Here is a 144,179-nt window from a genome sequence, read left to right on the forward strand (position 1 = left end):
GTGGTTAATCACATTTTTTGGAAAGCTGAGTTCAATTTCACTAGCCACATCCAGGCCTGATTACTGCCAGACCTGTTGAATCACGAAATCACTTAAATAAAACCTGTTTGACAAAGTGAAGTAGGCCAAAAGATCTCAAAAAGCAAGACATCATGCCGCGATCCAAAGAAATTCAGGAACAGATGAAATACAAAGCAATTGACATCTATCCGTCTGAAAAGGGTTACAAAGCCATTTCTAAGGCTTTGGGACTCCAGCAAACCACAGTGAGAGCAATTATCCACAAATGTAGAAAATTTGGAACAGTGGTGAACCTTCCCAGGAGTGGCCAGCCTATCAAAATTACCCCAAGAGCGCGGCGACGACTCATCCATGGGGTCACAAAAGAACCCACAACAATATCTAAAGAACTGCAGGCCTCACTTGCCTCAGTTAAGGTCTGTGTTCATGACTCAACCATAAGAATGAGACTGGGCAAAAATGACATCCATGGCAGAGTTCCAAGGCGTAAACCACTGCTGACCAAAAAGAACAAAGGCTCGTCTCACTTTTGGCAAAAAACATCTTGATGATCCCCAAGACTTTTGGGAAAATATTCTGTGGACGGACGAGACAAAAGTTTAACTTTTTGGAAGGTGTGCATCCCGTTACATCTGGCGTAAAAGTAACACAGCATTTCAGAAAAAGAACATCATACCAAGAGTCAAATATGGTAGTGATAGTGTGATGGTCTGGGGCTGCTTTGCTGCTTCAGGACCTGGACGACTTGCTGTGATTGATGGAACCATGAATTCTGCTCTCTACCAACAATATCCTGAAGGAAAATGTCCGGCCATTAGTTTGTGACCTTTTTTCCCTTAATAAATACAATTATCACTTAAAAACAGCATTTTGTGTTTACTTGGGTAATCTTTGTGTAATATTAAAATTAGTTTGACCTGAAACATGTGACAAATGTGCAAAAAAACAAGAAATCAGGAAAGGGCAAATACTTTTTCACAGCACTGTATAAATAAAAGACCCAGTTGTTATTACAATGGCTTGCGAAAGTATTCAACCCCTTGACATTTTTCCTATTTTGTTGCCTTGCAACCTGGAATTAACCTAATATATGCATATTATTATGTATATTATTATTCGTATTGGATAGGAAACACTCTGAAGGTTCTAAAACTGTTTGAATGATGTCTGTGAGTATAATATAACTCATATGGCAGGCGAAAACCTGAGAAAAATCCAACCAGGAAGTGGGACATCTGAGGTTAGTAGTTTTTCAAAGCTTGGCCTACCGAATACACATTGAGATATAGATGAGGTTGCACGTCCTAGGGCTTCCACTAGATGTCAACCATCTTTAGAAACTGGTTTGAGGATTCTACTATAAAGGAGGGGCTCATGAGACCTCGTTGAGTCAGTGGTCTGGCAGAGAGCCTTGGTCTCATGATGCACGCTCCTGACAGAGTTACTTCTCATTTCAGTGCTTTTCTGAAGACAAAGAAATTCTCCGGTTGGAACATTATTGACGTTTTATGTTAAGAACATCCTAAAGATTAATTCCATAGATCGTTTGATATGTTTCTAAAGGACTGTCATGGAACGTTTTGAGTTTTTGTCTGGATGAAGTGTCTGCGCCTCATGAAGATGGATTACTGGGCTGAACACCCTAACAACAAGTGGCTATTTGGATATAAATGATGGAACTTTATGGAACAAATCAGTCATTTATTGTCGAACTGGGATTCCTGGGAGTGCCTTCTGATGAAGATCATCAAAGGTAAGTGAATATTTATGGTGTTGTTTCTAACTTTGTTGATTCCAAAATGGCGGATATTCCACTGGCTGTTTTGGGTTCTGAGGGTCGTTCTCAGATTATGCTTTTTCCGTAAAGTTTTTTTGAAATCTGACACAGCTGTTCCATTAAGGAGAAGTCTATCTTTAATTCTGTGAATAACACTTGTATCTTTTATCAATGTTTATTATGAGTATTTCTGCAAAATCACTGGATGTTTTGGAATGAAAACAGTACTGCACATAAGGCGCCAATGTAAACTAAGATTTTTGGTTATAAATATGCACATTATCGAACAAAACATACAGTACATGTATTGTGTAACATGATGTCCTATAAGTGTCATCTGATGACGATCATTCAAGGTTAGTGATCAATTGTATCTATATTTCTGCTTTTTGTGACTCCTATCTTTGGCTGGGAAAATGTCTGTGTTTTTTCGACTTGGCTATGACCTAACATAATCATATGTTGTGCTTTAGCTGTAAAGCATTTTTGAAATCGGACATGATGGGTAGATTAACAACATGGTTATCTTTCATTTGCTGTATTGGACTTGTTAATGTGTGAAAGTTACATATTTCAAAAAAAAAAAATTTGATTTTGCGTGCTGCCTTATCAGCGGAATGTTGTCGAGGGGTTCCGCAAGCGGTTAAGGTTAAACAGCTTGGAATATTCCCTAAAATTATGTCATGGCTTTAGAAGCTTCTGATAGGCTAATTGACATCATTTGAGTCAATTGGAGGTGTACCTGTGGATGTATTTCAAGGCCTACCTTCAAACTCAGTGCTTCTTTGCTTGACATCATGGCAAAATCAAAAGAAATCAACCTCAAGACCTCAGAAAAAAATTGTACACCTCCACAAGTCTGGTTCATCCTTGGGAGCAATTTCCAAATGCCCTCTCGGCTGGTTTGTTGTGGTGCCATATTATTGCCATTTTTTATTAATGGATTTAATGGTGCTCCGTTTCAAAGTTCTGGATATTTTCTTCCCAGTAGCATACTTGGTGTGTGAGCTGCTGACTGCTCATAACTTGCAGATGATCGTTGACACATCAACCAGGATTAAGGAGCAGGGCAATCGGTGACTGTTGTTGTTTTGGTAATCAGTGGCTATATTGGAAAGGCAGTGGTTTCTCCTCTCCTAGACAATCAGCAATTAGTACCGGGTGGTGTTGGCTTCACCTCTGCAAGGCAATTAGCTATTAGTGTTAATACTTCAGTCTCCCCTGTTTTCTCAGCAGCAGCTGTAACCTGTGGTCGTGTCAGTGGCGGTCTCGTAGACGAAGCAAGTACAACACTACCAAGTTGTTTTGCGGCATTATGAGATCAAGGCTCCAAATTGACTCTCTCATTTGAGTATCTTACCTAGTTATTTTCCGATCTCATTTTGCTCTTTTGTAGCTTTGGCAACTATGTGTGTGTTTTCTATACCTGTATGTTTTAGAGATGCTCCCGACAGTTTGGCTGCAACCATTCTAATTGAATGTACCCTGTGGAATTCATGGTCTCCAACACCATTTGAAACTGTCAATCTGCGATCAAGAACGCTAATTCATCTCAGCCTACACTCTAAAAATTCAGGCTCAACGGTTCTTCTAAGATCCTCATAGTTCTTCGAATAACCTTAAGATTCTTGGCACTGAAAATGGTCCTCAAAAGGTTCTTCCAAGAACCCCATAGGAGGCAGGGTTCATTGAGGAACCACCTCAGTTGGTGGGGGTTCTTGCAGGAACCTAACTTCCAAACTGAAACATTTGGCTTTGAATTTGGAAGGACAGCAGGTAAAGGCACTTAACTAAAACATGTAAAGATTTCCTCAATTTAAGGAAGGTTTGTCCCTTGTATGATTTAAATTGATATTGTTTTCTGATGACACATCTCTTTTCATATTTGTGCAAATCTTTCTAAAACAGAAAATGGACACATACAATGGATATCAATCAACAAAGAGGTAAGAATATGTACTGTAGGCAATAATAATATGTTGAAGGCTGGCTGTATTGTGTCTATCTACAGTTATACAGACGAGGAGGCATACAAAGGTATGTCATTTGGTATGTTATGCAGATCAGACTTACCATCCTCCTCCCTTACCTCTTCAATGAATATCCCATAGGTCTCTACATTATGGAAACGGTATGTCCATAAAAGTATTTTTTTCATTCACATTTAACACAAAAACCAAGGTATGAATACTGTCGTGGGCTTGTTTTGTTGATCATCTGTATAACTCTATTTTTTTTAGGATTCACAGATATCACCCTTCCTACACCTCTGAATATAACAGGAAACCTGTTCTATCACCATGCTCTGCAAACTCATTCTGGCTATAGATGCGGAGAACATCTACACATTAACATCAACACGCCAGAAGATACTTTACACTTTAAAAGGGTTCTTCAACGAACTTATAGGGGTTCCCTCATTGTTTCAATTTGAAGAACCCCCTAAAGGATACTCCAGGAACCTTGTTCTTATTATATTATATATTATATATTATATATTTCTTTCTTATATTTACGAGTCTGCTCACCTACTAATCTCCCTGCAACCCATCTCCAGCTCTCTGATCACTACCTTGTTTCTTTTTTTGTCTTCCTCTCCTCCAATCCTAGTCCCTCAACCCCTACACAAATGGTCATGCGCCTTCTTATGTGTCACGGAGGCTCTCTGCACTTCCAAAACGGTCTCCCTCTCCTCTGTTCTCATCCTCCTAGATCTGTTGCCTTTGACACCGTGAACCATCAGATCCTCCTCTCCACCCTCTCAGGGCTGGGCATCTCAGACTCTGCACACTCTTGAGATGCATCCTACCAGGCAGGCTGCTCCTACCAAGTGACTTGGAGAGGATCTGTGTCTGCACCACATACTCTCACTACTGGTGTCCCCTATAGGGCCTGGTTCCTAGTCCCTCTTCTCTTCTCTCTATTCATAGTCACCCATATCCTCATATGATCTCTCTTATCATTGCTATGCGAATAACACTTTATTTTATTTTTTTACTTAAGTTTATTTAGTACAGTGCCTTTCAAAAGTATTCACCCCCTCTGTGTTTTTTGTTGCATTACAACCTGTAAGGGGTGCGTGCTGGCGGCAGAGAAGTCAGACACAGGAGAGCAAAAACTGGGTTACAAAGGTGCAGTTTAATAATAAAAATCACCGTAAACAAAACAATCAAATACAATGGGTACAAAACCAGTCGCACACCAGAAATAACGTGCACAAGCACTTACAATAAACAATTCTGGACAAGGACATGGGGGGAACAGAGGGTTAAATACACAACATGTAATGATGGAATTGAAACCAGGTGTGTGGGAAGACAAGACAAGTGGATCAATGATGGCTAGAAGACCGGCCATGCCGACCGCCGAACGTCGCCCGAAAAAGGAAAGGAACCAACTTCGGCGGAAGTTGTGACACAACCTGTAATTTAAATGGATTTTATCTGGATTTCATGAAATGGACATACACACAATAGTCCAAATTGGTGAAGTGAAATTTAAAAAATTACTTGTTTTTTATTTTATTTATGGAAATGTGTTGCGTGCATATGTATTCACCCTCTATGCTGTGAAGCCCCTGAAGAAGATCTAGTGCATCCAATTACCTTCAGAAGTCACATGATTTAAATAATTAAGTCCACCTGTGTGCAGTCTAAGTGTCTCATGATCTCAGTATATATACACCTGTTCTTAAAGGCCCCAGAGTCTGCAACAACACTAACCAAGGGGCACCACCAAGCAAGCGGCACTGTGAAGACCAAGGAGCTCTCCAAACAGGTCAGGGACAATTGTGGAGAAGTACAGATCAGGGTTGGGTTATAAAAAAATATCAGAAACTTTGAACATCCCACAGAGCACCATCAAATCCATTGATACAAAATGGAAAGAATATGGCACTACAACAAAACTGCCAAGAGATGGCCGCCCACCAAAACTCACGGACCAGGCAAGGAGGGAAATAATCAGAGAGGCAACAAAGACACCAAGGATAACCCTGAAGGAGCTGCAAAGCTCCACAGCGGAGATTGGAGTATGTGTCCATAGGACAACTTTAAGTCATACACTCCACAGAGTGGGGCTTTATGGAAGAGTGACCAGAAAAAAGACATTGCTTATAGAAAAAAATAAGTAAACACATTTGGTGTTTGCCAAAAGGCATGTGGGAGACTCCCCAAACATATAGAAGAAGGTACTTTGGTCAGATGAGATTAAAATTGAGCTTTTTGACAATCAAGGAAAATGCTATGTCTGGCGCAAACCCAACACCTCTCATCACCCCGTGAACACCATCCCCACAGTGAATCATGGTGCTGGCAGCATCATGCTGTGGGGATGTTTTCATCGGCAGGGACTGGGAAACTGATCAGAATCGATGGAAGAATGGATGGTGCCAAATACAGGGAAATTCTTGAGGGAAACCTGTTTCAGTCTTCCTGAGATTTGAGACTGGGATGAAGGTTCACCTTCCAGCAGGACAATGACCCTAAGCATACTGCTAAAGCAACGCGAGTGGGAAACATTTACATGTATTGGAATGGCCTAGTCAAAGCCCAGGCCTCAATTAAATTGAGAATCTGTGGTATGACTTAAAGATTGCTGTACACCAGCGGAACCCATCCAATTTGAAGGAGCTGGAGCTGTTTTGCCTTGAAGAATAGACAAAATCCCAGTGGCTAAATGTGCCAAGCTTATAGAGACATACCCCAAGAGACTTGCAGCTGTAATTGCTACAAAAGGTGGCTCTACAAAGTATTGACTTTGGGTGGGTGAATAGCTATGCATGCTCAAGTTCTCCGTTTTTGCCTTTATTTCTTGTTTGTTTCACAATAAAACTATTTTGCATCTTCAAAGTGGTAGGCTTGTTGTGTAAATCAAATGACCCCCCCCTAATAAATATTATTTTTAATTCCAGGTTGAAAGGCAACAAAATAGGAAAAATTCCAAGGCGGGTGAATACTTTCGCAAACCACTGTAAATATTATCTTAACTCTGTTTCTTGACCTGCATTGGTTAAGGGCTTGAAGACCACAAGACGACGGAGCAGATCTTCCTCCTAGGTACGCCCTGCCCGCTCCAAGACCTCTCCATCACTGTTGGCAACTCTATGGTGTCCACCTCCCAGACTGCAAACATCAAAGCAGACACGCTCCAGCAGTTTCATGCTCTACAACATCTATAGAGTATGACGCTACCTCACACCGGAAGCGGCACAGATCCTATTCCAGACACTTGTCATCTCCCGTCTGGACTACAGCAACTCGCTGTTGGCTGGGCTCTCCGCTTGTGCGATCAAACCACTGCAACTTATCCAGAACGCTGCAGCACACCTGGGGTTCGACCTTCCTGAGCTCTCCCATATGGGAGAACGTCAGAGTTCAAGGGTTAGTATTTGTGTTACCTTCCTTTCAGTCTGTCTATCCATTATTGATATTTCTGATTCTTTCTGTGTGTTCTTGTTCCTATCTACACTGTTGACCCGTTAGCAATACGGATCTGAGTTATACTGCAGTTAAACCAAGAGACTGAGCTAAGAAAAATCATGTGGAGAGAAAAGAGTTGCAGGACGGGTCGATATGTTAATGGATTTCAGCTCTACACTTAAATGTGAGTAATTCATCACAGAAGCCCGACTGTAGTTATTATATTGTATAGATAAATAAATAAACTAAACCCATTGAGATTAGAATTTCTAATAAATGGATATGGCTACTCTTGTTCAAATGCAGCCAAAACTTTGTTTTATGAGAAAGAGAACTCCATTGATGCACTTAGGCACTATAGCAGCACGTTAACATATTGTTCTAAATAGGCTACATTAAGTAGTGCAGACATTTTTAACTCACAAATGTGCTGTATGTTCAGCTTTTGGTTTGCTATTTGGCATGATTCTGGCTTTTATTAACACTTTATAAGTATTGGTTCACAATTAAGCGTACTGCTAATTGAGAGTGTCTAATGACACAAGTGGCTTTGACCAAAAGAAACTACTCTCATAGCTGTGTAGTAGCACTGTTATTACAGCAATAACATTGCTATTCTTACAGATGTATACGTTGCTTTGGAAGTTCTTCTCTCATTAAGTAGAAACTGCAACACCTCTCAGTGGATGGTGATGGCTTGAAGTGGATGTCCACTATGGTCTGTGAGAACAGGATCGGCTCATGTATGGGAACTGAGATAATTAAGTTGAGTGTGTTTCAGACTCAGCAGCAGAAAGCCTGCTCCTCTCCTTAATACCATAATTTGACTGTTAGTTAGCCTCTCTCACACACTTTGATCAGCCTTGACAAACACAAACTGTCTGCAACTTAGGGATGCATTTTCTCTTTTCCTGGTCATCCGTCCTGAGCTAAATACTTTTTCCAATTTCTAAATATCCCTCTTGGTCTCTGGTCTCACCACCACAATAACCCTGTCAGAGACAAGTGTCGGTGACGCATCACTAGTGGAATGCATAGCTCCGTCAAAAAAAAAATGCTAAATGAAAACGCATAGACATTGAGTAAGTGATGTCTGATAGCAGCAGGAACAGAAACATCCTCAAAACACATGGTGCAAGTCTGTGATTATGCTGAAGAAGGCTGCTACAGTAAGGGCCTCTTGGGCATGGAGGGGAGAACAACATTAATAACAGAAGAGGGGGGAAAGCAGAGGGGAAAAAACACACTGTGACATTGTTTGACAGATGCCTCCAGCGTGAGTCTGGCAGTGTCTGTGGAGACAGCTGGGAATAGAAGGTCACTTTAAATGTCATTACTCTTCCTGATAATTAGGAGGAATGGAGCGTTCAGTTATAGCCCATTATGGCCTGTTACTTTTTTGGTCATTACTGGATTTCAAAATTTCTCCAGTTAGCTGTAGCTAATTATCATGGCTTGTGCTCTACATCTGTTGGTCCTTCCATCAAAAAAAAAGATGCATGAAACGCATTGGTAACATTCTACCTCCAACACCACCAGCGCACTTCATGCCCACATGTCAAAACACATATGCAAGATGTTCTTATCAGCAAGAAGAGCTGTAAAAAGAAAAAGACTATTTAATGAGTGGCAGTGAATCTCCACGACCCACGTTAGCATGTTCCAGTGTCATGTGGGGAGGCAGGAAATCTCTGAAGCATGTGGCTGAAATCGCTGACTGAGGTGTCGCCGGGCAGATCTCCAGGGTCATGTTTTTTTTAGAGGTTTCACACTGATGGAATGACAGTGGGGCAGTGGCGGCCATCTTGGATTGGCTAAACGCTTAATCCCTGTGATCTCACCTCCACTCGGACGAGAGAGAGAGAGACAGAGACTGATAAGGGGGTTGCCTACACTGGGAAAACCCTTTCACAGAGGGAGATTTCATAGTATATAGTGTTCCTTTTCAATTAAATGTATATTCTTTTGTTGGAAGATTTCAGTGAGCAAAGAATGCCATTCTGTAAGATTATGGACACTATGTCCTTATTAGCTATTGCTTCACATGGAGTACTTTCTCATTACTGCATTGTAATGTGTTCGATGTGGTACTATAGATATAGTACATAGCTGATATCAAACAGACTTCGTAAGATACTAAAACAAAGATGACCATGACCATTACGGAACAACTACCACCTGTCAGGAGATAATTACAGGCTAATTTCAGGTCAAAGACACTGGGGTGCTGCTATGTACTGGACAACTTTTCAGTAAACAGTGGGTAGGTGTATCACACCATAGGGGGACATGCTTTAACGATGCCTGGAGAAATAAATCAAATGACATTTTATTGGTCGCATACACATATTTAGAAAATGCTAGGGGTGTAACAAAATGCTCGGGTGAAGTGAATGCTTGTTGTGTAGCAAAATGCTAGGGGTGAAGTGAATGCTTGTTGTGTAGCAAAATGCTAGGGGTGAAGTGAATGCTTGTTGTGCAGCAAAATGCTCGGGGTGAAGGGAATGCTTGTTGTGCAGCAAAATGCTAGGGGTGAAGTGAATGCTTGTTGTGTAGCAAAATGCTCGGGGTGAAGTGAATGCTTGTTGTGTAGCAAAATGCTCGGGGTGAAGTGAATGCTTGTTGTGTAGCAAAATGCTAGGGGTGAAGTGAATGCTTGTTGTGTAGCAAAATGCTCGGGGTGAAGTGAATGCTTGTTGTGTAGCAAAATGCTAGGGGTGAAGTGAATGCTTGTTGTGTAGCAAAATGCTCGGGGTGAAGTGAATGCTTCTTGTGTAGCAAAATGCTTATGAGAGGTATTAATGGAGAACTGCCTGCTGTGGAATGCTTAGCTATATATGTCTTAGATTCAGAGTTACTCTATGCCGTGATTGTGTAGGCTATAAAGTACAGATGCAAACGGATTGGATGGATACTATTTACTGTCAATATTTTGGCTGCAATGCCTTTTAGAAGAAAAGTCATGAGCAGCATCATAACAAACATGGATTAGAGTGTTTAGGCCAGCTGAAACGACTTACGGTTATGCAACACTGTATTATTATTATCATTGTGGATTGACAGCACACTAAATTTAGCTAAAGCTCTGAACCCTTCTATTTTAAAACCTCATACAAGAGGCCCAAGTTGTTCCTCAAAGCGATAAGCCCTAATTTTGGAATGCTGTGCGGGGTGGTTGATGTTAGCAGCCACTGAGCCACCACAGCAGATGACTGGCTGAGTGAGTAACATGTCATAATAAGCCTCTGATCGTTATTCCCTTTCTTCTATTCCAGGAGCTGCAGGATTCTTGCTCTTCATTTTGTCCCGACATCCACTCCTCTCATCTTCATGCTACTATTTTTACATCCCCTCCTAACCAGCTCCTAACAACGGTGGGGAATTATGGGCTGCCGCAAACATAACAGGAGGGTAGGATGGAACACTGACAGAGAGGATCTTAGTCCCTATTTGGTAATTGACATACAGTACATTGGTGGGATTCGTTTGTATGATATTGTATGTTAGTGACAGTGTCATTACATGTTAATGGGTAAAGAGGAAACACTGTTGTTTTTCTGAATCTTTGATATTTTGACCACAAGTCCAAATGAAAATCCATTCTGGCTGTATAGCCTATAGCAAATATGATCAAGGCTCTCATATGGAGAGGCTTGATCAATGCACATCTAAGTTAACCAGTTGGATGCTTGCCTAAATCAGTAAGGCTCTCTGACAGCCCAGTATTATATATTGAAATATAGTTCCATTCATCCACAGGGTTTATAAATTCCTGTGTTTTCCTATTCTGTTCTATCATACATCACTGTCAGTTGTGTTCTCAATCAGAACCCTATGACACTATGTCATCTGGGCAGAATCCCTGGGTATACTGTACTGTATGGGGGAGGCAGTATATTGTCTTCTCAGCCTGAGAAGATTCCGTTAAGTGTATTCCTTCCTAGTGATTCCAAGATGCCCCAGATGGAACACTGTGGAATGTTTGAAAACCATGGAGTCAGAGTGGAATTTTCCATCGGGTACCCAGCAGGGTAGGGTGGTGGGTAGTGACTGTGGGCTACAGTACATCCCTGAGTAGGACAACCCCTTGCATCTGTATGGCAGGAGGTACAGCTTGTGAAAAATGCATGGTAAATAGTTGATTATGTACACAAAGCATTGGAGGGGGACAGAGGCTGGGAAAGAGGCAGAGGCCCCCCCATAAAGAAACCCACAATTATCTCCGCTGTGCCATGACTCCTGGATTCACTTGCTGTTTTTTTTCCTAATATACAAAATGTCTAAAGAGAGTGACTGAGGCTTCCTGATCTTTTTATAACACTGTCAGTCGGCAATAATTGTGAATGTTAAAAAATGTATTGGCTGTGGCAGAATAGTTTCATGTGAGATCCATCAGATTTCTCGAGGGACTTTGTTAATGCGCCACAGATTGTGCAGAGACCCTCGGCATTGCATTCTACATAAATTATGAAATATGTTTTCTCAAATTGGGATCTGGATGCAGTGAGATTCAGGTGAACCCAGTGGAGACTGGGAGGCCATTACACACAGAGAACAGGATGGAGACAAACATTTTACCTCATTTGTTTTTGTGTCAAAGGATGGGATGGGATGTGTTTGTGTGTCTGCACATTTACCTGAGTGCATTTGTGGAAATAAAAATGTCAACAATTCCTCTGAGGACTATTTGTTATGTATTGTGTCTGTATTCCGTGCCAGGGTATAGCCCCACAAGCAGATAACGTCAGGGGTAATCCATCATCTCAAATGAGAAATCTTATAGGAACAACACCATGCTATTGTATAATATTGCACAAATACAAAATACAAACCCCAGAGTAAATCTGAATGGTTAATACCATAAAGCTTGCCAGCCAGTTGAACTAAATGGCAGCTCATGCATGTTGTTTTCACAATCAGTCTTTTCAGACCACCATCGTAGCAGAGCCAAACAATCAGAGTTTAATTTCCTTGAAAGCTTCCATTTGTGTGTGATAAAGGAAATGTCACATAAAACTACACTCGTCGATTGAGTGTATACATAAAATTACACTCGTCGATTGAGTGTAAACATAAAACAGATCTTTGCCATATATTACGGCCATTAGGGCTAGTTGGTTTGTGGCAGGCAAGCCGGAAGAAGGGTGGCTGGTGAGAGGTTTAACCACAAGAGGTCCCATGGGTAAAACAGTTAGCGCACCCCCCCATTAGTCACTGGTAAATCAGCCTAATGCCTGCTGTAGTAACTTTACAGCAGCAGCAGCACCAGCAGTACCAGTACACTGCATTCAGCTCATGATGACCATGTCTACTAGTCTCAAAACTCCCCCGCAGATTTTCTTCCTCCTGCCCCAGGCTTTGTGTGGGTGGGTGTATTGAGGACTTAAGGTGTTGGACATTGGATTTGGGAAAAGTGAGTCTCCTTCCCAAATCAAATCACATTTTATTTGTCACATGCTTTAAAAACAACAAGTGTAGAGTAACAGTGAAATGCTTAGTAAGGGCCCTTCCAAACAATGCAGAGAGAAAAAAAGAAAAAAAGAATATAAAAATAATGACACAAGGAGTAAATACACAATGAGTAATGATAACTTGGCTTTATACACAGGGTACCAGTACCGAGTCGATGTGCAGGGGTACAAGGTATTGTAATTGAGGTAGATATGTACAAGTAGGATACAGTGGCTTGCGAAAGGATTCACCCTCCTTGGCATTTTACTATTTTGTTGCCTTACAACCTGCAAATAAAATTGATATTTGGGGGGTTGTTTCATTGGATTTACACAACATGCCTACCACTTTGAAGATGCAAAATCTTTTCTTTAGTGAAACAAACAAGAAATAAGACCAAAAAACTGAAAACTTGAGCGTGCATAACTATTCACCTACCTAAAGTCAATACTTTGTAGAGCCACCTTTCACAGCAATTACACCTGCAAGTCTCTTGGGGTATGTCTCTATAAGCTTGGCACATCTAGCCACTAGGATATTTGCCCATTCTTCAAGGCAACACCACTCCAGCTCCTTCAAGTTGGATGGGTTCCACTGGTGTACAGTAATCAAGTCATACCACAGATTCTCAATTGGATTGAGGTCTGGGCTTTGACTAGGCCATTCCAATACATTTAAATGTTTCCTCTTAAACCACTCAAGTGTTGACTTAGCAGTATGCTTAGGGTCATTGTCCAGTCTCAAATCTCTGGAAGACTGAAACAGGTTTCCCTCAATAATTTCCTTGTATTTAGCGCCATGCATCATTCCTTCAATTCTGACCAGTTTCCCAGTCCCTGTCGATGAAAACATCCCCACAGCATGATGCTGCCACCACCATGCTTCACTGTGGGGATGGTGTTCTCATGGTGATGAGAGGTGTTGGGTTTGTGCCAGACATTATGTTTTCATTGATGGCCAAAAAACTAAGTATTGGTCTCATCTGACCAGAGTACCTTCTTCCATATGTTTGGGGAGTCTCTCACATGCCTTTTGGCGAACACCAAACATGTTTGCTTATTTTTTTTCTGAAAACTCCTCTGTAAAGCCCAGCTCTATGGAGTGTACAGCTTAAAGTGGTCCTATGGACAGATACTCCAATCTCCGCTGTGGAGCTTTGCAGCTCCTTCAGGGTTATATTTGGTCTCTTTGTTGCCTCTCTGATTAATGCGCTCCTTGCCTGGTTCTTGAGTTTTGATGGGCAGCCCTCTCATGGCAGGTTTGTTGTAGTGCTATATTCTTTCCGTTTTTGAATAATGTATTTAATGGTGATCCGTGGGATGTTCAAAGTTTCCAATATTTTTTTATCACACAACCCTGATCTGTACTTCTCCACAACTTTTTCAATTATCTGTTTGGTTAGATCCTTGGTCTTGATAATGCCGCTTGCTTGGTGGTGCCACATGCTTAGTGGTGTTGCAGACTCTGAGGCCTTTCAGAACAGGTGTATATATACTGAGATCATGTGACAGATCATTTAACTTTATTTAACTATTTAACTAATTATGTTTCTTCTAGGTAATTGGTGGTACCAGATCTTATTTAGGGGCTTCATAGCAAAAGGGGTGAATACATATGCACATACCACTTTTCCCTTTTTATTTTTTAGATTTTTTGAAACAAGTAATTGTTTTCATTTCGCTTCACCAATTTGGACTATTTGTGTGTCCATTACATGAAATTCAAATAAAAATCTATTTAAATTACAGGTTGTCATTCAACAAAATAAGAAAAACGCCAAGGGGGTGAATACTTTTGCAAGGCACTGTAAGACTCAATCTAGTCAAAATGCAAAGAGCATTAGAGCATCACTCTCTCTGTTAAAAGTAATTATTTTATGGATGCAAATATCTTCATGGCTACTCAGTCACTGACTGAATTCAGCATCATCGTGCTTGGTACTTCAATATTTGATTGGGGGTCAATCCAGAATGTACCTGACAAAATGTGCCAGTTCTGAATGTATTTTAAAGGATACTACTGTATTTTAGCATTCTATTAGATAACCATAGACTTCCATTCATTTCGCTAACTCTAGACAGCATTGCCTTGCTAAACTACCTCAAACTTCCTTCATACTGGACACAAAGACATAAAAATGGTATCCATGAGTTCATCTGACTCTGGGTAAGTAGATAAAGGGCTTCATTGCCAAGATCCTGAAGTATCCCTTCAATACAATGAAGGTCTTGATGACAGCACTCTGGATTCTATGGACAAATTACTGTTGCAAGAGGTTTCAAAATGCTTTCTCCCATTCTATGCCAAATGAAAGCGAACCGGTCAGGTTAAAGGTTGACTTGATGGTGAAGGGCAACATTCAGCGAGGGGAAGTGTGCCCAAAGCATCAACCTGCAACAAGGTCAAATGAAAGGGTTGTTTACAACCCAGCGAGGCAGCACCACCGTGGTGGGCCTTTATGAGCAATGGCATGTCATCTCTTCCATCTGAAGCAATCTCATGATAGATTTTATGACAATGCTCTGCTCCAAAATGGAAAGAGGTAGGAAACGACTGTGGGATGTGCTGTGCCTGTGCATTACATCCTGTGTTATTGTGATTTCATATTTCAGGCCCTGGAAAGACCATTTACATCAAGTCAGTGGAATTGATATTTGACAGAGGCATATCCCAATATAGCACATATTGTGTATGGTGGGATGGATATCTTCACAGTAGAGGTAAAAGAAGCAGCCTACTCCCTCCTACAGTGTAGTAATCTTATTACTTGCCAAACCTCTTCCTTGAATTTGGCCTCAGGATATGTCATGTATTCTTGGGTTTGTTTGTCTGCGTCCGTGCGTGCGTGTGTGTGTTTTCCGCGTGGAGAGTGATGTGTCTGCAATGCTAATAGTGTCATTCCACAGCAGGCCACACAGTAGTTCACACAGAGAGCTCCTAAACTAGAAAACATCTATTGTGAATATGAATCTGCAGCTTAGACCCACTGCAAGGCTGTTTTACAGACGTGTTACTGTGATAAACATCTTCAGTCTGTTCCTATCATCCTATCAGACCCTGCATCCCCCATCCGGATATTGAATTATCAGCCATTCCAAACACACCAGGAAGACAGTAACTACAGCATTCTGTTAGGAAAATTTCCCAAGGGCACTATATAAGGTTTCTTTGTAGGATGGAAGTTATTCTGGGCCTGTTTATTGCCTGTCTACAGGCTGTCTGTAGATAACAGTATATTACCTAAATTACCGTTCCTGCAAGAGCTACTGCAACAATAGCTCTGGTTAGTTGTCACAAAAATGATTATATACTAATTATCAAAAAAATGTACACTCACGTTTTAAACCATGCATGGTCACATTTCTCTAATTGCAGATCTAAGGACCCTACAATGGCTCAAAAGCAGAAGAGCTGACATATAGTGACGCTACGGTGGCATGACCATAATATTGAACATGAAAGAATGACGTTTAATTTGACAATCTTCTCCAGTAGACTTTGTCAACCACTTTGAATAGAAGGTTGATGACATCCGCTCCTCATTCACTCAGCCTACTGAGTCCGCTGGTCCACTCACACGGAACTACCCTATGCTTTGACATCTTTCTGCACTCTCTCTCCAGATGAAATCCTGTGAATAGTGAGGTCCAGCTGCCAGGACAACCTGCTCACTCAACCCCATCCTCTCCTCCCTTCTCCAGATAATCTCTGGAGACCTTCTCCCATTCCTCACTTCCCTCATCAACTCATCCTGACCACTGACTGCATCCCCTCTGACTTCAAAATGGCCAGAGTCGCTCCCCTCCTCAAGGAACCAACACTCGACCCTCTGATGTCAAAAACTACAGACCAGTAAACCTTTCTTTTCTTTCCAAAACACTTGAGCGTGTTGTCTCTGACCAACTCTCTCGCTATCTCTCTCAGAACAATGTTCTTGACCCTAACTGTCAGACGGGTCACTCAACCAAGACTGCTCTTCTCTGTGTCACAGAGGATCTCCACAATGCCAAAGCATACTGTCTCTCGTCTGTTCTCATCGTCCTAGATCTATCCTCTGCCTTCGACACCGTCAGATCCTCCTCTCCACCCTCTCAGGGCTGGGCATCTCAGACTGCACATTCTTGGATTGCACTCGCGCGGCTACCAGGTGACGTGGAGAGGATCTGTGTCTGCACCATGTACACTCACTACTGGTGTCCCTCAGGGCTCAGTTCTAAACCTATTCTCTCTATACAGGAAGTCACTCCGCTCGGTCTCTCCTATCACTGCTACGCGGTTGACACTCAACTATTTTTTTCCTTCTCCCCTTCTGACACATCTCTGCGTGCCTGGCAGGTATCTCAGCTTCGATGTTGGCCCACCACCTCAAGCTCAACCTCAACAGGATGGAACTGCTTTTCCTCCCGGGGAAGGCTTGCCCGCTACAAGACCTCTCCATCACAGTTGACAACTCCATGGTGTCCCCCTCCCAGAATGCAAAGAACCTTTACGTGACCCTGGACAACACCCTGTGTGTGAAGCAGTGATCTTGTCATCTCCCATCTGGACTACTACAATTCGCTGTTGGCTGGGTTTCCCAAACCCCTATAACTTATCCAGAACGTTGCAGCCAACCTGGTGTTCAACCTTCCCATGTTCTTCCATGTCATCCCGCTCCTCCATACACTCCACTGGCTTCCAGTTGAAGCTCCCATCCACTACAAGACCATGGTACTTGCCTACAGAGCAGTAAGAGGAACTGCCCCTCCCTATATTCAGGTTATGCTCAAACCCTACATCCCAACCTGAGTTCTCCGATCTGCCACCTCTGGTCTCTTGGCCCTTTCACCCCGACCCAATGGTGGAATCAGTTTCCCCTAAAGCTAGGAGAGCAGAGTCCCTGCCCATCATCCAAAAATATCTGAACCCCCCCACACACACTTTGAGGGTAAATGTTGTAGATAAGAGCGTCTACTGATTGACTAAAATGTCAAATGTAAATGTTTCCTTGTGCTACAACAGCTATGTCGAACTGAGAAACTGTTGCCAGCTTCATGAGTGCTTGAGCCAACTTACAACATGAAGAAACAGAACATCATCAAGATGCAGATACACTGATCTATTCAACCAAAACACTGGCTCCTATCTGTGATGCTACGTGGCCAACATATCAATCATATTTGAATTTGACAAAATAATATCCTAAAATTGAAAGGAAATTAACAGTAGAGCAATCTTGGACAGCTGCAGGTTAACAAACTAATAAGGACTACTAAGTGAGGGGATACGCTATTATAGTACATCAAATATAAGACAAATAAATAGAGAGGATTAAATGAGGTGTGAGGAATGGGAAATGAGGAGGTACAGGGGGCAGAAAGTAATGGACGTTGTTTAAAAAACACAATCTACAGAATAATTTGTTATTCTGGTAACTTCTTACATAAGATAATACAAGAGACTTTGCTGTCTGTGGTGATGGGATGGTTAGTAACACCTACACAACAACGGTAGGTTGTTCCTATTCCATACTGGACTGTATCATAAACAAACCAGAGCATATACCTGATTTAATATTATGGTCCAGGTCAAAATCAGCCCATTTTATGTTTCTTGGTTTAATTACATTGATATGTTTTTTTCAACTAATCCACATCCTGTGATCTTTCCTCAGGTCACGTTGTGGTCAAGCAGAAGTAGCCCATAGCAACTGCCCGGACAGAACACTCCTCTGGAGACTCCCATCAGTCCTGGAGCTGTTTCTAACTTCCCTATGGCTCATTTCATCACACAATCTGAAGAGAGACAATTTAGAGAAATTGGGAGGATTAAGTTAATATATTCACTTTGGGAAATATGGTTATGGTAGGATATCCAAGCTCCAACCAGCACTGGTGTTGTCACGGCTTTCGTCTGTAGAAGGAGGAGCGGACCAAAATGCAGCGTGGTTGTTATTCATTTTACCTTAATAAAGAAACTGTACACGAATAAACTAACAAAACAACAAACGTGCGAAAACATAAAACAGTCCTATCTGGTGCAAAACACAGAGACAGAAACAATCACCCACAAACACACAGTGAAACCCAGGCTACCTAAATATGGTTCCCAATCAGAGACAATGACTGACACCTGCCTCTGATTGAGAACCATATCAGGCCAGACATAGAAATATACAAACAAGACATCCAACATAGAATGCCCACTCAGATCACACCCTGACCAACCAAAACATAGAAACATACAAAGTAAACTATGGTCAGGGTGTGACAGGTGTTCTGAATATCTCAAAGGGAATGGGACTACGTGGATATAAGGTGGGGGGGGTTTATTTACAGGAGCGAGCAGTGAGATGCGAAGTGGTTTGGGTACCTTGAAGCACTATTTCTTTCTATCAAAACTTCATTAACATTTGCTGCATAGCCATTTGTAAGGACCACCATGAAGACACAACCTTGTCCATTTTTTTTTGTTTAATGATAAACATGATCTCGATTTTGTTGCCATGGGTCCCCAGAAAGGAATTACACATTAAATCTGAGTAAAATGTTTCTGCTGCTGCCAGAGAGCAGGAACCTACAGAAAGGTTAAGTCTCAAATATGTTTTAATTAGGAGCACTAATGAGGGAGCAGAATGATATGGGTAAACTTTAAGTACGGATATACAGTGCAGCCCAAATTCTACCCACCAGTGACAACACCAGAAGGCCTATTGGTTTCGGCTCTATTTTCCTAATGGTGCTGTGTATTTGCAACTTCCATTAATTAATATTGCCAATACAATCTATTCCAAATACTTGACCTCTTTCTTTCTAACTTGTCTATCCTACCAGAGCTGTTGCTCTCATTTTCTCTGTCTCCTAACTGCCTAGACGTTTCACCAGAATGTTCCATAAGGAGAGGACAGAGTTACTAAAAATTACTCGTCTGCATCCATTTCTGTCAGCCAAGCATGTCATACATAATAAATTACACTTAGCATGTATGGATTGGCTTTCCGGATAGGAGAGTCTCTCACGGCCCAGTGAAAGTCTATGCAGACTGCAGCAGACAGTCAGTGTTGCTATCAGGAATGAGTAATTCCCTGGTGGTAATAGTATTCCTCCATTCCTCCATCCCAGCCCATTCTCCTCCAGTCACATCCAGTCATATACATCACATCACCATGGATCCATCTGCTCCGTCTGCTGCCTGCATGGCTGGAGGGGCCTGCCTGCCTGGCAGTGTGAATGAACCAAATAGAGGAAAAAAGTGAGATTCAATGTTGATGGCGGTGAGAATAACATTGTGTAGAGTTGAATAGATGGTCAACTGTGGTGGGTTTAGTGGCGGATATGTCGTGAATCCTAAATGAAAGGTGTGCAGTGTGCAGTATGGGAGAGTGGCCAGTGTTCAACGAGGCATGGGTGTCATGCTACGTTGACGAAGTTGGGTCCCTGGGCGCCCTGTGTCACGACCTGTTTACACCTCTACAAAAATCTATGCCTTTCCTCTCAGTTGAACAGGTGACAGCTGAGATAAACAGTAGTGAAGAAACTGAGGCAAGCTATGCTTCAGGGATTAATTTCGTATTGTAATTGTACCCATCTCTCTGCACATAGCTACTGTACAGTACATGATGATGTTTATGCTGTAAGATATAGAGTTGAAAGAAAGAGTCTGTTTATGCTTGTTTTGTTTGAGCTACCGGTCAAAAGTTTGGACACACCTACTCATTCAAGGGTTTTTCTTTATTTTTACTATGTTCTACATTGTAGAATAATAGTGAAGACATCAAAACTATGAAATAACACATATGGATTCATCTAGTAAGCAAAAAAGTGTTAAACAACTCAAAATATAAAATATATTTGAGATTTTTCAAATAGCCACCCTTTGCCTTGATAACAGCTTTGCACACTCTTGGCATTCTCTCAACCAGCTTCATGAGGTAGTCACCTGGAATGCATTTCAATTAACAGGTGTGCCTTCTTAAAAGTTAATTTGTGGAATTTCTTTCCTTCCTAATGTGTTTGAGCCAATCAGTTGTGTTGTGACAAGATAGGGTGAGGGGGTATATGGAAGATAGCCCTATTTGGTAAAAGACCAAGTCCATATTATGGCAAGAACAACTCAAATAAGCAAAGAAAAATTACAGTCCATCATTACTTTACGACATGAAGGTCAGTCAATGCTGAAAATGTCAAGAACTGAAAGTTTGTTCAAGTGCAGTCGCAAAAACTGTCAAGCGCTATGATGAAACTGTCTCTCATGAGGACCGCCACGGGAAAGGAAGACCCAGAGTTACCTCTGCTACGGAGGATAAGTTCACAAGAGTTACCAGCCTCAGAAATAGCAGCTCAAATAAATGCTTCAAAGAGTTGAGGAGTGTCTGTTACTTGAACATCAACCTTTCAAATGAGACTGTGTGAATCAGGCCTTCATGGCCGAATTGCTGCAAAGAAACCACTACTCAAGGACACCAATAATAAGAAGAGACTTGCTGGGGCCAAGAAACAAGAGCAATGAACATTAGACCAGTGGAAATGTGTCCTTTGGTCTGGAATCCAAATTTGACATTTTTATTTCCAACCGCCGTGTCTTTGTGAGATGCGGTGTAGGTGAATGGATGATCTCCGTATGTATATTTCCTACCATAAAGCATGGAGGAGGAGGTGTGATGGTGTGGGGGTGCTTTGCTGGTGACACTGACTGTGATTTATTTAGAATTAAAGGCACACTTAACCAGCATGGCTACCACAGCATCCCATCTGGTTTGTGCTAAGTGGGACTATCATTTGTTTTTCAACAGGACAATGACCCAACACATTTCCAGGCTGTGTAAGGGCTATTTTACAAAGAAGGAGAGTGATGAAGGGCTGCATCAGATGACCTGGCCTCCGCAATCACCCGACCTCAACCAAATTGAGATGGTTTGGGATGAGTCGAACCACAGAGTGAAGGAAAAGTAGCCACCAAGTACTCAGGATATGTGGAAACGCCAGGATTGTTGGAAAAGCATTGCAGGTAAATATGGTTGAGAGAATGCCAAGAGTGTGCAAAGCTGTCATCAAGGCAAATAGTGGCTATTTGAAGAATCTGAAGAATAGAATTTGAAGAAGAAAATATATTTAGATTTGTTTTAACACTTTTGGTTACTACATGACTCCATATGTGTATTTTCATAGTTTTGAATTCTTTACTAGTATTCTACAATGTAGAAAATAGTCAAAATAAAGAAACATCCTTGAGTGGGTAGGTGTTCTAATGTATGTTTCAACAAAGCAATAGAAATGTGCATGGCTCTCTTCATTTAAATCCAACTCTCATTTCCTGGTTCTGCTGCTATCCAGCATCCCTGGATGTTTCTGTTTATAACCTGGTTAGAAAGAAGTCTATTTTTTGGATTAACACATGATTCATAGCGTTAGATGGTTGCCTGATAATGAGGTCAGTGAAAGAAAGGGAGTGGAAGAAAGGGATCTGGTGTGTATAATGACACAACAACACTGTGATAAAAGACACTCAACAGTTGGGTACTCTTTCATTATCTCGCTTTTCCAACAAGGCAGAATTATTTCGGGAATTAGAATCACAGAAACTGTGTCACTGAGTCATTTTTCAGGGAAAGGTTTGGTTGGTAGTCATTTCATAAAGTGCCTTTTTCTATTTGAACTTGTACAGGAGAGCTGAGGTTTGATAATGACCCATAAAGATTAGCCACCAGTGAGGGCTGGCCATCTGGACAGTGTTGGCATCACTTATGACATCATAGAGGTTAATAGTTAATCGTCCAGGAGATACACCTCTGATTCAAGCACATTGATTCAAACCTGAGTAGGGTTTCAACTGGGAATTCTGGAATTTGGGCAAAGTTACCAGAATTTTGCAACCCTAAATATCATGATATTTGTTGTGTGGCAAAACTACAGTTAGAGGTGTAGAGGAAGATACCTGCAGGGCATTAGTGTCTGGTACCCATGATTGGGGTTAACCTTGATGACATAGCTAGGGGCCCTAAGTTCTTCCTGATCCTGACTGTGTAATCTGATCAAAGGAACTCATGCCCCTACAATAGCCCACCAGGTTCTGTGTATCTGACCACGTCCCCATAGCAGTCTGATTGTGTCCCCGTCAGTGACCACAGACTCGCCACACACCTGGCAGGGTGTAACGGCAGTGGATTTAACTGCAGTGTTTATTGAGTGGCCCAGAGGTACCCAGAGCATTCAGTGAGTAACACATGAAGGTCAGAATTGATGACCCAGCTCAATCTGGAGAAAAGAGGGAGGGATCTGGGAGCCACTGCAGGGCATGTTGATCTTGTCAATATGATCTCACAAATTATTTGAAACATTTTCACATTGTGTTTTGTTCAAGATATGGCCTAAGAGTGTGTATTCAGAAATAGAGGTCTGAACACTGACAACCTCAATTCTACTTCACTAATAAGACTTCACAGTCTCTAAAAATGAAACACTCCTTTGAGTCCAGTTTAAGAGTGAAACAGAATAAAAAAAAGGTAACTCAATGTCTTTTAAAACCAGCCTATAACAACCTCTGCGGCGGTGAAGAAAGCCAAGGCCCCAAAAAATCAATCCAATTGCGCCACAGAGCACACTCAGTAATGAGAACGGGGTTGAGGAACTGGCAACAATGGGACCCTTAATAAACTCAATCCCTGGCCTGCATCTAAAGCGGCAATCTTTTGGATCCTATTGTTGTGTGTATAATGTACAGTATTGATTAGCTGTGCATTTACATCAAGGTGAACTCTAGGGACATTGCTATGTGGACACCAGTTTAGTTTGTCTGGCTGACTAACAATCACATCCTTCCTGGAGATATTTTCCAGGCTGATTTAAAGGATGCTGACTTCACTGCCTACTAAAGTTCAATTAAAAAGCAGGGCCCTTCTGATTGAATGGCAGGCAAAACTATTACTGAAATGACAAAAGAGATAGACAGTGGAAGAGAGAATAAGAGAGGAGAAGAGGAGGTGCTATAGGCACAGAGAATAGACTGGGTTAGAACAAAGCACTGATCCAGCACACCGTGTCCTACACAAATAGGCTGATGCTCCCTGGCAAATTTAGAAAGGCATGCAGGCAGGCATTGTTACTCAGTCCTCAGTGTGCAGAATCACTCTCAGTCAGACCGCTTTGACTTTGCAGTATTTTGCACATTGAGTCAGTGCAGCATGACGGGCAGCTCTCTCTCTCTCTCTCTTTCATCTCTTCATCAGTTAAGCCTGATAGAGTTCCCTAGATTGACACACGGTGGCTATTCACAATCAACATCACAGAGAAAAAGAGAGGAAGTTGAACCTTTACTGAGGAACATTGAGAATCATCTGTACTGTATGTCGTTCAGAAGAAACACTATGTCCGTTGCAGCAAGAACTCATGCGCTGTATATTACCTTGAAAGTGGTCCCCCCCAAAAAAAAATGTTTTTTTTGTTTTTGAATTTTTACCCCTTTTTCTCCCCAATTTGTGGTATCCAATTGTTAGTAGCTACTATCTTGTCTCATCGCTACAACTCCCGTACAGGATCGGGAGAGACGAAGGTTGAAAGTCAAGCGTCCTCCGATACACAACCCTACCAAGCCGCACTGCTTCTTAACACAGCACGCATCCAACCCAGAAGCCACCCGCACCAATGTGTCAGAGGAAACACTGTGCACCTGGCAGCCATGGTTAGCGTGCACTGCGCCCGGCCCGCCACAGGAGTCGCTGGTGCGCGATGAGACAAGGATATCCCTACCGGCCAAACCCTCCCTAACCCAGACAATGCTAGGCCAATTGTGCGTCGCCCCACGGACCTCCGTCGCGCCACCCGGGACCACTGCGCCACCCGGGATGCCCTGTAAAGTGGTCAATTTTTGGTGTAAAAAATAATTTATTCAAGTTTCAAAAAGCATATAATTTATACTGGACTGGAGGCATGATAAGATAACATTCCATAAAGGCAGATGGAGAGGAAAGAGGAAAGCAATGAAACACTGTCCTCTAGTTGTTTGTCTCTATAACACAGTGCCAATAACACACTGTACATTACCAGTAGGCTACAGTACATTTTCACACAGGTTTGTACGGTGGTTTATTCATTCCTTATAGACTGTAAAAATCTAATCCATTTTTGTGTGGATGGAGGGACAAAGCACAACTTGGTGCAACAGGGATGACTAATCAGCAACTTGTCAGGGACGTTCACGTCCCAAGGTCACTGAGGTTTACAGTAACTCTCTGTCACCCAACTGGCTCGACTGAAATATGTTGTGTGCTATAGCACATATAAAATGGTGCCCACACATTGACTCGTTTTGCAGTAAAACTTCCTGTACATAATCTGCTCTGGTTCCTATGCGTAGTTACCCACAAAATGCTCAGTAGTGCGTATTCACAAGACTTGAAGAAGCTCAGAGAATGGCAACCTATTGAATCATATCATGTCATATTGGGGTGATATCTCACTATCAATCAAATGTTATTCATCACCTGCTTCGTAGATAACAGGTGTGGAGTAACAGTGAAATGCTTACTTACGGGCCCTTCCCAACAATGCAGAGAGAAAGAAAATAGAGAAGTAATAGAAAAGTAATAACACGTGATAATACAAGTAATAATAAATACACAATGAGTAACGATAACTTGGCTATAAACACAGGGTACTATTACCGTGTAACTAGGTTTAAAGTGACAGATAATAAACAATCGCAATTACAGTACCTGTGGGTAAATGTCTGGAATGCATCAAACTCGCCCATACAAAATACATCAGAGTGTGTTGGGTCATGTAGATAACACCTGGAGATGAGGCCTCACCATAGGTCAGACTCTCCTCTGAAATGGAAAATGGCAAGAGATTACCATGGATAGTGAGTGTGCAGAATAGATCTAATCTTTAAACCATGCCTCCCTGGTTGTGTACAAAACTGCCCTTGGATATTGCCTGAGAACACAGTCGTGAGTAAAGAAGCATCTTAAAAGGATGGTTGTGTATGGAGACTCTCTTTGCTCAAGAACCCTATACAAATACTTGGAGGTTGCCCAAGAAAATGACATCAAAATACTTAAAGGCCCAGTTCAGCGACACTGTCCCCCAAATGTATTTTACTCTTATTGGAATGTATAAACCACCTTCTACCAAAAGTGTGTTTTTTGATCAGTTTAATAACATGCTTAGGGAATGTGATTTGGGAAAGAGGTCATCTTAATGGGAGATTTTAACATTAATTATGAAGACAAGTCTTGTAGAAAAACCATCAAATGGATCACTAATACCTTTGACCTTACACAACCAGGGTGACTTGTTGCTCTAAAACACAGATTGATCTGGTGTTCAGTAATAAACCAGAGAGAGTGACTAAATCATTCATTATGGTTACTGGGCTGTCTGATCATAATCTGACACTTAAAGCCAGAAATCTTTCCAAGAACAGGTTTAACCTCTCTACTGTTAGAAAGCCTGTTCTGCTCAGAATACATAAGAATTAAAGTAGAATTAAGGTAATTAGCTCACTAAAGAACTCTAAAGCCAAATATGTGTTTGGGCTGGAATCTACCTTTCTTAAAAACTACAAAGAGTCATTCATTGGCCCCATTACTAAGGTCACCAACACATCTATTAGTCAGGGGGCCTTTCCAACATTCTGGAAGTCGGCCATAATAACGGCCATCTTTAAATCAGGTGACCCTGCTGACGTGAGTAACTACAGGACCATCAGTATACTACCTGGGGTTTCGAGGGTTGCTGAAAAGTGTGTAGCAGAGCAACTGATTGCCCACCTTAACAACAGCCCCTTTACATTACACTCCATGCAGTTTGGTTTCGGAGCAAAACACTCCACAGAAACGGCCAACTGCTTTCTTCTGGAAAATGTGAAGTCCAAGATTGACAAAGTGGGCATTGTTGGGGCTGTATTCCTAGACCTAATAAAAGCTTTTTGTCACAGGTTCCATTTATTGTATCGTTGTTCCCTGGAGGGCACCCTTGCCTTGTGTTCTAGTTTCCAGGTTACCCTAATTATTACTTATTGGTTTCACCTGGTTTTGATGACCATCGCAGTTCACCTGGTTGCCTTGCTATTTAGGTTCCTCTGTTGCTTGTATCTGTGCTTAGGTATTATGTTTTGTTTTAGTGCACTCTTGCGCTGTTGCCTTGTTTTTGTCAAAACTTTAAGTAAAGAGCTGAATTTACCTTTACCTCTGCTTGCTGTGTTTCTCGGCGACTAAGTTCACATTTGTTCAAGCATCATTGTCAGCACTTTTAATACTGTTAAACATGCCATTCTCATCACAAAACTGTCCAAGTTCAACTTTTCCCCTGATGCTTTGAGATGGAAGAAATCATACCTTGAAGGCAGAACCCAGTGTGTCAAAAGAGCAATGAGCTGTTGCCCACTCTCAGCTATGATGTGGGCGTTCCCCAAAGGTCAGTACTGGACCCCCTCCTGTTCAGCCTGTACATTAATGATCTGCCTTCTGTCTGTACTGGGTCTGAAGTTCAAATGTATGCAGATGATGCAGTGATATATGTGCATGCAAAGAGCAAACAACAGGCTGCACAAGAACTCACTACTGTAATGGCCCAGGTTACAAAGTGTCTCAGTGACTCAGGTTTACATCTCAATGTGAAGAAAACAGTCTACATGTTCTTCACAAAGAGGGCAGCTGATACTACTGAGCCAGATGTCTACAGTACGTGTCAGGGGAAAAGCTCCAGGTGGTATCTGATTTGAAGTACCTTGGAATCATACTTCCAACCTCTCTTTTAAAATGTATGTGAAAATGGTAACTCAAATAGCCAAATTCAACCTAGCTAATTTCCGATTCATACGCAATTGTTTGACTACAGAGGTAGGAAAACTGTCATTCAAATCTATGATAATCTCCCATATAACATACTGCTTGACTAGTTGGGCCCAAGCTTGCTGTACAACATTAAAACCCATGCAGTGTGTCTACAAACAGGCTCTCAAAGTGCTTGATAGAAAGCCCAATAGCCATCATCACTGTTACATCCTCAGAAAGCATGAGCTCCTGAGTTGGGAAAATATTGTGCAATACACTGACCCATGCCTTGTATTCAAGATCCTAAATGGCCTGGCTCCCCCACCAAGTACTTTTGTTAAACAGAAAACCCAAACCCATGGCAGCAGATCCACAATGTCTGCCATGAGAGGTGACTGTATAGTTCCCTTAAGAAAAAGCACCTTTAGTCAATCTGCTTTCTCTGTGAGAGATTACCATGGCTGGAACAAACTGCCATCAGAAACACATAACTGCACCACCTATCACACTTTCATAAAAAACATAAAGACATGGCTGAAGGCCAATCAGACTTGTGAGCATAATCCCTAGCTGTGTATTGCTGCTTGTAATGTTTCTGTAGCTTGTGAGGTGTGTATTGCTCTGTCTGCCTGCTACGTGTTGCTTGTTCTAAGTTGCTCTGCATGTGCTCACTGCTCATTGTTTGTCTGTATTGTTATTGTAATTGTTCTTAATAACCTGCCCAGGGACTGTGGTTAAAAATTAGCTGGCTGGCTAAAAACTGTCACTTTTACTGAAACGTTGAATGATGTGTACTGTCCCTGTAAAAATAAAAAATAAACTCAAAAATGTGATTTTCCTGTGTTTTATAAAGGTAAAAAAACAATTATATGCATTTCTACACTATGAAATTGGAATTATACTATGAAATTGTGAAAATTACGATATTGCCCTTTTAATGTAAGAGCTGTTTGAAAACACCGCCTGAAATTTCAGCCTGTTTTGGTGGGATGAAAATTTGTTGGGATTAAAAGTAATTAGCTAATAGACCAATAAGAAAGAGAGTTCAAAACCTCTCAGCCAATAACAGCTAGTTTTCCCCTTCCCACTCAGATCACTCCAAGACAGTCCTAGCAAACATTTTGCTTGTTCAATTTTTGCCTAAAATGACATACCCAAATCTAACTGCCTGTAGCTCAGGCCCTGAAGCAAGGATATGCATATTCTTGGTACCATTTGAAAGGAAACACTTTGAAGTTTGTGGAAATGTAAAAGGAATGTAGGAGAATATAACTAATTAGATCTGGTAAAAGATAATACGAAGAAAAAACCAACCATTCTTTCGTATTTTTTGTGTGTACCATCATCGTTGAAATGTAAGAGAAAGGCCATAATGTATTATTCCAGCCCAGATGAAAATTTGATTTTGGCCACTAGATGGCAGCAGAGTATGTGCAAAGTGTTACACTGATCCAATGAACCATTGCATTTCTGTTCAAAATGTTCTATCAAGACTGCCCAAATGTGCCTGATTTGTTTATTAATAACTTGTTCAAAATTGTGCACTCTCCTCAAACAATAGTATGGTTTTCTTTCACTGTAATAGCTACTGTAAATTGGACAGTGTAGTTAGATTAACAATAATTTAAGCTTTTTGCCAATATCAGATGTGTCTATGTCTTGGGAAATGTTCTTGCTACTTAGAACCTCATGCTAATCGCATTAGCCTACGTTAGCTCAACCGTCCCGTGGATGGGACACCAATCCCGAAGAAGATGTATAACTCTCTGCACTTACACTTGTACATGAGCCCTGTATGTCAGTGTCAGTGGATACATACGGTACAGAAAGGTCCCCTTCTATTTGTCTGTGATGGGGTGTATACCGCAAGACTAAAGGCCAGTTGAAGAAAAAAGCAGTCCAATTAATAATGTGAGGGTACAGCCATCCCCCATGCAGTCTGAAACAAATCCATACAGAGTGCTGTGTAGGGTGTTTCTCTGATCAATTTGTGCTAATGTGTTAGTCAATATGCCCGGAGGCCAAGCGTACCAGTGCAATAAAAGTAAAACCAAGCCTGAGAACTGGAATTGTACTGTACCAGTCACATCACTGTGTCAGTAGAAATCAGGCCTTGCTAAAATGTGCATACTATAAGGGACATTCTGTATCTCAAGGAATGTTAATGAGAGCAAAAAACAACAACTTCACTTGGACTACTGAGTGGCACAGTAGTCTAAGGCATTGCATCTCAGTGCTAGAGGTGTCCCTACAGACCATGGTTCAATCCCTGGCTGTATTGTAAACGGCTGTGATTGGGAGTCCCATAGGGCGGTGCACAATTGGCCCAGTGTCGTCTGGGTTAGGGGAGGGTTTGGCTGGGGTAGGCCGACTTGCCTAATAAAATAAGATGTACTGTACACTAAATGTGGGTTGTAGTGCATTCCATTAATGTATCAGAATCACCCACCCTTTGAAAGGGGAGCTGTACATTTTATCTTCTGTTAAGAACAAAGCTGTGTCCTACAGTATATAAGCCAAATGCCCACTTGCCATTTCTTGCCATGAGAGGTCAATGGAAAGATACCTTTGCTGATCTGCTTTTCTCCAGCATATTGCGTGCCAAGGATTTGTCATTGCAGCCGTGACACAAATGTTTTAAAGGTAATCCTCAAAGCTTTGTAATTCTTGACTGAGCATGGCATTCTTCTTAATGAATGTCAGGGGTGTTAAATGTTCCATCATGAATAAGGCCGCTGCTAAACATTTCAACAGGCACTTTCCCTATCAAAGAATACCCAGTGTTTCTTCAGTTGTAGGATACACCTCCATACATACAGAGACTACACAGGCAACATGCAATACAGGTCAAAATAATTAATATTAACAAAGGAAATAGAGACTAACAGTACAGATAGATAGCACAAAAAAACTGTATCATAGAGGCATAGAATACGTTAGAGGAAAAACAAAAAGAAATGGAGTAACTTATTCAAGAAAGACCAGTGTAATGTATTATTTAAAAAATAAGCAAACTGGATGGAACACTGGGAAAAATGCACCAAATTATTTTTAAATATTAAACATACAGCGGCAAGAAAAAGTATGTAAACCCTTTGGAAACATCTGGATTTCTACATAAATGGATCATCAAATTTGATCTGCTCTTCATCTAAGTCACAACAATAGACAAACATAGTGTGCTTAAACTAATAACACACAAATTATTGTATTTTTCTTGATTATATTGAATACATCATTTAAACATTCAATGTGTAGGTTGGAAAAAGTATGTGAACCCCTAGGCTAATGACTTATCCAAAAGCTAATTGGAGTCAGGAGTCAGCTAACCTGGAGTCCAATCAATGAGATGGAATTGGCGATGTTGGTTAGAGCTGTCTTGCCCTATAAAAAACACTGACAAAGTTTGGGTTTGCTCTTCACAAGAAGCATTGCCTGATGTGAACCATGCCTCGAACAAAATAGATCTCAGAAGTACTAAGATCAAGAATTGTTGACTTGCATAACGCTGGAAAGGGTTACAAAAGTATCTCTAAAAGCCTTGATGTTCATCAGTCCACGGTAAGACAAATTGTCTATGAATGGAGAAAGTTCAGCACTGTTGCTACTCTCCCTAGGAGTGGCCATCCTGCAAAGATGACGACTGCAAGAGCACAGCTCAGAATGCTCAATGAGATTAAGAACAATCCTAGAGTGTCAGCTAAAGACTTACAGAAATCTCTGGAACATGCTAACGTCTCTGTTGATGAGTCTACGATATGTAAAACACTAAACAAGAATAGTTTTCAAGGGAGGACACCCCAGAAGAAACCACTGCTGTCCAAAGAAAACATTGCTGCATGTCTGAAGTTTGCAAAAGTGCACCTGGATGTTCCACACCGGTACTGGCAAAATATTCTGTGGACAGATGAAACTACAGTTGAGTTGTTTGGAAGGAACACACAACATTATGTGTGGAGAAGAAAAGGCACAGCACACCAACATCAAAACCTCATCCCAACTGTAAAGTATGGTGGAGGGAGCATCATGGTTTGGGGCTGCTTTGCTGCCTCAGGGCCTGGACCACTTGCTATCATCGACGGAAAAATGAATTCCCAAGTTTATCAAGACATTTTGTAGGAGAATGTAAAGCTATATCTGTCTGCCAAATGAAGCTCAACAGAAGTTGGGTGATGCAACAGGGCAACGGCCCAAAACACAGAAGTAAATCTACACCAGAATGGCACCTTCTGGTGTGAGTCCTGACCTCAACCCGATTGAGATGCTGTGGCATGACCTCAAGAGAACATTTCACACCAGACATCCCAAGAACATTGCTGAACTGAAACAGTTTTGTAAGAAGGAATGGTCCAAAATTCCTACTGACCATTGTGCAGGTCTGATCCGCAACTACAGAAACTTTGTTTTAGGTTATTGCTGCCAAAGGAGGGTCAACCAGTTTATCAATCCAAGGGGTCGCATAGTTTTCTCTCCCTGCACTGTGAATGTTTACACGGTGTGTTCAGAGACATGAAAAGGTAGAATTGTTTGTGTGTTATTAGTTTAAGCAGACTGTGTTTGTCTATTGTTGTGACCTAGATGAAGATCAGATAAAATTGTGTTAGCAATTTATGCAGAAATCCATACTATTCCTTGCCACTGTAGAAATGCTACCAAATATATTTATTGAACCTTGATACAGATGACGGAGTCTCCCATGATTCATCAAACCTACAGCAAAACTAAAGTGAAGAATAAATGACAGAGGAACTTCTTGATGCAATTAAAGGTTTTAAGTCTGGAAAAACTCAAGGGCTGGATGGCATACCAGTCGAGGTATACCAAACCTTGTTTGATGTACTCAGAGGACAGTTATAATAATGTTTTAACCACTCCTATATAAATTGTAGATTATCAGATACTCAACAAGAAGGTCTGATTTCATTATTACTGAAACAGGACCCAAGTGGTAAATATAAAGATCCAATCCATTTAAAATATTCGAGGCCTCTTACACTTCAATGTTGTGATCATTGACGTCACCAGACCCAGGCTTTTGGGGGTTCAGCCCCGAGTCTTTGCCCTGCTGGGATGGTGTAAAACAAGCTAGGCTACACTGCATTACACACTGCAATGGATACTCCAAACATGAGCCCTGTCCTGTCCTGCCTTTTTAGTGCTGCCGAAAAACAGCATTTCTGTGTACAGTGGCACTTTAGGAGGCGGAGTCAAAGTGGTTTCCCAAAGTAATTTTTGATTCATCCAAAACAATTATATTTTGGCGCGCATGTTCATTCTCTGAGGGAGAGAGCGCAAACGTAAGAAGAAGAAAACTTTGTTAGCTTGCTATAGCTATAGAACATTTTTAGCCCATGAGGTTATTCAGAGTTATTGGCCTCACAGTAATCCAGACTCCAGTAACATACATTTCAACATGTTGACTCAAAAGCTGCAATGACAGATACCGTTAAGCTAACTAACATGAGGGACAACACAGTCTCGCTAGCAGTGCTGCTTCATTAGCAGCCTTGCAAAATGAGCAGGATTTTGGCAGTACAGTTATTGATTAGCTACCACCAGACAAAGTATCACTAACTAACAAATTACTGTCTAATCAAGTACTGTCCAAATTATGCTAAAAGTTACTAATAAAGATAGCTAGCTTACTTAAGGCTAACATGACGTTAGCTACTTTTGGTAACGTCAGCTCAATAAGCTAGCTATCTATTGAAAAAACTAAGCTGGATAGCTGAGTTTAAAAAAGATTGTGTGTATGGATGTATAGAATTGAAGATGCAGCTCAGCAAACATAGAGATGGTTGTTGCATTTGCAGGAGTAAGTGAATATATTATGTGTCTGTGTTTACAATACAGGGATTTAGTATCTACAGTTGAAGTCAGAAGTTTGCATACACCTTAGGCAAATACATTTAAACTCAGTTTTTCACAATTCCTGACATTTAATTTTTTTTAACAAGGCAAGTCTTAAGAACAAATTCTTATTTTCAATGATGGCCTAGGAACATTCGGTTATCTGTCTGTTCAGGGGCAGAACGACAGATGTGTACCTTGTCAGCTCGGGGGTTTGAACTTGCTCGAACCACTAGGCTACCCTACAGACCCTGTTTTAGGTCACTTAGGAACACCACTTTCATGACATTTCCATTGGGTCAGAAGTTCACATACACTCAATTAGTATTTGGTAGCATTGCATTTAAATTGTTTAACTTGGGTCAAACGTTTTGGGTAGCCTTCCACAAGCTTCCCACAATAAGTTGGGAGAATTTTGGCCCATTCTTCCTGCTCGCATACGCTTTTTCAGATCTGCCCACAAATGCTCTATAGGATTCAGGTCGGAGATTTGTGATGGCTACTCCAATACCTTGACTTTGTCCGGACTGTGAAACATCACCCGAAGCTCTGAACTGGGAACTGTCGCCGTAAGCTCTGGACTGGGAACTGTAGCCGGAAGCTCTGGACTGGGAACTGTCGCCGGAAGCTCTGGACTGGGAACTGTCGCTGGAAGCTCTGGCCTGTGGAGGCGCACTGGAGTCCTGATGTGTGAGACCGGTACAGGTGGCACCAGGCTGATGACACGCACCTCAGGGCGAGTGCGGGGAGGAGGCACAGGACGTACTGGACTGTTGAGGCACACTGGAGGTCTGGAGCATAGAGCTGGCACAACCCGTCCTGGCTGAATGTTTATTTTTGCCCTGCAATTGCGGGGCGCTGGCACAGGACGCACTGGGCTGTGCAGACGCACCGGAGACACAGTGAGCAGAGCCGGCGCAGGATATCCTGGTCCGAGGAGGTGTACTGGAGACCAGGAGTGCTGAGCCGGCACCATCATAACACAGTGACTGACCAGTCACACGCTCCCCACGGTAAGCACGAGGAGTTGGCTCAGGTCTGAACCCTGACTCTGCCACTCTCCTCGTGTGCCTCCTCCCTCAAAAAAAAAAGTTTTTGGAGCTGCCTCTCGGGTTTCCGTGCTAGCTGTGTACCCTCGTATCGTCGCCGTTCCTCTTTCGCTGTTTCCACCTGTTTCCATGGCAGGGTCTTGTCCTCTGCCATAACCCCCTCCCAGGTCCAGGATGTCCTCCACTCTCTTTTCTCCCGGGCCCAGGATCCCTGCTCCTCTTGAACACGCTGCTTGGTCCTTTTTAGGTGGGTAGTTCTGTAACGATCATTGTATGAAGGAGTGGGCCACAACGCAGTGTGGTAAGTGTTCATGATAAATGTAATACTCAAAACACTTGAACAAAATAACAAAGAAGGAAAAATTAAACAGTCCTGTCAGGTGCAGACACTGAACAGAAAACAACTACCCACAAAACCCAAACGAAAAAGGACAACTTATATATGATCCCCAATCAGAGACAAAGATAGACAGCTGCCTCTGATTGGGAACCACACCATCAAAGAAATAGAAACATAGATTTGCCCACCCAAGTCACACCCTGTGTCACGCCCTGGTCAAAATTTATTATGTTTATCTTCATTTATTGGGTGAGGCCAGGGTGTGACATGGGTGACATGCTGTGTTTTTGTCTTGGGGTTTTGTGGGGTGTCTAGGGTAGTCTATGGCTGCCTGAGGCGGTTCTCAATCAGAGTCAGGTGATTATCGTTGTCTCTGATTGGGAACCATATTTAGGCAGCCATATTCTTTGAGTGTTTCGTGGGTGATTGTTCATGTCTCTGTGTTTAGTTTCACTAAATAGGCTGTATAGTTTTTTTCACGTTTCCGTCTGTTGGTTTTTTGTACATTTCAGTATTTTCATGTCTAGTCATTTTTCAACAATAAACATGAGTAACCATCACGCTGCATTTTTGTCCGCTCCTCCTTCAACAGAAGAACGTCGTTACACCCTGACCTAACCAAATAGAGAATAAACAAGGCTTTCTAAGGTCAGGGCGTGACACCTACTGCCAATACATTTATGCTGTTCAACCATAGTCCAAAACAATGGCAGCCTAAAATCCCAATCCAGCTGTATTGCACGTAACTAGATTTTTTTAATGCAAAACATTAATTAATTTGTGGTTTAGGCTGCCACCATATGGAATATTTTGGAACTGCACAGTGCGCGCAACATGACTAGCTCACATTAGTTATAGTAATGTGACTAACATCAACATGAGGCTTTTTTATTGCCAATCAAATATTGGACATGGTTTATGAAAACATTGCAACAAAATGATAAATACTATTTCCCCCCAAAAAATATTTAATGGGAAATGATGATATAGTTATGCACTTGTAATTAGTACTTGCTAATAGATTTAAAAAATATATTATTGACACAAAATTCTATGGGTTTACTGACCACAATCCATTGAATTAATATTAAGAAGTGTTAATTATTTTGCATCAGGAGAACACAGAGCATGGAAGAAAGCTATGGTTAAGTTATGTTTTTATGTTTCTGAAAAACTGCTAGGGTGAGGGGCGCGTTATCCCCCCCTCGGAGTCACCCTAGGTCTTCAGGGCTGAGCCCTGGATGTTCTGAATGTCTAGTGACGTCCCATGGTGTTTATACTTGCATACTATTGTTTGTACAGATGAACGTGGTACCTTCAGGCATTTGGAAATTGCTCCCAAGGATGAACCAGACTTGTGGAAGTGTACAATTTGTTTTCCGAGGTCTTGGCTGATGTCTTTTGATTTTCCCATTATGTCAAGCAGAGGCACTGAGTTTGAAGGTAGGCCTTGAAATACATCCACAGCTACACCTCCAATTGACTCAAATGATGTCAGTTAGCTTAACAGAAGCTTCTAAAGCCAGGACATAATTTTCTGGAATTTTCCATGCTGTTTAAAGACACAGTCAACTTAGTGTATGTAAACTATTGACCAACTGGAATTGTGATACATTGAATTATAAGTTAAATAATCTGTCTGTAAACAATTGTTGGAAAAATGACTTGTGTCATGCACAAAGTAGATGTCCTAACCGACTTGCCAAAACTATAGTTTCGTAACAAGACATTTGTGCAGTGGTTGAAAAATGAGTTTTTCTCCTACCTAAGTGTATGTACATTTCCGACTTCAACTGTATATGGGGGATTGGAAATGATGCAGACAATTACACTGATGTAAGCCATAACCTATCTGCAATATTAAAACTGATCTACCCCCTAATAATGAAAACAATTATGATAATAAAAAAAGTGAACATTCAATACAAGAACTAAGAGCCCATCCTTAATCAAAAGAATGGTATTTTATGTGGATACAGTGTGTTTTTCCAACCTGGTCTCAAAGTATTTGGTATTATCCTGTATGTAAATCTGCAAAACTCCATTTAGTATGATATCTTACAAATTAGAATTCACATTATATGTTACAAATTTACAAAAAGTACAATGTGTCAATAATTCGCATAACTATTATATGCTATGAATTCTAGTTAGATGGCTAACATTAGCTAGCTGGTTAACGTTAGCTAGGCTAAGGGTTAGGCTTAGGGGTTATGGTTAAGTTTAGGAGTTAGGTTAACGGGTTAAGTTTAGAGTTAGGGCAGGTGTAGGGTTAGATAAGAGGGTTAGGGTTAGAGTTAGCTAAAAGGGTTAAGGTTAGTTAAAGAGTTGCTAAGTTTGCTAAAATGCTAAAGTTGTTTGTGATGAGATTTGAACTCACAACTTTTGGGTTGTTAGACCTTCGCATTATACACCCACCCATCTACCCTGACCAATCATGTAACCATACCAAACATAACTTATCATACTAATTTGAGTATAACGGATTTACATTTACTATGTTACGTCTAGTCTAGACCATGCTGGTTATTCATATTACAATATTTGCCATTAGCCAGAATATCATACAGTAGGAAACAAAAGCTTTAGAATTTAAATTTCCAGAATCTTTCAAACCCTGATTTACTGAGTAAAGCACCTTTTAAACGAAACATGACAATATTGCTATTGTTCTCAGACAGTTAATTGTTCTGTTCTCCAATTATAAAATAAAAAAGCAACACAAGAAATATTCTTGTGTTCAGTTCACCCAAAACAACTGCAGATTTCCATGTATTTTGAGTCCGTGTGAAAAGTCAGCGGTCAAGAGCAGGGTCTGTTCCACCCAGATAAGGTAATACTAAACATGGGGGAACCATGAGTTAGAAAAACAGTGGTTAATGTTGTAAACAGATGCTCAGCCTATTGCGCAGCAGGGAGAGCCTGTCAGCCTGTGCTTCTAATCTCCCCCTCATCAGGGACAACAGGCATGCTCTGTGAGCTGTGGGTGGTCAAGCAAGGCTGCAGGTACATGACAATGACAAAATACAAGCTGGGGAGAGTCGATAGAACCGTAAGTGACTCTCCTCTACTCTCCTGGAACGAGGGAGGACCAGACAGTCAGTCCCTAATACACTGAGGCACACACAGGGAAGCGATGACAGGTGTATGTTTTTACATGTACTGTAAGTTTACATTTCAAATGTTTAATGGTCACATGCACCAAATACAACAGGTGTAGACTTTACCATGAAACGCTTACTTACGAGACCATTCCCAACAATGCAGAGTTAAAAAGTAATTAAGATATTTGCAAAAAAATATATACAGTACCTTCAGAAAGGACACACCCCTGGACTTATTCCACATTTCCTTATTTTACAGCCTGAATTTACACCTGCACCTTGACTCTGTACTGGTACTCCTTGTACTGTGCCTTCAGAAAGTATTCATAGCCCTTGACTTATTAGCCATTATGTTGCATAACTACCTAAATAATAAATGCATAAAGGGTTAGTGTGTATGCTGCAGGGGTATTCAAATGGCAATTTATCCAACATACCCAGGGCCATTGTTCAACCCAAAGTCATTACCACAAATAGAAATTGTATCTACCTCATCATATCTACACTACCAAAACAGAGCAAATATCAGAAAATGACCTGCAGTTTGCATAACAATGCAGTTGTAAAGCAGACATTTGTATCCACAATACAAATGATGTGCTAACAACCCAGAGTTTCAGTCAGTTACCCGAAATGGGAGGCTTTTGCATTCAGCCCATTGAAAACAGTTGAAGATGGATCTGTTTTTAGGAGCCATGAATGGCAGCCTTTCTTTCTGTGATTAAATCCTAATCAATACAACAACAAACTCTAGAGAGAAACCTTGGGAATTAGGCCTACGTTGTTGTTACATGACGTTCTTGCCTTCTTTATATACAGTAGTTCTGTAGGGTACTTATTAGCAAATTCTCTAAAAGAAACTGTCTCGCAAACCGATTTCCAGAGGTGTTGTTTGTGAAAAGGTCAACGTGCCCTACCGTCTTTGTCTTATGGGCATTTTTGGTTTTCTAAAATAAATAACTGTAGGTAGCAGGGCTAGCATTATGGACGGGCCCTAGGGGGCCTGCCCTACCTTACCTCCTTGCCAGTCCCCCAAAAAATATTGAAATATTGATAATTTTGTTGACCGAGACGCGCGCCGACATAAAGAAGCATCAATCTCAGATAAAGCCTCCGAGCGAGCCAAACAGTCTGGACAAAAGGTATGGCATGTCATACTGGCGAGATGGCATCAGAAATATGGTCACTCGCTAGTTTCAGCAGAGAGGAAGTGGCAATGCGCAAGGGCTCACTCTCACCTAAATCTGTCCTGAATAAGCCCAATATGTTTCTATGGGCATAATATGCAGACCTAAGCATGTCGCCTGCATTCCCGCCTTTGGGACAATGACTCGCATTGTTAGGGTGGAGACATGAGCATCTTGTCATTATATACAAATCTCTAATTTCAGCCACTTGCACATTAAAGGAACATTGGCGGGTGCACAGTTTGGATGCTTGCTTCCTGCTAAAGTAAATTGATGTTTTGACAAAATTATATAATTACTCCTGTCTAAATTAAATCATTCAAAATATTTTACCAGAGAGCTTGGCTTAGCCACAGAGGATCATTAGGTTATTTAAAAAATAATGTAAATACAGTAGCTGTGGATTGTTTCTAATCACAAGTGCGTAGGCCTATGCATATTTGAGAAGGCAACAATTTGGGCAGCGCACGTGGCAATTGGCCGAGCTGATTATTGAGTTGCGGCTGTCTGTGAAAACCATTTTAAATGTGTGAAGATAATGTGTCTCGAGTATAATTTAAAATACTGAGACATGAAGAAGGGAGGGGAATGTGGAGAATATGGGCGTCTCTCTTCATAATGCATGCACTCAGCTCTCCAGAATGAGCTCTGCTGTCTCCCACCAATTCTTGCACATTCATTGTATCATTGTGTGAATTGTTTGCCCTTTGATTGTTTAATTTATCAGTTCCCTTTTACACATGTAACCAGTAGGCCTAGTAAATGTACTGTTAATCTCCGTAATTTGGTTACATTAACTTTCCTTAAATACATGATTGAAAGAACCTGCATTTTCATCAGCATATTTTCGATTGTTTTTATTTGTCGGCTTTAGGCCTATGTATTTTACTTAGTTGACAATGTAGACAATGTAGACCTACTGCTGCATTGACCTTTTGGCCATCTCTGAGTATCATGCATAGCCACAGGAAGTAGTTTGGGGGTAGGGGTGCTGCAGAAGAAAAAGACTTCACCTGCGCTGAAGACATCTAATTCAAGGGGCTTTATTGGCATAGGAAACATATGTTTACATTGCCAAAGCAAGTGAAATAGATAAACAAAAGTTAAATAAATAAATAAACAAAAATTAAACGTTAACAAAAGCTCCAAAAGAATAAAGACATTTCAAATGTCATATTATGTCTGTATACAGTGTTGTAATGATGTGCAAATAGTTCAAGTACAAAAGGGAAAATAACTAAACATAAATATGGGTTATGTATTAGGCCCAGTGCACTACATTTGTGAGAAAATGTAAACTAATTGTGCTGTATTTAAGTGTAACTTGAGTCTGAAAATTATCTGTACAAAACAGTTAACTCTGATAATACATTGTAGTAACCAAAAAAGTGATAAACAAATCCAAAATGTATTTTATATTTAAGATTCTTCAAAGTAGCCACCCTTTGCCTTGATGACAGCATTGCATACTCTTGGCATTCTCTCAACCAGCTTCACCTGGAATGGTTTTCCAACAGTCTTGAAGGAGTTCCCACATACAGTGCCTTGCGAAAGTATTCGGCCCCTTGAACTTTGCAAACTTTTGCCACATTTCAGGCTTCAAACATAAAGATATAAAACTGTATTTTTTTGTGAAGAATCAACAACAAGAGGGACACAATCATGAAGTGGAACGACATTTATTGGATATTTCAAACTTTTTTAACAAATCAAAAACTGAAAAATTGGGCGTGCAAAATTAATCAGCCCCCTTAAGTTAATACTTTGTAGCGCCACCTTTTGCTGCGATTACAGCTGTAACACGCTTGGGGTATGTCTCTATCAGTTTTGCACATCGAGAGACTAAAATGTTTTCCCATTCCTCCTTGCAAAACAGCTCGAGCTCAGTGAGGTTGGATGGAGAGCATTTGTGAACAGCAGTTTTCAGTTCTTTCCACAGATTCTCGATTGGATTCAGGTCTGGACTTTGACTTGGCCATTCTAACACCTGGATATGTTTATTTTTGAACCATTCCATTGTAGATTTTGCTTTATGTTTTGGATCATTGTCTTGTTGGAAGACAAATCTCCGTCCCAGTCTCAGGTCTTTTGCAGACTCCATCAGGTTTTCTTCCAGAATGGTCCTGTATTTGGCTCCATCCATCTTCCCATCAATTTTAACCATCTTCCCTGTCCCTGCTGAAGAAAAGCAGGCCCAAACCATGATGCTGCCACCACCATGTTTGACAGTGGGGATGGTGTGTTGCTTTTACGCCAAACATAATGTTTTGCATTGTTGCCAAAAAGTTCAATTTTGGCTTCATCTGACCAGAGCACCTTCTTCCACATGTTTGGTGTGTCTCCCAGGTGGCTTGTGGCAAACTTTAAACTACACTTTTTATGGATATCTTTAAGAAATGGCTTTCTTCTTGCCACTCTTCCATAAAGGCCAGATTTGTGCAATATACGACTGATTGTTGTCCTATGGACAGTCTCCCACCTCAGCTGTAGATCTCTGCAGTTCATCCAGAGTGATCATGGGCCTCTTGGCTGCATCTCTGATCAGTCTTCTCCTTGTATGAGCTGAAAGTTTAGAGGGACGGCCAGGTCTTGGTAGATTTGCAGTGGTCTGATACTCCTTCCATTTCAATATTATCACTTGCACAGTGCTCCTTGGGATGTTTAAAGCTTGGGAAATATTTTTGTATCCAAATCCGGCTTTAAACTTCTTCACAACAGTATCTCGGACCTGCCTGGTGTGTTCCTTGTTCTTCATGATGCTCTCTGCGCTTTTAACGGACTTCTGAGACTATCACAGTGCAGGTGCATTTATACGGAGACTTGATTACACACAGTTGGATTGTATTTATCATCATTAGTCATTTAGGTCAACATTGGATCATTCAGAGATCCTCACTGAACTTCTGAAGAGAGTTTGCTGCACTGAAAGTAAAGGGGCTGAATAATTTTGCACGCCCAATTTTTCAGTTTTTGATTGTTAAAAAAGTTTGAAATATCCAATAAATGTCGTTCCACTTCAAGATTGTGTCCCACTTGTTGTTGATTCTTCATAAAAAAAATACAGTTTTATATCTTTATGTTTGAAGCCTGAAATGTGGCATTGGGTCGCAAAGTTCAAGGGGGCCGAATACTTTCGCAAGGCACTGTATGCTGAGCACTTGTTAGCTGCTTTTCCTTCACTCTGTGGTTCAACTCATCCCAAACCATCTCAATTGGGTTGAGGTCCGGTGATCGTGGAGGCCAGGTCATCTGATGCAGCACTCTATCACTCTCCTTTTTGATCAAATAGCCCTTACACAGCATGGTGGTGTCCTGTTGATAAACAACTGATAGTCCCACTAAACGCAAACTAGATGGGATGGCGTATCGCAGCAGAATGCTGTGGTAGCCATGCTGGTTAAGTGTGCCTTGATTTCTAACTAAATCTCTGACAGTGTCACCAGCAAAGCACCCCCACACCATCTCCTCCATGCTTCACAGTGGGAACCAAACATGTGTAGATCATCCGTTCACCTACTCTGCGTCTCACAAAGACACGGCGGTTGGAACCAAAATCTCAAATTTGGACTCATCAGACCAAAGGACAGATTTCCACCGGTCTAATGCCTATTGCTCGTTTCTTATTGGTGTACTTTAGTAGTGGTTTCTTTGCAGCAATTAGAACATAGTCTCATCTGAATAGTTGATGTTGAGATGTGTCTGTTACTTGAACTCTGTGAAGCATTTATTTGGTCTGGTAACTCTAATGAACTTGTCCTCTGCAGCAGAGGTAACTCTGGGTCTTCCTGTCCTGTGGCGGAGAGAGCTAGTTTCATCAAAGCACTTGATGGTTTTGCAACTGCACTTGAAGAAACTTTCAAAGTTCTTGAAATGTTCCGTATTGACTGACCTTCGTGTCTTAAAGTAATGATGGACTGTTGTTTCTCTTTGCGTATTTGAGCTGTTCTTGCCATAATTTGGACTTGGTCTTTTACCAAATAGGGCTATCTTCTGTATACCACCCCTAACTTGTTACAACACAACAGATGGTCTCAAATGCATTAGGAAGGAAATACATTACACAAATTAACTTAACAATGCACACCAGTTAATTGAAATGCATTCCAGGTGACTAACTCATTAAGCTGGTTGAGAAAATTCCAAGAGTGTGCAAAGCTGTCATCAAGGCAAAGGGTGGCTACTTTGAAGAATTTGTTAACTACATGATTCCATATGTGTTATTTGTTGTTATCACTATTATTCTACAATGTAAACATTTTTACAAATAAAGAAAAACCCTGGAATGAGTAGGTGTGTCCAAACTTTTGACTGGTACTGTACATTTTCCAGTTTTTTTAATACTTATTTCTTTGTGAAACTGAAATTGCCTGTTTATTCCGTTGCTATTTTAGTCGATAATCTTATCCAGAGAAACCTACAGTTGTACATTTTCATGCTTTTTTTGTACTGGTCCCCCATGGGAATCGAACCCTCAACCAACCAAGTTCAATCAGGTATGCTAGCTCTGGAATAGTTAAAACGATCACCCCTCATCACTGTGAAACGCTCCCTAAAACACTTCTGCGAGCAGGCCTTTCTAATCGACCTGGCCCGGGTATCCTGGAAGGTTATTGACCTCCTCCCGTCAGTTGAGGATGCCTGGTCATTCTTTAAAAATAACTTCCTCACCATCTTAGACAAGCACGCTCCGTTCAAAAAATGCAGAACTAAGAACAGATATAGCCCCTGGTTCACTCCAGACCTGGCTGCACTCGACCAGCACAAAAACATCCTGTGGCGGACTGCAATAGCATCGAATAGTCCCCGCGATATGCAACTGTTCAGGGAAGTCAGTAACCAATACACTCAGTCAGTCAGGAAAGCAAAGGCTAGCTTTTTCAAGCAGAAATTTGCATCCTGTAGCTCTAACTCCAAAAAGTTCTGGGACACTGTAAAGTCCATGGAGAACAAGAGCACCTCCTCCCAGCTGCCCACTGCACTGAGGCTAGGTAACAGTCACCACCGATAAATCCGTGATAATCGAAAACTTCAACAAGCATTCCTCAACGGCTGGCCATGCCTTCCTCCTGGCTACTCATACCTTGGCCAACAGCCCCCCCCCCCCCACAGCCACTCGCCCAAGCCTCCCCTGCTTGTCCCTTACCCAAATAGCAGATGTTCTGAAAGAGCTGCAAACCTGGACCCATACAAATCAGCTGGGTTTGACAATCTGGACCCTCTATTTCTGAAACTGTCCGCCGCCGTTGTCGCAACCCCTATTACCAGCATGTTCAACCTCTCCTTCGTATCATCTGAGATCCCCAAGGATTGGAAAGCTGCCACGGTCATTGCCCTCTTCAAAGGGGGAGACGCCCTGGACCCAAACTGTTACAGACCTATATCCATCCTGCCCTTCCTATCTAAGGTCTTCGAAAGCCAAGTTAACAAACAGATCACTGACCATCTCGAATCCCACCGTACCTTCTCCGCTGTGAAATCCGGTTTCCGAGCCGGTCACGAGTGCACCTCAGCCACGCTCAAGGTACTAAATGATATCATAACCGCCATCGATAAAAGACAGTACTGTGCAGCAGTCTTCATCGACCTGGCCATGGCTTGACCATATTCTTATCGGCAGACTCAGTAGCCTCGGTTTTTCTAATGACTGCCTTGCCTGGTTCACCAACTACTTTGCAGACAGAGTTCAGTGTGTCAAATCGGAGGGCATGTTGTCCGGTCCTCTGGCAGTCTCTATGGGGGTGCCACAGGGTACAATTCTCGGGCCGACTCTTTTCTCTCTATATATCAATGATGTTGCTCTTGCTGCGGGTGATTCCCTGATCCACCTCTATGCAGACAACACCATTCTGTATACTTCTGTTCCTTCCTTGGACACTGTGCTATCTAACCTCCAAACAAGCTTCAATGCCATACAACACTCCTTCCGTGGCCTCCAACTGCTCTTAAACGCTAGTAAAACCAAATGCATGCTTTTCAACTGTTCGCTGCCTGCACCCGCACGCCCGACTAGCATCACCACCCTGGATGGTTCCGATCTAGAATATGTGGACATCTATAAGTACCTAGGTGTCTGGCTAGACTGCAAACTCTCCTTCCAGACTCATATCAAACATCTCCAATCCAAAATCAAATCTAGAGTCGGCTTTCTATTTCGCAACAAAGCCTCCTTCACTCACGCCGCAAAACTTACCCTAGTAAAACTGACTATCCTACTGATCCTCGACTTCTGCGATGTCATCTACAAAATAGCTTCCAACACTCTACTCAGCAAACTGGATGCAGTTTATCACAGTGCCATCCGTTTTGTTACTAAAGCACCTTATACCACCCACCACTGCGACCTGTATGCTCTCGTCGGCTGGCCCTCGCTACATGTTCGTTGCCAGACCCACTGGCTCCAGGTCATCTACAAGTCTATGCTAGGTAAAGCTCCTCCTTATCTCAGTTCACTGGTCACGATGGCAACACCCACGCGTAGCACGCGCTCCAGCAGGTGTATCTCACTGATCATCCCTAAAACCAAAACCTCATTTGGCCGCCTTTCCTTCCAGTTCTCTGCTGCCTGCGACTGGAACGAATTGCAAACATCTCTGAAGTTGGAGACTTTTATCTCCCTCACCAACTTTAAACATCTGCTATCTGAGCAGCTAACCGATCGCTGCAGCTGTACATATACCGATGGACTATAGCCCACCCAATTTACCAATTTACCCATACTGCTTTTATTTTATTTACTTTTTTGCTCTTTTTTTATCTCTACCTGCACATGTTCATCTGATCATTTATCACTCCAGTGTTAATCTGCTAAATTGTAATTATTCACTCCTATGGCCTATTTATTGCCTACCTCCTCATGTCTTTTGCACACAATGTATATAGATTTTTTTTTCTACTATGTTATTGACTTGTTTATTGTTTACTCCATGTGTAACTCTGTTGTTGTCTGTTCACACTGCTATGCTTTATCTTGGCCAGGTCGCAGTTGCAAATGAGAACTTGTTCTCCACTAGCCTACCTGCTTAAATAAAGGTGAAATAAAAAAAATTTTAAAATACCTAAATGAAATGCCGACCGTATTACCTCTCAAGAGAATTCTCTACGGTTATAGTCACATCTGTGTATATTCCCCTCAAGCCAATACCACGACGGCCCTCAAGGAACTACACCAGACTTTATGCAAACTGGAAACCACATATCCTGGGGATGCATTTATTGTAGCTGGGGATTTTAACAAAGCAAATGAGGAAAACTCTACCGGAGTTCTATCAACACATTGACTGTAGTACTCACTTAGAAAAACACTGGATCACTGCTACTCACCTTTTCGAAATGCCTACAATATCCTCCCCCGCACTCCCTTCAGCAAATCAGATTACGACTCCATTCTGCTCCTCCCTTCCTATAGGCAGAAACTCAAACAGGAAGTACCCGTAATAAGGTCTATTCAACGCTGGTCTGACCAATCGGAATCCATGCTTCAACATTGTTTTGATCACGCGGGCTGGGATATGTTCCGGGTAGCCTCTTAGAATAAAATTGACGCTTACACGGACACAATGACTGACTTCATCAGGAAGTGTATAGGGGATGTTGATACCAAGTTGACTATTTAAAATTACCCAACCCAGAAACCATGGACAGTTGGCAGCATTTGTGCAAAACCACCACATTTAACCATGACAAGGTGACTGGGAATATGGTCGAATACAAACAGTGTAGCTATTCCCTCTAAGGCGATCAAACAGGCAAAGTTGAGTCGCAATTCAACGGCTCAGACACAAGACGTATCTGGCAGGGTCTACAGACAATCATGGATTACAAAGGGAAAGCCAACCACGTCACGGACACCGAGGTCTTGCTCCCAGACAAGCTAAACACACTTTCCTCGCCCACTTTGAGGATAACACAATGCCACCGACGCAGCATGCTCCCAAGTACTGTGGGCTCTCGTTCTCTGTGGCTGACGTGAATTAGACATTTAAGCGTGTTAACCCTCGCAAGGCTGCCGGCCCAGACGGCATCCCATGCCCAGATCAACTGGCTAGAGTGTTTACGGACATATTCAGTATCTCCCTATCCCAGTCTGCTGTCCCCACTTGCTTCAAGATGTCCACCATTGTTCCTGTACCCAAGAAAGCAAAGATAATAACTGAACTAAATAACTATCTCCCCATAGCACTCACTTCTGTCATCATAAAGTGCTTTGAGAGGCTAGTTAAGGATCATATAACCTCTACCTTACCTGACACCCTAGACTCACTTCAATTTGACTACCGCTCCAATAGAATACCTACAGTACGTCAGAATGCTGTTCATTGCCTATAGCTCAGGTTTCAACACCATAGGACCCTCCAAGCTCATCATTAAGCTTGGGGACCTGGGTCTGAACCCCACCCTGTGCAACTGGATCCTGGACTTCCTGACGGGCCGCCCCCAGGTGGTGAAGGCAGGAAACAACACCTCCACTTCACTGATCCTTAACCCTGGGGCCCCATAAGTGTGCATGCTCAGTCCCCTCCTGTACTCCCTGTTCACCCATGACTTTGTGGCCACGCACGCCTCCAACTCAATCATCAAGTTTGCAGACAACACAACAGTTGTGGGCCTGATTACCAACAATGACAAGATAGCCTACACGGAGGAGGTAACGGCCCTGGCGGAGTGGTGCCAGGAAAATAACCTCTCACTCAACGTCAACAAAATGAAGGAGATGACCGTGGACTTCAGGAAACAGCAGAGGGAGCACACCCCTATCCACATTGACAGACTGTAGTGGAGAAGGTGGGAAGCTTTAACTTCCTTGGCGTACATATTACTGACAATCTGAATTGGTCCACCCACACATAGAGTGTGGTGAAGGCGGTGCAACAGCGCCTCTTCAACCACAGGAGGCTGAAGAAATTTGCCTTGGCCCCTAAGACCCTCAGAAACATTTACAGATGCACAATTGAAAGCATTGTGTCGGGCTGTATCACCGCCTGGTACGGCAACTGCACTCCCCGCAACCCAGGGCACTCCAGAGGGTGATACGTTCTGCCCATCGCATCACCGGGGGCACACTGCCTGCCCTCCAGGACACCTACAGCATCCGATATCACAGGAAGGCCAAAAAGATCATCAAGGACATCAACCAACCGAGCCATGGCCTGTTCACCCCGCAAAGTCAGTACATGTACATCCAAGCTGGGACCGAGCTGAAAACAGCTTCTATCTCAAGGCCATCAGACTTAAATAGCCATCACCAGCCGGCTACTCAACCCTGCATCTTAGAGGCTGCTGCCCTATATACATAGACATAGAATCACTGGACACTTTAATAATGAAACAGTAGTCACTTTAATAATGTTCACATTCTGCTTTACTGATCTCAAATGTATATACTGTATTCCATTCTACTGTATTTAGTCAATGCCACTCCGACATTGCTTGTCCTAATATTTATATATTTCTTAATTCCATTCTTTTACTTTTAGATTTGCGTAGTGATGTGAATTGTTAGATACTACTGCACAGTTGGAGCTAGGAACACAAGCATTTCGCCACACCTGCAATAACATCTGCTAAATATGTGTATGTGACCAATAAATTTGATTTGATTTAGAGCTCTGCTACCTGACGCGAGCCTGACGGCCCCGACATTATACTGTACATCGGGTTAGGGCCACGTAGGGCCTGTTTTTTCATCAATAACTAGGGTACAGGCAGGGCTCGGGTATCACTAAATTGATCAGAGCCGCTATGAGGCAATGGTTTTGCTAGTCCTGTGTGGCTCACTTGGTAGAGCATGGCACTTGCAATGCCAGGGTTGTGGCTTTGATTCCCACAGGGGACCAGTATGAAAATGTATGAACACGCTCTGGATAAGAGGGTCTCATAAATTACTCAAATGTAAAAATGTAAACGCGTGCAGGGAGTGAGTGACAGACAGAGAGCAGCAACTAAAGGAGCCCAAGCTCGGCCCTTACATTTGGCAGAAGCAAATCGGGCCTGGGGTAGGCTAGGGCCTGAACGGCATGGCTCGGGCTCGGACTTAAAATGAATGCCCGTGCAGGGCTATAATGTGTGGAATTTGCGGTTTGCTTTCAAAATTAAAGTCCCTCGCTGAAAAGGATGCAATGGTTACCAATAGTGGAATCATGACATATTTGGACTAGATAATGCTAAAGGTTGGAATGTTGTTGCCTAATTTTAAATTAAACACAATAATTAATTAGTTTGACAACAGAGAGAAACAAACTGTTGAAATCCCATTGTGGATGTATTAGACTGCATAATTGCATTGGGGCATACTTATATGCACTGAACAGCCTTACCTATGGATTGTGAACCCATCGTGTCAACAAATATATCATAACATTCCAACCTTGTTTAGTAGTATCTAGTCCAAATATGGCATGAATCTACTATTTATATCACTTTCAATGAGGGACTTAGATTTTGCAGACGAAACACAAATCCACTATTGTGGCTAGTGTCACATACGTAGAGAGAAATGGGTAACAACGATGTATATGAACTCTGGATTGCTGATGTTATTTATTGGCCATTGAGAGGCTTTGAAGGCACTGGTTGGCCATATTGGCACTCCCTAGTAGGAGCAGTCCTCCATAGGAATGAATAGAATTCTACAGTATTTCAATTCAATTTTTTTTTTTTTGTAGTGGGACAGTAACATTAGTAATCTCAAAAAAGTACACTTAAAGGAAACATTCAAAAACGTTATTTTTTTTGTACTGAACATGCCCAGGCTAACCCACTGAGCTATACGATTCCTGCTCTACCCTTTGCTTGTCGGTCTGGAAAGCCTCCGCAAATGAAAACGTACCTTAACACAGATGCTGCATTCATCACATGTCGGAACCTCCAAACCTCCGAAATAAGTTATTCTTATTTCTATTATTCTATTTCGCTTTCTATTGGTTGATTCTGATACTTTCCAATTGGAAAACTCTGAACGGCCTACCGCCTATCATCTTTCTACAATGTCCTAAAAATTCAGAGTTTCCCTGATCCGACATGTCATGAATGCAGAGATACATGGGACCATTATTAAAAACCTGTACACACCCCCTCCCTAACCTTGAGGCATGCTGAAGTGACTAAGCAGCTAATAGTGGCAGCCCTAGTTGTCCCTGTTTATCCTGAACAGGATCAGCAGTGTTGTTTTGCTGAATGAGGGATTAAGCCCACCACTTATCTTCCCCTGGGAATTAAGGAAATCTATGCGATGTACCTCTGCCAGACTATAAGGCAAAACAGAGGTCAGGTTATCAACTGTTGCTGACCTAACTGCTTTTGGAACTCAGCAAAGTCAGGCCACCTGGGAACTTTTTTCCCCTGCTTGGCTTATTGTTGCTTATCTCCCCTCAGCAAATTGCATAACCCAATTGTTCAAAAGTGAATAGTGATGGCAAAAGCTCAAAATGATGTCATGACAATTAGCCACACTTTATTACATCATTGTTCCCCACCCTCCCACCAAACTTCCTTATCAAACTACAGTAGAATCAAAACCATGTGGCTGTAATCATGCCGAATGATCATAATATACAGTTTGGAAGTGTTATCCATTTCTCCTCATTCATCCCAAAAACATTTTGACATGTCAGTTGTCCAGCACAGTTTTGAATATGACTGGTGCAGGCCTCCATTTACTCAGCTTCTTCACTTCCAGTATGTCTGCCTCCCTGTCATCCATCCTCTTCCTCGCTACATATGGAATACTGCAGAAAGACATCACACACACCAGCCACAAATAAATGGCAAAACATACTATACATCTGGAATGCCTCTTCATCTAAACCTTGCATCAATCATGTACATTTGCATAAATAATATCACTTGTTAAATACAATTCTTAATCCCCAGGTCTCCAGAAGTGCACAAGTTTAAACGTTATCTTAATTGGTTATATGTCTCACCATGTCTTTTTTGGAGGTGGCTGAAGAGGAACGAATGTATCTGCACTGAAGGTCAGTGACCTACAGAGGACAATTCCACAGTGAGTATGAAACCACCATCACACATCACTGAGCATGCTGATACCCATCTTTTCACAAATGTGAAACTGTGGTTATGTCTCAATTATCTCTCTTTCCTTCCAAATTGTGCATTTGTCCACTCCCCTTCACTGATTTGAAAGGAAATATATCTACTGCCTTTAGATTTCACTTCAGGTGAAAGGAGAGATTATTGGGATGCTCCCTGAAACTGGGCAATATAAAGCAATATAAAGACCAATAGCACCATCTTTCAGCCATCTGTAGTAATTCATGTATGAAAACAAGACAGAGCTACAGTATATCTACAGCACCGTAGCCTACTGTATCCTATTTCAATCAAATATACTATCAACACAACTGAAGGAAAACAAAAACCTTACCCAAAATGTGTTGTTGGTAATGTTGATCCAAACTTATGAAAGTCAGGACTGTACTCAGGTGTTAGATAGGGTCTAGAACCAGGTGCAGAATGGCAGGTAAACCTGGCTGGAATGGAGGAACAAGCGGCTACATTATGATACATATATTCTCTTGTCTACAGACTACGTAAACATAATCGTGCGACTGACCAAATAATGCAAGATTTTAGTTCTGGGTTAACTGAGATTATAATACTATCTAACACTGAGCATAACCTTGTTTAACCCAGAAATAAAATTGTGTGTAATTGTATGTTTACTTAGTCTGTCCAGGAGAAATTACACAGCTGTCACGCCCTGGCCACAGAGAGGCTTTTATTCTCTATTTTGGTTAGGCCAGGGTGTGACTAGGGTGGGCATTCTATGTTCAGTTTCTATGTTTTTTATTTCTTTGTTGTTTTGGCCGGGTGTGGTTCTCAGAGGCAGCTGTCTATCGTTGTCTCTGATTGAGAACCATACTTTAGGTAGCTTTTTCCCACATGGGTTTTGTGGGTAGTTGATTTCTGTTTAGTGTTTTTCACCTTTCAGGACTGTTTTGGTTATTCCCTCTTGTTATTTTAGTGTTCAGTGTCAATAAACAAACATGAACACGTACCACGCTGCGCTTTGGTCCTCACCTTCTTCAAACAGCTGTTACAAGAGCATAGCCAATCTAGAATGTATTCTTCTATTAGCCTAAGTCATGCATTCCAATGTACCATCAGAAAGCCTAACCATAAACGCAGATAATCCTAAACTACTTATCAACTTTAACACAATAGCCTTCATCGGATAATTTAGTTGAAATAATACTTTGAACATTCTGCAAAACGTATGCGTTTTCACTGCTACTGAATATTTGCAGTACATACCTTGTTTTTTCCTCCCGATGGTGACCTCCAGAGTTCTCTCTGAAGAACACCGTATGGTCCTATAATGGTGACCTCCCTCCAGCAAACAGCGTTTGCCAACATGAAAGGTTCTGGGCTGACCAAAGTTGGGATAAAACGTCCACTCAGTCTGGGACACCATGTTGGCCTCTACAGAAATAAATAAAGAGAGTAATAGGCATAAATAGAGGTTTGATAAATAGTATGCAAAACATCAGCGTTAGTGATCTAATAAAGAATGACGTCACACAGTTCTATTTATGATGTAGTACTGTACATTCAATAGGGGTTACTGACGAGGTACTGTTTGTCAGATTATTGTCACTTTATACACAGTGTACAAAACATTAAAAGCCCCTTTTTGCCCTCAGAACAGCCTCGATTTGTCGGGGCATGGACTCTACAAGGTATTTGTATTTTGTATTTATTAAGGATCCCCATTAGCTGCTGCCTCTTCCTGGGGTCCAGCAACATTAAAATATTACATTTCTTAACACAACACATTAAGTGTGTTCCCTCAGGCCACTACTCTACTATTACATATCTACAATACAAAATCCATGTGTACATCCGTGTAGAGTGCGTGTCTTATCATGTACGTCTGTGCCTGTGTGTGTCTCTTCACAGTCCCTGCTGTTCCAGAAGGTGTATTTTTATATTTTTTAAATCTGATTCTACTGCTTGCATCAGTTACCTGATGTGGAAGTGTTCCATGTAGCCATGGCTCTGTGTTGTACTATGCACCTCCCATAGTCTGTTCTGGACTTGGGGGTTGTGAAAATACTTTTTGGGGCATTTTATTTGTATTTTTATTTAACTAGGCAAGTCAGTAAAGAACAAATTCTTATTTACAATGACGACCTACCTCAGCCAAACCCGGGTCAATTGTGAGCCGCCCTATGGGACAATCACGGCTGGATACAGCCTGGAATCGAACCAGGGTCTGTAATGATGCCCCTAGCACTGAGATATCGTGCCTTAGACCACTGCGGCACTCAGGAGCACCTCATGTCTTGTGGGGTATGCATGGGTGTCCGAGCTGTGTGGTAGTAGTTTAAACAGACAACTCGGTGCATTCAGCATGTCAATGTTTCTTACTAAAACAAGTAGGCATGAAGACTATGGCTCCTCCATTTTGAACCATGAGAGATTTACTGCATATTATTATTTTCTGTGTACATTTAAGGCCCAGCTGTGCTGCCCTGTTCTGAGCCAATTGTACATTTCCAAGGTCCCTTTGTGGCACCTGACCACACAACTGTAGTCCAGGCGTGACAAAACTAGAGCCTGTAGGACCTGCCTTTTTGATAGTGTTGTTAAAAATGCAGAGCAGCGCTTTATTATGGACAGACTTCTCCCCATCTTAGCTACTGTTGTACCAACATGTGTTGACCATGACCGTTTACAATCCAGGGTTACTCCAAGCAGTTTAGTCATCTCAACTTGCTCAATTTCCACATTATTCATTACAGTATTTAGTTGAGGTTTAGGGTTTAGTGAATGATTTGTCCCAAATACAATGCTTTTAGTTTTTTTAATATTTTGGACTAACTGATTCTTTTCCACTCACTCTGAAACTGCCCTTTGTTAAGTCCTGCAGTGATTTCACTCGCTGTAGTAGCTGACGTGAATAGTGTTGACTCATCCGCATACATGACACACTGGCTTTACTCAAGGCCAGTGGCATGTCATTAGTAAAGATTGAAAATAGTAAGGGGCCTAGACAGCTGTCCTGGGGAATTCCTGATTCTACCTGGATTGTATTGGAGAGGCTTCCATTAAAGAACACCCTCTGTGTTCTGTTAGATAGGTAACTCTTTATCCACAATATAGAAGGGGGTGTAAAGCCATAACACAAGTTTTCTATTAGCAGAATATGATCGATAATGCCAAAAGCCGCTCTTAAGTCTAACAAAACAGCTCCCACAATTGTTTTATCATCAATTTCTCTCAGCCAGTCATTTGTGTAAGTGCCGTGCTTGTTGAATGTCCTTCCCTATAAGTGTGTTGAAAGTCTGTAAAATAGCATTGTATCTGGACAAAAACATTTTTTTCCAAAAGTTTACTAAGTGTTGGTAACAGGCTGATTGGTCGGCTATTTGAACCAGTAAAGGGGGCTTTACTATTCTTAGGTAGCGGAATAACTTTTGCTTTCCTCCAAGAATGAGGTTACACACTTTCTAGTAGGCCGAGATTAAAGATATGGCAAATGGGAGTGGCAATATCGTCCACTATTATCCTCAGTAACTTTCCATCCAAGTTGTCAGACCCTGAAGGCTTGTCGTTGTTGATAGACAAAAGTTCTCACCTCTTCCACACTCACTTTACAGAATTCCACCGGGAGCATTCACATGGATGCCCACAGTTGTGTCAAGTTGGCTGGATGTCCTTTGGCTGGTGGACCATTCTTGATACCCACGGGAAACTGATGAGCGTGAAATACCCAACAGCGAAATACCAGTGCCCCTGGCAACTACTACCATACCACGTTCAAAGGCACTTACATGTTTTGTCTTGCCCAATCACCCTCTGAATGGCACACATACACAATCCATGTCTCAATTGTCTCAAGGCTTTAAATCCTTCTTTAACCTGTCTCCTCCCCTTCATTTACACTGATTGAAGTGGATTTAACAAGCAACATCAATAAGTGATCTTAGCTTTCACCTCAATTCACCTGGTCAGTCTATGTTATGGAAAGAGAAAGAGTTCTTAATGTTTTGTACATTGTGAAATCATGTATCATGCATCTTATATATTGGTCAATTAAATGGGAGGGGGGGGGGTATTGTCAAACAAACAATCAATCAATCATTTGTAGACATGATCTAAGCCCAGTGACTCACGTGGGAAGGACCTGAGCAGTCTGGTCTCTTCAGGGAACTTGATCAATTTGATGTGAGGGAGTGGAGCATCACTGTAGCGAGGTGCAGGCAGCCGCCGCAGACTAGAGCTCCAGTCAAGGTCACACCTGGAGAAGTACAGTACCCAGTCACCAATCCGTGTGCTGGACAGCTACTTGGTGTGCAGGCTTTTATTCCAGCCCAGCACTTACACACCTGACAGAGCTAATGTTAATCATCAACTAACAATCAATAGCTTGATTAGCTGTCTTAAGTTAAGGGTAAGGTGCCATAAAGATGAGGCATCATGAAATTGGTTAAATATATATATATATATTGTAGATAAGGAGAGAGGTAGGCTGAGCTACCTTCTAGAAGCACTGCAGGATTACTGGTTGCTGCAGCTTCCTCTGCTCTGACATTGTGACATAGCTAATGATGAGACAGACAGCCCTGTCAGAATGCCATTGTGTCAAGCCAGTTCCAGAGACATGGGAGAGGTGTGAGTAAACACTTTCTCAGTTAGTCTTTTGTGTTCATCTTACATTAACTCTGCCAATGATGTATCTCGGTATGTCAATGAATGAAGTGAAATTACAAAGGAATGCTATTGCCTACAGTCTGGTGCTCTTAGATCCTCTCAACGCGCTGGACTTGGATTTAGCTTGCAAAGGTCACTGTGCCTGTTCTGTATCTTAGCTACCCTACAAACAAACCGTGTTGAAAAAGAGAAAGCACACATAATAATGTGATTGGTAGGTTACAAAACTTTAACCTCTAGACTATACATTCAGTTGTTTGTAAAGTAACCCTTTATCCCTGTACATTGAATCCCTTTTAAAACAACTTTGTTTATGTTCATACAGTGTATACAAAAGTCTAGAGACGATCACTTACTCTGTTAGGATGGGCTCTATGTGCTGAATGTGCGGTCTGTAATTTATCTCTCCTCCATGTGAATAGTGTCTGCCGTGGGGTCCGAGCTTGTCCAACGCGCCAAAGGAACACATGCTGAATGGAAACCACCTTTTGCACGAGTTTATTACTTTATATATCAAGGAAGTGTATCCTGATAGCTATTTTACTTTGACCGTGTTTTGCAGCGGGCATTCATGTTATCTAGATAAAGTTTAATGCGTCTCGCCCAAAAAGGTTGTTGGAAACAATAGGCCTGTATGACACGTTTGTAGCCTATAGAACGACCCAAGCTGTTGCTAGGAGAGAATGACACACTTCTCTGAGAGGGGTGGGTCGTTCCACCAATTAGGTGCCTTTTGAGGAGTGTAACTTCGTGAGAGAAGAAAACGTGTTATTTCTCCCAATTGTAACATTTTGTCATAAAGAGCAAATGTTCAACTTAATAAAAACATGTTTCCCCATCTCAGAGGTCAAATAAAATATCTACTATTACATTTACATTTGAGTCATTTAGCAGATGCTCTTATCCAGAACGACTTACAGGAGCAACTAGGGTTAAGTGCCTTGCTCAAGGGCTCATCGACAGATAACAGGGTCGAACGTGAAGGTGCCCACATACATAGGGTTGGTTTGCTTCTAGCAGAACACCGCTAGGCCACTGTAGCAACAACATTGTCAGAAACACTTCCTCAAAATAGTCAGAATTATCCTAAAATAAATCAATAAATCTGTCATTCATTTCAACGTTTTTGCCAAGGAAGACTTAGTCACAATTTTAAATCTAACTACGATGTTTGGTGCAGTATTTCTCAAGTGAAAACATTTGCATGAAAACTAATCTCTCATTGAATGACAACAAACACTTCGTGTTCCCACTCCTACTACTAGTGTTTTTGACCAGTCACCGACAAAGAGGCGTAGACTTCGGCTACGAACTTTGACTTGCTTTTAAGAAGAAAATGTGTGCTCAAACAGCCGAAAACAAAGGTGCCGAATACCAAAACCAACAAAAACATCATAGAACTTCTTCGTAATATATGTGAAGTTTTACAAGCATTCGGTAAGCTTTACAGTGTTGACGATTTCATCTTAAATAAATAGAAAAATAGAGTCTGTCTATCTACAGTATGGGTAACGAGTGTTGATGTGTGAAGTGTAGAACCAGCTCACCCACATTACACTATGATTTGACTATTCAATGTTTCTTTTAAAGGAATAGTTTCACTATATTAAAACAATTCAGTTCTCGTAACAGGGATTACCTTAAAATAAGGGAATAAATTGTTGTTTTGTACCTTAATATGAATCACTAATCACATTAAATGAATAATAATCTTGAGAAATTAGGGCTTTACAATGATGGTGAAAGCTTGGAGAAATGTTGGCGTTAAGTGGGTTAAAATATTGCTTGAAGTCACAGAGGATACACGAGGAACACACATAATTTTGGCACTTTGGCAAGTCTCTATTTGTTTTAAAAATCAGATTGGTTGACTTTTGGTTGCATAATTTACAACCCCCCATCTTATTAAACCAGAGATAGCTGTGGGGGGAGGGGGGTGGAAGCAAATAGTACAAATGGCTCAGCTTCAAAATGTTAGTGTTCAATTTACAGTAGTAAAACCCAAGCCTTGCCTGTACCCTAGTTATTGATGAAAAACAGCGCTGACCCGGCCCTAAACCAATGTATAAGGTCAGACCTGTCTGGTTAGGGTCCGGTACCAGAGCTCTAACTCCAGAGATGATGGGAGGGTTACTTGTGCAAAGCATGGAAGGTTCAGGCCTATACCACATTGACAAAGTGTCAGATGCATGACCTGTTATAACAACACATTTTAGTATGAATTTGCTTATAGATAATTTGTGAAGGATCTATATAGGCATTTTAAAGGTTTTATGAAGGCAAATTTCAAAATTTGGTTGTGCATCAGCAGTTTTCTACTTATTATGTCAGTCACTGACAGTCACTCAATTAGCCCATGTCAGCTAAAAACACATGTTGCAAAGGTAGTCTAGCCAGCCATCCAATAGTACTGTTGACCAAGTGCTGTATACAAATGTAGACCTTTTCTTGTAGGCTACTATTTTAAAACAGCATATTTAGCTTTTTTGTCATCATTATGGTCAGAAACGAGATATGGTTGTTAGCTGACATGGGCTACAAATGTTAGGTGACATGGGTTAATTGAGTGACTGTCAGTGACTGAAATAACAAGTGGAAAACCGATGGTGCACTAACAAATTTAGAAATTGCACTTTGTGTATTCTAATTTACTAACCCTAACAGTAAATTGAGTCCCCGACTAAGTTCCTAAGTTTAAAAAAAAAATTAAACCGCCAGAGGCGCCTCTGATTATGGTGTCATTATCTGTCACAACAATTGATCAGTGTCATGTTTTTTTGTATGTTCAGACAAGTAGGCTATACTATGTAACCATAGTCACTAGATGGCGCCAACAGACGATTTACTAAGCATTTGCCTGGCTACTAGTCAAGACATAAACTTGACTGTCTCATAATGGTGCCCTGGTGTGCCCTAGTCTAGATACATATGTCAAAGGCTTTGGCAGAGTAAATTGCAACTCGTATTGCTATCCCAATACATTTCTTGGAGCCACACTCAAAATGTAAATAATCTGTGGCATCTTTTAATTTAGCTGTACTTAGATTTTTAAGGCCTATCTATGTAGCCTAAATGTTGGATGTGTTTTATTATTTGAGATTGCTTGAAAACAATAGATTATAGTAATTTATATTTGCTAAAACTTCAAAATCCTAAAAAGCATATGCTTTTGAATGGGAAATGGGAAGATAAATTAGATACAAATGATACATTTGTAAATTAGACACTACTGCCTGAACACTGGCCCTTTAAATCCACCTGTTGGGGCGCAAGACTGCGCCTTCTGAATCGTGGAGCTATAGGTTAACTGTGGTTTGAAGACACCGTTTATTACGAGTGCCAGGAGTGTTGCGGAGCTCCTATTTTAATACTGCCACATTGTAGCCAACCAGATTATCTTTAGTAATTTGCCTGTCCAAAGAATTCTTCCTATCCGGGATGTTTTTGAGCATAATTTGGATCTCTTGATATCCATTTCAAGACATCGCTTGGATTTATATTATTTATATTCTTGTTGTGTAATCTTTGCATTGAAATGTCTGTCGTTTTCATCAAGTCTAGGCCACTGGTCTAATTTCCAATTAAGAAATTGCGCCGCAAAACGTTTCGACTTCAAAGTGAGACCTTGGATGCGCGTTTCGTTGGAGACGTTCTGCAACAATTTGTTGCAAACATTAAAAGCAAAGTGATGGATGGAGTCGTTATCCCCTCGGTTTGCCATAGCACTTTAATCATTTCATTTTTTTAATGTGATTCATCTGAGTCCTCTTTTCGTGTTATTCAATTATGTTCACTTTCGCTGCCTTTTGCTATATGCTGTCACTGGTCCTCTGTGCTTCCCTGATCTTCTTTGCGATATGGCATGTAAGTGGGTGATTTATTACTTGTTTTTGTTGTTGTTGTTATACGTTTTTTAAGATGTGAAAATACATTTGAATATGATTATGAATGATTTTGGCTATGGACTATATTCCATAATTGTGCGTAATAGCCCAGTGTATTTATACCTGCTCACAACCCCTTGGCCTTTTGCGCAAGATAATTCATACATTATTCGATGTATGCAAAGGTGCTGTTTCAATGCCCAACCTTTAACTTGAATTATAATTTTATTAAGATCCCCATTTGCTGATGCCACGCGCTCTAATGGGTAGGAAAATGCAATACATCCCCAGATTTACACGTGCGAACCTGTATCTCAGACGTTTAGCATAAAACACCACTCATTTCCACTTAATTGACTAAATGGTCATATCAGTTTTATTTTGTTTTTGCAGATTTTTTAGCTATGGTTTCATCAAAGGGTTTTACAATTCACTTGACTCAGTCATCATGCACCTCTGTAATCGATTAGGAAATCTGTTAGAGACGCTGGACACACTGAGACGAATTCTCCCCCGCACAGTTTTATCTCTGTGTTATTGTCTTTGTTCAAACCAGCCGGGAGACCCTGCAACACAGAAATGCCAATAAGAACGTATTACAATATTTGGATAATATAATTATTTACTCTGAAAGCCCTTGCGCCCTCCTGCGGAACTTTATATAAAGACAGATTTCGGTCCACACAGTTCTTGGCCCCCATCGACCGGCGTACCTTTGCATAGCAATAGACCTGAGACTGAAGGAGAGCTTCAGGTTTACTTCTGAGCCCAGGCAATTACTGGATGCATGGCATGTGTCAGGCCCATATGGTGTTCAAAGCAGTGGACAGATCTTATCTAGTCTACCTGCTACTTAAGTACATACAGCTTATGCCAAGAGCAGAATTATCAACATGGATATTTTCATTCTGTTTATATTACTGTAATATACTGTAAAGTGGTCATTACACACACACACACACACACACACACACACACACACACACACACACACACACACACACACACACACACACACACACACACACACACACACACACACACACACATACTCACACACTCTGTTATCCAAAACAACTAACAGCTCATGCATACAGTACATTCAATATATCTGGCCCAACTGTGGTCTTGTAAAGCACCATGTTCCAACCAACTGAGACTTATGAGAAACACAATGATTCTGATGGCAGGGTGGCAATTTCAATTCACAAACACAGGCATAAGCTACAGACAAATCAGAATAGTATGTTATGCAGGCTACGTGGCGTGATGTCACATGCATAGTCAAATAAATGGGTTTTAATTACCAGCCCTTTTTCACATTACAGCATGCCTGTCATCCAGACATCACATGGGTACTTGTAATACTTGATCCCATACACTCTGACAGTGAAATGTACCCATACATCCTACAGTAAATATCCATCCCACTGGGCAAAAACTAGTTCAATCAACAGCAAAGAATCCAAGTCATTTCAACCAAAAATATAAATCTGATGACATTGAATCAACATAGAAAAGCTCATTGGATTTGCAAAAAGTAATCAGTAATCACTGTATTTTCTTCACCCAGCTTTTAACCTAAATCCAATGACTTGGCGACATTTGATATTGATTTCACATTGAATTCACAGTTAGTTGACAACTCAACCAAATGTAAATCAAAACTATGTTGAACTGATGTCTGTGCCCAGTGGGACTTTTCATTATCTTTCATCTAATTGTCATGCCAAATATTGCATCCCTCTACCTGACAGGTTTATTACAGTTCTGCCTATTTGTCAGTGGACCTGTCAGGTGTAGCATGACCTACGTATCCTCCTCTTTACTCTCCTGACACGTTTAGAATATCAGGACATGTCTCGTCATTAATCACTGTCTGTTAGCAGGCGGTCTCATCTCTCACAGGGCATGTACTCTACTGCACTGAGGCTGACTGATGAGAACCTTATCAGACACTGCGTTGACTGATGGATATGATTTGTTGAGCTTCCATGTCCAAGAAATCATCATTTCAGTCTCAGTGATGATGCTTCTCTACATGTCCAGACCGCCGTCGTCAAGTTCATTGACTAAGCTGAAACCCTCGACTCTATCTAGCTTAACACATGTTCAAGGTTGATCAATAACAAGATAATCTCATTCAATACCCTTAAAAGTCGTTCAGTCTGTGGAAGGAAAATCACACCTCACTGGTTAGCTATCTAGCTTCTGTCCAGATTGAATGATCAGTAATCAATCATGTAATCCCGGTTACACCATCACTCCTGGGACTGCTTGTAACAGATTAGGGGGAATTTTAATTAACATACCCAATGAACTGTGTTCTCTTGCACTCCGCTCAGCTCCACACTCGCCGACAGAAAATGGTTGAGTGATTTCCCTCCACGTAGCAAAGCCCCTAATGTATTATGAGTGTCATTATCACCATGTGAACTGCTCCTCTGGATCCAGTGACTTATGGGAAAACCCTTGTGCCCATACGATGTGTAGAGAAAGTCCATTGGCTAAGAGGGCATATGTTAAGTTAACATCATTCACTTTCATTGTGGCCATAAAATTCCCCCTATTGCTGTTTTAGTTTTTCTGACGGTTTTAGTGGATGCCGGTTAGATTACCATAATCGTAGGAGGAAACTTTGAAGGAGTCATTTGTATACTTGGTTTCTGTCCTGTTGCTTTAATGTGTGCCTCTTGCTGGTTCCTTAGGCAAGGATAGGACGTTCACAGGTCTAATGATCCTTCACAGGTCTAATGATCCTCAGAACATGCTATTATTTGGAAAGGACATCTTGCTTCAAATTTCGATCTATGTGCAGTACAAGAACATTTCTCTTCATCTTTGAGGCTGTGAGTAACCTAAGTGGCTCTATAAGAGTCAGCTTGGGTTTAGTTCTGTAGGGCTGCGCCCAATTTGGATATTTTTTTCACGAACTAGTCTTGACTAATCAGGTGAGCTCTGAAAAATTTCTGATGTGATTGGTCAAAAGACCAATTGTTGGAAAAAAATATCAGATTTGGGGCTGCCTGTGTAAACACAGCCTTTGTGGTTGGTTTTGCACGTAGTCCCACACATTCATTAATTCCTCATAGGTTGTTCATCCATCAATGTGACATCAATTACATTAAGTTACATTGTTTCTCACTGTATGTTATATTGCCTTGTATAAATGAAATTGTATTTTCCTGGCAAGAGAAGATAGGAATTTTATTATTCTGAGCCAGGGGGGAAAAACAAACATGTTACTTGCCATGCTGGTCTTTGGAGATATACTGTAGGCCTATACAGATGTGAGCATGTTTTTAAGGCCAGTCAACCATGAAGAAGCAGAAACGTCCAGTCCCAGATATGGAACCAATGCCATTAAAAAAAAGTATTGATAGAAAGCTTCAGGAAATGTAATAAAATAAATAAAACACACAGTATAAAGTCCATTCCCTTCATGTAGCTCTGCTGCCTGCAGCCACATCAAAAAGAGCAGCAATCCCCAAATGGGCAGTCTCCACTCACCGAGGAACCATTTCTGAAGCTTCCAAGCGGTTGCACTGGGCGCATCAGACATTTTATTGGTATTCAGTTTAGTGAGTTGATTTGGGGCGTCATCCTGCAATGACTGTGACTGTGAGCAGACCAGACCTGTCAGTCCATGATTGCCTTTCCAGTCATAGAGAAGTCCTGCACCCAATGATGACAAAATTAACCCATTTCAGGTGTTTTAAAATACTCCTGAATAATTAACCATAGCCTGGTCAATTATTAACATTGAACTTGTCGTCTTTTTCATCAGAAGTTATGTTCTCCGCATCGCGGTTGTACTGTTATTTTTTATGTAATTATTTCTATATGAATGCCTAAAGTAGAATGGCAGTGACGTATGGTAGGGAATGTGTTCAAAGAGAGTCAGGGTCTTTCACAAACAAAGATAACAGTCGAGTTGCCAGTCGACCATAGAGTCTGTGGACCAAGGGCGGCCAGCCATCCCCATGTATGAATGTACACAACCGTTCAAAAATTTGGGGTCACTTAGATATTTCCATGTTTTTGAAAGAAAAGCACATTTTTTTGTCCATTTAAAATATAACATCAAATTGATCAGAAATATGGTGTAGACATTGTTAATGTTGTAATTGACTATTGTAGCTGGAAACGGCAGATTCTTAATGGAATATCTACATAGGCGTACAGAGGCCCATTATCAGCAACCATCACTCCTGTGTTCCAATGGCACGTTGTGTTAGCTAATCCAAGTTTATCATTTTAAAAGGCTAATTGAGCATTAGAAAACCCTTTTGCAATTATGTTAGCAAAGCTGAAAACTGTTGTGCTAATTAAAGAAGCAATAAAAATGGCCTTCTTTAGACTAGTTGACTATCTGGAGCATCAGCATTTGTGGGGTCGATTTCAGGCTCAAAATGGCTAGAAACAAAGAACCTTCTTCGGAAACTCATCAGTCTATCATTGTTCTGAGAAAGGAAGGCTATTCCATGTGAGAAATTGCCAAAACTGAAGATCTCGTACAACGCTGTGTACTACTCCCTTCACAGAACAGTTTAAACTGTCTCTAACCAGAATAGAAAGAGTGGGAGGCCCCGGTGCACAACTCAGCAAGAGGATAAGCACATTAGAATGTCTCATTTGAGAAACAGACGCATGACAAGTCCTCAACTGGCAGCTTCACTAAATAGTACCCGCAAAACACCAGTCTCAACGTCGCTAGTGAAGAGGTGACTCCGGGATGCTGGCCTTCTAGTTTGACGTTGAGACTGGTGTTTTGCGGGTACTATTTAATACAGCTGCCAGTTGAGGACTTGTAAGGCGTCTGTTTCTCAAACTAGACACTCTAATGTACTTGTCCTCTTGCTCAGTTGTGCACCGGGGCCTCCCACTCGTCTTTCTATTCTGGTTAAAGACAGTTTGCGCTGTTCTGTGAAGGGAGTAGTAATTTCTCGCCTAAAAAACAAGGACATTTCTAAGTGACCCCAAACTTTTGAACGGTAGTATATGTTTTCACCTGGTGAGCAGGAGGTGTCACTGTGTCAGTTTAGGTAACATTGAATTCAAAGACTTCTATTGAAACCACCCAAAGATGGCATGATGTCAACTGTGTGCATACAAGATGTCATCTGATATGGTGAGGATGATAAGCATGAATATATAGCGTGTATTTGCTGAACATTCCATCTCCTCATCACACCCCACTGCCCCAGGTGTTTACAAACAGTCCATCCATGTTGTTTGCCATTGGCCCGTGATGAATTAAGGGAGCATCAACACAGAGAGCCCGCCAGCCAGCCGCCAGAATCACACCACAGGGAAATATGGCTGGCTGGCTGTGGCGTGTGCGTGTGTGTGCGTGTGTGTGTGTGTGTGTGTGTGTGTGTGTGTGTGTGTGTGTGTGTGTGTGTAACACAGAAAAAATTAATAAAATACACACACGCACACACATGACCCTAAGGACTTACATACATGCAAACACATCCACTCTCTGCCTCTGCTGTGCCGCTGTATGGCCACAGGGAATAGACATGCAATGTCAGCTGTCTCTATAAAAGACAATACCCCCCTATGCAATTACTAGCACTGCTTCTAGTCCTATTCCTAATGCAGCTCTGTCTGTCTGATTGATCCTGTTTGTCATGCAGTGTTGTAATCGCTGTGCTAGCTCCCAGACAGCCTATAGAACCACTGACACAGCTACAGCCACTGACACAGCCACTGTGAGTGATTAACACTGATGCAGCAGAGAACTAAAACACATTGTTCTTTTTCCTCACTTTGTCACTCTCTCTCTCTCACTCTTTCTCAGATAACCGCCTTTGATGAACTGCAGGCAGACTTTAAGGTCCCCATCGATCAGGGCAATCCACTCCATGCGGTATGTGTGTTTCTCTGCTGTGCTAGTACATTTACATGTTACTCATGTACTACTGTCAAACATGCTCTCTGACTCCAGGAGTGAGTTTATTTTGGCGAACGTGGCTGTAATATGTGAGCGTGTGGAAAGTGTGGTGACTGTAGGATGTGCTCGTGGTGAATTAGTGTATGATGTGTCATGAGTGTGGTATCTGGAATATGCATGGGTAACCAGCGTGTTTAGAGCATGTGAGTGCGTCTGCTGATTGTTTTGGGCAAAGATGTGGTGAGTGTGTTAGTGTATGCGTGCGTGTGTGTCTGCGTGCCTGATGCTTGCGTGCGTGTCTTTGTGTGTGTGTATCTGTGTGTGTGGGGGGGGGGGGGGGGGACTTGGAGGAGGTGTGTAAACAGCACCAGGGGCCACAGCCAGGTGTAGTGCCACCCTGAAGATCTCCCTCAGTCATCTGCAGCTCTGCATTAATACAACAGGAACCAGATGGCTGCATGCTGTTCAATTCCTCCTCCTCTGGACTCGGACTGAGTGGCTGACAGGCACCTCACATCACAGGTTTAAAGGCCACAACATCCTGGCTGTGTCTGAAATATCGTGCAATACTTTTGACCTGGGCCCACGGACCATGTAGTGCCATTTCAGGTGCACACTCTGTATAAATTATATCCCCTTCATCAGAAAAGAGGTGGGACACTGAGGTTGATAAAGGACAGGTTCCGCTCCATGAATCCCCTCTGGGGTTTCTGGGTTATTATTCCCTCTGGCTCCTTAATAGAGGAGAATGACTTGAGCAGTTTAGGTATGATGTCCCTGGGACAACACAGTTTAGAGGTGACTTTGACTGTACTGCTGCAGCACTTGAATGTTGACAGCTGTGTGTCCTTTGGGATAACTAGAGAGAAAAGGTGGATGGAGAGACAGCGTATTCGAGGAACAGGATTGCTGAGCAGTTTCAAATGCAAATGTATGAGTTACTTTTTTCAAAGTCATTGTAGCTTTGAAAATGATCTCAAAGTACAGCGACACTTATTTTTTGTAGCATTTGCTTTGCATGTAATTATGAACAGCACCAGGATACTCAACTTGATGCTAATACTTGTGATCTCAGAGAGAGAGAGAGAGAGAAAGAAAGAGCCTGAGTGTTCAGTCTTTGCCACTTAAAGAAATTGTGTCGTTTATCACTGTGTAGATTTTTTTTCAAAGCCATTTTAGCTGTCACACTAGCTGTTCGGTCAAAACAGATTCCCAAATGAAAATTTGTCAGGCTATGCAGAAGTTGCCTCCCACTGAGGCACACGTTGCTAGGCAACCCCTTGGACCTGCCCAGACAGGCTCTGGCTCAAGCCAGTTTAAAAGACTTGCTAGCAAACATTTGTGCTATGGAACGAAATAAGTACTGCACTCTGACCACAAAACGTATTTGCTAGATTAGTTCATCGTGTTTTTATTCAAGCAATGAAAGTGAACTTCAAAACGTGGTGTAGTTTTATTGGGATTTGCAGCTGTTGTTGGTAAGAAGTGAAACTGCTCGCTTCTGATATGACTTACTCAACCTTTAAATACTTTGACATAAAAATGTATTTTGTCAAATCCTTTGCACAACTTCGTAGTCTCTCACTCCCCATGGCCTCCATGCTCTTTCCTTCCACTGTGACATGGATACCACCTTACCTTTTTCTCTCCCTCCATCTCTCTTCTTCCACACCATTTCTCCCTCCCTCTCCTACCTCCCTCGACCACCTCATGAGTCCTGATTGGAGATTGATGGCCCTGGGCACCACCCTGCTCCCCTGCCACCTCTGCCACCAGCAGTGTCATTCCCATAGGGAGCACAGGGGCATGTGCCCCCTCAGATTTGTTTTTAAAGATAATTGTTTCTCTTTAAAACTACTTGCCATCTAGTAATTTTATGAAGTTGGCTTTAGCTAGCCCAGATACTGTAGATTCCCAATCTCCCAACCTCATAACTAGCCACCAAGAAGCCATTTTAGGCTATGAATCAAGTTAGAGTAGCTATCATAGCTAGCATGCCTGCTGCCAAGGTTGGTAGAATTTTGAAAAGCAAGCAATAACTAAATGCACTGAATAAGACTCCCATTCCTCTTAATCTTTTACCCAGATTTTAGTAGAGATGCAGAGAAAAATATATAGTTTATTTAATAAAGAACCACCAGTCAGGAGGATACAGACAGCTCAAGAGGTATGCTTAGATACATTCTTTTTTACATAGAATTAAGCCTAATGATTATGGCTCTAGATTGCAGGAACAAGCTGTTTCAGGTGTTTGAAATATGCACAATTTTCCACCACCAGCCATTCTTACATACTTTGTGCCCCCTCAGATTTTTGGGGTGCATGCTACATCATCCTCACACCCAGGCAGCAGGCTAATTAGTGGCTGACTGTCATCTGCCCTTCCCCCAGGGGGCTTTCTGGGAGTCAGGGCTTACACTAGACCTAGAGCAACCATAGTAGGGATCCACACACACACACACACACACACACACACACACACACACACACACACACACACACACACACACACACACACACACACACACACACACACACACACACACACACACACACACACACACACACACACACACACACACACACACATATAGAATCAAACCTCACACACAAACATACACACACAGCTGTGAGTCTCTGGTTCTGGGGCTTCAGGCACATATATAAAGACAGGGCCTATTATCACAGGGAGGGGTGCCAACACAGAGAACAGTGGGCTGAAAAAAAGTAGGTTTATTCCTAGAGAGTTTGTGTTTGAGAAGGAGGTGGACGTGTGTGTGTCTGTGTGTGTGTGTGCGAGCCCTTGTGTGTAGTGTATAAGTCCTCTGGGTCTATGGGGACGTACATTCAGGCCCAGATGTATTTCAGCACTGCCAATGTTGTTTACTTTGAGGAGGCCAGTGCCTATCTGCCTATCTCTTCTGAGACTCTCAGATAACACACCAGTGCAGAGCCTGATGAGAATACATTATGCTTTAATACTTTATTCCCCACAGCGCTCAGGGCCCTTCTTGTGATGGGGCCCTGCTTTGTGATGCGGATGGCATCTGTTGCTTCTCCGACTCTGAACTAACGTTCTATCAGCCAGGGATTAGCCTGAAGCAAATAATATAATCTAAGTCTTGCATTAAAAATCAGACTGATAAAACAGTGAATAAATTAATGCAAGGAAGGGGAAGCAGTTATCATAGTTGCATTATCATGCAGAGAGAGGAGTACTTGTGTTCTGATTTTATTTCCCAAGACTGATCATGGAATTGCGTACTACTCATGTGTAACCTATAGGTTACGTTTTCAATTAGATCTCTAGTAAATTAGTACTATAAGTTATATGTCAGTGTGACTCCAAAGGGTGAAGGGTGGATTGGAATAATACTGGGTCCTGTCTATAAAACTTTGTTGTTGTTGTTAGAAGAAAAGCTTTACAGTAGGTCCATGTAATCGTCCAGATATCAAACCTGGGATGACGGCTCACTGGGTAAACTCTAGGTATTAGCTCTGGGAGCCGACACATGTCCTGAGACCTCAGGCAAGGTAAGTCATAATATAAAGCCAGCTTGGAGAACCACCTGCACTATACTGACAGTACATCAGCCTCCACTACTGGATCGTCACATTTCTCCTCTCCTTATGAATATTATTGACGGTCAAACGGGAGAGCCAAGGACACGGGTAGTTCCTAATGTTGTAAGATTCTGGTTAGTGTTTACAGAGCAACTGGTTCTGAGAGATTAGGATCCAGACTTGCAATTGTAACAGTAAGCAGCTGTAACAAAAATGGATGACTGCAGTGAGGCCGTTATTATGAGTACATGTTCCAAATCGAATCACATGTTATTTGTCACATGCATCGAATTCAACAGGCGTAAACTTTACCACGAAATGCTTACTTACAGTCCCTTTCCCAACAAAACAGTTAAAAATTAAGAAAAATGTGCAATAAAAAGAAGGAAATAGTAACACATTAAAATAACAATAACAAGACTATATACAAGGAGTACCGGAACCGAATCAATGTGCAGGGGTATGAGATAGTTGAGGTAATTATGTACATGTAGGTAGGGTTAACTGTGACTAGGCAATCGGGATAGATAATAAACAGAGTATTCAACAGCGTACGTGAGAAGTGAGAAAGTGTGTCTGTGTGTGTCTGCGTGTGCGTGTGTGTGTGTGTGTGGGGGGGGGTGGATTTGGCGTCTTTGCATGTATGTGTGTGATTTGTGTGCGTGTGAGCGTAGGTAGTCTATGTGTGTGTTGGAATGTCAGTGTACAGTGCCTTCAGAAAGTATTCACACCCCTTGACTTTTCCCACATTTTGTTGTGTTAAAGCCATCATTTAAAATGTATTATATTGAGATATTATATTGACATTGAATGTTCCTACTTACAGTTTTGACTTAAATCGGCTTGGAAATCTATAGCAAGACATGAAAATGTCTGTTTAGCAATGATCAGCAACCAACTTGACAGAGCTTGCAGAATTGTTTGTCTATTCATGTTTTGTATTGTGTCATGTTTTGTGTGGACCTCCAGGAAGAGTAGCTGCAGCTTTGGTTGTAGCTAATGGGGATCCTAATAAAATTTGAAATGCTCATCTCCAGAAAGTGAACCAGTAATTAGCCCATATTCATTCACTCCTCCTCCAACAGAGCACTGTGTGTACTGTGTACTCTAGACAGTGAATGTACACACTCCAGAGAAGGATGTCTCACCTGTCAAACACTCCTCTTCTTCTCTCAACAGCTCCTTGACCTCTCTAGCTCTCCTCTCTATTCTCACCCTGAGCCTCAGTTTACGTTTGTGCGTCTTATTTACAGTACCCCAGCACACTTGCTTGTCAAGCAAATTCTCGCTGAGTAGCATTTCAAAGCGAGCCCTGTCTAATTGCTTGCTAATGAGAAGTGTTGATACCTCGGCAGTTATCTGGCGTCTCCATGGCTACCACTGGAATATATTAGCATGGCCTCGTTCATACTCCTCGAGATGGGAGAGGAGGGGAAAACGTGTGTTGAGGCAAATTCAGGTTCGCCCAAATGAGGTGAGGCAGTCCCAAAATAGGGCTAATTTACGGTAACTTCTCATAGATGTTGTGGTTTCATATGCTGAACTACTGCAGTGGGTCGTGAGAGGACATGGGGAGGAGGAAGCAATGCAAAATGTGCTTGGAGAACATCAAAGTATTCTGCAGATTTGACTTCGCGTATGCATATGAGACTACCCGCAGCTCAATTTGACGTCTCCTCAACCCCATCCTCTTTCCTACCTCTACTCTTAATATAATAGCACATTTCTCTCCGTGGAAGGGGACTTCCTTAAAGTCAAACTTTAAAGTGCATTTAAAACATCTCAATACACTTGGCACTTTTAAAATAGAAAAACAGTACAGTAAAAGGAGGCAATGGAAGACATTTTCCACCGTTTTAACCCAGAACAATTCCAAGAGGACTGACGTGTAGATTATGTGGCGTATCAGATTTTGAGATGAGAGATAAAAAACGGCTGATGCTCAAATGGAGATTAGCCACCAGACTGCACATTTTCCCCACAGAGCCTGTAGAACCGTTGCAATGGTCTTAGTTCCAACGCTAGACTGGCTTTCTACAGTAGTGTTACCTCAGATTACATTATTTAGAGGCTTACAGGCGACTCCATGATGAATTATACATCCCATCAGAGGAAGTTCTTCTGTAGTGTTTTTTTCTCTCCAAAATACTAATCAAATATGTATGTTTAGTCTTGATTAATGTAGCTTTTGGGAAATAACATTCAACCCCCCCCTTTCACCAGCACTCTGCAGAGGAAGATAAGCCTGTTTGGGTGTCATTCATATATAATTTCTCCTCAAGATAACACATCATCCCATGTATGACAATTTTGCACATCAACCAAGTCAATTTGGTCTGATAGAGACACATGTAGAGACTGGGACTCTCAGGGCGAGGTATCCATCCACAACAGGCATAGGAACAAGCACTGCCCAAAATAGGGAACGTTTCTATGTAATCGCCATATGCCATGCTGCTCACATGCGCCATTCAAGAAATGGTGTCGCCTGGCATTGGTTTTTCTAAATATGGCCCTTGATGTCCTCGCCAGTTTCTGGTTGCACTGTAGTTCTGCAGAGAGAGGAGCGCTGGGCCAAGAAGTGGGGGGTAGACAAGTGCTTTAGGCAGTGCTGGGTTGACTCCACAAAGCCCCAGCACCACACACAGACAGACACAGGCAGAGGTAGATGCAGAGTCTGCTTATAGCTCAGCAGTAGTGGGAAGGTAGGAACCAGCATCATCCATGTCTCACTGTGGGCCTACACAATGCAAATCCAGCTTCACAGGCCAGCGGCATAATGCTACCCAAAACACTCCTGTATACCTAACACACTCCTGAAACATTCCTGATTCTCCCCAGCTTGTAACAAGTATGCTACAGGCATTAGTGACTAGACAGTTGGACTTACTACATTATCTAGTCACTAAGGTCTGTAAAATACCCCTATTTTTGGACTGCTGAACCTCATCAGAACAACTGTTGTGTTTCCATATGTATATTTAATGCAGGTGATGTAACTGTTTCCTGTTTGGCTCCAACAGAGAGAGCGACTCCGGAACATTGAGAGGATTTGCTGCCTGCTGAGAAAGGTAAATAGCCACTGAACACTGTCCTATTTAAAACATTTCCTTTATTACTTCATGTGCATATGTCATTTAGCCTACATTTTAACACCAGCAAAAGATAACGGTCTTCTATATCTAGACTGGTGGCCGCTAGTTTGTGAGAGGTAAAATAGTAGAATACACAAGGTGTAATTTCTAAATTTGGTTGTGTATCAGCAGTTTTTCTCTTATCATGTCAGTCACTGACAGTCACTCAATTAGCCCATGTCAGTTACCATTAGTCTAGCTAGCTATTTAAACCTGTAGTTATCATGGCTGAATTACCGACCAGGCCCCCCCCCCCCATTGATTTTGTTAGTCACTCTAACTCAGATATCATATAAAACACACGTCTCTCCGCCACATGGCAAAATGTGTAGAATTGAAGGAAATTAGCTGTAAAACTGCAACAGTTTCTCTCTGCCACATGAAAAAATGTGTAGAATTGAAGGAAATTAGCTGTAAAACTGCACCAGTTTCTCTCCGACCCATGGCAAAATGTGTAGAATTGAAGGAAATTAGCTGTAAAACTGCCCCAGTTTCTCTCCGCCACATGGCAAAATGTGTAGAATTGAAGGAAATTAGCTGTAAAACTGCACCAGTTTCTCTCCGCCCCATGGCAAAATGTGTAGAATTGAAGGAAATTAGCTGTAAAACTGCAACAGTTTCTCTCCGCCACATGGCAAAATGTGTAGAATTGAAGGAAATTAGCTGTAAAACTGCACCAGTTTCTCTCCGCCACATGGCAAAATGTGTAGAATTGAAGGAAATTAGCTGTAAAACTGCACCAGTTTCTCTCCGCCCCATGGCAAAATGTGTAGAATTGAAGGAAATTAGCTGTAAAACTGCAACAGTTTCTCTCCGCCACATGGCAAAATGTGTAGAATTGAAGGAAATTAGCTGTAAAACTGCAACAGTTTCTCTCTGCCACATGGCAAAATGTGTAGAATTGAAGGAAATTAGCTGTAAAACTGCACCAGTTTCTCTCCGCCCCATTGTAAAATGTGTAGAATTGAAGGAAATTAGCTGTAAAACTGCACCAGTTTCTCTCCGCCACATGGCAAAATTAGTAGAATGAATTACATTTGTTATACATTGCAACATTTTTTCTCTGCCCATGCCAAAATGTGTAGAATTGCCGCAAATAAGCTTAAAAACTGCAATATTTGATCTATGCCCCATAACAAAAGAGGGGGGCCACTAAAAATGTTTTGCTAGCAAGGTATACTTAATATTAGTATTTTATTAGGATCCGCTGCCAGGGCTGCAGCTACTCTTAGTGGGGTGCAAACAGGAAACAAAACACAACAAATAGAATACATAATATACATATACAATGCATAATACAATGCATAATACAAGACATAATACAAGACATAATACAATACATAATACAATGCAAAATACAATACATAATATATGAAAAAGTCTGTGTCTCTTCACAGTCCCCGTCATGCCGTAAGGTGTTCTTTTATCCTAAAATATATATATATGGTTTTATTGCTAGCTTGAGTTAGCTGGGGTGGCACGGAGTTCCACGTAGTCATGGCTCTATTTACTACTGTGAATTTCCCAGCCTCTGTTCTGGACCTGGGGACTGCGAAGAGACCTCTGGTTGCATGTCTTGTGTTGTACCGATGAGTGTCTGAACTGTGTGCCAACTGCTTGAACAGACAGTTCGGTACCTTCAACACCTTGCACAAAGACCAATAGTGATGCAGTCAATCTCACCTCAACCTTGAGCCAGGAGAGATTGACATGAATGCCATTGACATTTGCCCTCCATGTATATCTAGTTGCAATATGTGCTGCCCTGTTTTGGACCAACTGCAACTATGCCTATGTCCTTATTTGCACATGACCACACAACTGGGCAGTAGTCCAGGTGCGACAAAACTAAGGCCTCTAGGACCTGTCTAGTTGATTGAGATGTCAAGAAAGCAGCACAGCGCCTTATCTTGGACTGACCTCTTCCCCATGTTAGCAACCATTAAGTCTATATGTTTTGACCATCACAGCTTGCTATCTAGGGTTACACCTCGCAGTTCAGTCTCCTGAACTTGCTTAAACGCCACATTATTCAATAATAGATCAGAGGTTAAGGGTTGAGCGAGTGATATGTCCCAGAAACGATGCTTTTAGTTTTTGCAATATTTAGCACCAGCCTATTGCTAGTTACCCATTCTAAAAGTGACTGTAGCTCTATGTTAAGGGTGCCAGTTGTTCATTTTACTGTCATAGCCGACGTGTATACTGTTGACTCGTCAGACACACAGGCTTTATTCAAGGTCAGTGGAAGGTCATTGGTAAAAACAGAAAACAATAATGGCCGACTGCCCTGATTTTGGAATGAGATGTTCGACAAGCAGGTGTCCACATACTTTTGGATGAGGTCATTTCGTCAAACTTGTGAGGCTCTCCATGCTCATTAGTTTCTCATTCAACATCATTTGCTGCTGCTTCACTCAGTCTCAATCCCGCTTGAAAAGCCTACCTTCCTAGCTGTTTTACATTCCCTAAAACCAATAATGTTGCTGTTACATCAAAAACACCATCTCATTTCACAAGCTTTTAGGATGGTTAGCTGAATAGTCCCAAACAAATCTCACACCACCAAAACTCAAAACAGTGCAGCACTAGGTTGAATGTGCCCTGACTGAAACAAAACACAGGAGGGCTCTGTAGTTTAACACCAACTGCTCTAGTTGGCCCCACAAAACACTTAAAGAAGATCGAAATGCACATTCCCATGAAACTGATTGAGATCAAATGATTGGCAGGCAGACGCAGTTTGGACATTTTCACTGGTAAAACGTGCAGATTTATCATTCAGAATTTACATTGATGATGCCATGGCCTATTTTCAAATGGTGTTTGAGGGTATTAAAAATATATTTTTATTTTGAGACAATATGTGTGGGCATGGGCAGATGTTGCAATTGGAAGATGCATTTTATGCATATTCTATCATGATATTCAATAGTGTACATCTGTCAGTACATTCTTTTTAAAATTATGACGTAATTTACATTTTGATTGCTCTCCGGCACTTAAAAAATGAGCAAGAGCCAATCATCAGTCATTTGTGTCAGTGCTGAGCGTGTTGCGTGTTCTTCCCTATAAGTATGTTGAAAGTCCATTGCCAATTTATTTTCTGTAAAATAACATTATATTTGGTCAAACACTGTTTTTTCAGAAAGTTTGCTAAGCGCAGGTAACAGGCTGATTGGTCGCCTGTTTATACCATTAAAGGGTGCTTTGCTATTCTTGGGCAGCGGAATGACCTTTGTCTCCCTCCTGGCCTGAGGGCACACACCATCTTCTAGGATTATATTGAAGCTGTGGCAAACAGGAGTCACAATGTATTCTGCTTCCAACCTCAGCAATTTACCACCCAGACTGTCGGTACCAATCATCTTTCTCACCATTTTTGCGGAACTCAAAACTACAGCGTTTGTCTTTCATTATTTGGTTCCATATGCATGAATATGAAGGCTCAGCATTTGTTGTTTGCATGTAATGCTTAAGTTTGCTAATCTTATCAACAAAAAAGTGATTAAAGTGGTTGGCAATATCAAAGGGATTTGTTAAGAACAAGCCATCTGCCTCAATGAAAGAGGGAGCTGAGTTTGCTTTTTTGCCTAGAATTTCTTTTAAGGTACTCCAGAGCTTTTTACTATCATTCATTAAATAATTTATTTGTTCCATAGTATAGTTTCTTCTTCTTTTTGTTTAGTTTAGTTACATGATTTTGTTGGCCAATCTGCTGTGTTGTCAGACTTATTTGCGATTCCCTTTGCCTCATCCTTCTCAGCCATACAGTTTTCAATTCATCACCTATCCATGGGGATTTGGCAGTTCTAACAGTCAGTTTCTTGATGGGCGCATGCTTATCAGTAACCAGAAGAAGCAATTTCAGAAATGCTGCAAGTGCTGCTGTTCCTCATTACATACAGTGCCTTGCGAAAGTATTCGGCCCCCTTGAACTTTGCGACCTTTTGCCACATTTCAGGCTTCAAACATACAGATATAAAACTGTATTCTTTTTGTGAAGAATCAACAACAAGTGGGACACAATCATGAAGTGGAACAACATTTATTGGATATTTCAAACTTTTTTAACAAATCAAAAACTGAAAAATTGGGCGTGCAAAATTATTCAGCCCCTTTACTTTCAGTGCAGCAAACTCTCTCCAGAAGTTCCAATGTTGACCTAAATGACTAATGATGATAAATACAATCCACCTGTGTGTAATCAAGTCTCGGTATAAATGCACCTGCAATATGATAGTCTCAGAGGTCCATTAAAAGCGCAGAGTGCATCATGAAGAACAAGGAACACACCAGGCAGGTCACCAGGCAGGACTGTTGTGAAGAAGTTTAAAGCCGGATTTGGATACAAAAAGATTTCCCAAGCTTTAAACATCCCAAGGAGCACTGTGCAAGCGATAATATTGAAATGGAAGGAGTATCAGACCACTGCAAATCTACCAAGACCTGGCCGTCCCTCTAAACTTTCAGCTCATACAAGGAGAAGACTGATCAGAGATGCAGCCAAGAGGCCCATGATCACTCTGGATGAACTGCAGAGATCTACAGCTGAGATGGGAGACTCTGTCCATAGGACAACAATCAGTCGTATATTGCACAAATCTGGCCTTTATGGAAGAGTGGCAAGAAGAAAACCATTTCTTAAAGATATCCATAAAAAGTGTCATTTAAAGTTTGCCACAAGCCACCTGGGAGACACACCAAACATGTGGAAGAAGGTGCTCTGGTCAGATGAAACCAAAATAGAACCTTTTGGCAACAATGCAAAACGTTATGTTTGGCGTAAAAGCAACACAGCTCATCACCCTGAACACACCATCCCCACTGTCAAACATGGTGGTGGCAGCATCATGGTTTGGGCCTGCTTTTCTTCAGCAGGGACAGGGAAGATGGTTAAAATTGATGGGAAGATGGATGGAGCCAAATACAGGACCATTCTGGAAGAAAACCTGATGGAGTCTGCAAAATACCTGAGACTGGGACAGAGATTTGTCTTCCAACAAGACAATGATCCAAACCATAAAGCAAAATCTACAATGGAATTGTTCAAAAATAAACATATCCAGGTGTTAGAATGGCCAAGGCAAAGTCCAGACCTGAATCCAATCGAGAATCTGTGGAAAGAACTGAAAACTGCTGTTCACAAATGCTCTCCATCCAACCTCACTGAGCTGGAGCTGTTTTGCAAGGAGGAATGGGAAAAAATTCAGTCTCTCGATGTGCAAAACTGATAGAGACATACCCCAAGTGACTTACAGCTGTAATCGCAGCAAAAGGTGGCGCTACAAAGTATTAACTTAAGGGGTCTGAATAATTTTGCACGCCCAATTTTTCAGTTTTTGATTTGTTAAAAAAGTTTGAAATATCCAATAAACGTCGTTCCACTTCATGATTGTGTCCCACTTGTTGTTGATTCTTCACAAAAAAATACAATTTTATATCTTTATGTTTGAAGCCTGAAATGTGGCAAAAGGTCGCAAAGTTCAAGGGGGCCGAATACTTTCGCAAGGCACTGTACATCAGACCAACAAATATTTTTCACATATTTGACACCGGAATCATTGCAAAACCTCTTGTATGTTGTATATTCGCTTATACACAATGTAGTTTTTTCTAGATATGGCTATTATATTGTGATCACTACATCCGATGTAGTGCGGGGGGGGCTCTGACTGCAGATGTGTTAACGCAGACCCACGAGCCACTGCGACCCCTCATGATATTTATATGTTTTATTTATATATATTTTATCCCAGCCCCCTTCCCCGCAGGAAGCCTTTTGCCTTTTGGGAGGCCGTCATTGTAAATCAGAATTTGTTCTTAACTGACTTGCCTAGTTAAGTTAAGGAAAAAAAAAATTGTGGCCCCCACCCCCATCAAAGTTGCCCATCCCTGATCAAGACTTTGCACAGGGGTGAGTACAGTACTTCAGTCACTGTATCTCCAAACATTAAAGGGATAGTGCGAGATTCATCGATTTACCAAGGATCAGATGAACTCATGGATACCATTTTCATGTCTCTGCATCCAGTATGAAGGAAGTTTGAGGTAGTTTTGAATGCTAGCTGTTCCAGTTGACTTCCAGTCATTGCACTTCCAGTCATGCTAACGCTAGTTAGCATTGGCTCGCGAAACTACCTCGAACTTCCTTCATACTGGGGCTGCTGGAATGGAGGCCGTTTTTGTTCTTTATCTCTGTTGTCAACACTGCCTCAGGCTCATCTGTCACTCCTGGGGACTGTTGCAGTACTGACCCAGTGAGAGTGTTGAGCTGCACCATCAACACCACATCAGAAGTTAATTTCCTACCCTGCCTGGAGTCATAAAGCTTATTCATTAGATTTCATCATTCCTAGAGGATCTTCAGCACTACATGGACTATGTGTATGTTACTGTAGACATGTTTATTGTTTGTTCCTTGTCTGTTACAAGTGCATTCTCTCAGCATTTGCGGATATGAGTCACCCCACACAATATTACATAGAAAATGATCTTGGATAGATTGTGGGGTTTGTCTTATGGCAGCAGGTGCTGTACTTTGCAAGCCAGTCACAGAGGAGCACTAGCTGGTGGTTTTATTTCTCCCGCCCCGTTCGGTTTGTGACTGTAAAACAGCGGTGTTGTCACAGCAACAGAACCAACCATAGAGTGCTGCTCATCTATCTTTCTTTATTTTTTTTGTCTCATTCTCCCACCCCATTCCCCACACACCTCTGTGAGTACAGAAGCAGAAGCGCAGAGGTGGTTAGGCCAGCGTGTTCATTTGCAAGGAGGCTGCAACCCCTGATTCCTGCTCCTAAAATACATAGGAGTTCCATTTTCTCCCTCCCCTATCATTTGAAGGGAGATGAAATGTCGGTACAGTAGATGAGCGGAAGATAGAGAGGGGGAAAGATAGGAAGAGATGGAGAGGGGGAAAGATAGGAAGAGATGGAGAGGGGGAAAGATAGGAAGAGATGGAGAGCGATAGAGAGGGGGAAAGATAGGAAGAGATGGAGAGCGATAGAGAGGGGGAAAGATAGGAAGAGATGGAGAGCGATAGAGAGGGGGAAAGATAGGAAGAGATGGAGAGCGATAGAGAGGGGGAAAGATAGGAAGAGATGGAGAGCGATAGAGAGGGGGAAAGATAGGAAGAGATGCGATAGAGATGAGGGAAAGATAGGAAGAGATGGAGAGCGATAGAGAGGGGGAAAGATAGGAAGAGATGGAGAGCGATAGAGAGGGGGAAAGATAGGAAGAGATGGAGAGCGATAGAGAGGGGGAAAGATAGGAAGAGATGGGGAGCGATAGAGAGCGGGAAAGATAGGAAGAGATGGGAGCGATAGAGAGGGGGAAAGATAGGAAGAGATGGAGATAGAGAGGGGGGAGAAGAGATGGAGAGCGATAGAGAGGGGGAAAGATAGGAAGAGATGGAGAGCGATAGAGAGGGAGAAAGATAGGAAGAGATGGGGAGCGATAGAGAGGGGGAAAGATAGGAAGAGATGGAGAGCGATAGGAAGAGATGGAGAGCGATAGGAAGAGATGGGGAGCGATAGGAAGAGATGGGGAGCGATAGGAAGAGATGGAGAGCGATAGAGAGGGGGAAAGATAGGAAGAGATGGGGAGCGATAGAGAGGGGGAAAGATAGGAAGAGATGGGGAGCGATAGAGAGGGGGAAAGATAGGAAGAGATGGGGAGCGATAGAGAGGGGGAAAGATAGGAAGAGATGGAGAGCGATAGAGAGGGGGAAAGATAGGAAGAGATGGGAGCGATAGAGAGGGGGAAAGATAGGAAGAGATGGGGAGCGATAGAGATGAGGGAAAGATAGGAAGAGATGGAGAGCGATAGAGATGAGGGAGGGCTGCTGCTGTACTCCGGTGATTCCAAGCCAATCAGAGCATTTCTGTCTGCTGTTGAGTCATGGAGGATTCCACTCCCCCCCATGGTGCCTGGCTGGACCCACGCCATGCCACCATGTCTGGATTTACAGACAACCTCCAGTCATTCAGGCTGCACTACCACAAACTGAACAGACAGCCTCCAGTCCCGACTCTCCAGGCTGTACTACCACGCATAGTTTTTAGCTCAGCAAACTAGACTTCTCACAACACTTGAGCATGTTGTTTGGCAATGGATGGGGAGTGTCATCCTGACCTACTGTATTACACTCAGGCACAGATCAGCTCATAGAGAGTTAACAGAACACCTTGTATGCTGTTTCCCAATGTGTGGGGTTATGAAGCCATAAGGAGTGTACACCTTCTGACCTTCTGTCCTACTGTATTACCACCAGGCACAGTTTAGCTCATCAAGCTATACACTGAGTGTACAAAGCACCTGCTCTTTCCATGACATAGACTGACGTGGTGAATCCAGGTGCAAGCTATGGTTCCTTATTGATATCAGCTGTTAAAGTGAATCACTGTAGATGAGGGGGAGGAAACAGGTTAAAGAACGATGTTTAAGCCTTGAGACAATTGAGACATGGCTTGAGACGTGTGCCATTCAGAGGGTGAATAGGCAAGACAAAATATTTGTGCCTTTGAACAGGGTAGTAGGTGGCAGGAACACCGGTTTGTGTCAAGAACTGCAACGCAGTGTTTTTCACGCACAACAGTTTCCTGTGGTATCAAAAATGGTCCACCACTCAAAGGACATCCAGCCAACTTGACACAACTGTGGGAAGCATTGGAGTTAACATGGGCCAGCATCCCTGTGGAATGCTTTTCGACACCTTGTAGAGTCCATGCCCCAATGAATTGAGGCTGTTCTGAGGGCAAAAGTGGGTGCAACTCAATATTAGGAAGGTGTTCTTAATGTTTTGAACACTGTGTCATTTGCACTTCTCCTGTTAAGCTGTTTCCCAATCAAAGTCAAAGCATACATCCTCTTTCAGTGTGCACTATTAATGGAGCACAGTTTTTTTTAACCTTTTATTTACTAGGCAAGTCAGTTAAGAACAAATTCTTGTTTTCAGGAACGGTGAGTTAACTGCCTTGTTAAGGGGCAGAACAACACATTTTTACATTGTCAGCTCAGGGGATTCGATCTTGCAACCTTCCGGTTACTAGTCCAACACTCTAACCACTAGGCTACCCTACAGTTGTGCTCTATGTCGCACACAGAAATGATGATGAAATATGAATGTAAATTATGACACAGCCAAGGAAGAGCGGATGACCATGGATTATTAACATTAGAGAGTCTTAGTAGATGCGTGTGTCTTCACAGGATATTTTAAAATACATTTTTACCTGATATTCTTAGATCTCTCATACTTGACTGTACTATCCTCTTGTCTTTCTAACAGCTCATCCCAGTTCCCAGCCCCACATTATTACACTACAGAAGGGGATATAAAAATAAGTAAGAATAAACAAAACTCTTCCTGAAACCACTCATGTAGCTTTGCATCATCCTGACAGAAAAACAACCAATCCGTGTGAGCTCAACAGTGATAAGGAATAGGACTGAGTGTTTCCTCGACACCCTCCCTCGCCCAGGTGCGTGAAATTGCCAACTTCTCTCTCCAGAATATTTTGAGTTTATGCAAAAGACCTGGAGCTCTGATCCCAGGCAGTGGGAGAGAGGGGAATAACACCCAACTGGTGATTGACAGCCTCCGCTAAGCAATTGGAATTAATATTAATCATGTCAGTGCAGTGTGTTTGGCATTGGAAATGGAACTGGGATGTGAGTAGTGGGGAACACAGTGTTATTTGACTGTTGTTGGTGTTGTATGCTTGCAATGAAGGGATTGTACATTATAACAGTAGAACTCCATTCATCTAATAATTCATTTAAACTCATTTTGTAAGTTTAATCTCGGATCGATTCATTCATGTTTGCATTTATTATTTCTCCAAGTCATCCATTGATTTGGGTAACTCATGCAGGAGTTGCCCCTGTAGCCTCCAGTATTTTGATTAGAGCGCTGCTTCAGAACTACTCTACTCCTCTGCTTTGATACTCTGGCTGTCGAATAATAAAAATGTCCCCAGCAGGAAGACTTGGATACCAGCCTTGACCTCCCCAGCGCTTAACACATCCATCTGCATCTACTTTTCATCCCTTGTTCATTCCTCCTTTCCTCCCTAATCGAGTAGGGTTAAATGTCCCGGTTGCAGAAAACCTCCTGGATGAAGAAGCCTTGTTTTTTTTCTCTTCTCCAATGTGAGTGTCAAGGTGAATCTCCCTCACATCCAATCAGTGCTCAGCGAGCGGTTGAGCACAGAACAGTCCCCGATGGTTTCCGTAGCGCCTCGTGTTTATTCTTCAAACGAGGAGCTACTTTTGATGTTTCAGTACAGAGTTTCATTCCTCTCCGTCACACTGTCTCACGCCACATTCATCTCTCCAAAAACCCATTTGCATAGGATTGTCAGTTTGCAGAGAAGCGGGGTTGGGTGGTAGGGTGGGTTGGGCTTGACAGATAAGATGTGTGCTTCACGTGGAGAAAGTAGATGTTACCAGGGTACAGGCACAAGCGACTGGTGATGTAGTCAAATGATGTAGCTACAGTGTCAAATGTGGGCCGTAGATGACTTGGTGGTTTGAGGAAGTTCTTGTAGGACTGTTGATGTGGACCAGGAAGTACGGTAATGCTAGGTACACTGCACTGAAGACCTGGGGCTACACTATACTTTGGTTATGGGTTTGTTTGTCGTTATGTTGATGTGTGGGTTAGTTCAAGTGTATGATGTCCGAACTGTTGCTGCTTTGATGTTATGGTTGGATAGTGAGATACACTCTCACTCTCACGGTAATGCATATGCATTAAGATATTTTCCCGATTGAGTTACTATTTAATAAAAAAATAAATACTTTCTTGTCACTGCTCTGATAGAGAAAACACATATTTTGTAGAGGACCTGAAGCTGTATATATATATAGTACATTAGGCTACTTCATTTACAATGTACTGATAGAGACAGGCACATAGACATCGTGAGACAGAGCGAGATAGTCTTTCTGGAAATGCCCCAAATCATTGGTTCAGACTGTTGAGCCCGTTAACTTACTTTGGTGGATATTGTGAACTCTGCATAAAATCAATGTTCATGTCTCTCTCAACATCAGTACAGTATAATGAAGGAATTCCCTTCAAGACAGGAACGAGATTTGTTTGTTTGAAATCCTGCAGTGATTCATTAAAGTTTCCCATTTGATTTGTCACATGCACAAGTACAGTGAAATGCTTAACTTGCAAGCCCTACCCAACAATGCAGTATTCAATATCAAAATAGTATAACAAAAAACACAATACACCGGAAAATAATAATGAAAGAATAAAAATAACAGGAGAGTGTAAGCAGGGTCAGTGCAGGTACAAAATGTACAGTGTGCAGGAATATTGGAGTAGTTGAGGTAGGTAGATAGTAGATATGTACATATAGGAAGGGATTAGGAGAAAGAGACTGGTAGCAGGATAAATAATAATAATAATAATATTAATAGTAAACAAACAGGACTGAAAAGGACTGGTAAGCAGGAATATGTAAATCTTTATGGTAATATAAATGATAATATATACATGCAAACAAGTAATATTGACCAGTAGCAGGATAAATAAATGGATACTAATGGTAAATGCAATCAATAATAAATGAACAGCAGCCTAATGATAGTAATAAATCTAGTCAATAATCATTTTAGTAGCAGTGTAGGTGTGAGGGAGTCTGTGCCTGTGGGTCTAAGTATGTGGCTTCAGTAATGACTGCGTGAGTGAGGGTGTGTGTGCGTGTGAGTGAGTGTGAGTAAGAGTGACAGTGACAGTGAAGGTGTGTATGTCTCAGTGTGTAGAGACCTATGGATGGGCATCGAGTCATTGTGGCTAGATAGTCTGTGAGAGAGGGAGAGCAGTAGTTGTTAGCCATTTAACAGTCTTATGACCAGGGGATAGAAGCTGTTTAGGAGTCCGTTGGTCTGAGCCTTGATGCACCGGAACCGCCTGCCGGATGGTACTCATCCCCTTTGATGCGCTGGGCCATCTGTACCAGCCTCTGTAGGGCCTTCCGGTCGAGGGCAGTGCAGTTGCTATACCAGAGGGTGATACAATCACTCAGGATGCTCTCAAAGGTGCAGATGTAAAAGTCATCCCCTGCTCCCTGTTTCCTGTAGTCCATGATCAACTCCTTAGTCTTGCTGACATTGAGGAATATGTTGCAATTCAGTCCAGTTGTAATGGTGCTGTGCAGGCACTGATGTACTATAGAGAGATGAGTGAATCAAGTTGAGTTTGTTTGCACAATACAAAGTACCTGTATTGCCTTACTACCGTACTACAAGGCCACAGAGAGGACCTTTACTTTCCTCAGGCACTGTGTCACAGCAGCAGTGAGCTGCTTGTGTTGTCTCAGACAAACCTGATCTACACCCTCTGTGCTGTAATGCACTCTGAAGAAACAACCAGTACTGCCTGGAGCCTTTTGCCTTTAATGTGCTGTGGCCAGGGAAAAGTGGAAGAGAGGAGAGGATCCACAGGGGAAACACTCTCTCTCTCTCTATGTCTCTCTCTCTCTATGTCTATCTCTCTCTATGTCTATCTCTCTCTGTCTATCTCTCTCTATGTCTCTCTCTCTATCTCTCTCTATGTCTCTCTCTCTATGTCTCTCTCTCTCTATGTCTCTCTCTCTATGTCTCTCTCTCTATGTCTCTCTCTCTATGTCTATCTCTCTCTATGTCTCTCTCTCTATGTCTCTGTCTCTCTCTCTCTATGTCTATCTCTCTCTATGTCTATCTCTCTATGTCTCTCTCTCTATGTCTCTCTCTCTATGTCTATCTCTCTCTATGTCTCTCTCTCTCTATGTCTATCTCTCTCTATGTCTATCTCTCTCTATGTCTATCTCTCTCTATGTCTCTCTATGTCTATCTCTCTCTATGTCGATCTCTCTCTATGTCTCTCTCTCTATGTCTATCTCTCTCTATGTCTATCTCTCTCTATGTCTCTCTCTCTCTATGTCTATCTCTCTCTATGTCTCTCTATGTCTATCTCTCTCTATGTCTATCTCTCTCTATCTATCTCTCTCTCTCTCTCTCTATGTCTATCTCTCTCTATGTCTATCTCTCTCTATGTCTCTCTCTGTCTATGTCTATCTCTCTCTCTATGTCTATCTCTCTCTATGTCTATCTCTCTCTATGTCTCTCTCTGTCTATGTCTATCTCTCTCTCTATGTCTATCTCTCTCTCTATCTCTATGTCTCTCTCTCTCTATGTCTATCTCTCTCTATGTCTATCTCTCTCTGTCTCTCTTTCTCTATGTCTCTCTCTCTATGTCTCTCTCTGTCTCTCTCTCTATGTCTATCTCTCTATGTCTTTCTCTCTCTATGTCTATCTCTCTATGTCTATCTCTCTCTATGTCTATCTATGGCTCTCTCTCTATGTCTCTCTCTATGTCTATCTCTCTATGTCTATCTCTCTCTATGTATATCTCTCTATGTCTCTCTCTCTCCATGTCTCTCTCTATGTCTATCTCTATCAATGTCTATCTCTCTATGTCTATCTCTCTATGTCTCTCTCTCTATGTCTCTCTCTCTATATCTATCTCTCTATGTCTTTCTCTCTCTATGTCTTTCTCTCTCTGTCTCTCTATGTCTATCTCTCTCTATGTCTATCTCTCTCTATGTCTATCTCTATGTCTATCTTTATCTATCTCTCTATATATATCTCTCTCTATGTCTATCTCTCTCTATGTCTCTCTCTCTATGTCTATCTCTCTCTGTCTCTCTCTCTATGTCTATCTCTCTCTATGTCTCTCTCTCTCTCTATGTCTCTCTCTCTCTATGTCTATCTCTCTCTATGTCTATCAATTCAATTCAATTCAAGGGGCTTTATTGGCATGGGAAACATGTGTTAACATTGCCAAAGCAAGTAAGGTAAACAATAAAAATTAACAGTAGACATCACACATACAGAAGTTTCAAAACAATAAAGACATTACAAATGTCATATATATATATATATATATATATATATATATATATATATATATATATATATATATATATATACAGTGTTTTTACAATGTACAAATGGTAAAGGACACAAGATAAAATAAATAAGCATAGATATGGGTTGTATTTACAATGGTGTTTGTTCTTCACTGGTTGCCCTTTTCTCGTGGCAACAGGTCACAAATCTTGCTGCTCTGATGGCACACTGTGGAATTTCACCCAGTAGATATGGGAGTTTTTCAAAATTGGATTTGTTTTCGAATTCTTTGTGGATCTGTGTAATCTGAGGGAAATATGTCTCTCTAATATGGTCATACATTGGGCAGGAGGTTAGGAAGTGCAGCTCAGTTTCCACCTCATTTTGTGGGCAGTGAGCACATAGCCTGTCTTCTCTTGAGAGCCATGTCTGCCTACGGCGGCCTTTCTCAATAGCAAGGCTATGCTCGCTGAGTCTGTACATAGTCAAAGCTTTCCTTAATTTTGGGTCAGTCACAGTGGTCAGGTATTCTGCCGCTGTGTACTCTCTGTGTAGGGCCAAATAGCATTCTAGTTTGCTCTGTTTTTTTGTTAATTCTTTCCAATGTTTCTAGTAATTATCTTTTTGTTTTCTCATGATTTGGTTGGGTCAAATTGTGCTGCTGTCATGGGGCTCTGTAGGGTGTGTTTGTGAACAGAGCCCCAGGACCAGCTTGCTTAGGCGACTCTTCTCCAGGTTCATCTCTCTGTAGGTGATGGCTTTGTTGTGGAAGGTTTGGGAATCGCTTCCTTTTAGGTGGTTATAGAATTTAACAGCTCTTTTCTGGATTTTGATAATTAGTGGGTATCGGCCTAATTCTGCTCTGCATACATTATTTGGTGTTCTACGTTGTACACGGAGGATATTTTTGCAGAATTCTGCGTGCAGAGTCTCAGTTTGGTGTTTGTCCCATTTTGTAAAGTCTTGGTTGGTGAGCGGACCCCAGACCTCACAACCATAAAGGGCAATGGGCTCTATGACTGATTCAAGTATTTTTAGCCAAATCCTAATTGGTATGTTGAAATTTATGTTCCTTTTGATGGCATAGAATGCCCTTCTTGCCTTGTCTCTCAGATCGTTCACAGCTTTGTGGAAGTTACCTGTGGCGCTGATGTTTAGGCCAAGGTATGTATAGTTTTTTGTGTGCTCTAGGGCAACAGTGTCGAGATGGAATTTGTATTTGTGGTCCTGGTGACTGGACCTTTTTTGGAACACCATTATTTTGGTCTTACTGAGATTTACTGTCAGGGCCCAGGTCTGACAGAATCTGTGCATAAGATCTTGGTGCTGCTGTAGGCCCTCCTTGGTTGGTGACAGAAGCACCAGATCATCAGCAAACAGCAGACATTTGACTTCAGATTCTAGTAGGGTGAGGCCGGGTGCTGCAGATTTTTCTAGTGCCCGCATCAGTTCGTTGATATATTTGTTGAAGAGGGTGGGGCTTAAGCTGCATCCCTGTCTAACCCCACAACCCTGTGTGAAGAAATTTGTGTGTTTTTTGCCAATTTTAACCGCACACTTGTTGTTTGTGTACATGGATTTTATGATGTCGTATGTTTTACCCCCAACACCACTTTCCATCAGTTTGTATAGCAGACCCTCATGCCAAATTGAGTCTATCTCTCTCTATGTCTATCTCTCACTATGTCTATCTCTCTCTATGTCTATCTCTCTCTAAGTCTATCTCTCTCTATGTCTATCTCTCTCTATGTCTATCTCTCTCTATGTCTGCAGTGGCTTGCGAAAGTATTCACTCCTTGGCATTTTTCCTATTTTGTTGCCTTACACCCTGGAATTAAAATTGATTTTGGGGGGCTTTGTATCATTTGATTAACACAACATGCGGAGACCCCGGGCTGGGGACCGTCGTTGGAGGTCCCGGACTGTGGCCCGTCGTTGGAGGTTCCGGTCTGTGGCCCGTCGTTGGAGGTTCCGGTCTGTGGCCCGTCATTGGAGGTTCCGGTCTGTGGCCCGTCGTTGGAGGTTCCGGACTGTGGCCCGTCGTTGGAGGTTCCGGACTGTGGCCTGTCGTTGGAGGTTCCGGTCTGTGAACTGTCGCCGGACGCTCTGGACTGGGTACTGTCGCCGGACTCTCTGGACTGCCGAGGTGCACTGTAGGCCTGGTGCGTGGTGCCGGCACTGGTGGTACCGGGCTGGGGGGACGCACCTCAGGGCGATTGCGAGGAGCAGGAACAGGGCGCACTGGACTGCCGAGGTGCACTGTAGGCCTGGTGTGTGGTGCCTACACTGGTGGTACCGGGCTGGGGACACGCACCTCAGGGTGAGTGCGGGGAGGAGGAACAGAGAGTACAAAATATTTCTTGGGGCTGCCTCTCGGGCTTCCGTGCTAGCCGTGTACCCTCATATCGTCGCCGTTCCTCCCATGCTATCTCCACCTGCCTCCATGGTAGGCAATCCTCTCCTGCCAGTATTTCCTCCCACATCCAGGATCCTTTACTGTCCAGTATTTCATCCCATGTCCATGCTGTCCATCAAACGCTGCTCCTCCTTTTCACGCTGCTTGGTCCTTTTATGGTGGGTTATTCTGTCACGGACGTCATAAAGAGGAGACCAAGGCGCAGCGTGGAAAGCGTACATAACTCTTTTAATGAAAGAACGAACACTGAACAAAACTATACAAAACAACAAAACGAACCGTGAAGCTATATGGCAACTAAACATAAAATAACAACCCACTAAATACCCAAGGAATATGGCTACCTATATATGATCCCCAATCAGAGACAACGATAAACAGCTGCCTCTGATTGAGAACTAATCTCGGCAACCATACACACATAAACACAAAGACCAGAAAACACCCCTAGACATACAAAAAACCCTAGACAATACAAAAACTAAACAAACCACCCTTGTCACACCCTGACCTAACCAAAATAATAAAGAAAACAAAGATAACTAAGGTCAAGGCGTGACAGCTGTGGAGCTTTGCAGTTCCTTCAGGGTTATCTTTGGTCTTTTTGTTGCCTCTTTGATTAGTGCCCTCCTTGCCTTGTTTGGGAGTTTTGGTGGGCGGCCCTCTCTTGGCAGGTTTGTTTTGGTGCCATATTCTTTCCATTTTTTAATAATGGATATAATGGTTCTCCGTGGGATGTTCAAAGTCTCTGATATTTTTTATAACCCAACCCTGATCTGTACCTCTCCACAACTTTGTCCCTGACCTGTTTGGAGAGCTCCTTGGTCTTCATAGTGCCGCTTGCTTGGCGGTACCCCTTGCTTAGTGGTGTTGCAGACTCTGAGGCCTTTCAGAACAGGTGTATATATACTGAGATCATGTGACAGATCATGTAACACTTCTGAAGGTAATTGGCTGCACCAGATCTTATTTAGGGGCTTCATAGCAAAGGGGTGATAACATATGCACATACCACTTTTCAGGTTTTTATTTTTTTGAATTTTTTGAAACAAGTTATTTTTTTCATTTCACTTCACCAATTTGGACATTTTGTGTATGTCCATTACATGAAATCCAAATAAAAATCTATTTTAATTACAGGATGTAATGCAAAAAAATTTGGAAAAACGCCAAGGGGGCTGAATACTTTTCCAAGGCACTGTATCTCTCTCTCTCTGTCAATCAATGAGAAACAGCTTGGTAGTCCAACATTAGTGGCTTTTAAGCTGTACATGTAATTGCTAAACTGGCTTTACCCAAATATGAGACAGAAAACATAAATCAACTCTTATGCCTTGGTGTTTAAAGTCCCCTTCTAGCTCTCTTTCATTGAAAAATACAATTTCAAATCTCTACGATTTAAAAAATCGAATAGTACTGCATGCAGGATGTAATCAGCTGATGTGTCTTGCCGAGGCCTGATGCGGCTGAGTTACTGTTGGGTGCGTGGCGGGGGCTGGGGGCTGGGGGCTGGGGGCTGGACGGAGCCATTAGTGTGTCACGCGTCGAGATGCGCAGCCAGTGGAGGTGTGAGATCGCCTCCAGAACTACTGCATGTTATCATTAGTTGAAACACACTGAAACACACTGTTCTACATCTAGCCTGTGTCTTGATCAATACGATCCTCTAGTATACAGTAGTCTACCCATTATCTCCTCACTTTGCCCCTCCTTTCTCTGTCATTGTATCTTGTTCTACCTCTCTTAGTAGGCTGTAAGGGTGAGTAAGGCATGTCTGAGCTCTGTGTTCATGATGCCATGACTCTTCCAAACGGGGTGTGTGGAGCAGAGCAGCTCCCTGCAGATTTCTGCTATGTCACTGGACACTAGATCAAAGGAGGCTAGCAGCAGCACTCTGCAGCAGCACTCTGCAGCAGCACTCTGCAGCAGCACTCTGCAGCAGCACACTGCCTAGATACCTGCACTTCATTAACAAGGGTGTTTATGTGTCCCTGGAGACTGAGGATCAAAGGTCTAGTAGCAAAATACTGCAGAGATACCAGTCGCCTACTTTATTGTCAAGTGTCATCTGAAGTCACTCTAGCTCCTCTTTATATGGAGACTTGTGGATTGTTTTATTCCTGTAACCATGGGGTAGTGGCCATGGCTTTCACTGGAATGGAGTGGAGTGGAATACAAACCATTTGTTCCTTTCATGTGTAAAAAAACGAGAATGGTCTGCAGATTTTTTGTGTTCAGAACATGAACCATGTTTCACCTGATTAGTAATAGGTTTTCCTGCTCAAACTCTATCTTCAAGCATGTCAAATATCAGGGGTGCTGAGTGGGAAATTGTCGGTAGAAATGTTTTGGAGCTACTGTATGACTATCAAAGCAGTAGCAACTCTGTATGCTTGTAATAAAATTATACCGTTCGGTGAAGTCCGTTGGAAATCAATGTATGCGGAGTGCGTAAAGAAATAGAGCCTGTGTACACGTGTCACCTAATATTCTACAGAGGCCTTCCAGTCCAGCCTTTCGGGACAACTTTTCATCTATCCACAAAGTCTGACAAACTTTGGACTCACATGCTATTGGGTCTCAGAGGAACAAGTCTATTTTAAAGAGAAAATATGTATAATTATTTGCTACATTTAATTATTGTTGCTGTTGTCACGAGAGAGAGTAATTGGAGAGTAGGAGCTCTTTTGATCAGCAGAGGAAATTTGCTGCTGCCAAAATGAGAGCGATATCCAGATTAGTCACAAACACAAATGATTGAGGCGGAGAACAATATTGCATACATGATTGCGTATATGTTACAGGCATTTCATATGATGGATGCCTGGAGAGGCCACTGGGTTTGCTCGACCAGATAAACTTCAGTTAGTTTCAACCCCTTTTCTGCTTCAAGTTAATTCAAGTAATTGAATGTATTCCTTTTTATAATGGACAAACTGCTACTGTATAATTATGAACGTACTGTACCATAGCTATTGATGGCAGCAACACTTGGCACTGTCATGGGACTTGTAGAAAGACAGATTTTCTGGGTTGGTGCTATGGTTTCAGACAGTTAGTAAACCTTGTTAACATTTTATAACATTTGATCCTCTGGTTCCATTGTATTGTGAGTGTACTGAAGGCTACATGCACTCCCCTCCATGTATTTGGACAGTGAAGCAATTATTTAACATTTGGCTCTACCTCAGCAATTTGGATTTGGAATAAAATGTGTCTTATGAGCCGACAGTACAGAATGTCACCTTTTATTTGAGGGTATTTTCACATACATATCTGTTTTACCATTTATAAATGAAGGCACTTTATGTATCTAGTCCCCCCATTTGAAGAAGTCAATAGATATTTGGACAAATGCACTTATAGTTTATTAAAGTTGTCAAAAAGGGTTGTATTTGGTTCCCATATTCATAGCATGCAATGATTACATCAAGCTTGTGACTCTACAAACTCATTGGATGCATTTACAGTTTTTTTTTGTGATGTTTCTGAACCCATCTAAATGAATCCTGATTATACCATGATTAAGACAAATCATGAATGAATCATGAATAATGATGAGTGAGAAAGTGAGAAACCTCTCACCATTACCAATAACAGGGGAGGTTAGCATTTTTGGGAGGGTATGATCTTGGTGCCTCTGTAAATTTCCCACTCATCTCATCGATGAGTCCATGTACCGTGGAGAGGTCGACTGGCTGGTGGCCTAGTGCAGTCACGATAACCTGAAACTCAACACAGAAAAAATCATGGATAAGGAGGTTGGACTTCCGGAAAAACCCTGCGCCATCTCTCCCCCTTGAGATTAATGGCTCTCCTGTTGGCACGGCTGAATCATTCAAATTCCTGGGGACCATCATTTCCCACAGTATCAAGTGGGAGGACAACATCACATTGGTCACCAAGAAGGCACACCAGAATATACTACTTTGTAGATTCACAAGTTTGATTTTGTCATTGAGTGCTAGGAATATGGGAACAAATACTAAACGTTTGACTACTTTAATAGACTGTAACTGAATTTTTCCAAATACTTCTGACTTTCTAAAATGGGCCGACTAGATACATAAAGTGCCTTCATTTCTAAACGGTAGAACATGTATGTATGAAAACAACCTGCTGTACTGTTGCCTCATATGAAACATTTGATCTCCAATCCAAAATGCTGGAGTATAAATTTTAGCTTCACTGCCCAAATCCATATGGAGGGGAGTGCATGTCATAAGGAGCCTTCGTAGTGTTGAGGGCTGTATAATCACTGTTAAGTGGTGTTAATTGGCCGTTGCAACCCGACATTGAGCAGGAGAGGAGGAGTGAAGGACTGTCGATCAGAGAGAGAGAGGGGAAGAATGGAGGGAGTGGAGTAGAGGAGAGTGGGCTATAGCTCTGTATATCACCAGAGTGGAGTAGAGGAGTGGGCTATAGCTCCGTAGATCACCAGAGTGCAGTAGAGGAGAGTGGGCTATAGCTCTGTATATCACCAGAGTACAGTAGAGGAGAGTGGGCTATAGCTCTGTATATCACCAGAGTGGAGTAGAGGAGAGTGGGCTATAGCTCTGTAGATCACCAGAGTGGAGTAGAGGAGAGTGGGCTATATGTCTGTAGATCACCAGAGTGGAGTAGAGGAGAGTGGGCTATAGCTCTGTATATCACCAGAGTGGAGTAGAGGAGAATGGGCTATAGCTCTGTAGAGCACCAGAGTGGAGTAGAGGAGAGTGGACTATAGATCTGTAGATCACCAGAGTGGAGTAGAGGAGTGAGCTATAGCCCTGTAGAGCACCAGAGTGGAGTAGAGGAGAGTGGGCTATAGCTCTGTAGATCACCAGAGTGGAGTAGAGGAGAGTGGGCTATAGCTCTGTAGATCACCAGAGTGGAGTAGAGGAGAGTGGGCTATAGCTCTGTAGATCACCAGAGTGGAGTAGAGGAGAGTGGGCTATAGCTCTGTAGATCACCAGAGTGGAATAGAGGAGAGTGGGCTATAGCTCTGTAGATCACCAGAGTGGAGTAGAGGAGAATGGGCTATAGCTCTGTAGAGCACCAGAGTGGAGTAGAGGAGAGTGGGCTATAGATCTGTAGATCACCAGAGTGGAGTAGAGGAGTGAGCTATAGCCCTGTAGAGCACCAGAGTGGAGTAGAGGAGAGTGGGCTATAGCTCTGTAGATCACCAGAGTGGAGTGGAGTAGAGGAGAGTGGGTTATAGCTCTGTAGAGCACCAGAGTGGAGTAGAGGAGAGTGGGCTATAGCTCTGTAGATCACCAGAGTGGAGTGGAGTAGAGGAGAGTGGGTTATAGCTCTGTAGATCACCAGAGTGGAGTAGAGGAGTGAGCTATAGCTCTGTAGATCACCAGAGTGGAGTAGAGGAGAGTGGGCTATAGCTCTGTAGATCACCAGAGTGGAGTAGATGAGAGTGGGCTATAGCTCTGTAGATCACCAGAGTGGAGTGGAGTAGAGGAGAGTGGGTTATAGCTCTGTAGAGCACCAGAGTGGAGTAGAGGAGAGTGGGCTATAGCTCTGTAGATCACCAGAGTGGAGTGGAGTAGAGGAGAGTGGGTTATAGCTCTGTAGATCACCAGAGTGGAGTAGAGGAGTGAGCTATAGCTCTGTAGATCACCAGAGTGGAGTAGAGGAGAGTGGGCTATAGCTCTGTAGATCACCAGAGTGGAGTAGAGGAGAGTGGGCTATAGCTCTGTAGATCACCAGAGTGGAGTAGAGGAGAGTGGGCTATAGCTCTGTAGATCACCAGAGTGGAGTAGAGGAGAATGGGCTATAGCTCTGTAGAGCACCAGAGTGGAGTAGAGGAGAGTGGGCTATAGATCTGTAGATCACCAGAGTGGAGTAGAGGAGTGAGCTATAGCCCTGTAGAGCACCAGAGTGGAGTAGAGGAGAGTGGGCTATAGCTCTGTAGATCACCAGAGTGGAGTAGAGGAGAGTGGGCTATAGCTCTGTAGATCACCAGAGTGGAGTGGAGTAGAGGAGAGTGGGTTATAGCTCTGTAGAGCACCAGAGTGGAGTAGAGGAGAGTGGGCTATAGCTCTGTAGATCACCAGAGTGGAGTGGAGTAGAGGAGAGTGGGCTATAGCTCTGTAGATCACCAGAGTGGACTGGAGTAGAGGAGAGTGGGTTATAGCTATGTACAGCACCAGAGTGGAGTAGATGAGAGTGGGCTATAGCTCTGTAGATCACCAGAGTGGACTGGAGTAGAGGAGAGTGGGTTATAGCTATGTACAGCACCAGAGTGGAGTAGAGGAGAGTGGGCTATAGCTCTGTAGATCACCAGAGTGGAGTGGAGTAGAGGAGAGTGGGTTATAGCTCTGTAGATCACCAGAGTGGAGTAGAGGAGTGGGCTATAGCTCTGTATATCACCAGAGTGGAGTAGAGGAGAGTGGGCTATAGCTCTGTAGATCACCAGTGTGGAGTAGAGGAGAGTGGGCTATAGTTATGTAGATCACCAGAGTGGAGTAGAGGAGAGTGGGATATAGCTCTGTATATCACCAGAGTGGAGTAGAGGAGAGTGGGCTATAGCTCTGTATATCACCAGAGTGGAGTAGAGGAGAGTGGGCTATAGCTCTGTAGATCACCAGTGTAGAGTAGAGTAGTGGCAGTCGCTCTGCAGCAGCAGCCCTCTGTCATTAGCTCTGTGTGCTGTAGAGAGCCTGCCTCCAAGTGTTGCTCTGCTCTCCCTCCCAGGGAGCTGCCTCAAATCACACTTGAAAAGCACTTTGGCACTCCAGCCTCTTGAACTGTGGCTGGGTTGGGCCCTCACAGGAGTCCGCTCTAATTGGCCGACAGGTTGAGCCCTGCCTCGCCACTGGCTAGTGTGTGTGTATGTGTGCCCTGGGGTGGTCAGATGTGGAAGACAGAGACGGAGGAACCCTTCAGGGCTCAGGGCTCAGAGCCCAGAGACAGATTACTGATCCTAGCCTCGCCCGGCCCAGATGAGCCCCAAGCTTCAAATGATGAGCCCCTTCAAATGGGGCGGCAGGTTAGTGGTTAGTGGTTAGAGCGTTGGACTAGCAACCGGAAGGTTGCAAGTTCAACCCCCCGAGCTGACAAGGTACAAATCTGTTGTTCTGCCCCTGAAAAGGCAGTTAACCCACTGTTCCTAGGCCGTCATTGAAAATAAGAATTTGTTCTTAACTGACTTGCCTAGTTAAATAAAGGTTTAAATTTAAAAAATCAACACAGAGCATCAGGGCTGTTACTCTCCCCTCATTGTTAGACTTACAGTAGCTCCGTGTTGCTCCGTCTGCCTCGCAACCAAACCCTTTGTCTTCCATCATGTCACTGTTTTAGTCACGGTTGGTGTGATGACTGCTACTGATGTATGTGCTCACAGTGTATTTTAGGTTGTAGGTTGAATTTAGTTATGCAGAAGCCCTGTACATTAGCATGGGAGTGGTTCATAATGTTTGTCTGCATTCAGCAGGAGTTTAGCAAGCGACAGCGAGGGTAGGATTGGGACTTGATGGATGAGGGCTGAGAATAAGTGGGGGTAATAAAAAGTTTAGCGTGACTATTTGTATTTTAATGAGCATGGCGAAGTGTCGTGTTTATATATAGATCTGTTTGAGCAGTAGTTTCTCCATCACCTGCTGTTAAGGAGCTTCTCCACTGTGCTCCAATGTGTTTTTATGTTATTAGGGAGTATGCAGCACTGTGAATAATGTATAATAGAGCCAATGCACATCATGTACAAGTCCAGGTGTTTCAGACAAGGCTCCAGTTGTACCTTTAGCTTGTTAAATATACATGAACGTGTGGAGGGCTTCACATCAAATCAAATCAAATCACATTTTATTTGTCACATGCGCAGAATACAACAGGTGTAGACCAACAATGCAGTTTAAAAAATTAAAACAAATAAAAGAATACCTATAAAACTAAATAAGAATAAGAAATAAAAGAGTGGTCTATATAATTAAAGAGCAGCAGTAAAATAGCATTAGGGAATAGCATTAAGCCTACATACAGTAGCTCTCGGCCGGTGCTTCTCTCCTTCTGCTTCTCTGAAAGCTTTTATTATTTTTAAATCGTTACATATTTTAGAGTTTTCAACAGTGCACATCTGTGGCGCTAAGGAGCACAAATCCTGGTATTGTTGGTATTGCCTAGGAAAGAAACCTTCTGTATGAGTCAAACATAATAACCTTAAACCCCTTTCCGTGTGTTTACACAAACACAGAGCTGGAAACAGGGCTTACACCGTGAGCATCCAGGACTCAAGACATTGTATTTATCTGCACTGTGGTGGCAATCGCATTGAATTTCAGGTTGACTACACACATGAATACAACTACTAATCCTGTTTTATTACCGTATTGATATCCTCAGTCTTCCACCACTATGTGCCAAAATAATCAATGGGATACGCTTATGACTAACACACTCGTACCATAATCATATCCACAAAGTTCTATAAAAACTATTCAGAGCAGACACAATTGAAACTAAGGCTTTCATTTTTGACTTGACGCATTAACGTTTATTGGGTAGGCTCCTCGCGTCCTCCAAATGTTTTATTTCACACAGCGTTCATTTCACCAGATGAAAGATGGCGCTGACTTTTTGGGGGGAGAGACACTGTATGTGGCTCAGCTAGTGCTAATGACTACTCGGTAATCGCGGTACTCACTCTTTGTCAGACTCGAACCATGTTTGGAGCTCCGCTCTGATGACTAATAGCTGCTGAAGCTGGATTCATTACAGTGACCGATGGCAGTTTGCCACCATGTGTTTGACACCACCCACTCAATATGGAAAGCTTATGTACAGTAATGCTATCAAACACATGACATGGCGCAAGATCAGTGAGTAACGTTTATGATAATTGCCCATGTACAGTGCCTTGCGAAAGTATTCAGCCCCCTTGAACTTTGCGACCTTTTGCCATAAACATAAAAAACATAAACATAAAGATCTAAAAAGATCTATTTGTTAAAAAAGTTTGAAATATCCATTAAATGTCGTTCCACTTCATGATTGTGTCCCACTTGTTGTTGATTCTTCACAAAAAAATACAGTTTTATATCTTTATGTTTGAAGCCTGAAATGTGGCAAAAGGTCGCAAAGTTCAAAGGGGCCGAATACTTTCGCAAGGCACTGTATATTTGCTCCCTGGTGGCGCAGCGGTCTAAGGCACTGCATCTCAGGGATGGAGGCATCACTACATACCCTGGTTTGATTCCAGACTGTATCACAACCGGACGTGATTGGGAGTTCCACAGGGCAGCGCACCACTGGCTAAGGGGTTGGCCGGGTTAGCCCATCATTTTAAATAAGAATTTATTCCTAGTTAAATAAAGGTTTAAAAAAAACTAAAGCATTTACAGGCTAGCCAGTTGCTCAATGACATTGTGAAGCCCTGTGGGTAATTGTTTGGAGCTGTCTATGATTGCCATATTTGACTGAGTTACAGTTCATATAAGGAAATCATATGACTGTGAATACAGATATGCCTATGTTGGTCACAGATACCTATAAAAGTAGGGGTGTGGAAAACCAGTCAGTATCTGATGTGAACACCATTTGCCTCAAGCAGCGCAACACATTTCTTTCGCAAAGAGTTGATCAGGCTGTTTATTGTGGCCTGTGGAATGTTGTCCCACTCATCTTCAATGATTGTGCGAAGTAGTTGGATATTGGCGGGAACTGGAACCCACTGTCGTACACGTCGATCCAGAGCATTCCAAACTTGCTCAATGGGTGACATGTCTGGTGAGTATGCAGGTCATGGACGAACTGGGGACATTTTCAGCTTCCAGGAATTGTGTACAGATCCTTGAATCATGGTGCTTTGCATTATCATGCTGAAACATGAGGTGATGGCGGCAGATGAATGGCATGACAATGGGCCTCAGGATCTCATCACAGTATCTCTGTGCATTCAAATTGCCATTGATAAAATGGAATTGTGTTCGTATTCCATAGCTTATGCCTGCCCATACCATAACACCACTGCCACCATGGGGCACTCTGTTCACAACATTGACATCAGCAAACCACTCGCCCACACAAAGCCATACACACTGTCTGCCATCTGCCCGGTACAGTTGAAGCCAGGATTCATCTGTGAAGTGCACACTTCTCCAGAGTGCCAGTGGCCAACAAAAGGGAGCATTTGCCCACTGAAATCGGCTATGATGCCAAACTACAGTCAGGTCAAGACCCTAGTGAGGAAGACGAGAATGCAGATGAGCTTCCCTGGGATGGTTTCTGACAGTTGGTGCAGAAATTGTTTGGTTGTGCAAACCCACAGTTTCATCAGCTGTCCGGGTGGCTGGTCTCAGACAATTCCACAGGTGAAGAAGCCAGATGTGGAGGTCCTGGGCTGGCGTGGTTACACGTGGTCTAAAACGACGTTGGAGGTGGCTTATGGTAGAAAGATTAACATTCAATTATCTGGCAACAGCTCTGGTGGACATTCCTGCAGTCAGCATGCCAATTGCACGCTCCCTCAAAACTTGAGAGATCTTTGGCATTGTGTTGTGTGACAAAACTGCACATTTCAGTATGGGCTTTTTTTTGTACCCAGCACCAGGTGCACCTGTGTAATGATCATGTTTAATCAGCTTCTTGATATGCCACACCTGTCAGGTGGATGGATTATCTTGGCAAAGAAGAAATGGTTACCAACAGAGATGTAAATAAATGTATGCACAACACTTGCGAGAAATAAGCTTTTTGTGTGTATGGAACATTTCTGGGATCTTTAATTTCAGCTCATGAAACATGGGACCAACATTTTACATATTGCATTCATATTTTTGTTCACTGTATATTTAGAGCTCTATTTTAACTAACCTAACACAATGGTAAATCTAAATGCAGGCGGTAGCACTATAGGTTCAGGGTTGTGTCAGAAATATTTGTAATATTTTCACTATTACAATTATCCGCACACTTGCTGGTGTTGGCGCGAAAGGGCTGGGTTTTGATGAATTAACAAGTTGTGGGTGTGTCGAGGCTTGGTCCATGGCAAAATATATGGTTGCTTTAGGTTATGTATTTACTGTCTTTTATGCATTGCCTTTGATTCAATTCCAATTTCAATGTTAGTCCGTAATAGTTTATCAAATGGCTTACAGAAACAAAATAACAAAATATAGACCTATCCCATCTTTGCTAAATTTGCAGTTCACATTGTTTTAAGTAATTGCATGACTTCAATAGAATTCACACTGATACAGGGGCAAGGCCTACTGTAAATTGCATTATGGTTGAGCATGGACATGCCAAACATTGTCAATAAGCAAGATTACATTCATTATTGATAAGGCCTAAAAAGAGAATGAATAATTCTAATCAAATTTTAAACAAAACTAAACAACAACTTGTTTTAAATAGGCACACTTACAGGCATATTATTTTCTCCCCATGGGCATATAATATTAAAAGAACTCAGACTATGAAGGATTTAATGGACATCCAAAACGGTACCTGCATGGCTAAAATAATGTGGGCCTGCCTACAATTCATAGATAAAAAGGGAATGTTAGCTCACTGTTTCACTCCTCTCAAACTTGATATTTTAATAAAGTTTTGGGGATTAAGATTTATTTCCAAGAAGCCTCTGGAGCCAAACTCTTTATTGACAGTCTTTTTGATTACTTCCAGATTGCATTGGGTCAACAAAAAAGCCGCCATTGAGATGAGGGGAGGCTATGCTTGGTTGTATGTTTCTAAATACGAAGTATGCAGGCTTCAAGTCACATTAGGCTACTCTTTTTGTAAATGTTTTGTTTTATTTGTTTGTCTTTTTATTTCTATTTTCATTTAAATTTATTAACAACAAATCAATACAAAAAGTACATGGGGACATTAGGCTACTCTTGTTCCATAGGCTGTGTTTCCGCTGTCAAAATTCATGCCATAACCAACTGCATTACCGCAAAAACCAGCTTTTAGCACTTCGGGTAATGTTTTTAAGACAGGTCAAACAGCCGAACCTGGCGTTAGGGCTGGAAAATGCAAGTGCGCCAGTTTTTGCATGACAAACTGTGTTAGACACAAGCACGGCCTTCACGTCATGTCAAATGGTGATGAATAATCTGTGAATGAGAAGATTTGATGTGAAATGACCTCTCTCAAGAGCATTTCACTTTCCCTCTCCTTCCCTCCCTCCTTCTCTCCCTGCCAGTTGGTGCTTCCAGAATATTCTATCCATGGGCTGTTCTGTATCATGTTCCTGTGTGCCCAGGAGTGGCTGACAGTAGGCCTCAACATCCCTCTGTTCTTCTACAACACATGGAGGTAACTATCGAAGCTAGACTAGTCTTTTCTTGTCTTTCTTTCATTTTGTATGATGCCATTAATTCAGTATGGTTCCCAGAAGATAAGCACTTATTTATGCATGTATTATATTATGTATGTATTATATTATGTATGTATTATATTATGTATGTATTATATGATGTATGTATTATATTATGTATGTATTATATTATGCATGTATTATATTATGCATGTATTATATTATATGATGTATGTATTTAACGACTTGAGCATTTGTCATTTGACAGACAGGCTGTGAGTGACATTCGTTATGATGCACTGAAATCTCACCTTGAAAATTGGTCACCTGTCAAGGCTTCCTCCCATGAATATGTTGTTTTCTCCCTTCTTTGGGCTTGTTGTTGTTTTGTTATTTGATGTGAATCACTTGCAGAACTCTGTGATTGTTTTGCTCAGCCAGTTAAAGTTACGCAGCAGCTCTCACTGTTTCATTAATTGCAGACTCTGCCAGATGCCCAGTGGCTACAGATGCTGTTTTCTCTACACATCTGAGGGGAGACAGGGAGAGGGGGGGGGAGAAAGAGAGGCACAGAGACAAAGATAGAGGGATGAAGAAATAAAGAGAGTGATACAGAGATATGGGGGAGGGTGACCCACAGCAGCTACAGATCTGTCCATTTCTGTTTTCCTTCCCAGTGAGCACAGCTGATGCCTGATATCTTCAGCTCGTCCCCCTCCTCTCCTCACCATCAGCCCCCACTGGCTCTGCCTCTCTGCCAGCCTCTCCTCCCCATCTCCACATGCAGCAGGGGCTCAGTGACACACAGGATAGTAGAGAGGTTTAGATGTAGGTTTAGCAGCAGCAACACAGTGGAATGGAGCACCACTACCTGTGTAGCGGAGATAATGTACATACTGTACATGCCGATGTAAAGCAGTGGCTACATTTCTGAGAAAGACATCTCAGTTTAAGGCCAATTCCAAAGCTTCATCAAAAGAGGAGGCTCATGGTTCTCACCCACTTCCATAGACTTACACAGTAATTATGAACACTTCCGGAGGACGTACTCCAACCTATCAGAGCTCTTGCAGCATGAACTGACATGTTGTCCACCCAATCAGAGAATGTATCTTGTACCGAAAGCATAACCTACAGCTAGCACTGCAGTGCATAAAATGTGGTGAGTAGCTGACTCAAGAGAGAGAAAAAAAATTGTTAAACAGTTTTGTACAAATTAATTTATTCCTAAATGAAGGGAGAGAAGTACAGAGAGAAATACAGAGAGATTTTGTCATTTTTTTTCACTTTCACTTACAGTACTTAGTTATCAAATGCAGCTAGCTAGTTTAGCCTACTGAAACAGCTATGACTATCCAACACAACACTGGAACTCTTCCAAGTCAAGGCAAGCGTTTGGTTTGACTAATTTATTGCCACCGGGGCCCGCCGGTGTAACTGCTTACAGTACACTGTAACGTTACTGCATGATTGTAGTGGGTTTACTAACGCGTTAGTTCTCTTAGCTATGCTGACTATTACGTTACTTTAGCTAATATGGTGACAACGATGTAGGCTGAGTGTAGCGATTTGGCTTGGAAAGGTTTTGTCACCTGGTCACATACAGCTGATGTGTTGTGCATTGAAGTCCACAAGTGAAGGGAAGAAGTGAAAGAAGGAGAGCGCATAACGTAGATGCAAGAAGGAATACTTGGCTGTGAAGGAATTCAACGGGGTGTATTCAATCTTTCCGATTCTGTTGAAAAACGTTTCACAAACAGAAGCAAACTGAACAAAACGGGGATAAACACACTTGAATTTATCCAATAGAAACTCTCGTTTGCAACTGTTGGACTAATGATTACACCCACTATCAGCTAGATGCAGGCAACAATGTGCAAGGCGGTATTGATTTCACTGTCCATCCATGTGTCACTGTCTGTCACATCAAATGTGTCTCTCGACTTGTGTGCTCCTACGTTGTAAGCTTTCATTCATAGGCATGATGGGTATAGGCAAAATTTGAGTATCATGTAGTAGCCTATACCTATGACTGTTACATTGAACTGGGTCATTAGAATATGAATGACAGTCATCCAATATGATGTAATAGAAATAAGGCCATGCTCATAAAAAAAATGTTTTGTCATCCCTAATCTGAAACGGCACTGCCCGCCACTGTTCTAAATGGTACCAAGCTTGTAACCATAGCATAACCCTTTTTTGATGCTATTGAAGGCTCAATTAAAAAAACCACTCATAAGGTTCTAAATGGAACCTGTATGTTGCTATAATGTACCCTTTCTTAAGGTTCTTTAAAGAACCATACCATTTATTTTCTATATAGCACCAAAAACAGTTCCGCTATGTTTACAACCCTATTTGGGGCTATATAGAACAATTATTCATGGTTCTTTATATAACCTTTATGGAGAAGGGTTCAATGAATAACCTTTCAATATCTTAAAGGTTCTTTGTAGATTATTTTGAAGAACCACACAGGTTTTTTTTATTCTGGTCAGCCATATTATATTGTTAACATTAAATTCTTATTATTGTGTTCATTGACAAGTTGAATAAAGTGAGCTATCTCTGGAACAGCTGGGGGTCCCTGAGGGGAGATCCACAGACTGATTTAGTCAACTGTTCTCAATTGACACAAGGCCATTCATGAGTCTTTCACAAGACACCGTCACTGGCCATAGTCATATATCATTATCACTTGTACACTTCGGTGCACAACACAACAGCTGTCTGTGACCAGGTGAAAAAAAGAAAACTTCATACCATAACCGCTACACACAACCTACATCATTGTCACCATATTAGCTAACATCATAGTCAACATAGCTACAATCCAACCCATGTGTACAATCACACAGTAGTGTACAGCAAGCAGTTTAGCAGTTACACCGGAGGCCCCCGGTGGCAATACATTTCTAAAACCGAAAGCTTACCTTGAATTGGAGGTGTTGGATAGCCTTAGCCAGCTAGCTAACATACGTATCTTTTTGAGTCAGGATGTTGACCAGGCAAAATTCGCTAGCGTAAGTGAAAGTAAAAAAAAAAAAACAGCTACTCACCATATTTTATTCACGGCAGTAATAGCTAGCTGTAGTTTATGATTTCAGTACTAGATTAATTCTCTAATCCTTTGATTGGATGGACAGCATGTCAGTTCATGCTGTAAGGAAGATGTCCCCCGGAAGTCGTTGTAATTACTGTGTAAAGTCTAAGGAAGGGGGGTGAGAACCATGGTTTTGTACAGGTTTTGTATTGAAGTCAGTGTACCCGGATGAGGACAGAAGCTAGTTGTCCTCCGGGGTACACCATGGTGCTACCCTACAGAGTGATGTTGAGACTACTGTTGATCTTTAGTGCAAAACAGTGTTTTAATCAGTTATTTGGTGATGCAAATATATTTAGTATAGTTCTATCTAAGAAGGATAACTTTCTAATGTTTCACAATTTTTATTTTTTTAATTCACTGAGTAGGATGGTCCTCGCCTTTCTCCTCTGAGGAGCCTCAAATGTAATATAGTATAATAAGTAACAGGATAACACAACACATTAGTGGAATGACACATTCACTCACTTTTGCGCAAAAAGAGCTGTATGCAAACCACACCTCAAAATATTGTAATGAGCTGCCTCCCCTACATTTTAAAAGAGCAAATAAACATTTTGTGAACTGTAAAGAACCATTGAAGAGCTCAAAGGTTTCTTTGGGTTATTATGGATCCCCATAGAACTATCACCCTTCCAAAAGAACCTAGAGGAATCTTCTTTTTGTGTGTGTGTGTACAGTAGATGGGATCCCGCTCTCTCTGTGTTTTGAGCTGAACACATCCTTTAGCACACATACTGTACAGACAGCTGCTCCTTATCCCCCACCATGGCCCCCTCACTGTCACAGAGAGGGATGTCTTTCTCTACAAACCTCCATGTGGGTCCCTCTCTCTGTGCCTGTAGCTCACTCTACCGCAGGTGCTGTGGAGCCCCACAATCAGGTAGAGTCAGTCAGTGTGTTGTAGAAATATAGGCCACCCCACAGCAATGAGTTATGGTGTGCTGTGAAATAGGGCACTACTGTCTCAGGTGGTGCTTGTCCTAACAGTAGAGGTACTATATGATGCAAATGTGTTAGTGGAGTGACTTACCAGGTGGTAGTAGTAAGAGTAGTAGTAGTGGGTTGAGATTCAGGTTCAGCTGGGTTTTTCAGGTGTTACAAGGTGCATGAGTAGAAATGGAATGGGCAGAATGGTTCTGATTTTATATTATTTATTTTTGACTAACCTTTATTTTATCAGGTACATTAAACTGTCTGGCAAGACATTCTCTCACACATTCTCATTTACAGCAATCTTGTTCTACATGAATTTCAAAAGCCCTGTCACAATTTATTTAATAGTCTGTCGAGTACAAACGACTTATAAATCATTACTGAATAGTTTGTTAGTCATTAGCAAACTATTGGTAAACCATTATAAACCATGTGTTCATGTATCTATTAACATAATTAAATACATGTACATCGCCTTGCAAAAGTATTCACCCCCTTGGTGTTTTTCCTATTTTTTTGCATTACAACCTGTAATTGAAATAGATTTTTATTTGAATTTCATGTACTGGACATACACAAAATAGTCCAAATTGGTGAAGTGAAATGTAAAAAATGACTAAAAAAAGGAAAAGTGGTGGGTGCATATGTGTTCACCCCTTTGCTATGAAGCCCCTAAATAAGATCTGGTGCAACCAATTACCTAGAAGAAACATAACTAGTTAAATAAAGTCCACCTGTGTGCAATCTAAGTGTCACATGATCTGTCACATGATCTCAGCATATATACATCTGTTCTGAAAGGCCCCAGAGTCTGCAACACCACCAAGCAAGTGGCACCATGAAGACCAAGGCGCTCTCCAAACAGGTCAGGGACAAAGTTGTGGAGAAGTACGGATCAGAAACTTTGAACATCTCACCGAGAACCATTAAATCCATTATTAAAAAATTGAAAGAATGTGGCACCACAACAAACCTGCCAAGGGAGGGCCGCCCACCAAAACTCACGAACCAGGCAAGGAGGGTATTAATCAGAGAGGCAACAAAGAGACCAAAGACAACCCTGAAGGAACTGCAAAGCTCCACAGCGGAGATTGGAGTATCTGTCCATAGGACCACTTTAAGCCGCACACTACACAGAACTGGGCTTTACAGAAGAGTGGCCAGAAAATAAATAAGCGAACATGTTTGGTGTTTGCCCAAAGGCATGTGGGAGACTCCACAAACATATGGAAGAAGGTACTCTGGTCAGATGAGACAAAAACTGAGCTTTTTGGCCATCAAGGAAAACACTATGTCTGGCACAAACCCAATACCTCTCATCACCCCGTGAACAACATCCCCACAGTGAAGCATGGTGATGCCAGCATCATGCTGCGGGGATGTTTTTCATCAGCAGGGACTGGGAAACTGGTCAGAATTGAAGGAATGATGGATGGCGCTAAATACAGGGAAATTCTTGAGGGAAACCTGTTTCAGTCTTCCAGGGATTTGAGACTGGGACGGAGGATCACCTTCCAGCAGGACAATGACCCTAAGAATACTGCTAAAGCAACACTCGAGTGGTTTAAGGGTAAACATTTACATGTCTTGGATCGGCCTAGTCAAAGCCCAGACCTCAATCCATTTGAGAATCTGTGGTATGACTTAAAGATTGCTGTCCACCAGCAGAACCCATCCAACTTGAAGGAGCTGGAGCAGTTTTGCCTTGAAGAATGGGCCAAAATCCTAGTGGCTACTGTGCCAAGCTTATAGAGCCATACCCCAAGATACTTGCAGCTGCAAAAGGTGGCTCTACAAAGTATTGACTTTGGGGGGGGTGAATAGTTACGCAGTAGTTATGTGAATAGTTACGCTCAAGTTTTCAGTTTTTTTGTCTTATTTGTTGTTTGTTTCACAATAGAAAATATTTAGGATCTTTCTTACATACAACATACAACGCATGTTGTATAAATCAAATGATACAACCCCCCCAAAAAATCCCTTTTTTCCCCCAGTTTGTAAGGTAACAAAATAGGAAAAATTCAAAGTGGGGTGAATACTTTCGCAAGCCACTGTACCTACGTATATGCATATCCATGCATTACAATTCCTACAACCTTTAATCATGTACAACGTAATCATACGAATCATGAACAGTCAGATGTTTCATGTGTCCCCCTACTCATCCTCCATCTCTCCATTCTTCCTTTCATCTTCCCCTCCCCTCCGTCTCTACGGGTCAACTACCCCTCGTGTGTCGTGTCCCTATTCGGTAGGTACTTCCACAGCCCCACAGACACGAAGGAGCTCCTCTACGACCCAGCCTCGGTCATGAACGGGGACACACTCAAGTTCTGCCAAAAAGAGGCCTGGTGCAAGATGTCCTTCTTTGTCCTGTCTTTCTTCTACTATCTCTACTGGTGAGTGACAAAGGCACTGTTGTTTGGTAATTGTTCACCTCAGTGACTATCAACTATACACAGTACATCTAGCCTAAGTAGAGTATAGTTGTTACTCCTCTTGTACATTTTACAGGCTTTTACAAGCATGTTATGTGCATATTGTTTTGTATTGCTAGGTATTATTACTGCACTGTTGGAGCTAGAAGCACAAGTATTTTGCTGCACCTGCGATAACATCTGCAAATCTGTGTACGCAACCAATAAGCATTTATTTGATTTGATTTGACCAGGGATGGGGTCAATTCCATTTTGGTTTAGCCAATTCAGGTAGTGATTGGGTAATTTTCAATTCCCGAACTAAAACGCTTTAATAAAACGTTTTCATAAACCCATTAATTTCATTGACGAAGTTGAAATGGAATGGACCCCACAGTCCCTGGAGTACTCGTGACCTCTCACCAGAAGCACAGGTTTTTTTCAATTGACCAATCAGAAGTGTTGAATGTGACTCTCCTCCTCTCGCCTGTAGCGTGTACTGGACTGGACCTTCCCCTAGTAGTGAGTCTCTTCAGTGGGTTTGTCACCTCGTGATACTGACCCCCTCACTGCCCTACGGTGCCCTGCCCCCTGCATACATCACCATACCACCCTGTGAATCTTTCCCTCTCTCTCTTTCTCTCTCTCTCCCCTCCTTTCTCCCTCTCATTCTCTGTTTCTCCTCACTCAGCGATACTGTAACACTAATGGACACAGCCTTTTCTGGAGAATGGGCCTCCTCAGGGAGATAACCTTTAACCCCTAACCTCTGACCTCCATTACTTCAGTCCCCCCTGACCTACTGGTGTTTGTTACAGTGGAGGTGGTCACTCTGGTGTAGTCCAATATGGAGTCCAATATAACAACTGACCTCCATTGTTTAACCTTGATGAGTTGTGCATTTTCTCCTGATGTTTAACCCCTGTTATGGATGTTATGTAACGTAACTGTAAATGAATGCTTTCCTCTTTGTCTAATAAGTACCACTCCAAACTTGTTCTCACCCACTTCTCCACTTGTCTTTGGCATGATCTCCAACCCTTCCTTGCACGGACACACTTACACACACACTTACACACACACACACACACACACACACACACACACACACACACACACACACACACACACACACACACACACACACACACACACACACACACACACACACACACACACACACACACACACACACACACACACACTTACTGTATATACGCGCACACACACTATTGAAGCTATTGAGCATCAGCTGAATAATGCTCTCCCACTCACAGATTGATGGGAAATCAAAGATTGACTCTGGAGGCCTAATCCTCCCAATTACAATGGCCAGGTTTGCTTCGGTTCATTAGCCCAAAAGCCGTTTAAATATAATGGAATAAGAAATTACTACGTGGCTCTGATAAGGAAGCAGAGCTCCATATAAATGTTTATGACAAGCCCTCAGTGAGGAATATGCTATATTTGCCTGTGGAAGCCAAGCTACTGGGTGAATTGAAACAACCTCAATGACAGAGAGATGACAAGCTGACAGCAAGGACATATGTAGCATCTCTGTCTACCATGAATAGCAGTCTAAAGACGAAATGTGATGTCATTCACATCGTATGCCGTAATGTGATGTAATGATATAATGTTATGTTAAAGCAGTGTCAAACTAAATGTAGATTCCAAGTACAGGGCTTGAAGTTTTTTTTTTACAGTACTAGTAAGTGGGAGATCCAGTAGCTGGAGAGTGTCTGTTCCACACATCTCCTCAGCTGTTGTTCAGCTTAATGTCTTACTGTTTGGTGCAGTGTTGAAGACCATACTTGGTCTTCATCAAGTGACCAGGTGATTAAACCAGTCTTTTTTCACCTAACAGCTGAGTAATAATGGAGATGTTTGTACGGTAGAATAATCCCAGTGATCATGTGATGAGCTACGATTTGTAGATACAGGCTACTAATTAATCTAGCTACAGCTCTGAGGGGTGATGGAGCCTGGGCATGATGGAGGTCATGATCTGTCTAAGTTGCCTCTGGGTCCTCTGCGTATGACACCTCCAGGCCACCATACGTATTGTGCGTCCATTATATTAGGAAACATGGATATTGATAACCCAGACAGACAGGTGAACTCAGGCTTCACCACAGCAGCAGGGATCAGTGTCTCACTGGCAAGAGGACACCATAATGAATGCAAATATCTCAATTTGGGAGAAGCTAAGTGATCAATAATTAGTTAAAGCAGTAAATAAGCTATTATGGTACAGTTAGCTAGGAAGCTGAATTATTTTAGAAGATGTTTATTTACCTAAGGCTAAGAACAAATGTTAAGTATTGGCATCTGGGAGATCTAGGCTTGTCTGAGCAGCTTACAAAATGTTATTAGGCTAACATGACTAATAGTTTGTAAAGAACAAAACTCTCGGACTGTCCTTACTTTATTAAACCATCAAATCGTATATTTCATGAGCAGTGTTGTCCCCGCTAAGACATAGACATACCTCTTAGTTCGAGCCCAGTTCTCCAAATTAATATTAAATATTTAAATTTGGTTTATCGACAAGCTTAATCAAGCATAACTGCAGCGGCCTCACATCAATTTCTTGCTTATTTATTTGCTCGTGTTTTGAATAGGCAAAATGTTTATCCTTTGTAGTTGAGAAGGCTATATGCAGAACATTAAAGGGCTCTTTTAATTGCAACTTCAAATAAAGAAACACAAACAAATATCAGTGAATCCGGCAGGCACCCAGGCATAGGTCATAAAAAAAGACTGAACACGCTACTATACCACACATGGATTAATCAGTTGTTTCTGAAACACTTTTAACATACACTTGAATGCTCCTTTCTTGAATGCTTATTAATTCCAGTGGATCAGTTTTAAATGGGATACTGTTGATAGTTACTGTTTTTTGTTTTACGGTTTGGTCCAATCATGTACTGTTGTCTCAGTCATTGATTTGTTATCTTGTGTTTTTCCTCCTCTCTTGTCTTCCAGTATGGTCTACTCCTTGGTAACCTCATAACAGCAGAACTCTCAGTATTTGAGCCATCCTCCGGATATCAGAGACTGTTTTCTGGAATTCAAACTAGCTAGCACAAAAACCAACTTTGCAGCAAAAAATAGCACTTTGGGTCACAACTTTTCTGTTTCGTCAGAAGGACAGTCGGTGGGTCTGGTCTGGGGGGAAGGGAAGGGAAGAATTTCAGCTCCAGTCCCCATTGTCTCCTCAATGTATGTAAAGGGACATTACTGTTTACAGTTCTCTATAGGTCAAAAGTCCTTTATGAGTCACAGTGACCACCATATCTACTTTTGTCCGTCACTGCCCGGCTAATGTCTGTACTTACAGCCTGTCCTGTCCTGGAGAAGTACAGTAGCATCACCACTACCGTAGTAGGTTACACAGTAGTGTTTGCACAGTTTGTCTCAGGCACAGCACATAGAAACACAGCACAGCACATTCGTGTTTGTCATCGAGACAAACAGGTCTTCTTCTTCACCCATCTGCCCTTAGAGTCTCACCGATAGTAGCTTCTTCTTCACTGGTGGGAAGGGGAGATGACACATCCTGTACAGAGACATGGTGAACCTTCTGTTCAGGGACAAGGAAATCGGGTCTGCGAATGTTGCATTTTTACCTGCTGCAATACAATACATGGCCTGTGTGTTTATATACATTACATACCTGTATGTGAATGGCTTTTGTGATGTGTGCATTTTGTGTATTCTTAACAAAATCATTTCTATTGGAAATATGATCTACGAAGAATCATATACAAATGGAATATTGTGTGATTCTCTGTGGTTGTAGTGTTGTTATTTGGTAAAGAAATTAAAGCTTGTTTTTTTAGAACTAGAAAAACAGTAATTCTTTGCACAGTAGTGTAGGCCTATATCATTTTCTTGCCAAATATTTGCGATGTTTGGTTGTGTTTCAATACTCTATAGTCTACCCAAATGAGCAAAGGTATCACTGTTTCCATAATGGACCGAATGTGGTACTTATTCATTCACTTAAAATTATTCATAGTCATTTAAAAATGATTTGTTTCCCTTCACACTTTGTCCAAAATACTTTTCAGCAAATATAAGTGAATGGCATATCAGCCTCCACTGTAAGATGACTAATATATCAACTGAACGACACTGTTAATGTTCTAACTACCCCCTCTGTCATTACCATTAGCTAGCAGATGCTGCCAATAATGAAATGATGTCTGAAAACAGCTATGGACTTCAGAGCTGTTGGCAATGCTGTTTCATTTTATTGTCTTTCAGAGAATTCATTGAGAATTCAATGCTGTTGGTTTGCCGCATAGTTCGTAATCATGCATCTTTGCGCAGAAGTTTTGCATTAACCTTTACTCAAGGACAAGACAGGAATGCCCATATTGTTGTTTTCTTATTTATGAGCATTTTGTATGTTTGCTGTGTATGTGTCAACCTAAGATGAATTTAAATAATTGTTTATGAAATAAAGTATGACTATTTTAAAATGTGACATCAGAGGCTTTCTCTTTTTGACATTTAATGTTTAAAAACAAAAACAAAAAATCCTGTCATGGTGTAGGTTTTTGAAATGGATAAAGGACTATAACCTATATCTGCACACATTCATTTGTTGTTTCCTAATCTCAGCACCTAGAACTAAATATATCACCAGAGACTAGTTGTTTCCTGATAACAATATTTGATGCAGTGACACTGTCAGAGTCCTACAGTCCCACATCTCTTGTCATCTCCTGCTGTATCCTGTCCACCTGTCTGGCATCTGTATCAGTTCTTTAATGTGGTTACGAAAAGGTAGGATTCTTTGTTCTTCTGATTTGTGTGAAGAGCAAAGGAAGCTGTGATTCCTGCTGTTGTCATTTGCAGTCCTTACCTGTGTGATTATACAACTGTGTGCGTGTGCATGTGCGTGTGTTTTCATGCATGCTTTCTGAACTGTGCCCATGTCGCCAATGCGACGTGAGGGCGGCAACAGATCGGTGACAGCCTGTCCTCCCACAATACACCTGGGCACTCTCCAGATCACTACCACATGCCTCATAATTAAACTGCACTCAGACTGCCGTTACCATCGACGTTCCTCTCCTCTCCCTCCCCCTGCATTCCCCCCTCGCTTCCTCTCTGCTCCCCTTGGCAGCATCTGACGCTCCTCACTTATAGCCGTGAAATGGCATTCAGCTCATGTTGAACGCCTCTGGTACTCAATCTCAAACTCACTTAACTGATTCTGTGCTCCCACTCCAAAGACGCCCCTTACCCAACTACAGATGGCTGTGTTGTACAGTAGACGTGCTGTACTGCATGTGCTAAGAGGCTCCGTACAGGGCATCTCTTTTTGATCGTTTCATTTTAGAGAGTAATCAGGTGACTGAGATGTTAATATGTTATGCCTTGCTACGCTGTAACGTCTCACCTCCTCCCTAAAAGTGAGTGACAGATTCCAGATCCCAGCTTTCTACCTACAGAGCCAGTCTGACCTGAAAATAACCCCTACGTCTAAAGCCACCTGCCTGTTCCTGCCTGTTCCTTTCACTCCCTCTAAACCCTGAACCTGATCTGAACACATATGACACCCGGTGCTGTATCTTCCGTCATAACTCACCCCCGGTCCAGATCAGAGTCTGTCTCGTACTGTCCACTCCACTGGCTTTGGTTTACATGGGATACCAGACACAGTAGATGGGAGTCTGAAACACTGTTATAAGTTATAACACTATGTATTTTTCAGAAGGAGTTTAAATAGATAAATAATTGAAATGCTAAAATAACTCTTGGCCTCAGCTGTAGATCAAAACGCAAATCTGAATGTGACATTAAAAGGGCATATAGAGTGCATTCGGAAAGTATTCAGACCCTTGACTTTTTTTTTTTTTAACCTTCACCCCAGTCTGAGGTCCTGAGAGCTCAGGAGCAGGTTTTCACCTTTACTCAGTACTTTGTTGAAGAACCTTTGGCAGCGATTACAGCCTCAAGTCTTCTTGGGTATGACACTACAAGCTTGGCACACATGTATTTGGGGAGTTTCTCCAATTCTTTTCTGTAGATTCTCTCAAGCTCTGTCAGGTTGGATGGGGAGCATTGCTGCACAGCAATTTTCAGGTCTCTCCAGAGATGTTGGATTGAGTTCAAGTCCAGGCTCTGGCTGGGCCACTCAAGGACATTCCGAGACTTGTCCAGAAGCCACTCCTGCGTTGTCTTCGTTGTGTGCTTTGGGTCGTTGTCCTGTTGGAAGGTAAACCTTCACCCCAGTCTGAGGTCCTGAGCGTGCTGAAGAAGGTTTTCATCAAGGATCTCTCTGTACTTTGCTCAGTTCATCTTTGCCTCGATCCTGACTAGTCTCCCAGTCCCTGCCGCTGAAAAACATCCCCACAGCATGATGATGACACCACCATGCTTCACCCTAGGGATGGTGTCAGGTTTCCTCCAGACTTGACACTTGGCATTCAGGTCAAAGAGTTCAATCTTGGTTTCATCAGACCAGAGAATCTTGTTTTTCATGGTCTGAGAGTCTTTAGGTGCCTTTTGGCAAACTCCAAGCAGGATGTCATGTGCCTTTCACCGAGGAGTGGCTTCTGTCTGGCCACTCTACCATAAAGGCCTGATTGGTGGAGTGCTGCAGAGATGGTTGTCCTTCTGGAAGATTCTCCCATCTCCACAGAGGAACTCTGGAGCTCTGTCAGAGTGACCATCTGGTTCTTGGTCACCTCCCTGACCAAGGCCCATCTCCCCCGATTGCTCAGTTTGGCCGGGCAGCCAGCTCTAGGAAGAGTCTTGGTGGTTCCAAACTTTTAAGAATGATTGAGGCCAAGATTGATCAAAGATAAAGTGTTCTTGGGGACCTTCAATGCTGCAGACATTTTTTGGAACCCTTCCCCAGATCTGTGCCTCAACACAATCCTGTCTAGGAGCTCTACGGACAATTCCTTCGACCTCATGGCTTGGTTTTTGCTCTGACATGCATTGTCAACTGTGGGACCTTATATGGACAGGTGTGTGCCTTTCCAAATCATGTCCAATCAATTGAATTTACCACAGGTGGACTACAATCAAGTTGTAGAAACATCTCAAGGATGATCAATGGAAACAGGATGCACCTGAACTCAATTTTTTAGTCTCATAGCAAAGGGTCTGAATACTTATGTAAATAAGGTATTTCTGTTTTTTTCTGTTTTATACATTTTCAAACATGTCTAAACCTGATTTGCCTTGTCATTGTGGGGTATTGTGTGTAGATTGATGAGGAAAACAATTATTTAATCAATGTTAGAATAAGGCTGTAAAGTAAGAAAATGTGGAAAAAGTCAAGGGGTCTGAATGCTTTCCGAATGCACAGTACATCAGCAGTAACCAGACATACAGTATACAGCATTTGCTATTTGGATAAACTTAACATTTTCAAGAAAGTTTCAGAAATTGTCTTGTCAGAGGTTATACAGTAAAGTGATTGTTAGTTTTAGGGAGGGCTGTAAAAATCACATATAAAACCTGTCAGATTACAGAATCATCCCATAATAACAAGTAATTGTTTCGTTGCCTCTTTAAATGATCCTCATCACACCAAAGATTATATTCATATCCAGCTAAGACTCCTGATGCTTCAAATCAACCTCTGAATGTTCTGAGAGTTAGCATTCTTGTAACATCTTATTGCCTTCAGGTAAAATAGCCTACAGAGTTGGGATGCAGAGACAAAAAAGCTGGATTAATTAAGAAATAATGAGAGACTTATCATTAATCACTTTACAACACTATCTGGCTCAGTGTTCAGGATTAGCTAAATGGCCAAAATGTTTTTCGCTCCTTGACTGAGATCTCTCTTTAGACAGTAGTTTCTGCCAGCATTAACGATGAAGTCAACTAGGTCAAGTTAAAGTACAGTCTCTCTTTTCAGTAATTAGCAGAGTGAGTGTCTGCCCGTGACACCCTGCAGGCCTGTCTCTAAGGGGTTTCCTGAAGCACACAGTGATGTATGGCTCATTAGTCAGTGGTGAAGTAAGCAGACTGTTAAAAATACAACTTGAAGGTACCTGACTGCTCCAGGCTTTCACTGTTAGTGCCTTTATTGTGTGTAGGTTGAGCATTTCATGAACCCAAAAAGGAGACACCTCTAGAATAATTATTGTTCTAATGCGCTAGGCTAGACCTATATCAGAGTCATGGTCAGACAGTTCGCTAAAGCCCATCCAGACAGATCTGGAACCAGGATAAGAGGGCAGTGAGTTTGGTTTCCTTCCACTGTGGATTGACTGGTGTGAATCAGATCCAGTCCACAGCCCACCATGCCCAGTAAACGCACAGTACAGAGAGCAGAGATCCTATTCAATGAATATGTAATTCTATGTCGCTGAGAGACAAACACGATGGCATCAGATTACATTTTATTTTATTTATTATTATTTTACCTTTATTTAACTAGGCAAGTAGGTTAAGAACAAATTCTTATTTTCAATGACGGCCTAGGAACAGTGGGTTAACTGCCTGTTCAGGGGCAGAATGACAGATTTGTACCTTGTCAGCTCAGGGATTTGAACTTGCAACCTTCCGGTTACTAGTGCAACGCTCTAACCACTAGGCTACCCTGCCTAGCAGCCTATGACTCCGTCTGCACCAAATATCTCCCCATTTACTTCCCACCACCTACATAGAACAAACTGCTGTCTAGAATATCCAACTGCCTTTCCCATTGTGCTCAGTGTGCTCAGTCATTGGCTGCTACGCTAACCTAACTAGAATAGGTGACCCACTCCCTTTTGTCGGCCCGCGAATCAAAATCGTAGTCTCAATTTATTGTTGAGAGTTAGACTAGTAGAATATAGTTTTTCTCTTGTTATGTCAGTCACTCAATTAGCCCATATCAGCTAACATATCATTTTTGGGGTAAGTTAGTCTAGCGGCCAGCTTTCTAAACTTATAGTAATCATGGTTGAATTACCGACCGGGGGGCACCCACTCAGATATTTATGTTAAAAACAGAACATTTTTCTCTCCACCCCATGGCAAAATGTGTAAAATTGCATGAAATGAGTTATATAATTGCGAAATCTTCTCTCTGCCCCATGGCAGATGTGTAGAATGTCAGAAAACTTGCTTTAAAACTGCAACATGTTCTCTACGCCCATATGGCTCTCCGCAGTCGAGAGAGGGCCCGTTCAAATATGTTGCTCGCAAAAAGCACACCACTGATATCACACATCACACTCTTTCTGTGTCTCACACACACACACACACACACACACACACACACACACACACACACACACACACACACACACACACACACACACACACACACACACACACACACACACACACACACATATATATTCACAGCTTCTCTCAGCAGGAGCACAGTGGGTCAAAAGCCACTCCTTTCCAAGAAGATGCCAATTCTCATTGTTCCTGACCTTTCCTGATAACCTGTTCTGCTGAGGATCCTAATAAAATATGAATTATTCTAAGGAAAACAGCAGCTCTAAAACAAGACACTGGCTCATAACTGTGGACCTCTGTCGGGTTGTTCTCAGCTTGTATTCAGATTGACTACAGCATGATACCACTTGTTCATTGTCTGCGGCATGGCTCACCATGTCTGTGTTCATTTGCTTTTCTATGTCCTTATCTCCCACCTGTTCTAATGCATGCTCTCTCTCTCTGTGTGTGTGTGTGTGTGTGTGGGGGGGTATGGATGTGAGTACGCAGTCACTGCGGCTCCTTATGATGATTTCAAAGTTGCCCTTCCCTGATCTAGACAGAAGGTCAGAAGACAGGCGAGCTATGCCATAAACACACACACACACAGACAGACACAAACACACACACACGCAGAGGTGGGCTGTTTTTAGGAAAGACTAGATTCGTGACTGTCTGATGATTGCTGTATAGAACTATCTATAATCATTGGATATATTGGATATACTAATTTTAACAGAACTACTTTTAAATGTTCTGCTCTTCACCAGAGCAGATATCCTCTATTGATCCTTATCATAGCAAGCGTTGGGCTGTGGATGATCAACACTATGTGATATTGCTGCTGAGGTTTGATATAGATCTGAGAGTGGATATGCTGAAAAACAAGTTGTGGGAAAGGCACTTTCTTGCTCCTTACGCCTTTTGACTTCAATGGAAATTAGTGATGGTAACTGAGATGTTTGTATGGCTAGCAGAAGTCTAGATTTGCATCCATCAGAGTAGAGGCATATCTTGGTGTCACGTAGGCTGATTCAGTGTGTGCGTCTGCGCGTGCCAGTGTGCTCGTGCGTGCGTGGGTGTGTGTCCACGTGTGTGTGTGTGTGTGTGTGTGTGTGTGTGCGCGTTTTTGTGTGTGTGTGTGTGTGTGTGTGTGTGTGCCAGTGTGCGCGTGCGTGCGTGGGGGCGCGTGGGTGTGTATGTGTGTGTGTGTGTGTGTGTCCTGCGGCTTGCTGAGACACAGATGCTGGGCTCTCAGTCAGAGTGCTAATTAGCACCGATCTGTTTCTCCTCGGCACTGAAATGACCTTCATCACTGTTCCCTCAATCAGTGCTACTGTATACACTGGAGTTTACACAAACACACACACACACACCATAATGCTGTGCATAGAAAGCACACCGCTAACATCACACTCACACACACACACACACACACACACACACACACACACACACACACACACACACACACACACACACACACACACACACAGCTTCTCTCAGCAGGAGCACAGTGGGTCAAAAGCCACTCCTTTCCAAGAAGATGCCAATTCTCATTGTTCCTGACCTTTCCTGATAACCTGTTCTGGATCCTAATAAAATACTAAAACTTCTAAGAAAAGCAGCACCTCTGAAATAAGACACTGGCTCATAACTGTGGACCTCTGTCGGGTTGTTCTCGGCTTGTATTCATATTAACTACAGCATGATACCATTTGTTCACCGTCTGTGGAATGGCTCACCATGTCTGTGCTCGCTTGCTTTTCTATATCCTTATCTCCCACCTGTTCTAACGCATGCTCTCTCTCTCTCCCCCTCTCTCTCTCTTTCTATCTCTCGCTCTCTATCTCACACACACAATGTACTACTCAGCCCTACAAGTCCATGGACACAGAAATGTATGTTAGTGGTCTTTCGGTGTTATGTCATAACATGCATTCCCCTTCAGTATCTCTACGTGGCCTATATGTGGGGTTCCCACAGTGATGATGAATGTGATGGCTGTCGTGTATCAGGCTGTATTTCTGTGGAACGGGGTTAGCCTGTGTCTGGTAGCCCATGGCTGTCCCTCTACATCAGGTATGTCAGCATGCCAACAGCCTGGACCCTACCACTGCCACTGAAGTCTGGCCAACACAGGGCTCCAGCACAGCCATGGAGCTACATACACATAGAGTAGAGAGGCACACACCCACATACTGCACACATACTCGGCCCCCCTGATGTTAACCAGACAATAACCTCACACACACACACACACACACACACACACACACACACACACACACACATTTATCTGTTAAACACACACAAACACCGTATACACATACTCAGTCTCTCATGTACACACACACACATAAACTCACCATACAGAGAAACTAACACACACTTTCTGCACGCAACACACTCAAACACACCACACACTGTGTACTGGGGGAGCCAATGCGAGGGGGCTGTGTTTACTCGTAAACAAATCTATTAACAAAGAAGCCGCGGGCTGCTTCAGACGGAGGACCTCCTAAAATAGCCGAGCTCCTGTGTGACTACTGGGATGACTCCAGCTTCTGCCTGCCTTCTGCATGCTACAGCTAGCTAGCTACATCCGGCCCACCGTCTGCAAGTGGAGTGTGTTCAAATACTCACGGGAGTCCTGCTGTGGTCCTGAGAGAGGAGAGGAGAGGAGAGGAGAGGAGAGGAGAGGAGAGGAGAGGAGAGGAGAGGAGAGGAGAGGAGAGGAGAGGAGAGGAGAGGAGAGGAGAGGAGAGTGGTATTCTCTCACAGGCTGTTGGTTTAACATTCTGGCAGCAGTTTGACTTATTTTTACATGTCTACAGATAGGAGCTGTTTAAATGTTGTTGCTATTTATATACAGTAGTTCTGTACTGTATGTCCCCCGTTCTTGCTTTGTGCTCTTTGGAAATGGAGGAACAAATAGGCAGTGACAGGGTATCTAATGTAACATAAGGTTATAGGCAGGAACGGGGTATCTAATGTAACATAAGGTTATAGGCAGAAACAGGGTATCTAATGTAACATAAGGTTATAGGCAGTGACAGGGTATCTAACGTAACATAAGGTTATAGGCAGGAACAGGGTATCTAATGTAACATAAGGTTATAGGCAGGAACAGGGTATCTAATGTAACATAAGGTTATAGGCAGTGACAGGGTATCTAACGTAACATAAGGTTATAGGCAGTGACAGGGTATCTAATGTAACATAAGGTTATAGGCAGGAACAGGGTATCTAACGTAACATAAGGTTATAGGCAGGAACAGGGTATCTAATGTAACATAAGGTTATAGGCAGTGACAGGGTATCTAACGTAACATAAGGTTATAGGCAGTGACAGGGTATCTAACGTAACATAAGGTTGTAGGCAGGAACAGGGTATCTAACGTAACATAAGGTTATAGGCAGGAACAGGGTATCTAATGTAACATAAGGTTATAGGCAGTGACAGGGTATCTAATGTAACATAAGGTTATAGGCAGTGACAGGGTATCTAACGTAACATAAGGTTATAGGCAGTGACAGGGTATCAACTGTAAAGATAAGGGTAGAGGCAGGGACAGGGTATATAATGTAAACATAAGGGTAGAGGCAGGGACAGGGTATATAATGTAAACATAAGGGTAGAGGCAGGGACAGGGTATATAATGTAAACATAAGGGTAGAGGCAGGGACAGGGTATATAATGTAAACATAAGGGTAGAGGAAGGGACAGGGTATATAATGTAAAGATAATGGTAGAGGCAGGGACATGGTATATAATGTAAACATAAGGTTATAGGCAGGGACAGGGTATCTAACGTAACATAAGGTTATAGGCAGTGACAGGGTATCAACTGTAAAGATAAGGGTAGAGGCAGGGACAGGGTATATAATGTAAACATAAGGGTAGAGGCAGGGACAGGGTATATAATGTAAACATAAGGGTATATGCAGTGACAGGGTATCTAATGTAAACATAAGGGTATATGCAGTGACAGGGTATATAATGTAAACATAAGGGTAGAGGCAGGGACAGGGTATCTAATGTAAACATAAGGGTATATGCATTGACAGGGTATCTAATGTAAACATAAGGGTATATGCAGTGACAGGGTATATAATGTAAACATAAGGGTATATGCAGTGACAGGGTATCTAATGTAAACATAAGGGTAGAGGCAGGGACAGGGACAGGTCGTTCAATTTTTATATTTTGAAATGTTTTATTTCACCTTTATTTAACCAGGTAGGCAAGTTGAGAACAAGTTCTCATTTACAATTGTGACCTGGCCAAGATAAAGCAAAGCAGTTCGACACGTACAAAAACACAGAGTTACACATGGAGTAAAACAAACATACAGTCAATAATACAGCAGAAAAATAAGTCTATATACGATGTGAGCAAATGAGGTGAGATAAGAGAGGTAAAGGTTAAAAAAAAGGCCATGGTGACGAAGTAAATACAATATAGCAAGTAAAACACTGGATTTGCAGTGGAAGAATGTACGAAGTAGAAATAGAAATAATGGGGTGCAAAGGAGCAAAATAAATAAATAAATGAATACAGTAGGGGAAGAGGTAGTTGTTTGGGCTAAATTATAGATGGGCTATGTACAGGTGGAGTAATCTGTGAGCTGCCCTGACAGCTGGTGCTTAAAGCTAGTGAGGGAGATGTGTTTCCAGTTTCCAGATTTTTGTAGTTCGTTCCAGTCATTGCCAGCAGAGAACTGGAAGGAGAGGAGGCCAAAGGAAGAATTGGTTTTGGGGGTGACCAGAGAGAACCTACAGGTGGGTGCTGCTATGGTGACCAGCGAGCTGAGATAAGGGGGGACTTTACCTAGCAGGGTCTTGTAGATGACCTGGAGCCAGTGGGTTTGGCGACGAGTATGAAGCGAAGGCCAGCCAACGAGAGTGTACAGGTCGCAGTGGTGGGTAGTATGTGGGGCTTTGGTGACAAAACGGATGGCACTGTGAAAGACTGCATCTAATTTATTGAGTAGGGTATTGGAGGCTATTTTGCAAATGACATCGCCGAAGTCGAGGATCGGTAGGATGGTCAGTTTTACGAGGGTATGTTTGGCAGCATGAGTGAAGGATGCTTTGTTGCAAAATAGGAAGCCAATTCTAGATTTAACTTTGGATTGGAGATGTTTGATGTGAGTCTGGAAGGAGATTTTACAGTCTAACCAGACACCTAGGTATTTTTAGTTGTCGACATATTCTAAGTCAGAACTGTCCAGAGTAGTGATGCTGGACGGGCGGGCAGGTGCAGGCAGCGATCGGTTGAAGAGCGAGCATTTGGTTTTACTTGCATTTAAGAGCAGTTGAAGGCCACGGAAGGAGAGTTGTATGGCTTTGAAGCTTGTCTGGAGGGTTGTTAACAGTGTCCAAAGAAGGGCCAGAAGTATACCGAAAGGTGTCGTCTGCGTAGAGGTGGATCAGAGACTCAACAGCAGCAAGAGCGACATCACTGATGTATACAGAGAAGAGAATCGGCCCAAGAATTGAACCCTGTGGCACCCCCATAGAGACTGGCAGAGGCCCGGACAACAGGCCCTCTGATTTGACACACTGAACTCTATCAGAGAAGTAGTTGGTGAACCAGGCGAGGCAATCATTTGAGAAACCAAGGCTATCGAGTCTATCGATGAGGATGTGTTGATTGACAGAGTCAAAAGCCTTGGCCAGGTCAATGAATACGGCTGCACAGTATTGTTTCTTAAGATATCATTTAGGACCTTGAGCGTGGCTGAAGTGCACCCATGACCAGCTCTGAAACCAGATTGCATAGCGGAGAAGGTGTGGTGGGATTTGAAATGGTCGGTAATCTGTTTGTTGACTTGGCTTTCGAAGACCTTAGAAAGGCAGGGTAGGATAGATATAGGCCTGTAGCAGTTTGGGTCAAGAGTGTCCCCCCCTTTGAAGAGGGGGATGACCGCAGCTGCTTTCCAATCTTTGGGAATCTCAGACGACACGAAGGAGAGGTTGAACAGGCTAGTAATAGGGTTGCAACAATTTCTGCAGATAATTTTAGAAAGAAAAGGTCCAGATTGTCTAGCCCGGCTGATTTGTAGAGTTCCAGATTTTGCAGCTCCTTCAGAACATCAGCTGACTGGATTTGGAAGAAGAAGAAATGGGGAAGGCTTGGGCAAGTTGCTGTGGGGGGTACAGTGCTGTTGACCGGGGTAGGGGTAGCCAGATGGAAAGCATGGCCAGCCGTAGAAAAATGCTTATTGAAATTCTCAATTATTGTGGATATATCGGTGGTGACAGAGTTTCCTAAACTAACAATGCAATCATAAGGACAGTCATGCAGGTATAATAGGGCATTCTGGACTAGGTTTGAACCCAGAAACATGATTTGGCTTATGACAGTGTTAATATTGCTCTCAAACACATAAAATGACACCCCATTCCCCTCTCTCATTATCCCCCCATTGGCTGTTTCGTACCATGTTAACCTCTGCAGGACATGTCTGTTTACTGAGGGATAAAGCCACTAAAACAAAGAAAGATGGAGCGGATGGAGCCTGTAAAACCCTACAGCAGCTGTAGGCAACAGGCAACCCACGGGCCAAAACAGGGAATCTGAAAAAAAAGATTGTATTCCCACAAATAAGAAAAAAAACATACAGTGCATTCGGAAAGTATTCAGACCCCTTGACTTTTTCCACAGTTTGTTACATTACAGCCTTATTCTAAAATGTATAAAATATGTTTTTCTACACACAATACCCCACAATGACAAAGTGGAAACAGGTTTTTAGACCTTTTGCAATTGTATAAAAAATTTCAAACAGAAATGCATCATTTACATAAGTATTCAGACCATTTGCTATGAGACTCCATGCATACTGTTTACATTTTTTCTTGTATTTAACTAGGCAAGTCAGTTAAGAACAAATTCTTATTTTCAAAGGCGGCCAAGGAACAGTGGGTTAACTGCATGTTCAGGGGCAGAATGACAGATTTGTACCTTGTCAGCTCGGGGATTGTAAACTTGCAACCTTTCGGGTTATAGTCCAACGCTCTAACCACTAGGCTACCCTGCCGCCCCACATTGATCATCCTTGAGATGTTTCTACAACTTGACTGGAGTACATCTGTGGTAAATTCAATTGATTGGACATGATTTGGAAAGGCACACAGCTGTCTATATAAGGTCACACAGTTGACAGTGCATGTCAGAACAGAAACCAAGACATGAGGTCGAAGGAATTGTCCGTAGAGCTCCGAGACAGGATTGTGTCGAGCACAGATCTGGGGAAGGGTACCAAAAGAATTCTGCAGCATTGAAGGTCCCCAAGAACACGGTGGCCTCCATCATTCTTACATGGAAGAAGTTTGGAACCACCAAGAGCCTTCCTAGAACTGGCCGCCCGGCCAAACTGAGCAATCAGGGGAGAAGGGCCTTGGTCATTGAGGTGACCAAGAATCTGATGGTCACTCTGACAGAGCTCAAGAGTTCCTCTGTGGAGATGGGAGAATCTTCCAGAAGGACAACCATCTCTGCAGCATTTCCCAAATCAGACCGTTATGGTAGAGTGGCCAGACGGAAGCCACATCTCAGTAAAAGGCACATGACATCCTGCTTGGAGTTTGCCTAAAGGCACCTAAAGACTCTCAGACCATAATTAACAAGATTCTCTGGTCTGATGAAACCAAGATTGATCTATTTGGTCTGAATACCAAGTGTCACGTCTGGAGGAAACCTGACACCATCCCTAGGGTGAATCATGGTGATGGCAGCAACATGCTGTGGGGATGTTTTTAAGCAGCAGAGACTGGGAGACTAGTCAGGAACGAGGGAATGATGAACGGAGCAAAGTACTGAGAGACCCATGATGAAAACATGCTCCAGAGCGCTCAGGACCTTTGACTGGGGTGAAGGTTCACCTTCCAACAGGACAACAACCCTAAATATACAGCCAAGACAATGCAGGAGTGACAAGTCTTTAAATGTTCTGGAGTGGCCCAGCTAGAGCCCGGACTTAAACCCAATCGAACATCTCTGGAAACACCTGAAAATAGCTGTGCAGTGACGCTCCCCATCCAACCTGACAGAGCTTGAGAAGATCTGCAGAGAAGAATGGGGAAACTCCCCAAATACAGTTGTGCCAAGCTTGTAGCATCATACTCAAGAAGCCTCGAGGCTGTAATCGCTGCCATAGGTGCTTCAACAAAGTGCTGAGTAAATGGTCTGAATAATTGTATTTTTTATTTTGCATAGATGTATAAAAATCTGTTTTTGTTTTGTTATTATGGGATATTGTGTGTAATTGATGAGGGAAGAACCTATTTAATCAATTTTCGAATAACAAAATGTGGAAAACGTCCAGGGGTCTGAAAACTTTCCGAATGCACAGTATGTTATCGTGTGATGTAATCAAGGAATGTAATCTTTTTGGACTTAATTGTGTTCAATTTGCAGTACACAAATTATTATAATTATGTTCTGTTATTATAAATGTGTTTGTGTGTCTGTGCGCCTGTATGTGTGTGCGTGAATGCCTGTGTGTGTGTGTAATGAGTCAATGGCAGTCAGAGACTGGCTCCTGCCTCTTTCCTTTCCGTGTTTCTATGTCTGAAGGGATTAAAGCCTTTGCCAGACCACAACATTTCCACAAGCACTCCTTATTCTCCAGCCTATTTGCTGCACAACATCCAGCAGGAAGGAAGGGCTTAGCTTTCAATTAGGTCAAATGGTCTTCATGCAAACAATGGAAGACTTATGCACCAAGATGTTCACTTCACAGTCACTTTTTTAAATTCAGAATTTTTTTTCATGTTACTCCATTGACTAGAGACACATTTTCCTAAATTCCTCAAATAGCCTCAATATGTGAAGGTCTTAATGCAGTGTGTGTGTGTGTGTGTGTGTGTGTGTGTGTGTGTGGTCCTAGACTTCACACTTGACAGAGTGAGTGTAAAATGCTGCCTCTGGGGAGGCTAAAATAGCCTGGGTGAGAAGAGAACACAGGCTCTGCAGCCAGCTCAGCACTGATGCTTACTGCTTATGCATGGAGTTGTTTATTCTCCTTTATTCTTTATTCTCCCCCTCCTCCCATCCTCCCTCTGTCCTCCCTCGCTTCATCCTCTCTCCTTTCATCCTCCCTCCCTCCAACGTTCCCTCTTTCCTCCATCCTCCCTTTATATTCCATCCTCCCTCCATCCTTCTCAGTCTGTTCCATCTTCCTCAGCAGATGTGTCCACGGTGGAGGAAAAAGGAGTTCCCTAACCCCCACATCAGGAACTATAAATGGCTTCTTAGACCAAATGTGACCTACAGGCTCGATTCGGTTTTCTGTGGCAAAATTTGACATTTTGTTTTTTACATTTGATAAAAGTAGAGACTCAGAGCTAGAAAATAGTATATCATACACTACAGTTGAGGGACAATGGGAAAGTAATTCTGCTTTGAAAGTTGATAAACTTGAAACCTCACTTTTGAGAAAATGAACCTGGAATGTTTTGGTACACCTACCAGAGAGCTCTTCTTTGTCCACACCCATTCAGCATCGTTCACACCCTCTTAAGCCTTAGCCCCATCCATCGCTTTAAGGATTCACATGTGAGGCCCTGTACTAAACAGCCAAAGATTTCAAGACTAAAAGCTGGTTGTCGCAGTGACAACATTTTATTGTCGTCCAACATCAAACTTGTCATTGTCGTTATGAAAAAGTATAAATACAAAAAACTACAGGCTGCATTACAGCCTTGTGGTCCAAAATAGCATAACAAGTGTATTTTATCACCAATAAACCCACCCGTTTAAAAATAAATGTAGTATATGTCAATCTAGCAAAACATGCAACTAAAATCAACTTTCTAAACAATGTTTTTTTTTGTTTCTAGCTTGTTAGCTAGCTAGCGAATGTTATGTTAGCTTGCTAGCCAGATCAAATAATGACCATATCATATAGCTGACAACGTCGTCACTTGTTATTTGTCTTCATTATTACAAGAAAATAGACTCACAACAAGATCATTATTTACAAGTTAATGGTGAGTCAATTACAGAAAATAGCTTACGGTTGTGAGTGTGACAAAATAAAAGGGCATTCTACCATAGAATTTTAAAACTCAGACACTGTCTTGTTGGCCTAACATTATATCCTAATTATACTTTGGTGCAGGTCATGTTGTTCATATTACCGTCTCTGGTAAACACATACTATATCAAATAAAATCAAAGTTTATTTGTCACATGCACAGGATGCAGAAGGTGTAGCAAAATGGTTACTTGCATAGTGGAGTCTTTTTTTTTACATGTTGCTAGATAATTAATGAACCTTAATCCCAACTCATAACGTTACTACCCTGCATGAATCTGTAGGTAGCTAACCAACCACGATCAATGTTAACTAGCTAGCTAACAATAGGCTACAACTAGCAATTACTACACCTAATGTTAGCTAGCGAGACAGATAGCTAACGTTAGCTAGCTAGCTAACAGTACACTTTAACTTGAAATGAAAACGACTTTGTGACAAAATTAGAAACGTATAATATCTGAAAATGTAGCTAGCTAGACTATCTTACCCGTATACATGGACGGACACTTCCCCCTCTCTGTCACAGATGCCATGGTTGCCCTTAGTTTGAAAATGTAATCTGGAGACAGGTGTTTTATACAACAGCCTTCTGTGTGTTCTCTTTTCAACTCTGCATATTTGCAATCAAACGCCAGAGATTTGTTCATCTCCTTAGCTATCATACTCTAAATCACGGGGCATTACACTGATTTCAAAACTCGGTCCTCCAGAAAGTGGAGAGCAACACTTTTTCAGTTCTACTAAGTGATATCTTTCAAAACAGCAGCGTTATAAAGGATTATCTACACATACTGAACAGCTCATGTTATAGACAGAAGCATGCAGACCAATCCAAACTCATCTCTTGGCATGTCTAACCCATCCATTATCTCAGCCAATCGTGGTTAGCGGGAAGGTTCCTGTCTTTTTCCACGTCTAAACCAACTAGGCTCATAATTTAACAATTTTATTCATATATACAGATGGCATACAAATTTGTTATTGAGGCACATGAAAGTGCAAATGTTCCAGAAAGCATTTCTGCCAAAAAAAGCATTTTGATTTAAAAAAAGTTTACGTTTAAATGCCTCTCCTGTGATGTAGTGACACATGACAAACGCCAAGTTTCCTGAAACGAGTCACAAATGTTATGACAGGGTGGAGAGGCATTACTGTAGTGATTCTAGTTCTTGAAAAGTATCTCAATTGATCACCATGGAGCCCTTTTCTTTGCTTGGTCCCCTAAAGGGAGAGGCGGTTTGAGCGTGGAGTTTTTACAGGCGATAGCTGCTGACCTTGCATGGCCTATTGTTCTGAACCCCAGCACTCTGAGAGCCAAAGCCTGTATTTTCACCGTGCTTTCTCATTCATGTATGCACCAAACAGCATTGCTGATGTGATGTTTGACTCTCCTGTTGAGCGTATAATGAGAGTGCTCTGTAGTCCTGTTATTACCTGTGACACCCACTGTAGTGGAAATAAAAAGCTGTCAGGGCTCAGTAGAAAGAGAATCCAGATGTCAACGCTCACAGAACCTTCTGATTCCCACCACAGGTCGTGTCTCATTAGATATCATCCAAAAGTTTTAGCATATCTGTCTGTATGGAATGTGTTCATTCTCATAGTCGGATTTTACTCACTGTCAAGGCTCAGGAGAAGACACAGATGCAGACAGTTTTGAAGTAACAAAAGATCATGACAAAAACAGGGGGAAGGCAACGACAGGTCAAGGGCAGGCAGAGGTCAGTAGACCAAAGCAGTAATCCAGGGTGATGTGACAAGGTACAGAACGACAGGCAGGTTCAGGATCAGGGCAGACAGAATGGTAAAAAAACGGGAAAGCTAGAAAACAGGAATTAGAGACAAAGGAGCATGGGAAAAATGCTGGTATGCTTGATGAAACAAAACGAACTGGCAACAGACAAACAGAGAACACGGGAATAAATACACTGGGGATAATGAGGAAGATGGGCGACACCTGGAGGGGGGTGGAGACAAGAACAAAGACAGGTGAAACAGATCAGGGTGTGACAGTATCCCCTCTAGGGGTGCCACCTGGTGTCCTATCTGGGTGCATACCTGGTTTACCGGGGTGCTGGCTTTGGAACTCAGCGAGTTCGGGGGAAAAGTTTGCGGTACTCCACCCGGAGGGGCAGGTCTCAAATGGACAGCCATAACCTCAGCCCGAGGCGTTACCGGGGTTTGGTGATGGTCTGCTTGTCGTCAATACCTGCAGGTAGTCTTGAGAAGTGCCATCCGGGCTCTCTTCCAGGTACGGTGACAGAGGCGGACAAACATCTGGGCCGAGGGTATGCCGACCTCTTCCTCTTGCTCCAGGAAGAGTGGGGGCTAATAACCCAGGGAATACTCGAAAGGTGAGAGCCCAGTGGCAGAGCAGGGGAGGGTTTTGCGGGCGTATTCTTGATTTGCTCAATCTGACTGGCTGTTGGACTGAGGGTGGAACCCAGAGGACAGGCTGGCAGACGACCCAATGAGCGTGCAGAACGCCTTCCAGAACTGGGACAAGAACTGAGGACGCAGGTCGGGAGACCATGCCCACCGGGAGTCCATGGATCCGGAAGATGTGCTGCACCATGAGCTGGGCCATCTCTTTGGCAGAGGGTAGCTTGGGGAGGTGAATGATCTGGGCGGCTTTGGAAAACCGGTCCACTACTATCAGGATGGCAGTGTTGCCATCAGACAGAAGAAGACCCGTGACCAAGTCCAGGGATATGTGAAACCAGGAACGTTGAGGGGCAGGCAGTGGTTGAAGGAGACCAGCGGAGCATGCCAAGGAGTCTTGTTTTGCAAAAGCATTGTGACACAAAGGCCACTGTCCGATGGGAGCCTGGGTAGCAGGCAAGCCTGGAGGAGTGGGCCCACTTCAGGACTGAGGAGCAGACAACGTCAAGAACAAACATCCGGTTATCTGGGCCCCCTCTGAGTTTGGCTGGGAATGCTGCGCTTCACGGACTTGCTTCCCTATTCTCCAGCTGAGTTCCGTCGCCAGCTACAAGGTGGGAAGGATAGTCTCGGGGTCCGAGGGTGTAGCCGTGGGGATATAGCAGTGTGACAGCACATCCGGCTTGATATTCTTGGACCCTGGTCGGCAGGAGAGGGAGAAGTTGAACTGGGTGAAAAGCAGGGCCCACCTAGCTTGCCTGGAATTGAGAGGCTTGGCGGTGTGGAGATATTCCAGGTTATTGTGATCCATCCACACAGTGAACGGATGTTCCGCCCCCTCTAACCAGTGTCTCCACTTCTCCAACGCAATCTTCACAATGAGAAGTGCACAATTTCCCACATTATAATTTCTCTCCGTGGCGTTGAGGCATTGGGAGAAGAAGGTGCAGGGACATAACTTGAGGTCCAGGGCAGAACGCTGGGACAGAACAGCCCCCACTCAGACATCCGAAGCATTAGCCTCCACCACGAACTGACGGGACGGGTCAGGTTGAACCAATATGGGAGCTCTGGTGAAGCGGTGCTTGAGGTTCCAGAAGCCCAGTCAGCAGCTGGGGATGATGTGAATGGAACCATGGGAGAGGTGAGTCCTGACGGGGGGAAGCCAGGGTTCTATCTCCGGATAAAGCAGCGATAAAAGTTGGCAAATCCAAGGAAACTTTGCAGCTGCACTCTGGACGTAGGCTGGGGCCAATCCACCACCACTCTCACCTTCCCGGGATTCATCTGTACATTCCCTGCAGCAATGCTGTAACCAAGGAAGGAGATGGTGGAGCGATGGAATATGCATTTCTCAGATTTCACAAAAAGCTGGTTCTTCAGGAGGAGCTGGAGAACCTGTCAGATGTGGAGCATGTGTTCTTGGGCTGAGTGGGAGAAAACAAGGATGTTGTTGAGGTAGACGAAGACGAACCAGTTCAACATATCGCAGAGAACGTCATTGACCAGGGCCTGGAGCACTGCTGGGCATTGGTAAGGCCAAATGGCATGACCAGTTATTTGTAGTGACCACTGGCCCGTGTTGAGGGCAGTCTTCCACTTGTCCCCCTCCCATATCCGCACCAGGTGGTACGCATTCCACAGGTCCAACTTGGAGAAAACGGTGGCCCCCTGGAGCGGATCGAAGGCCGAGGCGATGAGTGGTCGTGGGTAGCGGTTCTTCACCATGATGTTATTGAGGCCCCGGTAGTCGATGCACTGGAGCAGGGTTTTGTGCTTCTTCTCCACAAGGAAGGCGGGGGAGGCAGAAGGACTGATACACCCTGCAGCTAGGGAGTCCTCGATGTAGGTCTCCATAGCCTTGGGCTCCTGACCCGACAGAGAGTACAGTCGTCCCAGGGGCGCGGTGGTGCTTGAGAGTGCTTGAGAATGTTGATCACGCTGTCATAGGGTCGGTGTGTATGAAGTGAAGTTGCCCAGGCCTTACTGAAAATGTCCCGGAGGTACTGGTACTCCGCGGGAATGGAGGATAGGTCCGGGGCAACTTCTGAGCCCACCGGAAGACGTCCCGGGGAAGGCTGCGCTGACTTCAGGCAATAGGCTTGGTAGAACGGGCTCCAGCCCATGATGGCACCAGCAGTCCAGTCAATGAGGGCATTGTGTCGCTGGAGCCAAGAGAATCCGAATGCTACGGGAACGGGAGGAGACTTAATTATCATGAATTGGATAGCCTCGCTGTGGTTCCCTGACACTGGTTGTTTGATGGGAGTGGTAGTGTGTGTGACCCAGCCTATAGAGTGCCCATCCAGCTCTCTAACGTCCATGGGAATGGATAGGGGCTGAGTGGGGATGCCCAGCTCAGACGCCAGGGTAGCGTCCATAAAACTCATCGGTCCAGAGTCGATGAGTAGCCGGAGAGATTTTGACAGGTTCCCCCACAGCAGAATGGCAAGGAAAGGGGTGTGAGTAAGGGGAGAGGAAAAGTTATGCGTATTGCCACCAGAGTTCTTGCCCCTACTGTTGAGCCTGGTCTTTTAGTGGACAGGAGTACACAAAATGACCAGTAGTCCCACAATACAGACAGCTCTTCGTGTGAAGCCGGTGTAGACGTTCAGCTGGGGACAGCTTAGCTCTCCCTAGTTGCATCAACTGAGGAAGAGGGCATTTCTTAATTTAATTGAGGAAAATAAGAACAATCCTAAATTTATTTTTGATACTGTTGCAAAGCTAACTAAAAAGTAGCATTCCACAAGTAAGGATGGCTTTCACTTCAGCAGTAATAAATTCATGAACTTCTTTGAGGAAAAGATCATGATCATTAGAAAGCAAATTACGGACTCCTCTTTAAATCTGCGTATTCCTCCAAAGCTCAGTTGTTCTGAGTCTGCACAACTCTGCCAGGACCTAGGATCAAGAGAGACACTCAAGTGTTTTAGTACTATATATCTTGACACAATGATGAAAATAATCTAAACCTTCAAGCTGCATACTGGACCCTATTCCAACTGAACTACTGAAAGAGCTGCTTCCTGTGCTTGGCCCTCCTATGTTGAACATAATAAATGGCTCTCTATCCACCGGATGTGAACCAAACTCACTAAAAGTGGCAGTAATAAAGCCTCTTGAAAAAGCTAAACCTTGACCCAGACAATATAAAAAAATATCGGCCTATATCGAATCTTCCATTCCTCTCAAAAAGTTTAGAAAAAGCTGTTGCGCAGCAACTCACTGCCTTCCTGAAGACAAACAATGTATACAAAATGCTTCAGTCTGGTTTTAGATCCCATCATAGCACTGAGACTGCACTTGTGAAGGTGGTAAATTACCTTTTAATGGTGTCAGACCGAGGCTCTGCATCTCTCCTCGTGCTCCTAGACCTTAGTGCTGCTTTTGATACCATCGATCACCACATTCTTTTGGAGAGATTGGAAACCCAAATTGGTCTACACGGACAAGTTCTGGCCTGGTTTAGATCTTATCTATCGGAAAGATATCAGTTTGTCTCTGTGAATGGTTTATCCTCTGACAAATCAACTGTAAATTTCGGTGTTCCTCAAGGTTCTGTTTTAGGAACACTATTGTTTTCACTATATATTTTACCTCTTAGGGATGTCATTCGAAAACATAATGTTAACTTTCACTGCTATGCGGATGACACACAGCTGTACATTTCAATGAAACATGGTGAAGCCCCAAAAATTGCCCTCGCTAGAAGCCTGTGTTTCAGACATAAGGAAGTGGATGGCTGCAAACTTTCTACTTTTAAACTCGAACAAAACAGAGATGCTTGTTTTAGGTCCCAAGAAACAAAAAGATCTTCTCTTGAATCTGACAATTAGTCTTGATGTTGAACAGTTGTCAACTGTGAAGGACCTCGGCGTTACTCTGGACCCTAATCTCTCTTTTGACGAACATATCAAGACTGTTTCAAGGACAGCTTTTTTCCATCTACGTAACATTGCAAAAATCAGAAACTTTCTGTCCAAAAATGATGCAGAAAAATTAATCCATGCTTTTGTTACTTCTAGGTTAGACTACTGCAATGCTTTACTTGCCGGCTACCCGGATAAAGCACTAAATAAACTTTAGTTACTGCTAAATACGCCTGCTAGAATCCTGACTAGAACCAAAAGATTTGATCATATTACTCCAGTGCTACATTGCTACTGCTAACCTACAAAGCATTACATGAGTTTGCTCCTACCTATCTTTCTGATTTGGTCCTGCCGTACATACCTACACGTACACTATGGTCACAAGACGCAGGCCTCCTAATTGTCCCTAGAATTTCTAAGCAAACAGCTGGAGGCAGGGCTTTCTCCTATAGAGCAACATTTTTATGGAATGGTCTGCCTACCCATGTGAGAGACGCAGACTCGGTCTCAACCTTTAAGTCTTTACTGAAGACTGATCTCTTCAGTGGGTCCTATGATTGAGTGTAGTCTGGCCCAGGAGTGTGAAGGTGAACGGAAAGGCTCTGGAGCAACGAACCGCACTTGCTGTCTCTGCCTGGCCGGTTCCCCTCTCTCCACTGGGATTCTCTGCCTCTAACCCTATTACAGGGGCTGAGTCACTAGCTTACGGGTGCTCTTTCATGCCGTCCCTAGTAGGGGTGCGTCACTTGAGTGTGTTGAGTCACTGACATGATCTTCCTGTCTGGGTTGGCGCCCCCCCTTGGGTTGTGATGTGGCGGAGATCTTTGTGGGATATACTCGGCCTTGTCGCAGGATGGTAAGTTGGTGGTTGAAGATATCCCTCTAGTGGTGTGGGGGCTGTGCTTTGGCAAAGTGGATGGGGTTATATTCTTCCTGTTTGGCCCTGACCGGGGATATTATCAGATGGGGTCACAGTGTCTCCTGACCCCTCCTGTCTCAGCCTCCAGTATTTATGCTGCAGTAGTTTATGTGTCGGGGGGGCTAGGGTCAGTTTGTCATATCTGGAGTACTTCTCCTGTCTTATCCGGTGTCCTGTGTGAATTTAAGTATGCTCTCTCTAATTCTCTCTTTCTCTCTTTCTTTCTCTCGGGGGACCTGAGCCCTAGGACCATGCCTCAGGACTACCTGGCATGACGACTCCTTGCTGTCCCTAGTCCACCTGGTCGTGCTGCTGCTCCAGTTTCAACTGTTCTGCCTGCGACTATGGAACCCTGACCTGTTCACCGAACGTGCTACCTGTCCCAGACCTGCTGTTTTCAACTCTCTAGAGACAGCAGGAGCGGTAGAGACACTCTTAATGATCAGCTATGAAAAGCCAACTGACATTTACTCCTGAGGTGCTGACTTGTTGCACCCTCGACAACTACTGTGATTATTATTATTTAACCATGCTGGTCATTTATGAACATTTGAACATCTTGGCCATGTTCTGTTATAATCTCCACCCGGCACAGCCAGAAGAGGACTGGCCACCCCTCATAGCCTGGTTCCTCTCTAGGTTTCTTCCTAGGTTTTGGCCTTTCTAGGGAGTTTTTCCTAGCCACCGTGCTTCTACACCTGCATTGCTTGCTGTTTGGGGTTTTAGGCTGTGTTTCATTACAGCACTTTGAGATATCAGCTGATGTAAGAAGGGCTATATAAATCAATTTGATTTGATTTGACTTCGGAGACTATCAGGGAAGCCTCAGAGGCAAGATGGAATCCTTGCGTTGGCGAGTGGAATTGTACCCCCTCTCCTTCCTGCGTTCCCTTAGCCGTCCATCGATCCAGTTTATCACAGTGCCATCCGTTTTGTCACTAAAGCACCTTATACCACCCACCACTGCGACTTGTATGCTCTAGTCGGCTGGCCCTCGCTACATATTCGTCGCCAGACCCACTGGTTCCAGGTCATCTACAAGTCCATGCTAGGTAAAGCTCCGCCTTATCTCAGTTTACTGGCCACGATGGCAACACCCACCCGTAGCACGCGCTTCAGCAGGTGAATCTCACTGATCATCCCTAAAGCCAAAACCTAATTTGGCCGCCTTTTGTTCCAGTTCTCTGCTGCCTGTGACTGGAACGAATTGCAAAAATTGCTGAAGTTGGAGACTTTTATCTCCCTCACCAACTTCAAACATCTGCTATCTGTGCAGCTAACCGATCGCTGCAGCTGGACATAGTCTTATTGGTAAATAGCCCACCCAATTTTACCTACCTCATCCCCATACTGTTTTTATTTATTTACTTTTCTGCTCTTTTCCACACCAACATCTCTACCTGTACATGACCATCTGATCATTTATCACTCCAGTGTTAATCTGCAAAATTGTAATTATTTGCCTACCTCCTCATGCCTTTTGCACACAATGTATATAGACTCTTTTTTTCTACTGTGTTATTGACTTGTTTATTGTTTACTCCATGTGTAACTCTGTGTTGTCTGTTCACACTGCTATGCTTTATCTTGGCCAGGTCGCAGTTGCAAATGAGAACTTGTTCTCAACTAGCCTACCTGGTTAAATAAAGGTGAAAAAAATAATAGTAAATAAATAAATCCGGATGGTCAGGCAATGAGGAGTCGAGATCCCGATACTCCATGCAGAAACATGTTGAACAGCGATTCCAGGTTCCAGGCACTCTTGCAGAAATCCACCGTATAGTCTGCCACACTGCGGTCACACTGAGTCTTGCCGAAGCTGACTATTGTTCTGACACAGCCGTAGCTCAGCCGAAAGCCCTCCCGGACATCAGCATGATGAGGTACTCTATTTTCAAGTGGTCCAAGGGGAAAGAGAAGGGCTGCAGCTGGATGATGAGAGAACACTGCGCGAGAAACGCCCGACAGGTTCCCAACTCTCCAGCGAAGTAACTTCTAAATGCTTTATAATATGTTGTCATTTTTAGGTGTCATTAGGGGTTAATTGGGAATTCCGAGGTGACTGAGCCCTATTTGGAGGGACTACGGTTAAACCAGAGTTGAACATAGAGTAAGGTTAGGGTTAGGGTTATGGCTATGATTAGGGTTGAGTCGGGTTGCGTAAATGAAGCTAGGGTTAGGGTTATGCCAAAATCAGGGTAAAGGTTAGGATTAGGGTTACCATAGAGAGCAATAGTAATGGCGTCTTTTCGTAGGCCCTAACAGAGGCTAACTCCGCTATGGCTCGCTGGCCAAAGTCTACGGGGAACACCTCACTGTCAGTTTTTTGTATGTTTACATTCAGATTTCTTTTATCAATTCTGTTTTACGTGTCACTCTACCGACTAGAGACACTTTTTCCTAGATTCCTCAAATAACCTCAATCTGTGAATGTCTTAATGCAGTTGTGGGCTTGCATGTGTATGTGTGTGTGTTTGTGTGTGTGTGTGTGTGTGTTGTCCTGGACTTCACGCCTGACAGAGCTCCAGCGGGACTGGAGTGTAAAATGCTGCCTCTGGGGAGGCTAAAATAGCCTGGGTGAGAAGAGAACACAGGCTCTGCAGCCAGCTCAGCACTGATGCTTAATGCTTATGCATGGGAGTGTTTAATCTCCCCCCATTCCTCCCTCTCCCCTCCTTCCTATCCTCCCTCTATCCTCCATCCTTCTTCCCTCCATCTTCCCTTCTTCCTCGCTCACTGTGCTTTCTCATTCATGTATGCACCAAACAGCATTGCTGATGTGATGTTTGACTCTCCTGTTGAGCGTATAATGAGAGTGCTCTGTAGTCCTGTTATTACCTGTGACACCCACTGTAGTGAAAGTATAAAGCTGTCAGGGCTCCGTAGAAAGATAATCCTGACGTCAAAGCACACAGAACCTTTTGATTCCCACCACAGGTCCTGTCTCATTAGATATCAAATAAAAGTTTTATCATATCTGTCTGCATTTCCCTTCTCATAATCTGGTTTTACTCTCTGAATTATGTGAAATCTTTAAGGTAAAGCTTCCAAATGCTTTTAATATGTTGGGTTCTTTCGGTGTCGTTAGGGGTTAAATTGGGAATTCAGAGGTGGCATAGCCCTATTTGGATTGGTTAAGGTGAGAGTTAAGCCAGGGTTGAACTAGGGCTAAGGTTAGGGTTATGCCAAGATTAGGGTTAGGGTTATGGTTAGGTTGAGCCGGGTTAGGTTGAGCCGGGGTGTGGACATGAAGCTAGGGTTATGCAAAGATCAGGGTAAGGGTTAGGGTTACCATAGAGAGCAACAGTAATGGCGTCTTTTCGTAGGCACTAATGACTCGTTGGCCAAAGCCTATGGGGAAATGAATGTTTTTTTAAAGGGGTCTGTGATAAATACAGGCTTAGGAGATATTATACATTTTGTTGTATAATAAAATATAATCTCATCAGCTAACATCAGTTTTTGTGAATTTTGATGCATTTATGTGATCAAATCAAGTAAAAAGCTAACTATGTGCTAACATTTAAAAAAATTCAACTACAGCTCAGTTTGCATGCCTTTAAGTCTAGCTAACATCCTTAGCTCAGTTCGGGAACCGACAAAACGAGAACCTACCAGCAGGAGATATATGGTTGCAGCCTGGAGCAAAACAATATACAATCCTTGTGTTTACGTTCGAGCTGGTACACAGAAAGCTAACTACAGTAACTAGCTTTTTGCGGGCTGTAGCTCAGACTAGTTTGCGTAGTTGGCGTAGGGACAAACATTTTTGCAACTGATGTTGTCGTTCCATTTCTCTGACCGTTAGCAGCTGGTTAGCAACTGACATATTCTGAACACATAAAGGCTTCATAATTCATAAAGGTTATGTTAACTGACTGATATTATCTCACAGAACAAAACGTATAAAATCTCCTAAGCCTGTGTTAACCTCAGACCTTATTTTCAGCATATCCCTTAAACTCCATTCTTGCCCGGCCCCCATAAGAATCCCCAACAAACCAGAGGTAGAAAATTATAACTAATTTAAATGTTTTAGGACTACAAGCTGGCGAGCTCTATTACAGAGGTAGGTGCATTGTATTAATTTGTTATGGACTTGGTATTTTACCAAATTGGGCTATCTTCTGTATACCACCCCTACCTTGTCACAACACAACTGATTGGCTCAAATGTATTAAGAAGGAAAGAAATTCCACAAATTAACTTTTAACAAGGCAAACCTGTTAATTGATATGCATTCCAGGTGACTGAATGAAGCTGGTTGAGCGTATGCCAAGAGTATGCAAAGCTGTCATCAAGGCAAAGGGTGGCTACTTTGAAGAATCTCAAGTGTAAAATCTATTTGGATTTTTAAACTCTTTTTTTTGGTTACTACATTATTCCATGTGTTATTTCATAGTTTTGATGTCTTCACTATTCTATTCATTATTCTACAATGTAGAAAATGGTAAAAATAAAGAAAATCCCTGGAATGAGTAGGTGTGTCCAAACTTTTAACTGGTACTGTATATACAGTACAACTATCCTATATAGGCTACCTGAACCTGCATGACATGAGCTGTCCTTGCACCTTCTCCCAGCTTGGGTAGAAAGTTGTGCTTAAAACCAGTCTATTAATGCCAAGTAATACAGTCAGTCCATCCTCAAAATATTAGATTACTAAGGATTGTTTCATTATGCAGTGTACTATCGATAGCTATATAATGTACTTAGCTGGTATTTATAAGCATTTTATAAAAATGACACATCAAATAGCTATTTATTGTTTAACACAACGGGTTTTGTCTGGTTAATAGCCTACACAAATGGGCTGCAATATTCAAGGTAAATTAAAATAAATTAAATGAAGTCCAACTTGAGAGACTCCCCTTGTAATGACGTTCTTCGTTTGTCGAAAGAGAGTCGGACCGAAATGCAGCGTGTTGGTTACTCATGTCTTTAATGAAACAAATAACGGAACTATACATGAAATAACTAATAAATACAAAACAACAAAATGGAACGTGAAACCTATTACAGCCTATCTGGTGAACACTAACACAGAGACAGGAACAATCACCCACGAAATACAAAGTGAAACCCTGGCTACCTAAATACGGTTCCCAATCAGAGACAACGAGAATCACCTGACTCTGATTGAGAACCGCCTCAGGCAGCCAAGCCTATACAACACCCCTACTCAGCCGCAATCCCAAATACTTCAAAAACCCCACTATGAAATACAACAACATAAACCCATGTCACACCCTGGCCTGACCAACTAATTAACGAAAACACAAAATACTAAGACCAAGGTGTGACAGAACCCCCCCCCCCCCTAAGGTGCGGACTCCCGGACGCACCTCAAAACCTTAGGGAGGGTCCGGGGGGGCATCTGTCCATGGTGGCGGTTCCGGCTCGGGACGTGGACCCCACTCCATAAATGTCATAGTTCCTCCCCTTCGCGTCCTGGGATGATCCACCCTCGCCGCCGACCATGGCCGAATAGTCCTCACCCAGAACCCCACTGAACTGAGGAGCAGCTCGTGACTGAGGGGCAGCTCGGGACTGAGGCAGCTCGGGACTGAGGGGAAACTCGGGACTGAGGGGCAGCTCGGGACTGAGGGGCAGCTCGGGACTGAGGGGCAGCCCGGGACTGAGGGGCAGCCCGGGACTGAGGGGCAGCCCAGTACTGAGAGGAAGCCCAGTACTGAGAGGAAGCCCAGCCAGGCAGTTGAATCCGGAAGATCCTGGATGACTGGCGGATCTGGAAGAGTCTGGTTGACTGGCAGATCTGGAAGAGTCTGGCTGACTGGCAGATCTGGAAGAGTCTGGCTGACTGGCAGATCTGGAAGAGTCTGGCTGACTGGCAGATCTGGAAGAGTCTGGCTGACTGGCAGATCCTGGCAGACTGACGGCTCTGGCTGCTTCATGCTGACTGACGGCTCTGGCTACTCCATGCAGACTGGCAACTCCATGCAGACTGGCAGCTCCTTGCAGACTGGCAGCTCCTTGCAGACTGGCAGCTCCTTGCAGACTAGCAGCTCCTTGCAGACTGGCAGCTCTAGCTGCTCCATGCAGACTGGCAGCTCTGGCTGCTCCTTGCAGACTGGCAGCTCCTTGCAGACTGGCAGCTCCTTGCAGACTGGCAGCTCCATGCAGACTGGCAGCTCTGGCTGCTCCATGCAGACTAGCAGCACAGGCTGCTCCGAACAGGCAGGAGGCTCCGGCAGCGCTGGAGAGGAGAAAGGCTCCGACAGGGCAGGAGAGGTGAGGCGCACTGTAGGCTTGATGCGTGGTGCTGGCACTGGTGGTATTGGGCCGAGGACACGCACAGGAAGCCTGGTGCGGGGAGCTGCTACCGGAGGGCTGGGGTGTGGAGGTGGTACTGGATAGACCGGACCGTGCAGGCGCACTGGAGCTCTTGAGCACTGAGCCTGCCCAACCTTACCTGGTTGAATACTCTCGGTTGCCCTGCCAGTGCTGCGAGGTGGAATAGCCCGCACTGGGCTATGTAGGCGAACCGGAGACACCGAGCGCAAGGCTGGTGCCATGTAAGCCGGCCCAAGGAGACGCACTGGGGACCAGATGCGGGGACCAGATGCGTAGAGCCGGCTTCATGGCATTTGGCTCGACGCTCAATCTAGCCCGGCCGATACGCGGAGCTGAAATATACCGCTATGCACCCGCACTGGGGACACCGTGCGCACCACTGCATAACACGGTGCCTGCCCGGTCTCTCTAGCCCCCCGGTAAGCACAGGGAGTCTGCGCAGGTCTCCTACCTGGCGTAGCCATACTCCCTGATAGCCCCCCAGCCCCCCCCCAAGACATTTTTGGGGTTGATTCCCGGGCTTCCATCCACGTCGCCGTGCTGCCTCCTCATACCAGCGCCTCTCCGCTTTAGCCGCTTCTAGTTCCTCCTTGGGGCGGCGATATTCACCAGGCTGAGCCCAGGGTCCTTTTCCGTCCAGTTCTTCCTCCCATGTCCAATTTTCCAAGTGGTGTAGCCTCTCCCACTGAAGCTGCTTCTGTTGACTCTCGTGTGGCTCCTGCCTGTTAACACGCTGCTCGGTCCGTGTGTGGTGGGTGATTCTGTAACGACGTTCTTCGTTTGTCGAAAGAGAGTCGGACCGAAATGCAGCGTGTTGGTTACTCATGTCTTTAATGAAACAAATAACGGAACTATACATGAAATAACTAATAAATACAAAACAACAAAACGGAACGTGAAACCTATTACAGCCTATCTGGTGAACACTAACACAGAGACAGGAACAATCACCCACGAAATACAAAGTGAAACCCTGGCTACCTAAATACGGTTCCCAATCAGAGACAACGAGAATCACCTAACTCTGATTGAGAACCACCTCAGGCAGCCAAGCCTATACAACACCCCTACTCAGCCGCAATCCCAAATACTACAAAAACCCCACTATGAAATACAACAACATAAACCCATGTCACACCCTGGCCTGACCAACTAATTAACGAAAACACAAAATACTAAGACCAAGGCGTGACACCCCTGGTGTTCTGAAGTCCTCCTTTTATGTGTGCAAATGCTTTCACCACTGCCAGTAGGTCCAGGTTTCGGGTCCGACTGTTTTCTATACTGAGTATTGCCAAACCAGACATTGTGAATTATACTGCATGTCCATCACACTGCACACCATTTAAACGTAGTCTTGAATGATTCATTCCAAGATATACCAGAGATAAGGGTCTATTGATATTGCAGCCACACAACTCAAATGCCGATTCACTAGTATGAACAAAATCGCAAAACAGCTTTTTTTATTCAAGCCCTCAAGAAGTGTTTTCTGCTAAATATGATAATCTGTTTGCATCTGCCAATATCCAAACAACTTGTCCTCAGAGCTTCCTTTACAGTTTACACTGTCTATTTGACTTCCCAGAGTTGCTTTTTTCTTCCCAGTGTTGTGAACATCCATTCCACAGATTTTACAGGTGAGTGGCTGTCTGAAGTACACCATGTCTGGTCAGTGTTGCTGCAGCCCAGTGGGCAGTGTACCAACCATGGTCACTGAGACACATACACTGGGCCAACCTCTTCCTGTGCCCAGAGACAAACTGCTGTACTGTACCACTGACCTAACAACACCTGTTTCCTGAAGCACAGTGTACACTGTTTATCCACAGAGAGTACACACACACACACACACACACCAAATCCAAAGTTAGTTTGGAAGAGGATGTACAGCGAGCACTACAGATAACGGACTCACCACAGGTGATTTTTGGAAGCAGTGGATATGGAGTTGGTTGGTTTTCCTATAACTCTTTCCTCTGCTTGTATCCACAAGGCTTGTATCTACATGCCCTCAAACTGGGCATTGTAGAGCTAATGCAGCCGCTACTAAAGTATACCTGGCTTCTATTTCAAATGGTGCCTAAACCAGTCACCACATTCCTTCACCTCTATTGTGCAGCATGGGACCGTTACATGCTGAAACTGGCAGAGCATACACACTAGTGCGAAGGTTCTCTCTCTATTGTTTTCTCTTTATCTCTCTATCTGCCTGGCTGTCTCACATATGCTCACTGTCTGCTGCTTCACTTCAATTATCAGGCAGCAGCAGGGAGAATGGAGCATGTGGCAACAGAGTTTTTTTCTCCTTCACTTCTCCCGCTCTTCTCCCCTCTTGTTTTCTTGGGCTGCTAATACAAGGGAGCCAGTAACAATGTCACGTCAAAGAGTGTTCTGGATTGATTTTGTGGCATGTGTTATTGAATTGTGTCTTTGTGTTAGGCTAATGCCTCACTGTGAGGGTACCATCTTCTCCCAGTCAGGGTTGAAAGGGTGTCAACAGCAATCTTTAGCATCCTCTTTCGACCTAACACGACAGACATTCCACATGAAAAAGTACGATAGTATACTATGATATGTATTTACTGTAGTATTTACAGTTAACTATAGTATAAATACTGTAGTATTTATAATACTGAAGACCCCTTGAACTTTTCCACATTTTGATACGTTTCAGCTTTATTCTAAAATTGATTCAATTGTTTTTTTTCTTCCCCTCCTCAATCTACACACAATAACCCATAATGACAAAGCAAAAACAGGTTTTTTAATTGAAATATCTGAAAATATCACATTTACAAAAGTATTCAGACCCTTTACTCAGCACCTTTGGCAGTAATTACAGCCTTGAGTCTTCTTGGGTATGCACTACAAGCTTGGCATAACTATATTTGGGAAGCTTCTCCCATTGCTATCTGCAGATCCTCTCACGCTCTGTCAGGTTGGATGGGGAGCGTTGCTGCACAGCTATTTTGAGGTCTGTCCAAAGATATTTGATCGGGTTCAAGTCCGGGCTCTGGCTTGGCCATTCAAGGACATTCAGAGACTTGTCCCGAAGCCACTCCTGCATTGTCTTGGCTGTGTGCTTAGGGTCCTTGTCCTGTTGGAAGGTGAACCTTCACCCCAGTCTGAGGTCCTGAGCACTCTGGAGCATGTTTTCATCAAGGGTCTCTCTGTACTTTGCTCTGTTCATCTTTCCCTTGATCCTGACTGACTAGTCTCCCGGTCCCTGCAGCTGAAAAACAACACTAAAGCATGATGCTGCCACCACCATGCTCCACTGTAGGGATGGTGTCAGGTTTCCTCCAGATGTGACGCTTGGCATTCAGGCCAAAGAGTTCAATATTGGTTTCATCAGACCAGAGAATCTTGTTTCTCATGGTCTGAGAGTCCTTTTGGTGCCTTTTGGCAAACTCCAGCAAACTGTCATGTACCTTTTACTGAGGAGTGGCTTCCGTCTGGCCACTACCATAAAGGCCTGATTGGTGGTGCTGCAGATATGGTTGTTCTTCTAGAAGGTTCTCCCAACTCCATAGAGTAACTGTGGAGCTCTGTCAGAGTGACCATCCCCCCGATGGCCAGCTCTAGAAAGAGTCTTGGTGGTTCCAAACTTCTTCCATTTAAGAATGTTGGAGGCCACTTTGTTCTTTGTGACCTTCAGATCTGTGCCTCAACACAATCCTGTCTCAGAGCCCTACGGACAATTCCTTCAACCTCATGGCTTGGTTTTTGGTCTGACATGCACTGTCACCTGTGGGACCTTATATAGACAGGTGTGTGCCTTTTTTTGCTTTTCTCTTTTTCGCTTTTCCATTGTGTGTAAATGGATGACGAACATTTTTTATTTCATATATTTTAGAATAAGACTGTAACGTAACAAAATGTGAAAAGGGAAAGGGGTCTGAATACTGAATAAGCACTACACAATCAAGGGATACGACAGTGTGCAGTATAGTATTCTACTGTATACTATAGTTTACTACAGAATTTGATAGTAAGTACTATAATATTCTATAGTAAACTTTAGTATATTTTCAAATGGGATGTTCACATTTTATGCATCACAATAATAATGGGAGTCTTGCACACACTCAGATTAAGCTGACTCTTGGACTGTGAAGCTGTTTAAATGGAAGTACTCCAATCCACCCTAATGTGTTATTCTGTTATTCACAAAATGTGTCATTTCATTAGTCTTTCAGTATGGACACAATCATGAAGGTCCTTTGTTTACAAAGCCAAATATCACACGTGGATAGGATCTGTGAATCAATTTTGCATTTACGAAGTAGCAGAAAT

At 42.7% G+C, this 144,179-nt stretch overlaps 2 protein-coding genes across 2 annotated transcripts; one reads left to right on the forward strand and one right to left on the reverse strand.

Annotated features, from left to right (window-relative positions):
* Positions 1–50,504: 50,504 nt before the first annotated feature.
* LOC135505917 (spermatogenesis-associated serine-rich protein 1) lies at positions 50,505–56,213 on the reverse strand. Its single transcript, XM_064925160.1, has 6 exons — positions 55,982–56,213; positions 55,088–55,212; positions 52,224–52,391; positions 51,334–51,439; positions 50,873–50,932; positions 50,505–50,674 (listed from the first exon to the last, which is right to left on the reverse strand). The coding sequence occupies exons 1-6, from the start codon at positions 56,092–56,094 to the stop codon at positions 50,557–50,559; spliced, it is 690 nt and encodes a 229-aa protein (XP_064781232.1). The 5' UTR covers positions 56,095–56,213; the 3' UTR covers positions 50,505–50,556.
* A 2,759-nt stretch (positions 56,214–58,972) lies between these two features.
* Positions 58,973–111,640, forward strand: LOC135505920 (protein cornichon homolog 3-like). Its single transcript, XM_064925165.1, has 6 exons — positions 58,973–59,489; positions 65,316–65,384; positions 71,996–72,043; positions 100,570–100,682; positions 106,981–107,124; positions 110,134–111,640. The coding sequence occupies exons 1-6, from the start codon at positions 59,412–59,414 to the stop codon at positions 110,159–110,161; spliced, it is 480 nt and encodes a 159-aa protein (XP_064781237.1). The 5' UTR covers positions 58,973–59,411; the 3' UTR covers positions 110,162–111,640.
* The last annotated feature ends 32,539 nt before the right edge of the window (positions 111,641–144,179 follow it).

Source organism: Oncorhynchus masou, chromosome 19 (assembly GCF_036934945.1).
Source record: "Oncorhynchus masou masou isolate Uvic2021 chromosome 19, UVic_Omas_1.1, whole genome shotgun sequence".
Lineage (NCBI taxonomy): Eukaryota > Metazoa > Chordata > Actinopteri > Salmoniformes > Salmonidae > Oncorhynchus > Oncorhynchus masou.

Excerpts from the sequence above, each read along its gene's own strand:
- LOC135505917 (XM_064925160.1), bottom strand. The coding sequence starts at position 56,094 with ATGTGTTCCTTTGGCGCGTTGGACAAGCTCGGACCCCACGGCAGACAC. Across the intron at positions 52,392-55,087 it reads ACTGCTCAGGTCCTTCCCAC|AGGCCAACATGGTGTCCCAG; the intron begins GTGAGTCACTGG and ends TTATTTCTGTAG. Across the intron at positions 50,675-50,872 it reads CCACCTCCAAAAAAGACATG|TATTCCATATGTAGCGAGGA; the intron begins GTGAGACATATA and ends GTCTTTCTGCAG.
- LOC135505920 (XM_064925165.1), top strand. The coding sequence starts at position 59,412 with ATGTTCACTTTCGCTGCCTTTTGCTATATGCTGTCACTGGTCCTCTGT. Across the intron at positions 59,490-65,315 it reads TCTTCTTTGCGATATGGCAT|ATAACCGCCTTTGATGAACT; the intron begins GTAAGTGGGTGA and ends ACTCTTTCTCAG. Across the intron at positions 107,125-110,133 it reads TTCTTCTACTATCTCTACTG|TATGGTCTACTCCTTGGTAA; the intron begins GTGAGTGACAAA and ends CTTGTCTTCCAG.